We start from the raw sequence: 144,179 nt of genomic DNA on the forward strand, positions 1-144,179 counted from the left end.
AGCAGAAGTGAGGCCGGGGACAGTTATATGTATGAAAGTTTCCTAGGATGCTCTTATTTCCCTGAGGTATGTTATCTGGAGGGTCACTCTGATCCCTACCGTTTCCTCTGGTGTTCTCCCATAGCCTTACTAGTTCTGGGTTATCCTTAGTTTAGGTTCAATAGATGAGACAGGTCCTCTTTATTATTCAAACCTCTAGGGTGGAGAGAGTCAAGGCGAAATATCCATTTTGACTCCTCAGTGAGTAGTTTTTTCTCCTGGTTGCCTCCTCTCCAATCTCTGGGAACCTTTTGTATTCCCATATATGTGAGTGTTTTAGTGTTTCCTTGATGTTTTTCAGAAAAATGTTTATACAATGCGGTCTCTTTATTGAGTTTTTCGATACATAACAAATGTTCACGTATCCTATCTCTCAGTGGTCTGGACGTTTGTCCCACATATTGGAGACCGCATGGGCATTCGAGGAGGTATATGACGTCCTTATCTTGACACTTTATTAGTTCTTTGATCTTATGTTTTTCTTTATTATTGTGTGATTGGAACATTGTGGATTTTTTGCCACATTTGCATGCCTTGCATGTGTGACAAGGAAAAAAACCTTTTATTGTTTTCCCAAATACGTCTTTTATTCCAGATTGTTTGACCTTTTTGATACTTGGGGCTAGTTTGTTTTTCAGGTTGTTTGTCCTTCTGTATACAAACTTTGGTCGTTGAGGTAGTTTCTCTCCTAGGATGTCATCGTCCTTCAATATGTTCCAATGCTTCCTAAAGATGTCTTCGATAACCCGACTGTTTTCGCTGTATTCTGTTATTAATGGTATATCAAGGATTTTGTTGTCATTATTCCCACTGGATTTATCCTTGTATTTGGTTAGTTCTTTTCTTTCAATTTTTCGGACTTCTTCTATCTTCTGATCCAATAGGTGTTCGTTGTACCCTCTCTCGATGAATTTAGCCTTGATTAACTGGGCTTGTTCCTCCCATTTCTGTGGATCTGAGCAATTTTTCTTCATCCGTAGAAGTTGTCCCTTTGGGATGTTTGCCTTCCAATTTCTATGGTGACAACTGGTTTGGTGGACATAATTGTTGCTGTCCACCTGCTTAAAATGAGTTGATGTTTCGATGTTATTATTCTTTATTTCTATTTTCAGATCTAGATAGGTAAGAGATTTTTGACTACATTCGTATGTAAACTGAAGATTTACTTCATTCTGGTTCATCACCTTGAAGGTATATTCAAGATCTTCTTGAGTTCCTCTCCACACAAGTATGATGTCATCGATATAGCGGCGATAGAGGACCAGATCCGCGCCTGCAGGACATGACTCCCAGAATATTTCTTCCCACTTGGCCATATAGAGGTTGGCATAGCTAGGCGCGAACCTGGTCCCCATCGCCGTCCCACATATCTGTCTGTAAAATTTCCCTTCGTTGCTGAAGTAATTATGATGTAGAATATAGTTTATACTTTCTAGTATAAACTCGCATTGTCTTTCTGGGATCTCTCCCTCTCTCTCCAGATAAAATTTCACAGCTTTAAGTCCTTCCTCATGGGAATACTCGTATACAACGCAGTCACGTCACAAGTTGCCAGGATGTAATTCTCTTCCCAGCTTATATCCTCGAGTAAATTGATTATTTGAGTGGAATCCCTTATATATGATGGACGTTCTCTGACAAGCTTCTGGAGATGTCTGTCCACATACTCCGACAGATTGCTACTTAAAGATCCTATCCCTGAGATTATTGGTCTTCCAGGGGGGTTGTTCAAACTTTTGTGAATTTTGGGGAGGTGATATATTATCGGTGTCTTTGGAAATGTTACATTTATGTAATCATACTCTTTTTCATTCAGGATATTCTCTTCTTTTGCTCCCTTCAAAAGGTTTGTCAGTGTTTTTTTATATAGATTAACCGGGTTTTCTTTCAGTTTTTCATATGTATTTTGATCACCCAGAATCCTCTCCATCTCCTTATTATAGTCTGTCTTGTTCATTACCACAATCCCACCGCCCTTATCAGCCGGCTTAATGGTGAGATTGTGGTTATCTTCCAACTTTTTAACGATTTCGATTTGTTTATTCGATAGGTTTTTGTTTTTCAATTTGAGCTTCTTGTTGTCTATATCTCGTATCTCTCTACATACTACAGTCTCGAATGTTTCGAGTGCTGTCCCTTTGTATGTCAGAGGGTAGAATGTAGATTTTGGCTTCAGATTGGTATGTTTGTAGCCATCCATTTGTTGAGTTTGGGTATATCCTTGAAAACCATAACCCATCCTTTCCAAGGGTGATTTCAGAAAAAATCTTTTCAGAGTTAGTTTTCTGATGAATTCTTTTGTGTTTATAAATGTCGTGAATTTATCCAGACTTTTAGAAGGGGCAAAAGATAAGCCCAATTTTAGGATGGATCTTTCCTCTTTGTTCAGTTTGTGGGAACTTAGATTGAATATCCCTTTCTCAGAGTCATCACCTGTCTGGTGATTTATTTCATTTGTAACTTTCTTTGTCTTTAGGCCTACTCTTTTCCCTCTATGGGTCTTGTTTTTACCCGTGTGGAGGATTGGTTTTGTTCTCCTTTTTTGTGGTTTTGGAGTTCCAATTCTAAAAAAGAAGTGGAGGATGAGGAGGGTTGTGGTACTGGTGTATCTGTTTTTGTTTGGTCATTTGATCTATTCGTGCCAGTCCTCTTTTCTCTGATTTTTGGTTGTCCCCTTAGGGGTTCGGTCCATTCCTTTTCTCTCTCATTGAGAGGCTCTTCTCTTGGACCTTGTTGTCTCCTTTCACGTGGGGGGGTCTCATAGGTATTTGTATTTCTGAAGCTTTGTTCTTGCATTTCTGCATAGGTAGATCTTCCAGCGAAGTTATTCCTCTGCTGGTAATTATTATTGTTTCTTCGTTGATATCCCCGCTCCTGATAGTTTTGGTATCTCCAATTTCTTTCCGGGTAGTCGGAATCTCTCCAATATGCTTGTGCAAATCTCCCTCTATAATACCGTTCTCTTCCTCTTTCATCAAAATTATTTGTATAATAGTCTCTTCTCTCTCTTCTATGGTCAGAGTGGTTAGTACCTATTCTATTATTATTATATGGCCTTTCATATAAGTTCTGTCTACTAGGTGCATATTGCCCCCTATAGTTATTTTCAAAGTGTCTTTGTCTCTTATTGTATGTATGAGCATTATAGTCATTCCTATAGTTAGTGTGTCTCGAGTTGTGTTCTGATTTATCATTATGTTATTCTGACATATTGTTCCTATAATGTGGTGTGTGTTGCTGTCTCTCAGGATCTTGGAAGTTAGTTTTGTCTTTCTTAGTTTTATTGTATGTCACTGTTGTCCATGTGTTAGATTCATTCTCTTCATTGTGGGTATCGGTATTTTCCCCATTTAAATTTACTTTTGATTCAGAATCACCCTTTTCTTCATTATTTTTCTTTTCTAATTCCCTTATTAATTTCTTAGTTTTCTTTTTTGTAATGTCTTCCTTTATTTTAATTACTTTTTTCACTAGACTTTCTTTTTTATGTGCAATCTCTTCACATTCTAATCCTGAACTTTCCAAGTTCAGAATAATGACTTCATTTTCCTTAATGTCTAAGTCAATCTGTATGATTTGTGTTTCTCTGTGCTCTATGATTAGCTTAATTAGCTGTTGTGAAGTTTGTAATAATGTGTTTTTCCATTTTTCAGTAAGAGTATCTGAGATTGGAAAAGCACACTCTTTGTGCACTAATAGCCCTTTTGGAATAATCTTTAGTTCCAAACATTTTTGGAGGAAAGTTATCTCTCCTTTATATTTCACCTCAGAGATGAGTAACTTTTCTAATTCTTTAAAGATTAGATGTATATCTATGGTGTCATATTCAACATCCATTGTGTGCTCTTCTTTTCCTATGTCTGTGATATTAATATTTATTGGCTGCCTCAAGCTTAAAAAGGAGCTCATAGTGTGATGTAAAGAAATTGCAAAAGGCTGCTCTGTGTTTGCTAGGATGATTGAATACTGCTCTTGGGTGGACACTAAGCGCCTAATGCTAAAGGGACCCTTGGCTCTAATAAATTGACCCCTAGCGGTCAGGAAAGTGGATAATCAAAGAGAAAATTATTAAAGCGCCAAAAGGACAAAGGCTGGGTCTAAGTGAAAATATATCATTTATTACAATAAATATAGAAAGCAATTAAAATATGTCTAGAGTACATAAATAATATATAAATTATATATATATCCTGGATCCAAGATTTAACAATAAGTAAAACAATAAATAAAAGCAATAAGTAAAAACAGATGTATCCAAAACTTGATTTGATCAGTGCTTCGAATGGTTTGGAAATCTGATTTGTTGTGAGCAATGGTACAAGCTAAGTATCTTAATGAGTGGCTGTCTAATAATGTCGACAGTGCTAAGGAGGGTAGATTGAATGTTGTTTGATCGAGTGTGAGTGCTCTTGTAACAAATTGGTGTGAAAAAAATAATGAATTGGTGTGAAAAAAATAAAGTTGAAAAGATGGTGCTAACAAAGGTTAACAAAGAACAGTGTAAACCAACGATGTAAACACAACCAGCAATCCTTAAAATTGTGTAGTGTAAGTGTGCGATTTGAGTGTTAGAACATAATGGCAAACTCCAAAAAAGCCATATAAAAATATAAATTATATAAAATGCAAAAAATCCAAAAATCCAAAATAGTCCTGAGAAAAGTGAACAGTCAAACAACAATGGAGAATGTCAGATTGGAAAAATTAAAATTAAAAAATTAAAAAATGAAGAAATGTACTTGTATGTCCCAAATAGATGTGGTGGTATTCCTCCCAGTGTTTTTTTTCAAGTGTATTCAATCATCCTAGCAAACACAGAGCAGCCTTTTGCAATTTCTTTACATCACACTATGAGCTCCTTTTTAAGCTTGAGGCAGCCAATAAATATTAATATCACAGACATAGGAAAAGAAGAGCACACAATGGATGTTGAAGATGACACCATAGATATACATCTAATCTTTAAAGAATTAGAAAAGTTACTCATCTCTGAGGTGAAATATAAAGGAGAGATAACTTTCCTCCAAAAATGTTTGGAACTAAAGATTATTCCAAAAGGGCTATTAGTGCACAAAGAGTGTGCTTTTCCAATCTCAGATACTCTTACTGAAAAATGGAAAAACACATTATTACAAACTTCACAACAGCTAATTAAGCTAATCATAGAGCACAGAGAAACTCAAATCATACAGATTGACTTAGACATTAAGGAAAATGAAGTCATTATTCTGAACTTGGAAAGTTCAGGATTAGAATGTGAAGAGATTGCACATAAAAAAGAAAGTCTAGTGAAAAAAGTAATTAAAATAAAGGAAGACATTACAAAAAAGAAAACTAAGAAATTAATAAGGAATTAGAAAAGAAAAATAATGAAGAAAAGGGTGATTCTGAATCAAAAGTAAATTTAAATGGGGAAAATACTGATACCCACAATGAAGAGAATGAATCTAACACATGGACAACAGTGACATACAATAAAACTAAGAAAGACAAAACTAACTTCCAAGATCCTGAGAGACAGCAACACACACCACATTATAGGAACAATATGTCAGAATACCATAATGATAAATCAGAACACAACTCGAGACACACTAACTATAGGAATGACTATAATGCTCATACATACAATAAGAGACAAAGACACTTTGAAAATAACTATAGGGGGCAATATGCACCTAGTAGACAGAACTTATATGAAAGGCCATATAATAATAATAGAATAGGTACTAACCACTCTGACCATAGAAGAGAGAGAAGAGACTATTATACAAATAATTTTGATGAAAGAGGAAGAGAACGGTATTATAGAGGGAGATTTGCACAAGCATATTGGAGAGATTCCGACTACCCGGAAAGAAATTGGAGATACCAAAACTATCAGGAGCGGGGATATCAACGAAGAAACAATAATAATTACCAGCAGAGGAATAACTTCGCTGGAAGATCTACCTATGCAGAAATGCAAGAACAAAGCATCAGAAATACAAATACCTATGAGACCCCCCCACGTGAAAGGAGACAACAAGGTCCAAGAGAAGAGCCTCTCAATGAGAGAGAAAAGGAATGGACCGAACCCCTAAGGGGACAACCAAAAATCAGAGAAAAGAGGACTGGCACGAATAGATCAAATGACCAAACAAAAACAGATACACCAGTACCACAACCCTCCTCATCCTCCACTTCTTTTTTAGAATTGGAACTCCAAAACCACAAAAAAGGAGAACAAAACCAATCCTCCACACGGGTAAAAACAAGACCCATAGAGGGAAAAGAGGAGGCCTAAAGACAAAGAAAGTTACAAATGAAATAAATCACCAGACAGGTGATGACTCTGAGAAAGGGATATTCAATCTAAGTTCCCACAAACTGAACAAAGAGGAAAGATCCATCCTAAAATTGGGCTTATCTTTTGCCCCTTCTAAAAGTCTGGATAAATTCACGACATTTATAAACACAAAAGAATTCATCAGAAAACTAACTCTGAAAAGATTTTTTCTGAAATCACCCTTGGAAAGGATGGGTTATGGTTTTCAAGGATATACCCAAACTCAACAAATGGATGGCTACAAACATACCAATCTGAAGCCAAAATCTACATTCTACCCTCTGACATACAAAGGGACAGCACTCGAAACATTCGAGACTGTAGTATGTAGAGAGATACGAGATATAGACAACAAGAAGCTCAAATTGAAAAACAAAAACCTATCGAATAAACAAATCGAAATCGTTAAAAAGTTGGAAGATAACCACAATCTCACCATTAAGCCGGCTGATAAGGGCGGTGGGATTGTGGTAATGAACAAGACAGACTATAATAAGGAGATGGAGAGGATTCTGGGTGATCAAAATACATATGAAAAACTGAAAGAAAACCCGGTTAATCTATATAAAAAAACACTGACAAACCTTTTGAAGGGAGCAAAAGAAGAGAATATCCTGAATGAAAAAGAGTATGATTACATAAATGTAACATTTCCAAAGACACCGATAATATATCACCTCCCCAAAATTCACAAAAGTTTGAACAACCCCCCTGGAAGACCAATAATCTCAGGGATAGGATCTTTAAGTAGCAATCTGTCGGAGTATGTGGACAGACATCTCCAGAAGCTTGTCAGAGAACGTCCATCATATATAAGGGATTCCACTCAAATAATCAATTTACTCGAGGATATAAGCTGGGAAGAGAATTACATCCTGGCAACTTGTGACGTGACTGCGTTGTATACGAGTATTCCCCATGAGGAAGGACTTAAAGCTGTGAAATTTTATCTGGAGAGAGAGGGAGAGATCCCAGAAAGACAATGCGAGTTTATACTAGAAAGTATAAACTATATTCGACATCATAATTACTTCAGCAACGAAGGGAAATTTTACAGACAGATATGTGGGACGGCGATGGGGACCAGGTTCGCGCCTAGCTATGCCAACCTCTATATGGCCAAGTGGGAAGAAATATTCTGGGAGTCATGTCCTGCAGGCGCGGATCTGGTCCTCTATCGCCGCTATATCGATGACATCATACTTGTGTGGAGAGGAACTCAAGAAGATCTTGAATATACCTTCAAGGTGATGAACCAGAATGAAGTAAATCTTCAGTTTACATACGAATGTAGTCAAAAATCTCTTACCTATCTAGATCTGAAAATAGAAATAAAGAATAATAACATCGAAACATCAACTCATTTTAAGCAGGTGGACAGCAACAATTATGTCCACCAAACCAGTTGTCACCATAGAAATTGGAAGGCAAACATCCCAAAGGGACAACTTCTACGGATGAAGAAAAATTGCTCAGATCCACAGAAATGGGAGGAACAAGCCCAGTTAATCAAGGCTAAATTCATCGAGAGAGGGTACAACGAACACCTATTGGATCAGAAGATAGAAGAAGTCCGAAAAATTGAAAGAAAAGAACTAACCAAATACAAGGATAAATCCAGTGGGAATAATGACAACGAAATCCTTGATATACCATTAATAACAGAATACAGCGAAAACAGTCGGGTTATCGAAGACATCTTTAGGAAGCATTGGAACATATTGAAGGACGATGACATCCTAGGAGAGAAACTACCTCAACGACCAAAGTTTGTATACAGAAGGACAAACAACCTGAAAAACAAACTAGCCCCAAGTATCAAAAAGGTCAAACAATCTGGAATAAAAGACGTATTTGGGAAAACAATAAAAGGTTTTTTTCCTTGTCACACATGCAAGGCATGCAAATGTGGCAAAAAATCCACAATGTTCCAATCACACAATAATAAAGAAAAACATAAGATCAAAGAACTAATAAAGTGTCAAGATAAGGACGTCATATACCTCCTCGAATGCCCATGCGGTCTCCAATATGTGGGACAAACGTCCAGACCACTGAGAGATAGGATACGTGAACATTTGTTATGTATCGAAAAACTCAATAAAGAGACCGCATTGTATAAACATTTTTCTGAAAAACATCAAGGAAACACTAAAACACTCACATATATGGGAATACAAAAGGTTCCCAGAGATTGGAGAGGAGGCAACCAGGAGAAAAAACTACTCACTGAGGAGTCAAAATGGATATTTCGCCTTGACTCTCTCCACCCTAGAGGTTTGAATAATAAAGAGGACCTGTCTCATCTATTGAACCTAAACTAAGGATAACCCAGAACTAGTAAGGCTATGGGAGAACACCAGAGGAAACGGTAGGGATCAGAGTGACCCTCCAGACAACATACCTCAGGGAAATAAGAGCATCCTAGGAAACTTTCATACATATAACTGTCCCCGGCCTCACTTCTGCTCATATCCAAGTAAGAGAATTTGACTACCTTAAGAAAACAGTTCATCATAAGAAGAAAAAACATCACTAAGAGGATCATAACTAAAGAAAAGAAAAATCCTGAATAAATGTCACATATATTCCCACCTTGAGAGAATGAAAGCATAGATGAATAAACATCAGAAGCTAAGTGTAAATCCCACTCCCTCTATATATCATCTCTAAAACTGCCTCTCAAACTGTCTATCTAGCCCCAAAAATGTGGTGACTATCTAAATATATCAAATATATTAAACATATCAGATTGCTAACTTAACATTGGCCCATTAAAAAGACCAATTCACCGTATTGATATTAACCATCATACTTATATATGAGGACAACTATAAAAAGCTCATATTTGAGAACACTTTTAGATTCCAATATGTAACAACATCAGAGAAGGGAAAAGATTTCGCCTATAAAATCCTGCGGTAATTTAGAAACTCTAATGAAAAAATTAGCTTTGATGATTATGGTCTATATTTGAGACCTCCCCCACTTGATAACTTCAGAAAAAGAAACCACATAGAAACAACCGAACATGGGGTTCTAATCCCATAACCGAGTGGCCCTTATGATCGGCCCTCTAATACTTAATAAAGGGGCATATACAGATTTCTAACAAAAATCCAATATACCCAATACTAACAATAGACAGAACATCCAATCTATTAGAGAAGAATCATTCACCCAGTCCTCCAAAAAATTTAAGCTATAATAAAAATTAGAGCTATAATTTAAGCTAAAATCTAAGCTGGATAATCAGAAAGAATTCAAAAAAACAAAAATTAAAAAAACAAAAATTGATAATAAATAACCGAAGAATAACCGACAAGAAAAAGTATAACATCTAACCCTCATTTTAAACAGATAAGAAAACAACAAAGTACGGGTCTATTGAAATCTCTATATACCATCAATATGTCATTCTCCCTTTAAATATGTCTAATACAGCATAAGACTGAAGCTTAAAATGCTGAGAATGTACAATGCAAAAAGTCTGTATAAAAAGCATGTATGTACTTGTTTCAATATTTATATAATTTCTATTGTTTTAAATCTCTATTTCTATTTTTATTTTTATTTTTAATTTATTATTATATTAGTCAATCTTTGACTTTGTGGATGTTACACACAATTTCTATACCATATTGACCAGACCGCATAAAAGAATATATCCAATTTACAATTAACATACATTGAAAATAGTATGGAAATCGTCATCAAGAAATATTGGACCAATGAGAAAAGGGAACTAATACACACCCCCACATGTAATAGGTAGTTGGAGTCCATTCACATGACCGAAATATACCACCAATAGTAAGAGGCATAGAACACACGCCCTAAATCGGACCAATCAGACCACTAGAAAATCGGAACTCATAAGAAAACATTAAACAAAACATACCAAACTATATATATTTAAGACACAAGTTTCTATTCCAAACTTTGAATAAAACAATGCCAATGGATAAGTCTTTTCATACACGATACTAACTAATTATCGTCACCCGAAACCGGAAGTGGGAAACTGCACTTCCGGTAATACGAAAACTAACAAGGGTATAAAAAGACGCAAAAAATTAGCTAAAACCAGTCTTGATAAAGGTCAATGCCTGACCGAAACGCGTCGACTGGTAAGTGATACTCTGATAGGGAGCTATTTTGTAAAACGTCTGCACTATTATTGTTCTTGTTTCTTTGACAGAAAGGATCAATATGGTAGAACACTGAACTGACCGATTGGGTCATCACTTAGGAGTCCTATCTACATCTCACACTTGAAAAAAACACTGGGAGGAATACCACCACATCTATTTGGGACATACAAGTACATTTCTTCATTTTTTAATTTTTTAATTTTAATTTTTCCAATCTGACATTCTCCATTGTTGTTTGACTATTCACTTTTCTCAGGACTATTTTGGATTTTTGGATTTTTTGCATTTTATATAATTTATATTTTTATATGGCTTTTTTGGAGTTTGCCATTATGTTCTAACACTCAAATCGCACACTTACACTACACAATTTTAAGGATTGCTGGTTGTGTTTACATCGTTGGTTTACACTGTTCTTTGTTAACCTTTGTTAGCACCATCTTTTCAACTTTATTTTTTTCACACCAATTCATTATTTTTTTCACACCAATTTGTTACAAGAGCACTCACACTCGATCAAACAACATTCAATCTACCCTCCTTAGCACTGTCGACATTATTAGACAGCCACTCATTAAGATACTTAGCTTGTACCATTGCTCACAACAAATCAGATTTCCAAACCATTCGAAGCACTGATCAAATCAAGTTTTGGATACATCTGTTTTTACTTATTGCTTTTATTTATTGTTTTACTTATTGTTAAATCTTGGATCCAGGATATATATATAATTTATATATTATTTATGTACTCTAGACATATTTTAATTGTTTTCTATATTTATTGTAATAAATATATTTTCACTTAGACCCAGCCTTTGTCCTTTTGGCGCTTTAATAATTTTCTCTTTGATTATCCACTTTCCTGACCGCTAGGGGTCAATTTATTAGAGCCAAGGGTCCCTTTAGCATTAGGCGCTTAGTGTCCACCCAAGAAAGTCCTTAGTTCCCTGTAGATAGAATTTCAGCGCATGTACAACATCTAGGTTATGCAATAAATGCTCCTTATGAGAAGAAGGGTTAGGACACAAAGAAGGAACATCGATTGTCTGATTAATATTCTTGAACGATCTTGCATGGAGGAGGGAGAGGTTGGTTTACCTCTAAAGTTACGAAAGGAACAAAAATTACTCTGATGTCCTTTCTGCTTATTATTTTTATAAGAACGGAACCCTTCCCTCCTGTAATATCTGAGATAATTTCAGCCAAACCAGGCCCAAACAAGGCCCTACCCTTGTAGGGGATCGCCAGAAGTTTGGACTTAGATGAAACATCCGCAGATTAAGACTTTAACCATAAGGCTCTGTAAGCTAGGATCGCAAAACCAGAAATGTTTGCTCCCAGTTTAATGACTTGTAAAGAAGCATCCGTAATAAAGGAATTGGCTCACTTAAGGGCCTTAATCCTGTCCTGGATCTCCTCAAGAGGAGTATCTGTCTGAATAGAATCAGACAACGCATCAAACCAGTAAGCTGCAGCACGGGTGATAGTGGCAATACACATCGCAGGCTGGCATTGGAGACCCTGGTGGACGTACATTTTCTTTAATAATGCCTCCAGCTTCTTATCCGTTGAATCCTTAAAAGAACAACTATCCTCTATGGGAAAAGTAGTCATCTTAGCCAAAGTGGAAATTGCCCCTTCCACCTTAGGAACCGTTTGCCATGACTCCTTAATAGAGAACATTTCCTTGAAAATTGGAGATGGAGAAAAGGGAATACCAGGTCTCCCCCATTCCCAAGCAATAATCTCTGTGGCAGGGTCTGGCACAGGAAAAATCTCCACAGTGGAGGGAACATCAAAGTACTTGTTCAGCTTACTAGATGTGGAGGTGTTCTAGCTTAAAGCTGAAGGATACAACTTCAGCATCAGAAGAAGGAATTATACTGTCTGAGTCTGAGATTTCACCCTCAGACGCTACCGAAGTGTCTTCTTCCTCCGACTTGTGGGAAGGAGCATCTTGGATAGCCACAACTTGTTCAGAAACCTTAGTCACTGATTCCTTAAGTTTCCTTTTACGCTTCCTCTGCAACATGGGAAAAGCGGACAATGCCTCAGATACCGCAGAAGATACATGAGTAGCAATATCCTGCAAAGAAAATCCTACCGGATTACTAGAGGAAACGCAGGGCACTGCATGTGGAGACTGAAAAGATTGGGATGATTGAGGAGAAAGCTGCAGCATATCTGATTGTGAAAAATAAAAAAATAAACTGTTTTTAATGAAAATTAATTTGAGAGTACTGTGCCTTTAAATAATCTTTAATGTAGGAAGTAAAACCCACAATAAACCCCAGGCAACCCAAACACCTCAGTAGCTTCACTGAGGTGTCTACCTGTCCTGCAGCCACAAAAAGAGTCTTACTCCCTAAGGTCCATTTCAGACCTGTAACGGCTTAGAAATGAATTTCACACACGGAGCAGCCGATAACTGCATCACCAACTCAAGCCGACAGCACAACTGAAAGTGCTCCTAACAGACTAACCCGCCTCCAACAAGGACTTCCCCTTTAATCAGAAGTGGTCAGAAGTTGGCCGCAACAAATAAGTAAAAGTTCTGCCCAGATCTCAACCAGAGCAAAAAAAAAAAAAAAAACACAGCTGAGTCACCAATTCAAAATGAAAAGGCTCTCCTCACTGTCTCCCAGTGCCTGCTAAACTGCCCATAAATTAACCCTTCCATAGCTGGAACAGCCAATAGAATGGATGAAGATTGAAGACGCAGCCTGGATGAACACTTCTACTGGATGGAGGACCTCTTCTTGCCCCGCTTGGATGAAGACTTCTACCGGATGAAGGACCTCCTCTGCGCACCTTGGATGAAGAATTCGGCTCTGCTGGGTGAAGACGACTCAAGGTAGGAAGATCTTCAGGGGGATAGTGATAGGTTTTTTAAGGGTTTGGGGGGTTAGAGTATTGGTATGTGGGTGGTGGGTTGTAATTTTGGGGGGGGTATTGTATTTTTATTTTCAGGTAAAAGAGTTGATGTACTTTGGGGCAATGCCCCGCAAAAGCCCTTTAAGGACTGGTAAAAGAGCTGATTACTTTTGAGTTTAGAATAGGGTAGGGCATTTTTTTATTTTGGGGCTTTTTTATTTTAGGGGGCTTAGATTAGGTGTAATTAGGTTTAAAACTTCTTGTACTTCATTGTTTATTTTTTGCAATTTAGTGGGGGGGGTTTTGTATTATAGAATAGTTTATTTTATTGTATTTTAATTTAGCTAATTGTAGGTCATTTATTTAATTAATTTAATGATAGTGTAGTGTTAGGTGTATTTGTAACTTAGGTTTGGATTTATTTTACAGGTAATTTGTACTTATTTTAACTAGGTAGCTATTAAATAGTTACGAACTATTTAATCACTATTGTACCTAGTTAAAATGAATACAAAGTGCCTGTAAAATAAATATAACTCCTAAAATAGCTACAATGTAATTATTAATTATATTGTAGCTATATTAGGGTTTATTTTATAGGTAAGTATTTAGTTTAAACAGGATTAATTTATTTAATTTTAGGAACATTATTTTGTTTAATTTAAATTATATTTATGTTAGGGGGGTGTTAGGGTTAGGGGTTGAGTTAGGTTTAGGGGTTAATAACTTTATTATAGTAGCAGCAACGTTGCTGGAGGGAGATTAGGGGTTAATAATTGTAGGTAGGTGGCGGCGATGTTAGGGAGGGCAGATTAGGGGTTAATAAATATTATTATAGTGTATGCGAGGCGGGGGAGTGCAGCGGTTTAGGGGTTAATACATTTATTATAGTGGCGGCGAGGTCTGGTCGGCAGATTAGGGGTTAATAAGTGTAGTTAGGTAGCGGCGACGTTGGGGGGGCACATTAGGGGTTAATAAATATAATACACCCTGTCCAAATTATTATGCAAAATTATATCTTTCTCTGTTACCTAAATAATTGATGTAAACAACAGTCAGCATAATTCTCATGTTATCAACTATTAAGAGTACAATGCAAATTTTATTGAACATACCTCCTAAAGATACAGTATTTTTTTTTAAAATAAAAACTTACAATGCACTGTCCGAATTATTACGCACAGTAAGTTTCAAAACACTTTATAGGTTGTAAAGAACTGAAAACTGTCATTTGTTGTGTTTTGCCGCATATTTACTGAAATCAAAAGCTATTTCAATCAAACTTTGAACATTTTAACTTTTTAAACATTTTAACAGGTCACGTTACATTTTAAACATAGGACCCTTATTTGATAGCAGATTCACAAGTCTTGCATCCATTGAACTTGTGAGTTTTTGGACAGTTTCTGCTTGAATTTGTTTGCAAGATGTCAGAATAGCCTCCCAGAGCTGCTGTTTGGATGTAAAACTGCCTCCCACCATCATAGATTTTTTTGATTGAGGATGCTCCAAAGGTTCTCAATAGGATTGAGGTCAGGGGAGAATGGAGGCCACACCATGACTTTCTCTCCTTTTATCCCCATAGCAGCCATTGATGCAGAGGTATTCTTTGCAGCATGAGATGGTGCATTGTCATGCATGAAGATGATTTTATTACGGAAAGCATAGTTCTTTCTTTCTGTACCAGGGAAGGAAGTGGGGTCAGTCAGGAACTCCACATACTTTCCGTAATAAAATCATCTTTACATCTTCGGGGACCCTAAAGGGGCCGAACATCTCTCTTCCCATGATTCCGGCCCAAAAACATGACTCCACCACCACCTTGCTGACTTGCAGCCTTGTTGGAACAAGGTGGCCGTCCACCAATCATCCACTACCTCCAACCATCTGGAACATCCAGGGTTGCCACGGCACTCATCAGTGAACAGGACTGTTTGAAAATTAGTCTTCATGTATTTTTCTGCCCAATGCAGCCATTTCTGCTTGTGAGCATTGGTTAGTGGTGGCCGAATGGAAGGTTTATGCACAGTTGCAAGACTCTGGAGGACTCTACACCTTGATGTCCGTGGGACTCCAGAGGCACCAGCAGCTTCAAATATCTGTTTTCTGCTATGTAATGGTATTTTAGCAGCTGCTCTCTTGATCCGATGCATGGATCTGACAGAAATCTTACTCAATGTGCCTTTATCTGCACAAACCCGTCTGTGCTCTAAATCAGCCACAAATCTCTTAATAGTGCGATGATCAAGCTTAAGTTTTCGTGAAATATCTAATGTTTTCATACCTCGTCCAAGGCATTGAACTATTTCACTCTTTTCAGCAGCAGAGAGATCCTTTTTCTTCCCCATATTGCTTGAAAATGGTTGCTCTGCCTTAAAGGGACATTATACACTCATTTTTTCTTTGCATAAATGTTTTGTAGATAATCTATTTATATAGCCCATAAAGTTTTTTTTTTAAATTAATGTATAGTTTTGCTTATTTTTAAATAACATTGCTCTGATTTTCAGACTCCTAACCAAGCCCCAACGTTTTATGTGAATACACTCGACTACCTACTCCAGCTTGCTCCTGTTTGTGTAAAGGGTCTTTTCATATGCAAAAGAAGGGGGAGGGGGGGAGTGTCTTATTTGTCACTTGCAGTGGGCTTTCCAGCTACCTTTTCAACAGAGCCAAACTGACAGCTTCTAAGTAAGTTTTTAAACAGTTTTATACTGGATTTTTATATCAGTATCTGTGCATATTATTCTTTATAGTAGTGTCTATTACATGCAGTTATATGAAAATGAGTGTATACTGTCCCTTTAATAATGTGAACACCCCTCCTTTAGTAGTTTTTCCTTTAATTGGGCTTACCTGGCAATCTAATTATCACAGGTGTCCGAGATTGTTTTCAGTGATCAAAAGAGCCCTGAGACACAATGCCATCCATGAGTTAAACTGAAAAAATAAATATTTAATCTTTGTGACACTGAAATAAAATTTGCATAATAATTTGGAACAGGGTGTATAGGGGGTCGGCGATGTTAGGGGGCAGCAGATTAGGGGTTCATAGGTATAATGTAGGTTGTAGCGGTGTCCGGTCGGCAGATTAGGGGTTAAAAAAATTTATTATAGTGGTGGCGATGTGGGGGGGCCTCGGTTTAGGGGTACATAGGTAGTTTATGGGTGTTAGTGTACTTTATAGCACAGTAGTTAAGAGCCTTTATATTCATGTGTTAGCCCATAAAGCTATTAACTACTGACTTTTTTTGTCGGTAGGAGTCCTTGTCGGTAGAGGCTCTACCCCTCACTTCTTCCAAGACTCCAAATACCGGCGTTAGGCAGATCCCATAGAAAAGATAGGATACGCAATTGGCGTAAGGGGAATAGGGATCTGCGGTAGCCTGGAGTCGCGATAAGGAAGTGAGCGTTAGACCCTTTCCTACCTGGCTCTAAATACCAGCGGGCGGTAAAAAAGCAGCGTTAGGACCCCTTAACGCTGCTTTTGTCGGCTAACGCCAAACTCTAAATCTAGGTGAAAGTTTGCAGTGTTGTTATATAGCACGTACTGCATAGAAAATGACTAAAAAAAACAGACAAAGGAAACAAAAAAATGATTTCTTTGGATACCACACAAGTTCTTTGCACATACTGTAGGTGTCAAATAGCCGAGCAGTGAATGTATAATTTTATATTTATCCTCCAACACATACATTAGCTATGAAAGTGATACTAAATATAGCTATGATTGACAATAGAAAGATTTTACAATATTTACAGGACATACTCGTCTCTAAGAAAATACATATCTCTTAATTGGTATATTTACTCTTTGCAGTATAATTTATTGGAGCTCTAATGTTTGGACAAAAGTGGACTTTACTATAATGTTTACAAAATGTAGAGTCTATTTCAGTCCATTAGAAGATATGTATGTAATGATTAATAAAAAAAAAATTCTAACAATCATTCAAAAATGTTCTGTTTTCTGATGGTTTGGAACATAGCTGTTGAATTATGTTAATGAAAAGTATCTATGAAGTTAATACAGTTCCAAATTACTTGAAAACATCATGATATATGTTTAAAGGTTCATACATTGATTATATTCATTTACTCTCCTGTTTTAAGACACGTTCATTTGCTTTTGCTCATTATCAAAAGTCTAGCCCGGAGGATGCATAGAGGAAGGGCTATTTGACCCCCACTTTATGGGAGCGATGGTAGGCTCCGCTGTGGGGGTGGAGGTTGATAGGAGGAGATAAATACTCCTCCCCTGCTGACAGTTGGCACTTGCAGAGTTTTGAGCAGCACGGAAGGGGGAAGTTTTACTCACCTGTGACTTACCTGGAGCGGATGGAAGCCCTGCTGTCTGAGTTGCTGGCGGACGCCAGGCAGAACGGCGAAGAATGGATTCGGGAGCAGCTGAGAGGAGGTGCGGCGGCAGTCGGTGTTCCACAGGAGAGGAGTCAGCGAGGAGCAGGACCAGAGGACGGCCAGCCAGGAGGTCGCGGCCACCAGAGCGCCTGAGTCCGGAGATCGACGCCGCCAGGTCCAGAAGAGGGAGCGCGGGGACCTGGGCGGCTAGCGGATGCAGCGGTGATGCCGGATGGCGGGAGAGGTCGTCGAGGAGGAGGTGGGGCCGAGTCGTGGCCTAGCACGGCGCCGGTGGCTGACGTCATTGGCGAACGGCGTCAGGAGGAACCGGGCGCTGGAAGAGGCAGACGGAGATCGTTGAGGAGCTGGACCGGCGGCGGGGAAGCAGGTGAGTGCCACTGAGTTATCGAAGAATTTGGCGGTAAAATGGAAATGAAAGGCATCGGGGAATGTGGATGCCATTTTCAGGGAAGGGGGTTAACGGGGGATTTTGGTGGCACATGGGGGCACATGGCAGGGATAAAACTGGATGGGGGCATGATTCTGAGGGAAGGGTATGGGTGGGGAGTCGGGATAAGGCTCCGGGGGGGGCTTTTAGGGCGGTGAGGCCGTTAGGGACAGTCACAGGGATGAGGGCCTCAGTTGAGGGGTTAGATTTGTTTCGGCTCGGGGGGCTATAGTAGCGGTGGGGGAGGATGGATGTTAGTTAGTGAGCAGGTGGCGCGGGAGCCGGGATAAGGCTCTAGGTGGGGGGCATAGAGGTGAGGATTTTAGGGACAATTGGGTTTTCTTGGGTTTAAGGCGAGGCAGGACGTAGCCTCTGTGGGATAAGAAAGTGGGGAGAAGGGGTATAGGAGAGATAGGATTTATTTTAGTCGGGGGGTATTTTAGGATAACCGTATGAGGGGGGGTTCGGGCTGGTGATCGGAGTGAAGGTTGAGGGGTTAGGTGGGTGGCTTATCAGGGGAAGTAGCGGGGGGGTGGGGTTTTGAGAGCTCTGGGCAGTGTTTTAGGGTGTTGTGGGCTGGGAGCCGGTTTTTGGGTTAGAGGTGAGGGAGCATAGGGGCATCTGAGGAGACGGGGAATTTTATTTACGGGGGCTAGGTGGCGATTGCAGGGAGTAGGCTAGGTATTAAGCACAGGGGTGGGGTTACTGGGATATGGCTGAGCAGAGGTGGGCAGCAATAAGCTGTAAGGGGAGGGGTGTGGCGAGGGGCGTGACCAGGAGGGATGGATGTTGCGGCTAACAGGTACGCCGGCGGGGGGACAGGGAAATGGTAGGTTAGGGTGGGTTTCTCATAGGGTATGGCCGGAGAGAAGGCCTGTAGGAGTGGGTAGGCGGAGAGGGCGTTAGGTTGGTTGGAGTGGGCGGGTCTAAAATAAAAATAAATAAATAAATAAAGTAGGGTAGAGGCAGCGGTAAGGTTTAATATTATGGTAGGATAGGGAAGGGGTAGGAGCAGTTAGATATGTAGGTAGAAGGGGTTTTTATGATGGGGAGTGCATGGGGGGACGGTCTGAGGGGGTGCAGGGATGTTAGCTGGGCAGCTGGGGTGAGTCACAGGGGTTTAAGATGGGGGGGAGTATAGTGGAAACAATTTTTGGAAAGAGCAGGGCAGGGTGCAGGGTGATTAACTTTTCTTCTGGTTTCAGGGTCTGCCGCGGGAAGCAGGAGGGGTGTGGAGGCTACGGAAGCCAGGAGGAGTGGCATTGGGGAGCAGAAGGAGGATATCACGGATCCACCACTAGAGTTGGAGGCCAGTGGGAACTTTGAAGAAGAGGACCCATTGGAAGGAACGTCGTCGGGTTCAGTTACGGTTGGCCAGGTAGGGGGTATGTCCACCCTGGTGCAGCTTCTTCAGATGTTGTCTCCACAACGGAGTGCAGTAGGGGTAGGGCAGGGGGAAGGAGGCCGGGGGGCGGAAGGGGGGGAAAGGGGTGCATTGACTATGTCTTCTTCACAGTCTGTAGGTGCAGGTAGGAGGGAGAGGGGCTCATTGCCCGCTGTCAGGATAGGAGTTTCCGGCGGTCGCCGGAGGTCGAGATCGCCAATACGGTGGCCCCAGGGAGGAGGCAGGTCTGGGTCGCCATCCCGAGCGCGGGAGGAAAGAGAGCGAGACAGGAGCAGGCACGGCAGTGGGCGTTCTCCTGCCAGGCGAGGCGACGTACGAAGGAGACTGGACAGCAGCAGAGGTCCTGAAAGCGAAAGGAGGGAGCAGAGGAGGGAGCAAGGGATGGAGTCGGCACAAATCCCAGTGGCGGTGCAGCAGCCTGCAGGTGAGGGTATGGCTGGGGGTGCGCCAGGAGTGACTGTGGTGGAGAGTGGAGAGAGAGGCATGATATTGGCAGGGCTGAAGGGGTTATTGGCGGCATTGGAGAAGCCTAGCAGCGGGGGAGTTCCGGTTGCTGCGGCATGGGATGCCCCTGGTTCGGGGACGCAGGGTGTAGTAGCGCCGGGAGTAGCAGCAGGAACGCAAGGGGTGGTAGCACCGGTAGTAGCAGCACAGAGTAGTGGCATCGCGGTAACAGCTGAGTTACCGGCGGTGGGTAAGGAGGTGCTTAGAGTTCCGGAAGGGGCGCTTAGGAGGCCTTGTTTATGCTTGGTGGGCCCGTTGGGTATTCATCTAACGGCCGAGTTGCGGGAAAAGATAGGGAAGAGGGAATTTGTGGAGATATTCTCCCTGTTGCCCTTGGAGCATGTGTTAGAGGTGAAGGAAGATGAGAAGGAAAAGGGAAAAAAGGAAGAGGAGGAAAGGAAGAAAAGGTGGAGGAAGTTGCCCAAGACATTTGCGAATTGGTCATGGGCCTTTTGGATTTTAGCTAGTGTTTTTTGCGAAAAGTTCCCCGAGCAAGGGGCTTCCCTTTTTTGCTATTATGAAGAGATAGCTAGTGCCTTTGGGACTTATGGGGGCATGGCCTGGTGGAGATATGATGAGGGATTCAGGCAGCGAATGGCAGTTCGTCCGGAGATGCGCTGGGACGATAGGGATATGGGGATATGGTTAGAAATGATGACCCCGTTGCGGGGGGCTCGTTCCTTTCGGAGTTCGGGACAGTCGGGGAGCATCCCTGGAGCCAGCACAGGAACTGGAACAGCTATCCGTAAAGGGCTGTGCTTCCAGTTTAATGAAGGACAATGTAAGTTTGGATCCTCGTGTAAATACAAACACGAGTGTTCGGTGTGCGGTGGGATCCATTCCGGGGCGAAGTGTTTCCGGAAGAGCAAAGGGGGTAACAGGCCAGGGGAATTGGGTATACCGGGCACGGACGCCGGTGAAAGTAAAAACGATGGTTTCCTGGCTCGAGGCGTACGCCAATGAGCGGGGGCATGTGGGGGACGCGGAATTGCTCTTGACGGGATTTAGTTCTGGGTTTTTGATTCCTTTTAAGGAGCAAGAAGGCTCGTCCTTCACGGGGAATTTGAAGTCAGCAAGGGAATTTCCGGAGGTGTTGAGGGAGAAGTTGGGGAAAGAAGTCAGACTGGGGAGGATGGCGGGTCCATTCAGGCTACCTCCTCTCTCGAGACTGAGGGTGTCTCCTTTGGGGGTGGTTCCGAAGAAGACTCCGGGGCAATTCCGGATGATACATCATTTATCCTACCCGCGGGGTATGTCAGTGAATGATGGAATTGACCCGGAATTGATATCAGTGAAGTATGCCTCTTTTGACAAGGCAATCTCGGTCGTGAGGAAGGCGGGCCGGGGCACGCTGTTGGCAAAGGCGGATGTTGAATCCGTTTTCAGACTATTACCGGTTCACCCGAGGTTTCATCACCTCTTGGGGTGCAAATTTGAGGATCGGTTTTATGTCGACCTCTGCCTCCCGATGGGCTGTTCAATTTCCTGTTCATATTTTGAAAGGTTCAGCTCGTTTGTTGAGTGGGTGGTCAAAAAGAGGTCGGGGAAGGTCTCAGTAGTGCATTACTTGGACGATTTCCTTTTTGTGGGCCCGGATGGGTCCGGTATATGTGAGCTCCTGGTAGCGGTTTTTGGTGAAGTGGCTCAGGAGTTTGGAATTCCGATTTCGGAGGAAAAATCGGAGGGCCCGGCTACGACCCTGAGTTTTCTGTGGATCGAGATTGACTCGGTCAGAATGGAATGCAGACTCCCGGAGGACAAAGTCCGGGATCTGCGGGAGGTGATTGACGGAGTCCTGAGCAAGAAAAAAGTCTTACTTAAGGATCTGCAATCGTTGTTGGGTAAGTTAAATTTTGCTGGTCGGATTATTCCCATTGGTCGGATTTTCTGTCGCAGATTGTCACTGTCTACAGCTGGAGTTTCTAATCCCAAATTTCACATCCGCATATCGTCAGATATGAAGGAAGATTTGAAGATTTGGCAAATCTTTTTAGAAGACTTTAATGGAACTTTGTTGATCCAGGAGGCCGGTTGGTCGGACGACCAATTGTGTTTGTTTACAGATGCGTCGGGTGCTCATGGATTTGGGGCTTTTCTGAATGGTATGTGGTGTGCGGGGGCCTGGCCGGAGGTTTGGGTGGAATGGAGTTTGACAAGGAATCTGACATTTTTGGAGTTGTTCCCATTGGTGGTAGCTTTGAGAATTTGGCCTGAACATCTCAGGGACAAAAGGGTTTGTTTCCACTCTGACAATTTGGGGGTGGTGTGGGCTATTAATCGCTTGACAGCGAATTCTCCGGCCGTGATCCGTTTACTGAGGGCATTTGTGTTGGAATGCTTGAGGTGTAATGTATCATGGAGGGCGGTACATGTCCCTGGACGGCTTAATGTAATTGCTGATTCTTTATCCCGGTTCCAGTGGGATCGATTTCGAGAGGTGGCTCCAGGGGCGGATGCGGAAGGTTGGGAGTACCCGGGGGATCTGTGGCAGCTTGGCTGCCAGGAACATTGAGTCTGGTACAAGGGGCTTTAGCCCCTAACACATGGAGGGCTTACGTCCGAGTGTGGAAGTTGTGGAGGATTAGAATGGAGCTGGATTATCAAGAAGGTACTATGGAGGAGGAGATGAGATCTTTGGTGGAGTGGATAAGATGCTGGGGGAGGGAAGGGCTGTCGCCATCAGAAATACGGAGGAGGATGGCGGCTTTGGCGTTCCTGTTCAAACTGTTGGGACAGGTAGATTTGACAAAAATCTTTGTGGTACGGATGGCGGTGAAGAGTCTGTGTAAGAGGAAGGCGCGGGCAGATGGTAGGCGGCCGCTAACATTTGCCATTTTAGAAGGTGTGATTGGGAGGCTGGGGGGTGTTTGTTCCTCAGGTTACGAGGAAAAGTTATTCAAGGTGGCATGCGTGCTGGCTTTTTTCGGAGCCTTTAGGGTATCGGAGCTCATGGGGAGGAATCGGGGGGACTTAGGAGGCTTGGCAAGGCAGGACGTGGTGTTGCAGGAAGAGTTGGTGGAGCTTTGGGTGAGGAGGTCCAAGACGGATCAGGAAGGGAGAGGTGCTATGGTAGTGCTGCATGCGATTGGGGGCCGATGCTGTCCGGTTGGTTTGGTCCGGGAATTTTTTGAGGTATCAAAGAATTCATCGGGTCCACTGTTGGTGCACAATGATGGGATGCCCTTATCTAGGTATCAGTTTGTGGCGGTGGTGTGAAAGGCGTTAGTGGCGATGGGGTTGAGAGGGGAAGATTTCAGTTCACATTCATTTCGAATTGGGGCAGCGACGGAGGCAGCATCTCTAGATTTGGATGGTGGGGTGATCAGAAAGATTGGCAGATGGAGGTCTGAAAGATTTCAAGGGTACGTGAGGCAGGGGCTGGTGGTACAGCCAGGGGGTTATTGATAAGTGGAATTCTTTGCTTTATTTGACAGGGCCGGTGTCTTGCTGGATCTTAGGGCACTCCTACATATTTTGGGCGAGGAAAGCGGCAGCTGTTAAGGACAATGGGTTGCAATTGGGTTTCTCCAGGGAGCAGGTGCATATACGGTGGTTGGGGGTCCGAGGTATGAAGTGGGCCCAAGTGGTTGGGAAGGTAACAGAATATGCCAGGGTGTTTTCCCCCCCTCAGTTGTTAGTTCTCCATGTGGGAGGGAACGACTTAGGGTGTATGCCTCAGAAAGATTTGTTATGGGGAATGAAGAGTGGGATTGATAGGTTGTTATCACTGTTCCCGGGTATAATTTTAGTGTGGTCAGAGATTGAGAGCAGGGTGGTATGGCGGTCAGCTTGGGACACCAAGAAATTGGAAGCTTCCAGAAGGAAGGTAAACAGGACAGTCAGTGGGTATGTTAGGAAGCTGGGCGGAGTGAGCCTTAGACATGTGGAATTTGAAGGGGAGTCGGGCAGGTGTTTCTATTTGAAGGATGGGGTCCATTTGAATGAAGTAGGTCTGCACCTGTTTAATTTCACTATTAAGGAGGGGATCGAAAAGGCCTTGGCCCTGTGTGGTGGTACTCGCTGAAGGCGAGTGGTGGCGGGGTGCTTGCTGTGATCTGTTGAGGCTTACGCCTGATAGATAGTAGCTGGTACTTCTGTTGGTAATAGAAAGTGGAAAGTGATGGTGGACGCCCCGCCCCTGAAAAGGGGTGGGGGCTTATGGAGAGGTTAAAGGCAAGCACTGTGTGAATTGTTAGATATGAGGTTGTAATGTTTATAAAGTTTAACTTGTGTTGTTGATTTAATAAACAGGCTGCGGCCTTTTCTTCCCCATAAAGTTTGTGGTGTCTTATTGTGAATGGATGGAGTGGACTCAGAAATGGGGGGTCAAGTCTAGCCCGGAGGATGCATAGAGGAAGGGCTATTTGACCCCCACTTTATGGGAGCGATGGTAGGCTCCGCTGTGGGGGTGGAGGTTGATAGGAGGAGATAAATACTCCTCCCCTGCTGACAGTTGGCACTTGCAGAGTTTTGAGCAGCACGGAAGGGGGAAGTTTTCCCGCCCTCCCTCCCCAAGATTAGAGGCTAGTTTGGTTGTCGCAGCTACGGCGGGGTGCTTGCTGTGATCTGTTGAGGCTTACGCCTGATAGATAGTAGCTGGTACTTCTGTCGGTAATAGAAAGTGGAAAGTGATGGTGGACGCCCCGCCCCTGAAAAGGGGTGGGGGCTTATGGAGAGGTTAAAGGCAAGCACTGGGTGAATTGTTAGATATGAGGTTGTAATGTTTATAAAGTTTAACTTGTGTTGTTGATTTAATAAACAGGCTGCGGCCTTTTCTTCCCCATAAAGTTTGTGGTGTCTTATTGTGAATGGATGGAGTGGACTCAGAAATGGGGGGTCAAGTTAGTTAATAAAGAAGTGCATATCTTGAGTTACTAAAAAGTAAAGTTAGATTTAAATTTCTTATTTTCAGCCAAGAAACTGGTACACTGGTCATTAAAAGATTCTTTGAAAAGCCTGCTTTCAAACATATTAGGCAGGCAGAAATTATAAATACTCAAAAAATGTTCCATTATATTTTACTTTAACATTGACTGCATATCTTATTTTTCCATGAAGGTGTGAGGAAAACCTTAAAAATCACACTGAAAACCCTGTGTGCCACTTGTTATTGTGGATCACATTTTTAACCAAGTTTCTTAGTTAAATCATATTCAGAATTTTGGAAGTTCTATTAATTCAAATGGCTTTAATGGCTTAGAAAAAAAGCAAACATATGATCTTTCATATAACTGTTTTGAACAGTATTTCTCATAGATTAGAATCAACACTAGAGAGAATTACATGTTGTGAACACTATACATGATTATGATGACTATACATAAATATACATAATTAAAATGTATATAAATTCTCTTTTGCTGTAAGGAAATATATTTTTTACCAGACTGTGCAGTTTTCATTTGTAGGGACTATGGCACCCAGTTTATAGTGCTTCCTGTCTCCATCATAGCAGCCACATACTGATACACATTCCATTTCATCCTCATCAAAAAAGGGCTTATCCTCTGGGCATTTTGGGTAACACCCTTAGGAAAAGAAAAAAGAGGGAAGGGGAATATGTTCAACTTCATTAAACTCCATTATGACTCCATGTAATAAACCACAAAATTATGATTAATTTAATTAAATGTAAATTAATTAAATATATTAATTGATTCAATTAAAATTACAAAAACGTGTACGTAATATTTTATTGTGCTAAAATGTTTTATTATTGTACTATTAATTGCATAAAATTGAGTTTAAATCCTACAAAGGTGTTAAACACATAGTAAAAGTCAATAATGCAACACTGGGGGCCTAGCTAAACACAGATGGTGAGCCAATAATAGCAGCTTTATGTGTGCAGCCACCAATTAGCAGGTAGCTCCCAGTAGTACATTGCTGCTTTTAAGCTAACCTAGTTATGCTTTTAAACAAAAGATTTCAAGTGCATTGAGATATTAGTATAGTAGTCAACGAGCAGAAGTAAATAGATCATACTCAGATTGGAGAAAGGCAATCAGTGGAGTTCCCCAGGGATCAGTACTGGGCCCTCTTCTTTTTAATATTTTTTATTAATTACTTGGAGCAAGGATTAAATAGCAAAATCTCTATTTTTGCAGATGATACAAACTTGTGTAAGGTTATTAGGTCAGTGCAGGATGGAATTGCTTTTCAAGGGGATTTACAAAAATTTGAATATTGGGCAGGTAAATGGAAAATGAGATTCAATATTGGAAAATGTAAGGTTCTACATTTTGAGAGTAAAAAAAACAACAAAACATGCAACATATTACTTAAAAGGGACACTAAACCCATGTTTTTTCTTTAAAGATTTAGATAGGGGATGCAATTTTAAGCAGCTTTCTACTTTACTCCTATTATCAAATTGTCTTCGTTCTCTTGTTATCTTCATTTGAAAAGCAGGAATGTAAAGCTTAAGAGCAGCCCCATTTTTGGTTCAGAACCTGGGTTGTGCTTGCTTATTGGTTTGCTAAATGTAGCTACGAATAAGCAAGTGGTATCCAGGGTGCTGAAACTAAAATGGGTCAGTTCCTAAGCTTTAAATTCCTGCTTTTTAAATAAAGATAGCATAAGAACTAAGAAAAAATGATAAAAGGAGTAAATTAGAAAGTTGCTTAAAATTGCATGCTCTATCTGAACCATGAAAAAAGAAAAAAAAAATGGGTTTAGTATCCCTTTATATGGGACTAGACTTAGCCAAACAGAGGAGGAAAGGGATTTAGGATTGGAATAGTAATAGATAACAATCTAAAGATAGTTGCACAAGCTTCTAAGGCTAATAAGATACTAGCATGTATTAAAAGAAGCATCAAAGCAACAAAGTAAAGCATATTGTTTTTCACTATATAAATCCCTGGTAAGACCTCACCTTTAATATGGAGTCCAGTTCTGGGAACCAAAATAAAAAAAAGACATTGCAGAGAAGGACAACAAAAGTAATAAGGGGAATGGATAATTTAAGCTATGAGGTGAGGCTAGACAAACTGGATGTTTTCTTTAAAAAAAAAAAAAAAGGCACTTGAGAGGTGATGATGAAAATTGTTTGTGACAAGATGTCACAATTTAAGGCTAGAGGAAAGGAGATTTAATCTTCAGCAAGGTAAATGTTTTTTTCACTGCAAGAGCAATCAAATTGTGGAACTCATTGTGACCTGGGTTTGCAGTGCATAGAGCAGACTACGGATGACTGTAATGACTATGAGCTTTAAGAGTTGCTTAGAGATATTTTGTAGGGAAGTCAGGTAATCTATAAGACTGCACTGAGGGGTTAGCAGGTTTAAAAGATAAGGGAGCAGAAGGGAGAGGAAGAACCACACTGGGACAGAACAGACATGACTGGTGGAGGAAAGTATATAGCAAAATGTTCTAGTAAAGCAATACAAGGAACAATAGATCTGAGGAAGTGAAACATTAAAGTACTTTTGCCCCAAGGGTTATCATATGTGGCAGCATGTGCAGAAGCCTAGTCATTCAGGTATATGCCATGTCAGATAAGCAGCAAGCAAGAGACTGCATTGTGACCTATTGATATGTTTGATACATAACAGGTTGACCAGTATTCACATGTAGAAGGATTAGCCAATGGCAAATGCAGCATAGGTGACCTCAGAAGTAATTATATAGCATCAGTAGTAAAACAAAGAATTATGAGGAATGAGAGAAAACTATGGTTTTGCATTGGGGAACTTTGGCAATTATGGTGAAAGCAGCACAGTTAACCATCATATTCAGAGTAGACTTCACAGGTAAGTTCAAAGAGCTCTGGTTCTTTAAGTAGAAGTTCAAAGTATGGATGGTCTCATAGACCTATGTTTCAGATTATTTTAAAGTTTGACCCCTTTAGGGATGGTCCTTTTCTTATTCATAATAATGGGCTAGCACTTTCATGGTTTCATTTTTTTTTTTTTTAAAGAGATCATTTAAATTTAATTTATTTAAGCCAGGTGAGTACACTATCATTCCTTTTATATGGAGTTTGCTACAGAAGTGGTGCATTTAGATTTTGGTGAGGTGGTTGATAAGCACATAAGGTGTTGGGAATTACATTGATAGACCAGGGTTTCTCAACTCAGTGAACCATAACAGACTATATCCAGACCAGATTTAAATTATTTCTATGCTTGTATGCAGTTCATGCTATAAAACAAAAACCAAAAAATAAAGAGTAATATTTTAAATCTGAATTGTTAGTGTTCCCTGAGGTCTGCTTCCATTCTTTCCAGATATCTAATTGTAACTGTACTGTCCATGATGGTGGTCCAATTGGGCTTTGATCAACAGTTAATTCACTTTCATAGCTGTGTTTTAGTCATATAAAGGAATCCGTCAGTAATACTTCTACAATTCAACTAAAATTTTCAATGAATATTGGAAACTTCTGTGTTACATGTTTATCGGGACCCTCTTTTTTAAAAAAATGCACCTTACTTCCACATTAAGGGCCAGATTACAAGTGGAGCTCTTAATATCGCTTTCATGAAAGTGATATTTGCACTCCACTGTGTATTACCACAGAGACGGCATCAGAACCTAAGCCAAGCGAAGGGGTAAGTAGCGCAGCGATGGCAGCAACTATAAATATATATGTATATGCTTTAAATATATATATATATATATATATATATATATATGTGTGTGTGTGTGTGTTAATATGTGTATATAAGCAAAATATACACAATCTTTTAGAATGAAAGAGGTAACCGTGGATTTCCTTCTTCATGAAGCATATTTCCAGCAAACTCAGTATTATTATAGTGTACGTGTCTCTATTATTATCACAGTGCACAAAAACAAGATAACTATCTCAGAATATTCAAAAAGATGTACAAAAAAAAGAGACTAGGGGGTAGATTTATCAAGCAGCGGTCCGCACGAAACTTAAAGGGCCATAATACCCAAATGTTTAAACACTTGAAAGTGATGCAGCATAGCTGTAAAAAGCTGACTAGAAAATATCACCTGAACATCTCTATGTAAAAAAGGAAGATATTTTACCTCAAAAGTTTCTCTGTAGCCACATCCCATTGTAAAGGACTTCTAAACAGCAGATTAGTATGTCTGTCCCGGGACAACGGAAGGAGTGAGCATTCGTGCACTCTCATCTTATTTTCCTATTCAGTGTAAGGAAGTTTACAATGAAATCTCATGAGATTTAAGTGCAATCTCATGAGATCACAGTAAAAGAGTTCATGACCTCAGCAATGCTGATGCTGATTGGCTGCGCTTCATTTCTTCATTTTTTTTTACCTGCAGCTGAGCAGCAGCTGAGTATAACTTTGTACAAGAACTTACTCTGCTGAGCTTAGGAAATTGTGAGGTAAAATATCTTCCTTTTTACATAGAGATGTTCAGGTGATATTGTCCTGTCAGCTTTTTACAGTTATACTGAATCAATTTCAAGTGATTTAGCATATGAGTATTATGTCTGTTTAAGTTAAGAAGCAGCTGTTGTAAAACTGCTGCTCCCTAACTGATCCGCCACCACAGCAATCATCCCGATCGGGATGATTGACAGCCCCTGCTAGCGGCCAATAGGCTGAAAATGTACAGGGGGCTGCATTGCACAAGCATTTGACCAGAAATGCTTGTACAACAATGTTAAATGCCAACAGTGTATGCTGTCGGCATTTAGCGATGTCGGGCGGACAGGATCCGCTACAGCAGATCATGTCTGTCCGACGTATTATAAATCTACCCCAATATGTGCAAATCGTATAAAAGTAAGTGAATAAACTTTTGTAGCAATATAATTTACAGGCTATGTAATGATGAGTAAAAAGTGAGAGATTATGCACAATCATATTCTGTAAGGAGATGTTTGACAGTTTTAGCTTTATTGTACCTTCTAAACCTCTTATCTCATAAGAGCATTTCCCCATGGGATTCCTACAGGTCTTCATACAGTGGGATCCACAAGCTTTATAGTGCCACTCACAATTTCCATCCCGGTTGTAGTAATCACAGAATAAAGCTGTTAAAAAAATAAAAAATACAAATAAGTCAAACTGGACGCACACATGATAATAATAAAACAGGTCATTACAAATATATAATGTATAATGAATATGAGATAAACCCTATAATGATCATTACCAGCATTGCTGTAAAGATGAGTAAAAGAATGTTTAATCTTCATACCCTTGACAATTCATTACCTTTCTCTCATTTTCTTTCCTTGTCTATTTTATATTTCTATATCAAATTATATATATACTGTATATATATATATATATATATATATATATATACTTGATAGTTAACTTTTTACATTATACACTTTCAGAGCTTTCAACATTCACAATTAATATCTGGGATAGGGGGCAAGAGATAGAGCTATTGCATCCTGTGGTTGGAGACCCTGTGAAGGATGGGTGGAATCAGGGTAGGACAAGATGTGTCAAGGGCAGAGAAGATGCATATTATCGCAGGACTAGTTGATCCAAGAACATTTGAACTCCAAATTTAAAGTGGTGGGTATTTTTGTATCATTTTTTCTACCTACCATCTCTTCTTCTTCCTCTTTCCTATATGTTTATTTTTTTAATTTTTCAACATATGTATATTGTTTTTTATAAATCCATGTCTGTTACTCACCTGTCTCTTTCTTTTGTGTTCCTCCTTTTTTCCCCACTCTATTATTCTCTCAGTATCTTATTCCATATTTCTCCTTTTCCTATACAACTGATTTCTATATAACTGATTTCAGGTTTCATTCTTCTTACATTCATTTTGTGCAATACTCTGTTTTTCAATCTTCTCCCTCCCCCCCGTTCCTTATCCTATTGCCTTTTATCTCATATATTTCATATATTTTAAACCATTATGATTATTTTGTGTATAATTAAAAGGGTTTTTGGTTACCAATCTTTTTGCATCTTTATTGATCCCTGGTTACCTATCTAATAAATTATTTTATGTCAATTTGTATGTTTGTTTTTTTCTTCCCATTGGAGGGATCATTGTCTACTTGATCTCTGGGAATTGCTCTTGTCAGCCAGTGATCAATTTTCCCCTAGAGATAATTTGCACACATAGATGATCTTTATTTTTAAATAGACTATTTGTAATCTACTAAAATGATGCTGTTTCATATGAATATTCAAATATTTTTAGTCTACTTTACTTTATAGAAAACATGAAAGAAAATGTATTTTTTTTATTCAAAAGTCTGCATTCTATTTTAATAAACAAAGGCAATACAACTCGCAAGTTCTAAGCACCTCCCCCTCTCTAAAAGATGGTGTTCTCTTGATCTTTAAGCTTTTATATAGACAAAATTTTAAGTTAAAAAAATAATAATACCTTGGAAGACAATTAAGCTATAAGTATATTATGGTGATAATCCCACTACTTGCTTTATTTCCCCAAGTCCAAAATTTCTTGTACCTCAAGAGATTGCATTTAAATGCATCATCATGTAGATGTTTACCAAACACTAAGGGCCCAATTCCCTAAAACTCTCCAATTTATAGAGAAATTATCTCACGGACCTTGTGGGGTGGGGGGTGTCAGGCTTCACTGAATAATCCAAGAAATAGGGGGGGGGGGGCAAAAAGTCCCAGGGCCTGATGACATAAATCTCTCTGCTTAGATGAGATGCTATAAAAAGATCTTCCACGATTGAGATTTTACAAATTCTGATTATGCTTTGAAGGTTTCTGTATAACGCTAACTGGTAAGAATTATACGTTGTATATATATGAGTATATTTTAGAAATTACAGTGCACTTTATACTTCTATTTTAAAAAAAGTGAAAAACAAGACAGCTTCAGTTTCCTAGAGAGCTTCATTACTTTCTATGAGGCAAATACTAAAAAATTCAGTATCCTGGAGAGAAATTATAGTGAAGACTTCACAGGGGCTGGAAACCCCAAATAGATAAGAGATGCAATGCATAGAAAGTAATAATAATCTCTGTGATACAGAATTCCACAGGGTAGAGGGAAGTTATATTGGCCAGACTTCCATATCTTCTACTGTAATTGACTTGTGATTGGTCATGCCTCAGACTTCTTCTATTCAGCAGTGCCCGTTACCATCCTGTATTGCTTCTAAAACGTTTACAGGTGATAGAGTGTCTTATATCTGATATTATAACTCACAGAATACAGAGCACATAACAGAAGATAAATGGCATCTGAGTGAAATTCTAATGAGTCCTTAATGATCACCTAGCTTACATACTTCAGGCCTTAGAAGGCCAAAACGATCGTCTGGGGTTGTCATGTTCCTTGTTCAAAGAGTAATTGCCTGGTGTTTCGGGACTGGACTAACCTTACTTGGCGGGATAATGTTCACAGCACATCGATAAATGCAGACAGTATACGCTGTCGGCATTTATCACTGCACAAGCAGTACTTGTGAACTACTTGTGCAATGCCTACCCTACAGATTTGTGCCCAATCAGCTACTGGCAGGGGGTGACAATCAGCCCGAACATATAGGAGCTTGATAATTCGGCCCCATGGTCTCTAACTAGTTTGGTAAATATTTTTATATAACTTAAAATACTGACTTATAATACTTTTTTTATTATCTTTAATGCTTAAACAAAACTTAAATTTTGTCAAAAACAATAACAAAGAAAAAATATTATATATATATTTATATACACACAGAGATATATATATATACACACAGAAATATATATATATATATATATATATATATATATATACACACACAGATATATATATATATAATGTCATGAATATGCAATACAGGAATTATGCAACAATGGCAAAAGAGTAGAGTAACATTATTGTTCACAACAGAAACTGTTATTTTTTTCTTTTCAGCTAGCAACTAGCCCAGATTGCATGAGTAGCACCAAATTGAGCAGCACTACATCTGGGAGTTTATTTGTACTTACTTTAGGTACAGACCTAGATTGATGATATTTCAAAGCTGCATCTTTATCACTGAATTGTACAGATTAACAATATAGTTGACACTTTCTACAGTATTTGCTGTGTTATGACATTTTCTCATATTTAACGACCCATTATAGTTGAAATATGAAATGCTCTAATTCATTAGCGCATGTAATTATAAAACTAGTGACCCTGCACCTCGCAAAGGGGTTAGACACATAGTAGAAGTATCACTCAGGACCTCTTTGCGGAGGCAGATTTTCAACACAAAAGGCTCCATTTATCATTCAGCGGGTGGACAATCTGATTGGGATAATTGCGATCTGACACCTAAAGTGTAGAAAAGAGGATAAGTAGCAAAAGACTGCTGTTACTTGACTATAATTTCAGGCTCGCTCTAGGGCTGGGGCTTTGAAGCGGTTATCGCAACTTGATAAATGGAGCCCATAGAGGTGCAATAAAGTAGAAAGATCATGTAACTACAATGGATCTTTAAATTTGTAGCTTATTTTTAAGTTTCAACCAACCAACTCTATTTATGTTGCACACAATAGACAATAGAGGTTTCTATGTAACTTACGACAGATGACTGGTGTCCTCCATGAAATACAAATACCCAAATCTCCACAGGCCAGAGCATAAGCAGCAACAGCGGTGCAAAAACATTCACAGTCTCCTCCAGTGTTACAAGCACAAGAGTCGGAAACACAGGCCTCATAATATTTCAATGGATCCACCTAAGAAGAACAAAAAAAGAAAAAAAAAAAAAGTTAGTCAAAGTTAGCTAACACAATCAGCTGATTTCTAATGCAAAGTACAAGATGTCAAGGAATTCTGGGGTAGAAAATCAGTACAAGTTTTCATAATATCATCTATCTATCTATCTATCGATCCTATAACAGTGCCACATTTAAAGTCAATGAGCTTGTGATATGACTCTGTGTACTGCCAATGTTTGTCTGTGGAGATTACAAGTTATTTTGCTGGATTATATGCACCTGTTAGCAATGTGTGAGGCTGAAAACCGGAACTAAATAATTAGTAGGGGTATCCATGTATTTTTGGCCATATGGTGTCTATATTCATTTTACTACTATTGCACAGATTAACTACTTCTATTTTTTTTATTATTCCTAGCTTTTGTCTAAAAATAATTATTGAGCAGTACCTTTAAGAAATGAATACAATAATAAAAATGTGTTGATTGATTTGTTCATTCATTTAAACCATTTCACTAATAGCAGCAACCAACAAGGGCTTCACGTCTAGACTAACCAATAAAAATCCACCAATGTCCTTCTCATTTAATTGATTTCTGTGTTACCAAAGAACATAAGCTTCACTTTGTTTTTGGCCAATCCTGAACCCTTTATGGGATGTTTAAAAATTCAATAAAGGTCCCAGCCAGACATATTTTCTTTTACTTAACACTCAGTCACCTTGCTGCTTGCTTATATTGTGCTATTACAGAAAGTGCTGCCAGATAAAGATAGGAGAGCGAGGAGTGCGGAGAATAAGATAGAAAGGATACAATGCAAAGAAGAAGGAATAGTGAGGAGAATAATGAATAACAAACAAAATGTGTATGAATCAAAATAAAGAAAAGGTTTGGATGAAAGAAATAGAAGAAGGGCACCTGTGACCCCACTTCCCCCCTCCAGGAGTGGATTATTCCAGGTGGGTGGGGTTGGGGAAGATTGATAAGACCCCGTACTGGAAGTGAGGTCACAGGTGTCCTTTCCGGAGCAGCACGGCAGGAGGTGTGTGTGGTGCAAGTACTTACCTGGTGATGGAGGCCTTGCTGCAGGAGTTGCTGTCAACGGCGAGGAGGAATGGAGAAGGATGGATCAGGCAGCAGCTGATGACAGCTGGGGAGGCAGCCAGAGCAGATCCGGTGATGGAGCCAGTAGTCGGGAGCAGAGGACGGCCGGCCAGGAGGTCGAGGCCACCGGAGCGGTTGAGTCCAGAAGTTGCCAGGAGGAGATCCGGTCGGGAGAGGAGCCAGCCGGCAGGTCCGCAGGAGCAGTTGGAGCCTTCGGAGAACGGCAGAGGTCGATGGACTGGAGCGGGGGCCGAGGCCAGGCCTAGGGTGTCGCTGAGGTCTGACGTCATCACGGCACGTCAGCGGGCGGAGTCAAGAACTTCGAGAGGCCCCAGAAGAGCGGGAAGGACCGGGAGAGGCGTTCGGGAGGCAGGTAAGCAGCTGAGCTATCGATGATTGGGGCCTGTAGGCTGAGCTATCGAAGATGGAGGTGTTTGGGGGGGGGTTATGCAGAAATATAGGTGGGAGGCCCAAAAATGTTTTCACACTTAGGCCAAAAGGTATGCCCAGAAGGGAATGAGGGGTGGATCGCGGGGGGGTGCCAGGGATAAGGCTGGGGGGGGACCTGGAGGGGTATGACAGAGGGCCGAAAAAGAAGGCCTGAGCAGGGGAATTGGATTGTGGCTGGGAATAAGGCCGGGGTGGTTCGTATGGCAGCGGGCTCCAAAGAGAATTAGGTTTGAAGCGCGGGAGGGGGGAATGAAGCTGCCGGGTGGTCAGGAATAGTGGGGGGTTTTAGTGTTGCGCCGGAGGTAAGGCCCGGTAAGGAGTGGGTAGGTAGGCTGGGTGGCAGGGAATTAAGGCCAGGGACGAGGGTATTATGTATTGGGGGCCCGCGAAGGGGCCTGAGGGCTGCCGATCAAGAGCGGCCCACCGGGTGGGGCGGCTGGGGAGGGAGCGGGGGCAAGGACACAAAAAAAAAAAAACATACATAGGTATACGTTCTGTACGCATTATGCCCTGTGTCTTCCTTGCCCCCCCCCCCCTCCATCCCTCCCCTCTTTTTCCTCTCACTTTTCGAGCTGGTGGATTTTTTGTTTTCTGAGTTCTTAGGGGCTTGTGCAGCAAGGTGGATGTGGGTTTTTGGGGGAGATACCGGGTAGGCCGGGGGGGTACAGGGATTCGGGGGGCATTAGGGCTAGGGATGAGGCGGGGGAAAATGGGCGGGCAGCCAAGGTAAAGGGCCAAAAAAAAAATAATAATTCATAAATGTAAAGGGTTTTGAATAACATAGGACCTAGGAGGGGTAGGTTGCTGGAGGGTTTTTGTAAAAGGGAACGAGGGGGGGATCGCAAGAAGGGGCAGGTGGAGGGCTGGTTTAATATTCTGTTGTGTTGCAGGAGTGGCGGGGGAAGAGCGAAGGGGCGAGGAGGCTTTGGACGCCCCTGGAGGAGAAATTCCAGCACAGCAGGACAGGTACACGGAGCCGCCGCTTGAGCTTAACGCCAGTGGTGACTTTGCAGATGAAGAAGATGACCCCTTGGAAGGAATTTCAGCAGGACCTGAAACGGCAAGTCAGGTAGGAGGTCTGTCCACCTTGGCGCAGATCTTGCAGCTTTTGTCTCCTCAACGGAGTGGAGGGGGCCGGGGGCAGGGTCTCAAAAAGGGGGGACAGGGCATAGGGGGGTCTCGGAAGGGAGAGAGGCTATTGCTATGTCTACATTGCAGGTGCAAGGTGCAGGAGACAGGACCAGGAGAAGGGACATGCAGCCGGACAGGTCAGCGACCTCAGGAGGATGCAGGAAGTCTAGGTCGCCACGAAGGAGGACAAGGGGAGGTGGATCGCCGGCATCGCCCACCTGGGCTCGGGTGGACAGGAGCCGCGACCGGAGCAGGTACGGCAGAGGGAGGTCACCTGCCAGGAGGGAAGCAGTACGGAGGAGGTTGGACGTTAGCAGAGGAAGGGAGGAAGAAATCAGGGACAGAGGCCGTACGGACGAAACGAGGCCAGTATGCGAGGTTGGACCTGGAACGGTGCAGCAGCCAGCAGGTGAGATGGCTGGTGGGGCACCTGGTGTGAATGCAGCTGTGTCTGGTGAAAGGGAAGCGTTGGTCGCGGGTTTAAGGACCCTGCTAGCTACATTAGAAAGGCCGGGGGGAGGACCTCGGTGGCGGCGGCATGGGCTACGCCAGGGCCTAGCCCGGCGGGTGGCGGGACGCAAGCGAACGCTTCAAGTGTGGAAGTTCCGGCGGCAAACGGGGGTGAGGTGGTCCGAGTGCCGGAAGTGACCCTCAGGAGACCATGTCTCTGTTCGGTTGGCCCATTGGGGATTCACTTAACCAGTGAATTGAGAGAAAAGATTGGAAAACGGGAGTTTTTAGAGATCTTCTCGTTGTTACCCCTTGAACATGTTCTGGAGGTCAAGGAGGATGACAAGGAGAAGGGTAAGAAGGAGGAGGAGGAGTGGAATAAAACAGTGGCGCAAGTTACCAAAGACTTTTGGGAACTGGTCGCGGGCCTTCTGCATCTTGGACAGTGTCATATGCGAGAAGACACCAGACCAAGGGGCCTCGTTGTTTTGTTACTATGACGAGATTTTGAGTGCATACAGAACATATGGGGGAATGGCGTGGTGGAGATACGATGAGGGTTTCAGGCAACGGTTGGCGGTACGGCCCGAGATGAGGTGGGATGACAGAGATATGGGCATATGGCTTGAGATGATGACCCCTTTGAGGGGTAGCTATTCCTTTTGGGGCTACGGGCAAACGACCGGGAGCGGGGTTTCTGGGGGATCTGGAACGGCACTCCGAAAGGGAGTGTGCTTTCAGTACAACGAAGGGCAGTGTAAGTTTGGGGCCTCATGCAAATACAAGCATGAGTGTTCTGGTTGCGGGGGGGATACACCCCTTCGCTAAGTGCTTCAAAAAGGGTAAGCAAGGGGCCCGAGCAGGGGACATGGGTCCATCGGGCGCGGACGCCGGTGAGGGTCGAAAAGATGGCCCCATGGTTAGAGGCGTACGCACTTAGGCGGGGGCACGCGGGGGATGCCGAGCTGCTCCTCACAGGTTTCAGCTCGGGTTTTATGATTCCATATAAGGAACAATGAACGGGGGATATTGCGGGTAACTTAAAGTCAGCTAGGGAACACCCGGAGGAGCTAAGGAAAAAAAATTGGAAAGAAGTTAGCCTCGGAAGGATGGCGGGTCCGTTTGCAGACCCTCCCCTGCCTAACTTGAGGGTATCACCATTGGGAGTGGTGCCCAAAAAGGTCCCGGGACAATTCCGTATGATCCACCACCGGTCGTACCCAAAGGGGCTGTCGGTCAATGATGGCATTGATCCGGAATTGGTATCAGTCAAATACGAGTCGTTTGACAAGGCAGTGTGGTTGGTGAGAGCAGCGGGTACGGGAGCTTTGATGGCAAAAGCGGATGTCGAGCTGGCTTTTCGGCTCCTCCCAGTTCATCCAAGATGTCATCATCTGTTGGGGTGCAAGATGGATGGAGCCTTTTTTGTGGACTTATGCCTCCCGATGGGTTGTTCCATATCATGTTCATACTTTGAGAGGTTCAGTTCCTTCGTGGAGTGGGTTGTGAAGCAGACGGCAGGTGTTTCATCTATGGTACACTACTTAGATGACTTCCTGTTTGTCAGGCCGGCTGGTTCGACAGTATGTGAACAATTGGTCCATGCGTTTGGTCAGGTGGCTATCGATTTTGGAATCCCAGTGGCAGCAGATAAATCGGAGGGTCCCAGGACGTCGCTGAATTTTTTGGGAATCCAAATGAATTCCGTCAGGATGGAGTGCAGGTTACCGGAGGACAAAGTGGCCGACCTCAGAATGGTGATCAGCAGGATGTTAGGGTGCAAGAAGGCTACCCTCAGGGATATTCAGTCGTTGCTGGGAAAGCTGAACTTTGCCTGCAGAATAATTCCCATTGGCCGAATATTTTGCAGACATCTGTCATTATTGACGGCGGGTGTTTCAGACCCAAGACACCATGTTAGGTTGTCAATGAAGGTCAAAAAAGATCTAAAAGTGTGGCAAACATTCCTAGAGGAGTTCAATGGGAAGGTGATAATACAGGAAATGGGCTGGTCGGAAGACCAGCTGTGTTTATTCACGGATGCTTCAGGGGCCCACGGTTTTGGGGCATATTTGAATGGCCAATGGTGTGTGGGCAGATGGCCCGAAGCATGGGCGGAGTGGGGATTGATAAAGAATATAACTTTCTTGGAATTATTCCCGTTGGTAGTGGCTTTGAGGATCTGGCCGGAGCAGTTGTGCAACAAAAGGGTATGTTTCCATTCAGACAACCAGGGTGTGGTATGGGCGATCAACCGCTTGACGGCAAACTCGCCGGCGTTGATACGTCTTCTGAGAGTGTTTGTGTTGGAATGTTTGAGATGCAACATATCTTTCAGGGCAGTACATGTCCCGGGGCGGTTAAACGTTGTTGCTGATGCTTTGTCCCGATTTCAGTGGGACAGGTTCCGAGCAGTGGCCCCGGAAGCGGAGCAGGAAGGAATTGCATGTCCTGAGGAGCTATAGCAACTGGGTTGCCAGGAACGTTGAGATTGATCAGAGGGGCAGTTGCCCCTAACACATGGAGGGCTTACGCCCGAGTGTGGAGGTTATGGGAACAGGTGTTGCAGGACGAACGGTCTCAAGAGAGTAGGAGGGGTGAATTCATGGTGTGGATGGACTGGGTGGGTTCTTGGGAGAGGGAAGGGCTATCGCCCTCGGAGGTGCGTAAAAGGATGGCAGCAATGGCATTCCTTTTTCGATTGACGGGTATGGAGGATCTTACAAAAGTTTTTGTAGCTCGGATGGCGGTCAGGGGTATGTGTAGAAGGGGATCCCGGACGGACGGTCGAAGACCAGTTACTTTTGCAATTTTGCAGGGGTTGGTAGCGAGATTAGGTAGGGTGTGTTCCTCAAGGTACGAGGAATTGTTGTTCAAAATGGCCTTTGTACTGGCTTTCTTTGGAGCATTCAGAGTGTCGGAGTTGGTGGGAAAAAAAGACGTAGTGGTGGGGGAGGAAGTAGTTGAGTTATGGGTCAGGAGGTCTAAGACGGACCAAGAGGATAGAGGAGCAGCAGTGGTACTGAAGGCAATTGGCGGTGAGTGCTGCCCAGTAGGAACAGTGAAGGAATACCTGGGTGTTTCCGGCCATGCGGCGGGACCGCTGTTAGTCCATGCGGATGGGTCATTGCTGTCGCGTTTTCAGTTCGTGGCGATCATGCAGAGGGTATTGGGTGAGATGGGAATCGGGGGTTCGGAGTTCAGCTGGGGTTTAGTAGGGACCATCTTATCCTCCGATGGTTCGGGATACGGGGCATGAAATGGGCACAAGTTGTGGGCATGGTGGTTGAGCACGCCAGGCTTTTCTCCCCTCCGAAGGTATTAGTTTTGCACTCGGGGGGAAACGATTTAGGCTGTATGCCACAGAAGGATTTGATTGAGGACATAAAAAGAAGTTTAGACAGGCTGGTTCATCTGTTTCTGGGTATGGTACTGGTTTGGTCTGAGATTGAGAGTAGGGTGGTATGGAGATCTGCGTGGGATGTAAAGAAATTGGAGGCTTCCAGGCGAAAGATCAATAGAACCATTACTGGGTATGTCAGGGGCTTAGGGGGGGGTTAGCTTACACCATGTAGAGTTTGAAGGAGAGTCGGGTTAATGTTTTTACCTTAAGGATGGGGTGCACCTCAATGAAGTGGGGTTGCATTTGTTTAATTTCACTCTTCGGGAAGGGATCGAAAAGGCCTTAGCTTTAGGTGGCGGTACTCGCTAGGGAGCGAGTTGTGGCAGAAGTGCTTGCTAGTTCTGTTGAGGCTTACGCCTAATGGAATATGGATGGTATTTATGGAGGTGTAAGCAGATGAAAGTGAGGGACGCCCAGCCTTGAAAGGGGTTGGGGCTTATGAGAAAGTAAGAGCAAGCACTGAGGTAGATTGTAAATAATGTTGAAAAGTTAAGTTAAGAAATGTTAATTTATTTTGTTTGGTTAATAAATAAGCTGCGGCCTTTTCTCTCCCAATCAGGTGTTGTGTGTTTATTGGTCAAGGAACGAGTAATGGGAAAATGTGGCGTCAAGAAAAGGCCCGGATGAAAGAAATAGAAGAAGGGCACCTGTGACCCCACTTCCCCCCTCCAGGAGTGGATTATTCCAGGTGGGTGGGGTTGGGGAAGATTGATAAGACCCCGTACTGGAAGTGAGGTCATAGGTGTCCTTTCCGGAGCAGCACGGCAGGAGGTGTGTCCCGCCCTCCCTCCCTGTATAGTAAAGTTGGATAGTGTCGCAGCACAGGCGGAAGTGCTTGCTAGTTCTGTTGAGGCTTACGCCTAATGGAATATGGATGGTATTTATGGAGGTGTAAGCAGATGAAAGTGAGGGACGCCCAGCCTTGAAAGGGGTGGGGGCTTATGAGAAAGTAAGAGCAAGCACTGAGGTGGATTGTAAATAATGTTGAAAAGTTAAGTTAAGAAATGTTAATTTATTTTGTTTGGTTAATAAATAAGCTGCGGCCTTTTCTCTCCCAATCAGGTGTTGTGTGTTTATTGGTCAAGGACGAGTAATGGGAAAATGTGGGGTCAGGCTGAGTTTATGGGAAAAACAAGAAAAAAACATTTTTTAGATATCTTTATTAAAATAACTAACTTACGTATGGGTGGCAAGCAGAGAATACATTGCTATTGATAATACTGCATTGTTTTTGTGCCCATGATTGTCTGTAGGGGTTAATGATACAGGGATCCTTGGTGTCTTTTGCATCTGGGCAGTTTGTAGACATTTTCCAGCTGTTTCCAAATTCATCAGTGCTTGCTACAACCGCATTGCCTCGGGTAGTAAAATCATTATTTCTATTTCCATCATAGTTACCACAGAGTCCGCAAAGTTTCCCCTGGGAAAAAAATAATATAGTGATTAAGAGCAACTCTATGCATGTTAGCTTCAGTCTGTGCCTGTTCTAAAACATCTCTTAACTTAATTAATAATTTGATTATCATAGAGGTAAAACGTTTATTAATATAACTGTGTTGGTTATGCAAAACTGGGGAATGGGTAATAAAGGGATTATCTATTTTTTAAACAATAAAAATTCTGGTGTAAAAAAAATGAAATAACAATCTTACCTTTAAAAAACAAAACAAAAAACGAACTTGTGGGGGATGGCTGTTTAGGGGTTAATAAATTAAGGGGTTAATAAATTAATAAATTATATTAGTGTTTGCCATGTGGGGGGGCGGTTTAGTGGTTAATTAATTATTTTATTAATTATATAAATTACTTAAATTATTTAAGAATGTAAGTGTACTTTGTAATGTATTTTTGTTGTGTTATGTGCAACTTTTTATTTTTGGAAACCAGTTTACCACAGCTCTTAGGTCACTGAAAGGATTGAAGCTTAAAAGGCGATTGGGCTAGCGCAGACGGAATTTTGCTGAACTTGTCATATCACGGGAATGAAAATGGCTTGTGAAATTGTTGCACTAGTGCAAACCCACAGTTTTTATTTCTTGATTCAGATAGAGCATGCAATTTAAACAACTTTCTAATTTACTTCTATTTTTTTCTTTGTTCTTTTGAAATCTTTTCTTGAAAAGCAGGGACAAATGTTTAGAAGCCAGAGTTTTGCAATAAAGTTATCCATTTGCAAGAGCACTAGAAGGCAGAACTATTTCCTGCCATGTAATGATCCAGATGCCTACTTTAGGTATCTCTTCAACACAAAATGTCATGAGAACGAAGCAAATTTGAAAATAGAAGTAAATTGAAAACTTTTTTAAAATGGTATGTTCTGTCTGAATCTCAAAGGAAGATTTTTGGGGTTCATATCCCTTAATATTTCTATTGTATTTATATCCCAGTATTTCTAGAACACGTAAAAGAAATTTAAATCATGTTATTTATATGGAATTATATTTTCTTTTTATATAGTTTTGCATTTTGTTTTAAGATATTACAATATAAAATAAGTGCGCTACTATTTATCAGATAAAAAAGGATTCCCTTTCCTTTCATTAAATATGCAATGAAGATACATTTGGCAACTAAGGAAACATGTTTTGAAATATATTCTGAGAGTTACTGCATTACATAATGGGAAACAGTCCACTGTTTTTTACATACCTTATATTCACTGGATACTTTGATAAATATGCTGGTTTTCTTATCCCACAACAGCAGCAATCCACTCTTAGTCTCTATCACCAAATAAATACCCATTAAACGGACCCTGTATGGAACAGGCACTCCGAAGCCTCTTTTTATTACATTTAGATGATCGTCAGCAAGGATAAGCTCAAAGGTCTGTAGAGAAAATCTTATGATAGTCAGAATACTAGCAAGACAATTGTAAGTGAAAATAAAGGTATTAGATTAGGGTGACCAGATGTCTCGTTTTAACCGGATTGCTCTTTTTTTAACACACTGATCTTTGTCCCCAGAACTTTTTGAACGGACGCCAAAATGTCAATTTTTTTTAGCATGACTGTGTACTTATTTAATTTTAATTATTTATACGCAACACATGCACTGGTATTATTTTTATGTCCATTACAGCGCTATGACATGGTTGCTGTCAGCAGCTCTGCAACTGGGGATCTACAGTTCCCTGCATTCTGCGGTGGTGAACATGTATAAAAGGAGGCGGAGAAGTCTGTGTGTGGTTTTGGTGGTGGCTGAGTGGGTGGATTGTGAGCAAAGAGCTGATCTGCAGAGGGAAAGCAATTGACCATCAGAGAGCAGTTGAACTTAAAAGAGAGAGAGAGAGAGATATTTGATGGCAGAGATTACTCTATAAGATTATAGTTAAAGGGACATTAAACACTAAATAAATGCTAGATTGAATGATGCATTCAAAGAAAAGATATAGGTGAACATAACATGTAGCTGTATTTGTTAAAGTTTCATTAGCTGTTTAAATATTTACAAAGTAAATGTTAAGTTTTATTGTCTATAAAACAATAGTCATGTTGTAACTTAGGTTATCTTCTCTGCTTTTGCCAATAAGGGGCAGTTATAAATAGGTCACTAGAGTATGCAGCCAATGGCTGTTTGGAAACAGTGTTTTGCACTTCCATTTCTAACAGGAAGTGAAAAGCTCATGGTTTCTGAAAGGAATTACAGGAAAAGTGGGTCAAATAAATAATAAAAGTATGTGGCAAGGTTTTTTTTATATATATTATTTATTATTTTATATTACCATCTCAAAGTGTTTAAGGTTCCTTTAATAGCTACTAATTTATTTTATTGTGAAGTGATATCTGTTGTGATTATTATATTTATATTACTAGATTTGAAATAGGTAGAACAATCATCTTTCAAAAATAAAATAAAGAGGGTCATACATAGATGGAGTCTTCTGCCTAACCAATTTAAAAAAAAAAAATCACCAGTTACACACGCTAGTAATATATATTGTATAGCTTGTTATATTGCTTTCTGTATGGCTTCCGCAATGTTGCTTGGAAATTTCTTAATTAGTAACAGTGATTATAGCTATTATTTTCATTCATTATTTAATTTACAATAAATGGTTTGAAATGCTGCAACCAAAACCTAGTCTAATAAATCATTCTTTTTGTTTTAAATATGTTGTGTGTTATCAATGAAGTGTCCTTCTTTGTTCCTCAGATCTGGTCACCCTATACTAGACCAACTAATTTTATACAATTTGCATCTTTACAAAATAAATTTATTGCAAAGGGAAGAGAATAATTTACTCACCCCTAGAAAGATCCTTATAGATTTGGAGCAGGTGGTTCCTGCTGTACCACATGCAATGTTCTCCGTGATAATCCTAAAGTTGCTTTCACTGGAATTCAGGTTGCAGTAATCCTTGATGTTACACAGAGGTAAGAAATGTATTTTATTTTAAAACTGTTGAGTTCAGTAGCAGAAAACATGAGGTTCTTATACCACATTAATTATCAGTAGTTAGATTTGATTTTAATATTGTGTACAGTTCTGGAGAGCATAGCGTCAAAAGCATATTATAAGTAACCTAGACATTGTTCTACTAAAATTGTATAATGACCAAAAAATTAAACTGACAAAGATTTCATGATTTTAGAATGCATAACTTATAGGAGATAAGACAAAAAGTATTTGAAGGGATATAAAGGTCAGAAGCAATGCAATACTGGGAGCTAGCTGGTAATTGGTGGCTACACACATAAGCTACTTATCATTGACTCACCAGATATGTTAAAGGGAAACTAAACCCAAATTTATTATTTCATGATTTGGACAGAGCATGCAATTTTAAGCAAATTTCTAATTTACTCCTGTTATCAATTCTCTCCGTTCTCTTGGTATCTTTATTTCAAAAGCTGGAATGAAAGCTTAGGAGCCAGCCCATTTTAGGTTCAGCACCTGGGGAGTGCTTGATGATTGGTGTTAGCAAACAGCAAAACATACATTGGAATTTTACCTACGTCATACACATCATCACTTGCCAGTGATGTCAGAGGCGGAGCGAAAACTTGCCGGTCGAAGATAGCGGCATGTGGAGCAGTAATGTTACTGCTCTCTATCCATGTCCATCTGGTTTGTTAGTAATCTCTGGACAGTTTTTATGTACTGTCTCATATTGGAGCCCTATGTACTAACAATATACACTGAAGATTTTACTTTTTTATATTTCAATCAATTGTTTTTATTATACATGCCGTGTGATACTGTTTGCCCACCAGTATAAAAGTGGGTGCGCACATTACACAGAGCTTGTCTTAGCTTTATTACACATGAGTAGTGAATCGACCATCAAAATAATACATTTTATTCATTTACAGTATTACACTATATTCTGTTTTCTCTCAATTGAGGACCATCTGAAGGCTCGGATCAATATATTTCTTCTTGCTATCATTTTTTTGGATGGACATATCTTTTATTTTTAATATATATTGCACTAATACTTATTCGCACTTTTTCATCACTAAGCTGTTAAAGAGTTTTCACACACACCCCAAAAAAAAAATGCAGCTCCTTAACTCGTCCGCCACCTCTGAGGCGGCGGACAGCAATCCGCCCGATCAGAATACGATCGGGTTGATTGACACCCCCTGCTAGAAGCCAATTGGCCGCGAATGTGCAGGGGGCGTCATTGCACAATTTCACAAGAAATGCTTATACAATAATAAATGCCGACAGCTTATGCTGTTCGTCATTTATCAATGTGCGGCGGCCATTGTTAAATTGGCCCCATAATCTCAAGTTAGAGGTAACTGGTTTAGTAATAATTTGTGTAAGCACTTTCAGAAAAGATGGTTGATACATGTAGGCAATAACAAATACTTTAATGGAATTCAAAAATTCCTGAAATATGCAGAAGGATATAATGAAAATTAATGATGCTGGTACTTGAGAATGAATTATAGACAGAATGGACTGTCTTACTCTTATCTTATTACTGTTTCTATATGTTAACATGTTTAAATACAGATCTTTTACTATATTTATGAAAATCATTGAGTGTTATGTTCTTTTATGCCCAAAGTAGGGGAATTATCCTTTTTTTTTGTTGTTATAATGGTGTTAAAAAAAAATTAAGGTTTTATTGATCGTCATTTATTATTACTGTGTTCAAGTTTAATTAATTTAATTATTACTGTGTTCAAGTTTAATTTTTATTATTACTGTGTTCTACAGTTTAAAGCTTAAATCAGCCAAATAAATTCTATAGATTTCTATGCAAAATTGGACACCTTACATTACATCAAGGAACAAACAGTTTGATATGCAAAAGACAGTGCTTTCGATTTTCCAAATTAAAAATAAATAAATAAATCAAATTTAAATAAAATAGTCAGTTTAAATGTGAAAAGGAGTAATTAGTAAAAATATATTGTTCTATTGCGATTACAGAATAGTCTTTGTTTTTAATTTAAATCTGAATAACTTATTAAAATTGCCAAATATAAAATGTTTTGTCATAATAAAGTACATTTTGATCTTCATCTCTAATCTTTACACATTTTATTACATATTTATACAATCTGGTTAGTTCTTATCATTACTTTTGTACTTGTTTATAATAGGGCAAGATCAGTACCTCTGCCAGAGTATATTGACAGTCTCCATTAAAGCTGTAACGTTTCCCATCAAATGTAATATAGTGTCCATCTCCATAAACAGTACAGGTTGAGAGACAAGTATTGTTGGTACATTTCCACATTCTATCCTTGCAAACACTGTGGGAAAATATGATGCATATATAAGCAGTTATCCTCCACTTTGAAATAAACGTTATTAATTGTCTATACATACCAAGTGTTACATCTAATTTTGATCTCGTCGCCTGTATTATAAATGGCCTCATTGTGAATGCATGGACAATTGATAGGATCGATGCAGCCACCGTTTTCATCAGAAACAAGTCCAGGAGGGCATACACAGCCAGATTTGCATCTTGTGCTGTACTATGGGAACCAAAGACAAACAAAATTAAGTATAAAAAATATTTTCCTGTCAAAAAAACGTTACTTCCTCACTTTCAAAGCTCCAAAAATACCACTCACTTCAATGCTTTACACAAGCCTTCATTTTGTGTCAACGTGAATAGTTCCCATGGTTGAAAGCCTGATTTTATGGTTATTTTGTTTGCTGTTTTTCATAATAGTAGATATTATAGATGTGCATTTATGAGAATCCGAATGTGGAAGTAAGCGGTCACTTGTGCCATTTGGATCTTTTCTTAGCCGGATTTAATCTAGTGAAAGATCATCAAACTAAGATCTGCGCAAATCCATATCTTAGTGTGGTGATCTTTCACTAGAATCTATCCGACTATGAAAAGAAATGTATAGCTGGAAATAGACGTAGACATTCAGGTGCTTTGTTAGCATCTGAATGCGGAAATAAGGGGCCCTTCGTTCCATTACGGGTTTTATTCTAAAAGTACAACACACTTTGCACAGATGTAGTTTGTTGCAATTTCACAAGAATAAATGCGGCTCCAAATAGAGCTGAACTGCCTTCTTCTGCATTCAGATGCTAACAAAGCATTCAAAAGTCTATATGCAAACACTGCTGCAATATAGGACTGTAGCCCCAATGAACTATAATAGTATAAAAACAGCCGTTAATAAAATAATACAACTAAGTGTATATGGCATGGTATATGTGCAGACTCTTTCAAAGCAGAAAAACACTCTCACCTTTTTCCTGTGTGCAGGGACTAGCTTTTGACATCTTAAAGATGGACTCCACAATGTAAAAATAGGAGTGAATAGCCAGTAGGCGCACTAATAAAAAGTTAATCCTACATTTCCAGGCTCTGTTGGACACAATTCTGCTAAAAGTGTGGAAGTGTGTGGAAATCTCAGGCTATGTTAGTCATGTATACAATTTCATGTTAATAGCTGGTGGGCCATGGAAGGTGTAATGTACTTTCCTCTACCATTTTTACAACATCTGCAGGAGACAGCATCCAGTAAAGGGCCCATCCAAGGCAGATGGCAAACCTGTGGCATAGCCACATGGGGAAAATATTTTTACCTCCTGGATGAACTCCTGTTCATACCGCTGTCCAAGAGGCACAAATAAAGAGGATAATAGGTCTCAGGTCAGTTAGATAAATTATATCACTAATGTGAAGATCAGCAGTACTTTTAAATTCACTCCTCTTCCTCTTGGAGGCAAAAAACGGATTGAGGGAGAGTGGGAGCATTTAAAGCCTTGGTATGTACAATATATTGGGGCTGATTTATCAATGCTTCAACTGATAATACGCTGGAATATCACGTCAAATTAGGTGCAAAGTTGATCCGCCGTAGTTAACAAAGCATCAAGATTGTGAAATGTTGAAATGTGTGACATAATAAGGCCGTCGTATGTAGATTTGCAGCAGCAATGTCTGGCGAGCGTATTGACTCCAGCGAATGCATAGAGATTGATGCAATGATAAATCGGCCCCATTGTATTCACAGATAGTGAAAAAGGAGATATCCAGCTGCGGTGTTGAAAATGGGCCAAAGTAGATTTTGCAGTGTTTGAGTGGTCAAATTAAAAGCATGGTGCATTCAGATTCTAGGCCTTAGGTTTGATGTCTCTTCTGTAGAACATAAAATTACTGCATGTTCTGTTATAATGCTATAATAATATTAACAGGCATCCTTGCCATTCATATCTGTAATACTTACACACTGCAAATCCAGAGTTTGACAACTTTTAAAGCATTCAGCTCCATTGGCACCTGGTTCAGATTTGCTGCAATCAACAAAGACCATTGGAGCAGTACATACTAGAAAAAGAAATAAACTTTTCAGTTGGGTGTTTTTATAATACCGTGTTAATACACTACAGGAAATTTACATTTTAATTTGTAATATAATAACATAGAAGATGAGGTTGAAAGAAGACTGAATTCCACTGAGTTCAAACTATACAAAATCAATTAGAAAGCTGATTCATTTAACACGAGCAATCATATCCCTGAATTCTTTTTCTAGCTAGAAAGGTATCTAAGCCATTTTTAAAAGTATATGTTATTTACATCCAATCCACTTTTTACATATATGGCTTTGGCATTGCTTTTTGGTAATTAGAAGGCCGCTAAATGCCGCTGTGCACCACACTTGTATTATGCCCAGCAGTGAAGGGGTTAATTAGGTAGCTTGTAGGGTCTATTTTAGCTTTAGTGTAGAGATCAGCCTCCTGCCTGACACACCCCACCCCCTGATCCCTCCCTGACCCCCTCAAACAGGTCTCTTCCTTCCCCTACCACACAATTGTCACTGCCATCTTAAGTACTGGCTGAAAGTCTGCCAGTACTAAAATAAAAGTTTTTTTTAAAATATATATATATATATATATATATATATTTGCAGTGTTGAATCTCCCCTTAGCCCCCAACCTCTCTGATCCCCCAAAACAGCTCTCTTACCCTGCCCCCATCTACTTATTTGGTGCCATCTTGGCTATCTGCCAGTACCCAGTTTGCTGAAGATTTTTTTTTTTATAAAAAATGTCAAGTTTATGTAGTATAGCTGCCCCCTCAATACCCTACTCCCTCCCCCTACCAGATCCCTTTCCCAAGATCTATTTCCCCCTCTCTTCTTCCTTTCCTTACACTTTGCATAGCGGTCCCAGTCCCATCCACTACTGCCTGCATGGTCCTGCTGCCCCGTGCCCGCTCTCAGACCCATCTTCCGGCCTAACCGGAACTCCCTCCAGCAATGGGCCTCCTACCTGCCTCCCTGCTATGGCTCCCACCATCAACGATCGGCACCATCGCTGGCCAATGCAGAGAGGGCCATATAGTGGCTATCTCTGCATCAGTGGCTAAAAAAAGGGTATTACAGAATGTGCCAGGCAGGTCCTTGGTCATTAAGTACCGGTTTTCGTAGGATGTGCCTGGCATGTCCTCGGTCGTTAAGGGGTTATACATTTATATGTATATATACATTATAGCCCTTTCCATTCAGATACATTGTCATATTCTGTATACCCTTATAACTTTTCATTTTTAATAATTTTTTGAATAGTTTTATTAGATAGTGTATATATGAGTGTATATAAGTGTAACACATTATTTTAATATATTTATATTATGTTTAGTGCTACTTTAATTTAAGCTGCAACCCTTTACACTCAAGGGCTTCAGTCGCTCTAACCCAATGATCGCAAATTTAATTTGCGCTTGTGCGGTTGTGTTTACTTTTAACTTATAATACACGTGCAAAGCTAGCACAGGCATGATATTTCAATATAATGCGCTAAAGTTAGTGCACCACTTGTAATCTAGACCTAACTTATTTATTTTTTGATGATTATACTTAGTTAAGATAACAAAAAATTGATTGTTAATATTATCCTTATTGCTTGTTAAGAAATATTTTCCAGATGGATTAGTAAAGTCTCTCCTTCTATTCAAAAGGTTAATATTATGTTACTGAAACAAATGGTTATTGAACAAGATGATATCTGACATCTTCTATGGTTTGGATGGACATAATTTGCTACAGCAAATTATTTACGCTGTCTGCATTTAACATTGCACAGGCAATGCTTGTGCAATGCCACGCCCGGCTGGCTGGCAGCCAATCGGCCTCTAGCAGGGGCTGTCAATCATATAATCATATTGGATCAGGATGATTTCAATCTACCATTTTTTAGGTGGTGTACACTCAGGCTACTTAACTATCTTTTCAGGCAATCCTGAAACGATGGGCTTGCAATGCAACCCATTGTATTTTCCTAACATTTTAACTCCTTTACTAGAGTGCATTCATTTTCGGAAAATGCATCATAAACGAAAATGAAAATACAAATGAATGCACCAACTAATATTAAAGAAAATGAAAAATACTGATGTAATTCACCAGTATAAAAAGAGAGATGCACTCAGCTAAGACAAAACAAAAGCTAGAAAAACGTCAGTGCCTGTTTATTTTAGGGTGCCACTCAGGGTGCATACCCTTTTAGCACACTATGCCCCTTCACAGAGAAAAAATATCCTGTAGCATATCAGTCTGACCCTGCCCAATGACAGTCCAGCACCGAAATACCAGGCAATTCTTCTCTGAACAAGAGAAACAACAACCCCAGACGATCGTTTTGGCCTTCTGTGGGCCTCGTCAGTGAGGTGCAGTCGCATCTCTCTAAGGGCATGTGTGCAAGGAGTCCACGTCTGGTTTCCCCTTTTACTCTTAGGGAGACCCAAGAGCAATTTGCATAAATATAAAAAGAGAGAGAGAGATGCACTCAGCTGAGACAGAACAAAAGCTAGAAAAACTTCCGTGCCTGTTCATTTTAGGGTGCCACTCAGGGTGCATACCCTTTTAGCACACTATGCCCCTTCACAGAGAAAAAATATTCTGTAGCATATCAGTCTGACCCTGCCCAATGACAGTCCAGCACCGAAATACTTCACCAGTATTCATTTGTTTCCTTTAATTTTTTTAAATACTTACCTTAATGCTTAAGAGTGTGCTAACCCAATCCTCTTCTTGCCAGAATCCTAACAGCAGGCTTAGTTTGCTCGGCTCCCAGGACCTGCACTAAAGTTAGCTTTAAGCTAGGATTGGGTAAGCTCACTCTCCAAAGCAAGTTAAGTATTTGTAGCTACAAGTGAACTTTTCACATGTAGCTTTGAAATATTTAGATTTGTTTTCATTAGATGTTTAACAGAAATTTGATTGTCGTTTCACTTTTTAACTAAACAAAAACTAATAGTCAGCCACCAAATATTCAGGGGAAACAAATTTCCTCAAATATCTGAAAATAAATTTTGTCCGAAACGAAATGTTCTGGCCTGCACATCTTTATCCTTTATGGATTTATTTTAACAAATGTATGCAGGTGAGTTTGACTCAAAATACGCAATAAGCTAATTAGACTGATAGAAGCAGATATGAATGTGAAGCTAGAAGAAAATTATTTTATTTGCTTTAAAAATTTCTGATGCCAGTTCTGTGTGCTAATAGAAACATTTTCTTTCTATTCTAGAGAATGTCAATACTTCCTAAGGATGGTAACGTTCTACTTGCTGGGATGCCAAGGTTCAGCCTTCTTTTGTAGAGAATTGAGTGAGGTCTGCCCGTGTGAGGATCAGCATGGGGATTTCACTCCATGCTAATGAGTTTTATAGAACTGAGTCTGAAGTAACAAAATATGACTCTTCCATTCCCAGTGTATTTATCATATCATACAGCATTTTAGTTCCTACATGATTTAGAGAGGCCCCAGATAATGCAAAATCTGTTCCCCTTAAATTAATTCATAATTTTAAAACTAGAAAAACTGAAAGGTAGATTCTGGAAAAAAAGAAGTCCCATGTATTAAATGTATATGTTTATCTCATACTAAACAGGAAGACTTAACACACACTACTCCTTAACCAGTGACCCTGCAACTTGCATGACATATTATTTTTTGGTGCTGTTTTTTAGTGAAGCATTCTTTATTTTTATTTTGACCTTTATTTAAGACTTCAATATTTTTGAAGGTTTCTATCATATCACTACTTTGTTTTCTCTCCCCAAAGCTGTTCATTTTTTTTTCAATATTTTATTTATAGACCATATAATATTTTATTACATTCAGTTCCATTTCAAGCTAATTTATGTCTTTCTGAAAATATAATAACATAAACTGTGCACAGTATTTCACATGAAGTTTGAGTAGGCATCAGGAGTTGCATATATATCGCACCTTTTTGCCTCAAATACCTTTTCTTATTAATATTGTAAATATTTATGATTATCATTACTCCGTATTTTATTTCAGCAATACATTTATATTTTCAGGATAATCATCATCAAAAAATACAAAATGGAAATTATACACAATCACTTTCATATTTAATTGTATGATTCTAATCTTTAAGAAAAGAACTGTGAGTAATATTATTTTGAAAAATCCTTTTCTTTTTAAATTGTTCTTACAACATTCATTGGAAATATGATTTATATTTATTTCTTAACCCATCTTATGAAATATCCCAAGTCATTTTAAAATATAAAGAAAACAAATTAAATATATATATATAATTACCTTCAGAATAAGATCCAGTACAAGTTAGATTTCCTTTGTTACAGGTGCTATGAATATGAAAAATAATTAAAAAAAAATTAATATATTAACTTATTTTGAAACTGTGATATTAGAAACACTGAACTAAAAATCTGATCCCTTATAAAGGGTTTGAGCATTCATAAAGTCTTGTCCTGCTTCCATATGGAAAGGACTGGGATTAGACTTCCACATAAACAGTTTGATGGATGCAATAATAATACTAATAATAATAAGAAGAAGTAGTACTAAAGTATTCCAAGCAAGAACAAGTACCAAAATGTTTATATAAAATTAAAATAAATAGTTTAAAACAAATGTAAAAATAAAACTAATAATAATACAGGGAGTGCAGAACTATTAGGCAAATGAGTATTTTGACCACATCATCCTCTTTATGCATGTTGTCTTACTCCAAGCTGTATAGGCTCGAAAGCCTACTACCAATTAAGCATATTAGGTGATGTGCATCTCTGTAATGAGAAGGGGTGTGGTCTAATGACATCAACACCCTATATCAGGTGTGCATAATTATTAGGCAACTTCCTTTCCTTTGGCAAAATGGGTCAAAAGAAGGACTTGACAGGCTCAGAAAAGTCAAAAATAGTGAGATATCTTGCAGAGGGATGCAGCACTCTTAAAATTGCAAAGCTTCTGAAGCGTGATCATCGAACAATCAAGTGTTTCATTCAAAATAGTCAACAGGGTCGCAAGAAGCGTGTGGAAAAACCAAGGCGCAAAATAACTGCCCATGAACTGAGAAAAGTCAAGCGTGCAGCTGCCAAGATGCCACTTGCCACCAGTTTGGCCATATTTCAGAGCTGCAACATCACTGGAGTGCCCAAAAGCACAAGGTGTGCAATACTCAGAGACATGGCCAAGGTAAGAAAGGCTGAAAGACGACCACCACTGAACAAGACACACAAGCTGAAACGTCAAGACTGGGCCAAGAAATATCTCAAGACTGATTTTTCTAAGATTTTATGGACTGATGAATTGAGAGTGAGTCTTGATGGGCCAGATGGATGGGCCCATGGCTGGATTGGTAAAGGGCAGAGAGCTCCAGTCCGACTCAGACGCCAGCAAGGTGGAGGTGGAGTACTGGTTTGGGCTGGTATCATCAAAGATGAGCTTGTGGGGCCTTTTCGGGTTGAGGATGGAGTCAAGCTCAACTCCCAGTCCTACTGCCAGTTTCTGGAAGACACCTTCTTCAAGCAGTGGTACAGGAAGAAGTCTGCATCCTTCAAGAAAAACATGATTTTCATGCAGGACAATGCTCCATCACACGCGTCCAAGTACTCCAGCGCGTGGCTGGCAAGAAAGGGTATAAAAGAAGAAAATCTAATGACATGGCCTCCTTGTTCACCTGATCTGAACCCCATTGAGAACCTGTGGTCCATCATCAAATGTGAGATTTACAAGGAGGGAAAACAGTACACCTCTCTGAACAGTGTCTGGGAGGCTGTGGTTGCTGCTGCACGCAATGTTGATGGTGAACAGATCAAAACACTGACAGAATCCATGGATGGCAGGCTTTTGAGTGTCCTTGTAAAGAAAGGTGGCTATATTGGTCACTGATTTGTTTTTGTTTTGTTTTTGAATGTCAGAAATGTATATTTGTGAATGTTGAGATGTTATATTGGTTTCACTGGTAAAAATAAATATTTGAAATGGGTATATATTTGTTTTTTGTTAAGTTGCCTAATAATTATGCACAGTAATAGTCACCTGCACACACAGATATCCCCCTAAAATAGCTATAACTAAAAACAAACTAAAAACTACTTCCAAAACTATTCAGCTTTGATATTAATGAGTTTTTTGGGTTTATTGAGAACATGGTTGTTGTTCAATAATAAAATTAATCCTCAAAAATACAACTTGCCTAATAATTCTGCACTCCCTGTAAATAGTAGGAGAACTAAAATGAGAACAAAAAAACCAGCTGCTGATATAAAACATATAAATGATGTAATAAGGGAAAAAAATGTAAACCATGAGTACATGATGGGGAATAAAATAAAAGCTTGGTGTTTATGGAGCGGTAAGCTACCGAAGACAGCTAAAAGTAGTTTATTGCTACATTTTAGTACCACATTTCAATTGAAATGTATTGCACAGTGCGTGCAGTCGGTCTTTTCATGTATATGTAAGTTAAAGTTGTGTTGACACTTCCATACGGTTTCAGATTTTTTGAAAAATGCACAATAATAAGTTTGTTTCTAGGGTAACCTGACCATAGATTATAAAAGATTATGTTAGCGCCTGCGCTCCTTACCTGTGATTGGCTAGAAAGGAAAAGACATGGGAGTTGATTTATGAAGCAGCGGATGCTGCTTCCGACCCACTCTGCTTCAGGTTCACCTGAAGCGGAAGTTAAGCAGCAGTGGTTCTAAGAGCGGTCCTAAGACCACTGCTCCTTAACTCGTCCGCCATCTCTGAGGTGGTGGACAGCAATCAGCTCGATCGAATACGATCGGGTTGATTGACACCCCCTGCTAGTGGCCGCTTTTGACAGTGCTTAATCTGTTTGCACATTCAATGGAAACTGGGTGTAATTTTGCGCTTTTGGCCTTTATTATTTTTTATGCAACATATTTTTTTTATCATCCGAACCCAAGCTTCTGGTAATGGGCAATGATGGAAAATGTGGCATTGCAAACTGTTGATAAGGGTAATGGCTTCCGACAGCAGTGGAAACAAGTCCTCTACTGTTGGATTGTGGAGGATGACACATTTTCATCCACTGCACTGAGCCCAGATTGCAAAGGACCATAACAACATATACTGTATATATAATATACTGTATATATAATATGCCAGAGTAAGCAAGAAAATTCCAAACATAAACTGCCCCATCCCTCGAAGGAACTTTGCATAACATAATCAATGGAATTACAGTGAAATCACAAATTATATCATTAAACGGACACGAAACTCAAAACATTTTTTTAATTAATCAGATAGAACATATAATTTTAAACAACTTTTAAATTTACTTCTATTATCAAATTTGCTTCATTCGCTCAACACAGTCAATAAGCCAAGGACAAGAGTAATATATGTGCAGTCACAGTCAGTAGCTAGCTCCCAGTAGTTTATTGTTGCCCCTGAACCTAGTTATGTATGCTTTTCAACAAAGGGTACCAACAAACAAAGCAAATTATTTAATAAAAGTAAATTGCAAAGTTGTTTAAAGTAGCTTGCTCTATCTGAATCATGACAGTATAATGTTCACTTTACTGTCCCTTTAAAATCATAGATGACATCTCCTCATTATGTCAACTCCTCCTCACTTTCTCGGTTCTCCTGTTCCTACAATAAGCTTCTACTCACCTTTATGTCATATATTTATCACCCCACACACCACCACCTCCAGTTTCCTATCTCCCACTTCCCATCCAGCCATTAATTACCTCATTCTTCTACACTTACAGTATACCTGCTCTTCGTATTTGTATCCATTTTTTCTTACACACAGCCTCATTATTGTATTTTCACCCACATGTACCTCACCCTATCAGCCCAACTCTCCATTTTAGCAGTCCATGTTCATACTTCCAGTCACCATATTACTCTCCTCCCTCTATTCATCCCCCTGGCATAAAGTATCCTTCACATCTTCTCACCATCTGTGTCTTATATATAGGCTCTGTGGGGGTGCAAAAACCTCCACCAACATTTGTTTTCTCCCCCATTTTGAACCCCTTCTGGTAGCATTTACACAGGATGCAGAGTCAGCTCTGTCCTGCCTCTCACTGCCTTGATGTTTCTCACTCTAGCGCTGATATTCAAAGGATAGGCAAATGGGGGGAGGGTCAGTTAGAACAAAATAGAACAGAGAGATCAGTCTGTGAATATGTCACTCCCTTAATATCTCAAGGAAGGGATGACCTAAGAAATGTCACATTAGAAAGTATAGAGGAAAGCACAACAAGTAGTAGCAGAAAGCGCATGAAAATTAAATGTATGACAACAAATGCAAAAAGCATGACAGGTAAAATGGGGGAGCTGACGCTCTTAGTTGCAGAAGAGGACTATGATGTTATCAGTATAACTGAAACTTGGTGGGATGATTCACATGACTGGGCAGTTAACTTAGAGGGGTATACATTATTTAGGAGGGACAGGAATAATAAAAGGGGTGGAGGAATCTGCATGTATATTAAACCTAACCTTAAACCTACAATAAGGGAAGATATTTATGATACAAGTGACAATGTAGAGACCCTGTGGGTTGAAATAAAGAGTGGGGGGAAAAATCCTAAAAAAAATATTACTAGGAACATGCTACAAGCCTCCCAACATTAGTGACCTGGAGGAAACTCAACTACTTATCCAAATAGGTAAGGCTGCTAATAACAGTGCTGTAATTATGGGAGATTCTAACTACCCTGATATAAACTGGGCCAATGAAACTAGTAATTCAGATAAGGGGGATAGATTTTTAAATGTTCTCAGGGATAACTTCTTGTCACAATTGATAGAGGAGCCAACTAGGAGCAAAGCTATATTGGATTTAGTGCTATCAAACAATACAGATATAATATCAAACATAGAAGTTAAAGAACATTTGGGTAACAGTGATCATAACATGGTCACATTTGAAATCTCTTTTCATATGCAGTGTTTTAAAGGCTTAACTAAGACTTTTAATTTCAAAAAAGCAAAATTCAACGATTTAAGGAAATTATTAAATAATATAAATTGGGACAATGTATTTTGTAATAAAAATACAGAGGATAAATGGATAATATTTAAAAATGTGTTAAATAAATATACATATCAACACATACCATATTGTTATAAAAATAAAAATAAAAAAACAAAGCCGTTATGGCTAAATAAAAATGTGTTAAGAGAAATTAGGAAAAAACGTAGGGCATTTAAATTATTAAAAGAAAATAGTACAGACTCAGCATACAATATTTATAAGGAATGTAACAAAGCATGCAAAAAAGCAATCAAATTAGCCAAAATTAATAATGAAAAATTAATTGCCAAGTCTAACCCTAAAAGGTTCTTTAAGTCCATAAATAGCCAAAAATCTAAGAAGGATAATATAGGTACATTAAATGTGTGGAGGGTAGCATGATAAATAATGACAGGGAGAAGGCTGAGGTACTAAACCAGTTTTTCTCTTCAGTATACACAAGAGAGGAACCAATGAATGATACTTTGGAACAGAATAGAACATGCCAGTCCATACCACTAACTGGGTTTTGTTTAGAGGATATCAGGAAAAAAATGGAAAATATTAAGGTAAATTAAACTCCAGACCCAGATGGAATAAACCCAAGGGTGTTAAGGGAACTTAGCACTGTTATAGACAAACCTTTACTCTTAATTTTTCAAGACTCATTATCCTCAGGCATGGTACCCCAGGATTGGCGTAAAGCTGATGTGGTGCCACTCTTCAAAAAGGAGCAAGGATTAAATAGCAACATCTCTATTTTTGCAGATGATACTAAGTTAAGTAAGGTCATTAGGTCAGAGCAGGACGAACTCTCTTTACAAAGGGTAACTAATACCATAGTATCACAAAAAAGAGAAAATGTGAAATAAATGTGATAAAAATGCAAAATAGAAGTGATAAATAGGGACACAAATATGTGTTTAAACATAGACAATTGTGTAAAGTTCATATAAGGATATATGGATTCTTCTTGAAATTCTTAAATCTTCTATTTTTCTTATTTGATCCTCATATAAAAGAAAAGATATGCCACATAGCGTAACTCTGCAACCTTATTGCAGTGCAGAATGTATATATGCAAATTATTACTCACATGGGATGGAGCTATAACCAAGCTCAGGTGAATGCGCACACCCACTTTTATACTGTTGGGTAAACAGTTACTTGTACAGGATATTTGAATAAAAGGATTTATTAAAATACAAATATAAAAAGCGTCACAAGAGCTGCTGAAAACACCATGTACAACAGGATTGGCAATACAATATAGTAATTGTTCAGATTGAGCTAGACACAATACCAGAGACCGTGGTAAGGAGTGCAGAAACTAAACCAAACAACCTCCCCCTTAAGAGTCCAGTATATGTTGCTCTCCTTATTGGTGTGCAGATACTTGGAAGGACGCCAGGGAACGATGTATCCGACGTACGTTTCGCTAATGAGCTTTATCAAGGAATGGTGTGCGCATGTCCAAAGACCTTATTTGAATCCTTCAAGTTCGTTAAACCGGATATCCGGTATCAAGTCCTCCATTTTGGAAGTGGGCATAGAATTTCATTTGAGGTAAAAAACGGGCTGTCTTAAAGTGCAAATGTTTCAAGTGAAAACTTTAGACAATATATATGCATTAGCATCAGTTAAGGGCAATCTTATTTAACGAACAGTACTCACTTATAAGCATCCTAAACACAATTTACTGAGATAGTTTTCTCTAGCGAGTCTAATATATACCATATCGGTAAATAGCATTTACATCATCAGTGAATAATATTTACAATTATTGTATACCAAATCAGTAAAGAACATTCATATCACTTTCTAATATTCTGATATTTTTTATCTAAACCAGAATTATCTGTATTCATATTAGTTAATCTAAATAGGGTCCTGCCTTCTTAGTGATTGCCTCAAAAACCTAAATTCATAGTGTATATATTGATAATTTTCTACACACAATTAATGCTATTTGATAGCATTATTAAAATTGAGGAATACACACAAACAGTGTACAGCTCCACAGTATCACAGGTGCAGGTGGTGAGAGGGACTGTCAACCTCAATAATATGTAGAAAAATTAGAATATCCACAGCACCACTGTAAGTTTTCAATGCTTTATTGGAACATCTTTATCCCATGCAGGTACAAAGTAAGTAGGCAGCAACATTTCGGGATGTTATCCCTTAATCATGCTAATGAGCCTCATCTGTTGAGGTACATTTATAGGCCTACATATTAACCCCATGTATAATGTTATAAAGTGAATTCTATCACTTAACACCACCACCTAGTGGTTACAAAAATTATTACAATGTTAAACACATAAACAAAGTTAAAAACAATATACAATATACCTATTCATATGTTGTTAAAATACATATAATTTTTACCAATACTTGATTTTTACAATGTAATTCATTATCTAAGGACCATTGCAATTTTTTATAATACATAAGTATATATTACAGAAACACTTTAAAGTCCAGCTCTCTATTAACGCCTTTAGGAATTAGAGCATCCAATTTATGTATCCAGTATGACTCCTTTTGTTTTAATATGGTTTCCCTATTGCCCCCTCTTCTTAAATTATCCACTCCATCAATTATTTGCCACCTTAACTGACTTATATTGAGGCCTGCACTCAAGAAGTGACATGATACAGGGGCTTCTTGGTCCCCACATCTGATATTGGATCTGTGTTGACTCATCCTATCTCGTACACTTCTGGTGGTCTCACCGATATAGATTTTGGAACACAGGCATTTAATTAGGTATACGACATAGGATGAGTCACACGTATAGAAATTGTTAATACTAAATGTTTTCCCTGTTTGGGGGTGTTGAAATTCTGTCCCTTTAATGACTGCACTACAGCTTGCACAGCCCAAACATGGAAAGGTTCCATAACTCTTTTTAGTTATGTATTTCTGTTTCTTCCTAGATCCTAAATAATTTCTAACTAGAATATCTCCCAGGTTTTGGACCTTGCGGTATGCCATCATTGGTGGGTTTTTAAAGGATACAACATCCATATTACAATTTTTCAAAATATGCCAGTGTCTGGATATAATGTTTCTAATTTCTCTATTGATGGGGTTAAACTGTGTGACACACACTACCCTCTCATCATTCTCTTTCTTAGAGACACTAATTCCTTTCTCCTCTGGCTCCTGAACCCTTTTAATCTCACTCTCAATCAATTTCACAGGGTATCCCCTTTGTATGAATTTATCCCCCATTTCTTGTAGTCTATTTTTGACTAGTGATTCTTCATTAACTATCCTTTTCACTCTTTTAAATTGACTATGTGGTAGGGAATTTTTTAAGGGTTCATTATGAAAGCTCTCATACCTTAGTAAAGTATTTCTGTCTGTTTCCTTTCGATGTAAATCAATCTTAAAATTACAAGTTTCCTTATCAATATGTATTACTGTGTCCAAGAATACCACCTTTTCTTCACTGAAGGTCAATGTGAATTTTAAATTATTAACAGCCAAATTTAATTAATCAACAAATGCCAATAGGGTACCAACGTCGCCCCACCACACGCCAAATATATCATCTATGAAGCGCCACCATGACGCTCCATGCTTAAGGAACAACTCATTTTCATATACAAATTTTTCTTCAACACTATTCATGAATATATTGGCGTATGCTGGGGCGACGTTGGACCCCATGGCTGTGCCTCTTATTTGGAGAAACCAATCGTCTTGAAACAAGAAATAGTTGTTATATAATACCATTCTTAACAAGCTCTCAAAGAACAGTATTTGACCCTCATTATATAATGTAGAATTTCTAAGTGCCAAAATACATGCACCTATGCCACTTTCATGATTAATTACCGTATATAGACTACTTACATCAAGTGTATACAAAATACATTTTGCTTTACCAAATGGTAAACCTTTTAATTTTTCAATGAAGTCATTTGTATCTTTAATGTATGATGTTATTTTCTGTACCTCTGGCTGCAAAATTCTATCCAGATAAGTAGCTATATTAGTAAAGACTGACTCTATTCCTGCCACAATTGGCCGCCCAGGGGGTTGTGATAGATTTTTATGTACTTTTGGGACTGTATAAAAGATTGGCGTTTTAGGCCAATCCACATATAGATATTCACTTAATTTTTTATCTATAATGCCAATCTTAGATGCCCAGTTTAACACTCTTTTTATTTCTGCCTGTATTTTAATCACTGGGTTACTCTGTAATGGCTTATAAGTATTAGCATCTCCCAATTGTTGTTTAATTTCTGTGACATAATAGTTGGTATCTAAAACTACGGTGGCTCCCCCCTTGTCGGCTCTCCTTATCAATATATCTTTTTCTTTAAGTGTATCTATGGCTTTTTTCTGTAATGCTGTTAAATTAGGTTTATATCTCTTGGTTTTTTTTTAATTAATGCTGTTGTAATTAGCCTTTAATTTAATCACATCACATTTAACCAATTCAATGTAAGTTTCCACACTATTATTACCCTGGGTTGGTATGTAAGTACTTTTCTTATATAAACCAGTAGATTTTAAAGTTAGCATATTCCCTCTAGGTATAACAGTGTTATTAATCATTTGTGGACTCTCATTAAACATACATATATTATTAAAATTGAGAATAGGTAAGGATTATAATCTCAGACCCGATATTATTCTTGTTGTTACTAATTCATTATCTTTACAGTTTAATATTGTTACTTTTGTATCCTAAGGCGAATGAGGGTTACATGTTATTGGTTAATAAGAAGATTTATTGGAGGGTGTGTTGGTAATGAGCTTATAAGAAATGATGTAGCTCAAAATCCTTGTTAAGGCCATTCGGTATGAAACAGTCCATAATATGGATCCATTTCATCTCTAAGCGACCCAACTGGTTCTGTACGTCTCCTCCTCTCCCACCATATTCTACCTTCCTAATGCCTAAGATTTCAAGGTCCTCTATTCTTCTATTATGTTTTTTATCAAAGTGTGCCGAGAATGAGTGTTTTTGAAAAACCTTTTCTATATTATAAATATGCTCATTTAATCTGGTTTTGAGAAGCCTAGAAGTGCGACCTATATAAATTAAATTACGTACAGCGTAACATGTATATTACATTCTTGCTATTACATGTGATGAACTGATTAATATCATAGTTTTTACTACCATCAGTGGAATAAAAATTATTACATAATCTAGGTCCCTTTCTCATTCTCTTGCAGGCATTGCAGAACTGGCACCTTCTGAATCCCTCTTGGGGAGATGGTAACCAGTTTTTGTTTAAACTTGTATCTTCTATCTTTTTTATCATGTGTGAGAGTTGTAGTTTTAAGTATGGCACCTTTCTAAACATTATATTGGGTCTATCTCCTATAAATTCTGTTAAACTTGGGTCTCTAAATAAAATGCCCCAATGCTTTTGTATAATCTCTCTAACTTCGTTACTTTGAGTACTGTGTTGTAAAATTAGTCTACTTTCTGAGTTATCCTTATCCATTCTTGGTATACCATTAATCTTATGTTTATACTGCAATAAATTCTTCCTATCTAGTTTCGCAACTTCTTCTATTTTTTCTTCTAGAAAGGTGCTGGAATAGTTTTTTTCTATGAATCTTTCTTTTAATATTTTAGATTGAGTTTGGAAAACAGCTTCATCCCTGCAATTATGTCTGAGATGAACAAATTGTCCCTTTGGTATATTCTTTAGCCAGTGTCTTTGATGACAACTGTTTAAACTAATGTAGTTGTTTACATCAATGCTTTTGAAAAAGTTTTTCATTTTTAATATATTATTCTCTATGTAAATTTCTAAATCAAGAAACTCTAGTCCTGCTTTGATTCCATGTTAATGCTATATTAAACTCATTATTTTTCAGATACTCTTTAAATTCATTTAATTGACACTCGGTTCCTGACCAAATCAGGAACAGATCGTCTATGTAACGACGATAGGACACCATATATTGCGCCCAGGGGGAATTGAAGATGTACAGATTTTCCCAATTAGCCATATATAGATTGGCATAACTGGGCGCAAATCTGGTGCCCATCGCCGTTCCACTCTGAATATAGTATTCTTTATTAAACCAGAAATAGTTGGTTTCAAGTATGATCCTAATCCCATCTAAAATAAACTGTAGTTGTTTAGGGTCAAGTGTAGTGTCTTCTTTTAAGATATTTTGTACTGAAGTAATGCCCAATTCCTTATCTATTATGGTATAGAGAGATGTTACGTCTCCAGTTACTAGCGACCAATCTTTATTCCATTTAATGTTTTCTAAATCATTCAATATGCTGATAGTGTCTTTTAAGTACGATTTAGTATTTTTGACATATGTTTGCAGGAATTAATCTATATATGCAGAAAGATTGCTAGTATGTGAATTGACCCCAGACACGATAGGCCTCCCTGGAGGGTTTTTTAGATCTTTATGGATCTTGGGGAGTACATAGAAACTAGCAGTCTTAGGGAATTGATTATATATATACTGATATTCCTTCTTATTTAAAATACTTTCCTTTAGCCCTTCATTTAGAAATTTTTCAATTCTTTTTTTATAGATAAATACAGGATTTGAATCTAATTTTTTGTATGTACTTGTATCATTTAATTGTCTGAAACATTCTTCATTATATTTATTCCTATCCATTATAACTGTGCCTCCGCCCTTATCGGCCGGCTTCACCACTATATCGTTATTATCCTGTAATCCTTTTAATGCTATCTGTTCCTCCTTAGTCAGATTAGATGTATAATTAGTTTTAAGATGTTTGATATCCCTATGGACTAATTCCAAAAATGTTTCCATTGGGGCTGACTTATATTGTGTGGGATTGAACAAAGATTTATTTTTGACTTCTGCATGTCTATATTTATTAGATTCCTGAATATTATTTTTTACCATTGGACTGTTCAGAAAGTATTTTTTAATGCATAAGTTGCGTATAAATTTTTTCTACTCCTATATACGTAACAAATTTATTAATTCTGTAACTGGTGGCAAAGTTTAGTCCTCTATTTAAGACCGAAGTTTGTGCTTCTGTTAGTACTACTTTAGATAAATTAAAGATACCCTTACCTGTCTTTTCATTGTTTTTATTCTCTGTTACAGGTTTGCGTTTAGTGTTTTTTGTTGTTGTTTCTCAATGTTCTACACTGTCCATATTCCTTCTCCTTTTGTTGAACAGATCTGAGTCTGTCCGATTGTATTTCCTTTTGCCTGCCTATAAAAAAAACCTCCTCAACTTCTTCTGAGCTAAATCTGTTTAAATTGTCAAATCTATTATATGTAGGAATATCTTCCTGATAGTATACTCTCTGTTTTTTTAAAGGATTTCTAGGTTGCTGCCAGTCATATTCTTCCTTCCTTTGTTGTTCTGTGCGGTGGTAATTTCCCTTGTGTTGCATATAGTTGCTACTACCTGGTTCATATTGATAATCATTACCTTTATGACCTTGCCTTAAGTCTCTCTCATTATTATGCAAGTAATAATTCTCTCTCTCCCTTTGTGCCAAAGTATTATGATAGTGCCTATTCTTTTTACCATTATTTTGCATGGTTCTATTATTCTGCCCTGATCTATTCTCACTATGACGACTCTCTACATTATTTCTATTACTATTATTGAAATTATTAACTTTAGCATTTCTAGTTTTATAGTTTCTTTCCTTTCTCTCTTTATAGTCATCATGGTCTCTAAAATATTTCTTTCTTTTAGTATTTTTTCTTTCTTTCTTTAAGGAATCTAGATTCTCAGCTATTTTTTGTGACAATCACTCATAGTTTTTATTATTCATATGGGAATGATTTTTTGCTCCAACATATTAATTTCTTCATTTACTTCATCTAATAGTTTATTTCTTTCATTTATAATTAGATTCATAAGTTTTTTAGTACATTCTTCTAGAATGTGGTTCCATTTTGTTATAAACATAAGGTTATCTTGTCCAAAAGTGGGATTTTTAAAAATTCTCAGACCTCTCGGTGTAATTTGTTCCTTCAAATATTTTTTTAGTGTGACTATTTCACACTATTTACCTCTCTTAATAGATTTTCCAAATTATCAATAGTAATTCCAAATTATCAATAGTAATCAATAGTAATTTCAGAATTGTCAAAAAAATCATCAGCACAAAATGTAGTTGTGCGTCTGTTAAGGAATATAGACATCTTTAGTCTTTAATTTACCTCAGAGGGAGATACTGTCTGGGTTAAGATTGAATGTTATGTGTAATGGTCCGCTAATACCAATGAGACTTTACCACAATATGGTGCCTAATACAATTCCTACGTGAATATTCTATGTGTTAATAAAGTAGAAAAAACATACAATTTATTTACTTCCTCCACAGACCTAAGTAACTGTGTTTATACCTGCGGATGATATATAGGGGGGTAGTTATCAAGCCGTCAACCTTAAATACGCTGGAATTCCACAGCGTATTTGTGGCGAGGCTGATTCGCTTTAGTTATCAAAGGCTACAGACCGGCAAAAGTAGAATTTTGTGACGTAAACTTCGATCCGCCGGACTCAGTCCGACACAGATCGATTCTTACGTCACTCCAGATGTTCCGCACACAAGTCCGGCACAATCTGACTACTTTTGCTAGTTATCAAAAAACTAGCAGGTACGCTCGGCACTTTTACGGCCCAGCGTACCTGGTTTTCAAACCGCCACCCTGGAGGCAGCGGATCCCATAGGAATCAATGGGAGTCTGACCATAGCGAAAGTACAAGTTCGCTGCTGCCAGATATCCCATTGATTTCTATGGGAGCTGTCTACACCTAACACCCTAACATGTACCCCGAGTCTAAACACCTCTAATCTGTCCCCCCCTACACCGCCGCAAGTAAATAAAATGATTAACCCCTAAACCGCCGCTCACGGAGCCCACCGCAAGCTACTCTATACATATTAACCCCTAAACCGCCGCTCCCGGAGCCCACCGCCACCTACATGATACCTAGTAACCCCTTATCCTGCCCCCCCTATAATAAAGTTATTAACCCCTATCCTGCCGATCCCGCACCTCGCCGTAAATAAATAAATAGTTTAACCCCTAAACCGCCGCTCCCTGACCCTGCCGCAACCTATATTAAATTTATTAACCCCTAATCTGCCCCCCCTACACCGTCGCCACCTATAATACATTTATTAACCCCTATAATGCCCCCCACTACACCGCCGCCACTGTAATAAATGTATTAACCCCTAAACCTGTCTAACACTAACACCCCCCTAACTTAAATATTAATTAAATAAATCTAAATAATATTTCTATTATTAACTAAGTTAATCCTATTTAAAACTAAATACTAACCTATAAAATAAACCCTAATATAGCTACAATATAAATAATAATTATATTGTAGCTATCTTAGGATTTATTTTTATTTTACAGGTACCTTTCAATTTATTTTAACTAGGTACAATAGCTATTAAATAGTTATTAACTATTTAATAGCTTACCTAGCTAAAATAAAGAGAAATGTACCTGTAAACTAAAAACTAACCATTACATTGTAGCTATCTTAGGATTTATATTTATTTTACAGGTAACTTTGTATTTATTTTAGCTAGTTAGAATAGTTATTAAATAGTTATTAACTATTTAATAACTACCTAGCTAAAAGAAATACAAAATTACCTGTAAAATAAATCCTTACCTAAGTTACAAATAAACCTAACACTTCACTATCATTAAATAAATTAAATAAATTAACTACAAATAACTACAATTAAATACAATTACATAAACTAACTAAAGTACAAAAAATAAAAAAAGCTAAGTTACAAAAAATAAAAAAATAAGTTACAAACATTTAAAAAAATATTACAACAATTTTAAGCTACTTACACCTAATCTAAGCCCCCTAATAAAATAACAAACCCCCCCAAAATAAAAAAATGCCCTACCCTATTCTACATTAAAAAAGTTCAAAGCTCTTTTACCTTACCAGCCCTTAAAAGGGCCTTTTGTGGGGGCATGCCCCAAAGAATTCAGCTCTTTTGCCTGTAAAAGAAAAATACAACCCTCCCCCAACATTAAAACCCACCACCCACATACCCCTAATCTAACCCAAACCCCCTTTAAAATAACCTAACACTAATCCCCTGAAGATCATCCTACCTTTAGTCGTCTTCACTCAGCCGAGCCACCGATGGAACTGAAGAGGACATCCGGACCGGCAGAAGTGATCATCCAAGGGGCGCTGAAGAAATCTTCCATCCGATGAAGTGATCCTCCAAGCGGCGCTGAAGAAGTCTTCTATCCGGGCGAGGTCATCTTCGAAGCCGGGTCTTGAATCTTCATCCCGCCGACGCGGAACATCCTTCTTTCCCGATGGACTACTGACAAATGAAGGCTCCTTTAAGGGACGTCAAGATGGCGTCCCTTCAATTCCGATTGGCTGATAGGATTCTATCAGCCAATCGGAATTAAGGTAGGAAAAATCTGTTCCGATCAGCCAATAGAATGCGAGCTCAATCTGATTGGCTGACTGGATCAGCCAATCGGATTGAACTTGAATCTGATTGGCTGATTCAATCAGCCAATCAGATTTTTCCTACCTTAATTCCGATTGGCTGATAGAATCCTATCAGCCAATCGGAATTGAAGGGACGCCATCTTGGATGACGTCCCTTAAAGGAGCCTTCATTCATCGGTAGTCCATCGGGAAAGAAGGATGTTCCACGTCGGCGGGATGAAGATTCAAGACCCGGCTTCGAAGATGACCTCGCCCGGATAGAAGACTTCTTCAGCGCCTCTTGGAAGATGACATCGCCCAGATGGAAGATTTCTTCAGCGCCGCTTGGAGGATCACTTCATCGGATGGAAGATTTCTTCAGCGCCCCTTGGATGATCCCTTCTGCCGGTCCGGATGTCCTCTTCAGTTCCATCGGTGGCTCGGCTGAGTAAAGACGACTAAAGGTAGGATGATCTTCAGGGGATTAGTGTTAGGTTATTTTAAGGGGGGTTTGGGTTAGATTAAGGGTATGTGGGTGGTTGGTTTTAATGTTGGGGGGGGTTGTATTTTTCTTTTACAGGCAAAAGAGCTGAATTCTTTGGGGCATGCCCCCACAAAAGGCCCTTTTAAGGGCTGGTAAGGTAAAAGAGCTTTGAACTTTTTTAATGTAGAATAGGGTAGGGCATTTTTTTTATTTTGGGGGGATTTGTTATTTTATTAGGGGGCTTAGATTAGGTGTAAGTAGCTTAAAATTGTTGTAATATTTTTTAAATGTTTGTAACTTATTTTTTTATTTTTTGTAACTTAGCTTTTTTTATTTTTTGTACTTTAGTTAGTTTATGTAATTGTATTTAATTGTAGTTATTTGTAGTTAATTTATTTAATTTATTTAATGATAGTGTAGTGTTAGGTTTAATTGTAACTTAGGTTAGGATTTATTTTACAGGTAATTTTGTGTTTCTTTTAGCTAGGTAGTTATTAAATAGTTAATAACTATTTAATAACTATTCTAACTAGCTAAAATAAATACAAAGTTACCTGTAAAATTAATATAAATCCTAATATAGCTACAATGTAATTATTAATTATATTGTAGCTATCTTAGGGTTTATTTTACAGGTAAGTATTTAGTTTTAAATAGGAATCATTTATTAAAGTATAGTGTAGTGTTAGGTGTAATTGTAACAGGTTAGTTTTTAGTTTACAGGTACATTTCTCTTTATTTTAGCTAGGTAAGCTATTAAATAGTTAATAACTATTTAATAGCTATTGTACCTAGTTAAAATAAATTGAAAGGTACCTGTAAAATAAAAATAAATCCTAAGATAGCTACAATATAATTATTATTTATATTGTAGCTATATTAGGGTTTATTTTATAGGTAAGCATTTAGTTTTAAATAGGATTAATTTAGTTCATAATAGAAATATTATTTAGATTTATTTAATTAATATTTAAGTTAGGGGGGTGTTAGGGTTAGTGTTAGACTTAGGTTTAGGGGTTAATAATTTTATTACAGTGGCGGCGGTGTAGTGGGGGGCAGGATAGGGGTTAATAAATGTATTATAGGTGGCGACGGTGTAGGGGGGGCAGAATAGGGGTTAATAAATTTAATATAGGTTGCGGCGGGTTCAGGGAGCGGCGGTTTAGGGGTTAAACTATTTATTTGCGGTGAGGTGCGGGATCAGCAGGATAGGGGTTAATAACTTTATTATAGAGGGCGACGGTATAGGGGGGCAGGATAGGGGTTACTAGGTATAATGTAAGTGGCAGCGGTGTCCGGGAGCGGCGGTTTAGGGGTTAATATATTTATAAGACTTGCGGCGGGGTCTAGGAGCTGTGGTTTAGGGGTTAGTAACTTTATTTAGTTTCGGGGGGCTCCGGGGGCGCCGGTATAGGGGGTAGAACAGTGTAGTTTAGTGTCAGTGCTTAGTGACAGGCTAGCAAGAAAGCTGTCAAACAGCCGAAGAGCAGCGAGATCGGATGAGTGATAACTCTCACAGTCCGCTGCTCATCGCCCCGCGGCTTTTTGACAGCTTTACTTGATAACTTAGGCAAATTTTTTCAGGTCCGCGGCGGCGATGTGAGGCTAGCTTAGGCGGGCGTATTGGGCCGGCGAAGGCAGGAAAGTTGACACGTTGATAACTACCCCCCATCGTGTATACTAAAAATGTAAAGACTCTTATCAAATGTCAAATGCAAAATCAAACGTGCTATTAAAAATAAAATATATAGTGTGGATATGGAAATACCTTCACTGTAAAATCCACTCACATGACAATGGATAATAAAATCCAACTATTGTAAAGTGCTACGAAATCTAAAATATACCTTAGAAAATATCTATCTATATCTATAAATATCTATATCTTTGGACATGCGCACACCATTCCTTGATAAAGCTCATTAGCGAAACGTACGTTGGATACATCGTTCCCTGGCATCCTTCCAAGTATCTGCACACCAATAAGGAGAGCAACATATACTGGACTCTTAAGGGGGAGGTTGTCTGGTTTAGTTTCTGCACTCCTTACCACGGTCTCTGGTATTGTGTCTAGCTCAATCTGAGCAATTACTATATTGTATTGCCAATCCTGTTGTACATGGTGTTTTCAGCAGCTCTTGTGATGCTTTTTATATTTGTATTTTAATAAATCCTTTTATTCAAATATCCTGTACAAGTAACTGTTTACCCAACAGTATAAAAGTGGGTGTGCGCATTCACCTGAGCTTGGTTATAGCTCCATCCCATGTGAGTAATCATTTGCATATATACATTCTGCACTGCAATAAGGTTGCAGAGTTACGCTATGTGGGATATCTTTTCATTTATATGAGGATCAAATAAGAAAAATAGAAGATTGAAGAATTTCAAGAAGAATCCATATATCCTTATATGAACTTTACACAATTGTCTATGTTTAAACACATATTTGTGTCACTATTTATCACTTCTATTTTGCATTTTTATCACATTTATTTCACATTTTCTCTTTTTTGTGATACTATGGTATTTGTTATCATTTTCTGTTTTTGATACCGTTTATATTTGTGCACAAGATTTCATTGTTTAGAATTATTTAGATATTTTCTAAGGTATATTTTAGATTTTGTAGCACTTTACAATAGTTGGATTTTATTATCTATTGTCATGTGAGTGGATTTTACAGTGAAGGTATTTCCATATCCACACTATATATTTTATTTTTAATAGCACGTTTGATTTTGCATTTGACATTTGATAAGAGTCTTTACATTTTTAGTATACACTATATATCATCCGCAGGTATAAGCACAGTTACTTAGGTCTGTGGAGGAAGTAAATAAATTGTATGTTTTTTCTACTTTATTAACACATAGAATATTCACGTAGGAATTGTATTAGGCACCATATTGTGGTAAAGTCTAATTGGTATTAGCGGACCATTACACATAACATTCTATCTTAACCCAGACAGTATCTCCCTCTGAGGTAAATTAAAGACTAAAGATGTCTCTATTGCTTTACAGATGCACAACTACATCTTGTGCTGATGATTTTTTTGACAATTCTGAAATTACTAATGATAATTTGGAAAATCTATTAAGAGAGGTAGAAAAACATATGTCTAAAGAAATTAAATATCATCTTGAAATAATCACACTAAAAAAATATTTGAAGGAACAAATTACACCGAGAGGTCTGAGAATTTTTAAAAATCCCACTTTTGGACAAGATAACCTTATGTTTATAACAAAATGGAACCACATTCTAGAAGAATGTACTAAAAAACTTATTAATCTAATTATAAATGAAAGAAAGAAACTATTAGATGAAGTAAATGAAGAAATTAATATGTTGGAGCAAAAAATCATTCCCATATGAATAATAAAAACTATGAGGAATTGTCACAAAAAATAGCTGAGAATCTAGATTCCTTAAAGAAAGAAAGAAAAAATACTAAAAGAAAGAAATATTTTAGAGACCATGATGACTATAAAGAGAGAAAGGAAAGAAACTATAAAACTAGGAATGCTAGAGTTAATAATTACAATAATAGTAATAGAAATAATGTAGAGAGTCGTCATAGTGAGAATAGATCAGGGCAGAATAATAGAACCATGCAAAATAATGGTAAAAAGAATAGGCACTATCATAATACTTTGGCACAAAGGGAGAGAGAGAATTATTACTTGCATAATAATGAGAGAGACTTAAGGCAAGGTCATAAAGGTAATGATTATCAATATGAACCAGGTAGTAGCAACTATATGCAACACAAGGGAAATTACCACCGCACAGAACAACAAAGGAAGGAAGAATATGACTGGCAGCAACCTAGAAATCATTTAAAAAAACAGAGAGTATACTATCAGGAAGATATTCCTACATATAATAGATTTGACAATTTAAACAGATTTAGCTCAGAAGAAGTTGAGGAGGTTTTTTTTATAGGCAGGCAAAAGGAAATACAATCTGACAGACTCAGATCTGTTCAACAAAAGGAGAAGGAATATGGACAGGGTAGAACATTGAGAAACAACAAAAAAAACCACTAAACGCAAACCTGTAACAGAGAATAAAAACAATGAAAAGACAGGTAAGGGTATCTTTAATTTATCTAAAGTAGTACTAACAGAAGCACAAACTTCGGTCTTAAATAGAGGACTAAACTTTGCCCCCAGTTACAGAATTAATAAATTCGACACGTATATAGGAGTGCAAAAATGTATACGCAACTTGTGCATTAAAAAATACTTTCTGAACAGTCCAATTGTAAAAAATAATATTCCGGAATCTAATAAATATAGACATGCAGAAGTCAAAAATAAATCTTTGTTCAATCCCACACAATATAAGTCAGCCCCAATGGAAACATTTTTGGAATTAGTCCATAGGGATATCAAACATCTTAAAACTAATTATACATCTAATCTGACTAAGGAGGAACAGATAACATTAAAAGGATTACAGTGGTGAAGCCGGCCGATAAGGGCGGAGGCACAGTTATAATGGATAGGAATAAATATAATGAAGAATATTTCAGACAATTAAATGATACAAGTACATACAAAAAATTAGATTCAAATCCTGTATTTATCTATAAAAAAAGAATTGAAAAATATCTAAATGAAGGGCTAAAGGAAACTATTTTAAATAAGAAGGAATATCAGTATATATATAATCAATTCCCTAAGACTGCTAGTTTCTATGTACTCCCCAAGATCCATAAAGATCTAAAAAAAACCTCCAGGGAGGCCTATCGTGTCTGGGGTCAATTCACATACTAGCAATCTGTCTGCATATATAGATTCATTCCTGCAAACATATGTCAAAAATACTAAATCGTACTTAAAAGACACTATCAGCATATTGAATGATTTAGAACATTAAATGGAATAAAGATTGGTTGCTAATAACTGGAGACGTAACATCTCTCTATACCATAATAGATAAGGAATTGGGCATTACTTCAGTACAAAATATCTTAAAAGAAGACACTACACTTGACCCTAAACAACTACAGTTTATTTTAGATGGGATTAGGATCATACTTGAAACCAACTATTTCTGGTTTAATAAAGAATACTATCTTCAGATAAGTGGAACGGTGATGGGCACCAGATTTGCGCCCAGTTATGCCAATCTATATATGGCTAATTGGGAAAATCTGTACATCTTCAATTCCCCCTGGGCGCAATATCTGGTGTCCTATCGTCGTTACATAGACGATCTGTTCCTGATTTGGTCAGGAACCGAGTGTCAATTAAATGAATTTAAAGAGTATCTGAAAAATAATGAGTTTAATATAGCATTAACATGGAATCAAAGCAGGACTAGAGTAGAGTTTCCTGATTTAGAAATTTACATAGAGAATAATATATTAAAAACGAAAAACTTTTTCAAAAGCATTGATGTAAACAACTACATTAGTTTAAACAGTTGTCATCAAAGACACTGGCTAAATAATATACCAAAGGGACAATTTGTTCGTCTCAGACATAATTGCAGGGATGAAGCTGTTTTCCAAACTCAATCTAAAATATTAAAAGAAAGATTCATAGAAAAAAACTATTCCAGCACCTTTCTGGAAGAAAAAATAGAAGAAGTTTTGAAACTAGATAGGAAGAATTTATTGCAGAATAAACATAAGAGTAATGGTATACCAAGAATGGATAAGGATAACTCAGAAAGTAGACTAATTTTACAACACAGTACTCAAAGTAACGAAGTTAGAGAGATTATACAAAAGCATTAGGGGATTTTATTTAGAGACCCAAATTTAACAGAATTTATAGGAGATAGACCCAATATAATGTTTAGAAAGGTGCCAAACTTAAAACTACAACTCTCACACATGATAAAAAAGATAGAAGATACAAGTTTAAACAAAAACTGGTTACCATCTCCCCAAGAGGGATTCAGAAGGTGCCAGTTCTGCAATGCCTGCAAGAGAATGAGAAAGGGACCTAGATTATGTAATACATTTTATTCCACTGATGGTAGTAAAAACTATGATATTAATCAGTTCATCACATGTAATAGAAAGAATGTAATATACATGTTACGCTGTACGTGCAATTTAATTTATATAGGTCGCACTTCTAGGCTTCTCAAAACCAGATTAAATGAGCATATTTATAATATAGATAGGGTTTTCAAAAACACTCATTATCAGCACACTTTGATAAAAAACATAATAGAAGAATAGAGGACCTTGAATTCTTAGGCATTAGGAAGGTAGAATATGGTTGGAGAGGAGGAGACGTACAGAACCAGTTGGGTCGCTTAGAGATGAAATGGATCCATATTATGGACAGTTTCATACCGAACGGCCTTAACAAGGATTTTGAGCTACATAATTTCTTATAAGCTCATTACCAACACACCCTCCAATAAATCTTCTTATTAACCAATAACATGTAACCCTCATTCGCCTTAGGATACAAATGTAACAATATTAAACTGTAAAGATAATGAATTAGTAACAACAAGAATAATATCAGGTCTGAGATTATAATCCTTACCTATTCTCAATTTTAATAATGCTATCAAATAGCATTAATTGTGTGTAGAAAAATATCTATATATACACTATGAATTTAGGTTTAGGCAACGGAAATGTTTTTTCACTGTTAGAGCAATAAAATTGTGGAACTCATTACCAAAGGAGGTAGTTAATGCTAATACCATAGATACATTTAAAAATAGTCTGGATACATTTCTGTATATAAACAAAATTCATGGATATGATTGCTAGTATTAAATGGGTCACATTTAAATGGGGTTATTTAAGCTTAACTGGAGCTTTTTGAAAGTATTTAAGATTTGTATAGGTTGAACTCGATGGACTTCAGTCTTTTTTCAACCTTATCTACTATGTTACTATGTTACTATGATTCTCCAGCTTGGAGATACATTTCAGTTCAGACTTCACAGGGGCTGAAATCACTGAATATTAAAAAAAAAAGGAGGAATTCTCCAGCACTGTGAGATCTCTCTCATTTCTGTATGTGAAGGAGACAATCCCAGTGCAATATAGCACTGCATGATATGAGAGTTTTGTCACACTTACACTTTGTATTTTATATCACTTTATATTTCAGATTTGGTTCTTTCAGTATTATTACATTTAAACTTTCTACTTTTACAAATTTTGAGTATGTTTTTAAAGTTTAGATGTTACCTTAAAAAATTAGGATTATACTTTGTATATTTGTGTAGAAATATAAATGTAAGGGAGCTGCTTACAAATGATTATCTGCTATATTATATCTGTGTATAAATATAGACAGAGTTGCAGACCATATAATACAATTATGTATACAAACCAAAAGAAAGATAATAAGGATAAGTAATCCTTATTTAAAGATAGAGAATTCGGCACTCCCCACACATAAAACGATCCTAGAAATATGAATGTATCAATAGGAATACAAAATGTATTATTTATAAAGTAACAAGTGTGGAACCTGGTGGAGACAGAGAATAAAACTTGAAAAGGTGCATGTGTTCAAAGCACTAACAATTTATTACTATATGAACAAAAAGAAAAAGAAATAATATTAAAAATAAAAGCAGGATATCAGAGAGAGACGTCTCTTGGGGAATGTAACATAAGTGTGAATGTGAACAGGCTTAATGACCCCTATTTAGGTGAGTGGACCAAGACAGGTTTAGGATATACTAGTTAGGTATATTCATATCTCTGGGTCCTGGGTTCGAATCTGCCCTTTTACACACACACACATATATATATATATATATATTTATATATATAGTTTTTATATCTTTTTGTTTCCATTAGTAACTCGTGCATAATTTGTGATCTCTATAAATATATCAAATACTGCCTTCACTAAGGTAAAGAACTTTTGTAAAAGACTGTAAAAGAAATTTTGTAGAAAACTTTTGAATTCTTATTTAGCCCTTTGTCTGCATCTTCTGAGGCTGGGGAGATAATCTCTGTTCTCTGTCTCCACCAGGTTCCACACTTATTATTATTATTATCAGGTATTTGTAGAGCGCCAACAAATTCTGCAGCGTTAGATATTACTTTATAAATGATAAATTGTGTATTCCTATTGATACATTCATATTTCTAGGATCTTTTTATGTGTGGGGAGTGCTGAATTCCCTATCCTTACACAAGGATTATTTATCCTTATTATCTTTCTTTTGGTTTGTATACATTTGTATATTTGTGTGTCGTTTTCACAAATTACATTGCACCTTGTATTTGCTGCATTGAAACTAAAACTGACAGTTTGAGAAAGTGGGAGGGACAGGGCAGTTCCCTGGGCTAAACAGGGGAGTTCCCAGGGAATGTCTGAAGCTCTCTCACCAGTCTCTTGAAATTTTGTAAGCTGGTCTCACTGATTTATCTCACCAGCTGTATGCAGGTGAAGTTTGCTCAAAATTCACAATACACTTATTTTAAAAAACCGAAAAGTAATATATACAAAAAATCTAGACAAAAGCAAGTTAAATTGTAGTGAAAACATTTGAGTACAATTTGGAATTCATGCAAACTGAGCCCATGGGGGATATCTATCAAGCCGTCAACGTTGTTGAATTCGACAGCAGGCCGCGAACCTTAATATAATCTCCATATTTTTAAAAAAAAGACGGCAAAAAGCCACGCACCAAGTACGAGACGATAAGCATTGGACTGTTGTTAACTAACAGTCATCAATCTCGCTGCCATTCGGCTCTTAACCAACTTTATTTATACCCTGTCACTAAACGCCGCCACTACACTAAAAGGTTTAACCCCTATCCCGCCGCTCCCGGACCCTGTTGCAACTTAAATAAAGTTAATAACCCCTATCCCACCAGTCCTGGACCCCGTCGCCACTAAATAAATGTATTAACCCCTATCTCGCCGCTCCCAGACCCTGCTGCCACTAAATAAATGTATTAACCCCTATCCCACCGCTCCCGGACCCCGCCACCACTAAATAAATTTATTAACCCCTATCCCGCCGCTCCCGGACCCCGCCACCACTAAATAAATGTATTAACCCCTAAACCTCTGGCCTCCCACATCACTACCATTAACTAAATCTATTAACCCCTAAACTGCCAGCCCCCCACATCGCCATAAACTAAATTAAGCTATTAAACCCTAAACTTAACAACCCGCTAACTTTACATTACAATTACAACAAACCTATCTTAAAATACATTTAAACTTACCTGTAGAATTAAAATAAACTAATTCTAAACTATTAATTAACCTACCCTAACTATTATACTAAAATTACATTAAACTACCAATTAAATGAACTATATCACATATTAAAAAACCCTAACCCTACTCAAATTATTTAAATCAACTATTACAAATTACTAAATTACAAAAAATAAAAAACACTAAATTACGAAAACAAACAAATCACAGTATCAAAAATAAAAACAAATTACACCTAATCTAATAGACCTATCAAAATAAAAAAGGTCCCCAAAATAAAAAAAAACCCTAGCCTACAATAAATTACAAATGGCCCTTAAAAGGGCCTTTTGTGGGGCATTGCCCAAAGAAATCCGCTCTTTTACCTATAAAAAAAATACAAACACCCCCCAACAGTAAAACTCACCACCCAAGCAACCTCCCCCCCCAAATAAAAAATCCTATCTAAAAAACCTAAGCTGCTCATTGCCCTGAAAATTACGCTGCAGAATTCCAGCGTATTTGCAGTTGACGGCTTTATAGATATCCCCCTTTGAATCAGAATAGGTGTCTTCCAGTTACCTTTTCTCCCCATGTGAAATTTTGTATCCCAGAGAGCTTTATTGCTTTTTATGGAAGGCATCTCTCATTTCTTTGCAACTTCCAGGTTCTTCCTCTTTTCTTAGAAAATTCGGCGAATTCAGCCCATTTGAAGTCTTCTCTATAATCTCTCTCCAAACTAGAGAATGATTGATTATCTGGCCCATAGGAAGTAATTAAGTTTTTGGGAAACTTACAGTTTTTCAGTGTAATTAAAAATAAAGAAATGTGAAGTGCAATGTCATTTCTAAAAGATACACATACATATACAGTACAAAGTATGCGTCTAATTTGTTAAAGATGCTGTGAAAGCATAATCAAAATTTGTAAAATCACAATCCTAAATAAACTGCTGTATTCAAAATAACACAAAATAGAAAGTTGAAAGTTTAAATGTAATCTGAAGTGTAAAGTCTAAATAGATATATATTACAAAGCACAGAGTGTAAATGCAGCAGAACTCTCATGCCATGCAATGCTATATGCACTGGGCTTGTCTCTCCTTCAAATACAGAATTTCAGGCAACGCCCCGTGGAGAAGCATAGCAAAATCTGCCTTTTGAAAATGTCACTAGAAATCTTGCAATGCTGGAGGATCACTTTATAATATCTCACCTGAACGGAGAGGTTTTGAATATCAGGTCCTCTGTGAGTAAGGTCAGGGATGAGTCCAACCCCTCCCACTGTTTAACAGGGTTAACACAATGCACCACACAGGAGTAAAGTTTAATTTTGGGTTAAGCAGCTAGTTGGGTGTTTTGAATTCGATTTTTTTTTTTTTGCATTTTTTGACATGTATGCAATTAAACTGTGGTGCTTCAAATCCACAGAGATATGTGTATGTGACTGTATTATCAATATAGTGAGCATGCCTGCTTGTTGGGTTATCAATTACACTCATTTCTATTATGTAAAAGTACTTGTTGGTTAAGCGAGAAACTATTGTATCGGTTTGGTGATATTATTATTTTATATTCCTGGAGTAATTTTAGTGTATTTTTTCCATGCTCAAAATAAATGTAACATTTGACAATTTTTGGGATACTGGGTAATAATTTGAAAATATTGTTTGGAGTATTGTTTTAGCTGATGAATTTGATAAGTGGAAAATGACACTTAAATGTGTCAATAACTGTGATCATAAAAAGAGGACTGGCCCAACTTGTACTGGGTCATTTTTCACTGGAATAATAAAACAAATTAAATTGGCTGAATGTAATACCATTGGCATAAAAAAGGCCCATCGACAGTCATTATCATTAACTTAGCAATAATTATGAAACAATAGATTGCAATCAAGCCCAAAATGTTTCAAAATGATGGGTTAGACATATAAAACTACTACTAGTCATTAAAATACAAACAATAAAAAAATAAAATCAAAAGTACAACACACAGATCACAAGTTATAGTGATATAAATATTTTATGCTCACCATATGATACCTCTGTCATTAATACTTTCTCCAGAGGCTATAGGAAGACCACGGTAGTAACATGGACAGAAAATTGCTGGAACACATTTACCACTTTTATCCAAATAATATCCTTTATTACACACGCAACCTTCCAGGGGATCAAAGATTACTTTGCAGATCATGTCGGGTTCACTGATAGAGCGGCAGGTAGGTTGGTTAGAAGTGACTGAATAGCTAAAGACCAGGTTATTTGGGCATTGTGTGTATTTGTCTGCAGAAAAAGGCATTTGTCATTGGTTTGTTATTATGGTATTAAAAACAGTAAAAGGAACATGAAACCCAAACATTTTCTTTTGTGATTCAGACAGAGCTTAAAATTTTAAAAAGGTTTCCAATTTACTTCTATTATCAAATTTGCTTCATTCTTCTATCATTCTTTGTTGAAAAGATATCTGCATAGATAGCGTGCACATGTCTGGAACACTACACAACAGGGAATAGTGCTGACATCTAGTGGTCTGGCTAATGTGTAACATTCTTGCAAAACTGCTGCTATATAGTGCTGCCATCTAGTGGTCTTGCTAATATATAACATTCTGCCATATAGGGCTGCAGATAGGGGCACACCCCTGAGCTTACCTTCCTGCTTTACAAGATAACAAGAAAACAAAAAAAAAATTGATAATAGAAGTAAAATAGAATAATATTTTGTGTTTTATGCCCCTTTAAAGTAAATAATAAAACAAATCTTTATAACATATATGGATAACGTATAAACAACATGAAAAAAAACAAAAAAAACAAGTAGAATAGAAAATATCTTATTTCTCCATACTGTACTTAAAGGGACAGTCAACACCCATGAGAACTTTATCCCATAACTTAGATCAACAAAAATAAGTGAGCCTACACCGCATCCCATCTTCAATACCACTAACGTTAGGCGTCTAATCTTCGAATGAACATTTAGTTTTCAGCGGTAGATATGACCGTCAAACTCCTCCCCCTCCTCCTCCGTCCCCTTCTTGTTTTAATTGTATACTCGTTCATAGGGACATTGTTCTATTACTAATGTGCATGCGCTATATAATTGTAGTACACTAGCTATTAGAAATAGAAATTGTCTCCGTGAACACGGCTAAAGAATCTAGCCGAGAATTTGATTCTCATTGGCTGAAGACTTTGAGAAGAAGCCTCCTACGTAACAGTGGGGGGAGTTTGGCGGCCATATTTACCACTGAAAACTAAATGTTCATTCGAAGATTAGACACCTAACATTAGTGGTATTGAAGATGGGATGCGGTGCAGGCTCATTTTTTTTTGTTGATCTAAGGTATGGGATAAAGTTTTCATGGGTGTTGACTGTTCCTTTAATGTCATAATTTTATCTGCTTTCCAGATTAAAGACCATTGTAAAGTCATTGAACACAATTAAAATAATAATAATATAAATGAATAAATAAGTCAAATAATGTAAGGAGTCAACACAGAGGGTGAACTTACAGCAGGCTTTCTGTCGCCATCCATATAATACAACTCCGTTGGCAGCACATAATTTTGCATATGAGGCTAGAGCAGCGCACATGCATTCTTCACTCTTCTCACAGCTACATGTATCAATCAAGCAATTCTGCAAAGTTATTTGGTACAAGACATTGGTTAGCTTCATTTATCTTTTCAGAAACTTAGCTTACAGTTGATGAGAATAATGTGTTTAAATCCTGTGTATTCCTCTTTAAAGGGACAGTCTACACCTTAGTCATCTTAAAGTCTTACCTTAGATTAAGCTGCAAATAGAATCCTGCACCCCTTTCTATTTCATGCAGCAGTAATGATAAAAAGTTATTTTAAAATCAATATTGTTTCTGGCCATTTTGAAATAGCTGCCAAGCTCCTCCCACTGATGACATCACAATCTGGGCTGCATATGGCTTCCAATCACAAAAGGCTCACTAGTTGGATTCAACAGACTGTCAATGCTGTTCAGCAGCGTGCCTAGATGCAGCCAAGATCATGATGTCATCAGTGGGTGGAGCTTAGCAGCCATTTCAAAGTGTCCAGAAACACTATTTATTTTAAAATAACTTTTTTTTACCATTCCTGTTGCATGATATAGAAAGGATGCAGGGGGATATTTGCTGTTTAATCTATGGTAAATAAGATGACTAAGGTGTAGATTGTCCCTTCAAGTGTAATAAATCAGTATGGATAAATAAATATAAAATAACATATACCCTTAAGGATTAATGAGTTCTCCCATAAACTAAACAGTTTACAAAAATAGATCAGTAAATAATAATAATATTTAGCACCTTGGACAAAAACTAGTCAAGATTTATATTAAAGACAGTCTTGAATTCAGTATCATCGCAGAGTTTATTATATCTAGATCCCAGATGGTAAATTTAATCCACATGCAGTTTTATAATTTATTTGATTGACATTGCCTTTATAAATCCTAATGAGATAGATAGAAATGGTCTATTTTGAAAATAGTCCTATCCTAGATATTTGATTGTTTCAGAAATAAAAGGCATATTTATGCTTAAAGGGACATGAAACCTATCTTTTTTTTTTCTTCACAATTGTCTAGCTGGTTAAAACCAATGAGCAGCATACACATTCTTCTTATTGATTTTTTATTCCCCCCTGATGTTCTATAATATACCTGTGGTTTTGCCAGGTGATAACAATAATAATGTTGTAATAATAACAATAATAAAATACATTTTAAGCCTATTGCAGTGACAGCTCAGTTGTTAGTAGCATTTTGAGACAAGTGTTCATATTTTAAGCATTAAACAAATTACATTATGTGGTGTCCCCTCTTTTACATTTTAAATGAAACATACCTTATTCTTGCAACCTCTATTATGCTACCAGCATGATTTTTTTATTAACAAACATAAGCTACAGCAGCTACAACCAACCAATGCTGCCTGCCTTACACCTAGATTACGAGTTTTGCGTTACGGTGCGTTACGGCTTGTAACGCTGAAAAAATGAGAATTTCAGCGAAATGGCCAGGAACACACATTACGAGTCGTGTCGGTATAGCTATACCACAAGCATTTTAATTTGTAACGCAGTGTCTATTCCACACTCAAAAAAAAAAATTATGTTTTTGCGTGAGATTTTCATAGTGCCAGTATTACAGGTTGTGCGGTCCGGCTAAAATGCTTGGGCTACAGCCTACGCCGACATGATCCATATCGCCATCTGAGAGCAATAGTTATGGATTTTGCGAAACAAAAATGTTTCACAAAACTCATAACTAAACTGTTACAAACTACACTAACACCCGTAATCTACATATTAACCATTAAACCGCCATCCTCCCACATCGCAAACACTATAATAAAGCTATTAACCCCTAATCTGCTGCTCCCTGACATCGCCAACACTATAATAAAGCTATTAACCACTAAACCTCCTGCATCTTACATTGCCGCTACTAAATAAACCTATTAACCCCTAAACCTCCGGGCCCCCTCATCGGCGCTACTAAATAAAGCTATTAACCCCTAAACCACCAGCCCCCCCACATCGCAAAACACTAAATTACACTAATTTAAACCCCTAAACCTAACATCCCACTAACTTTAAATTAAAATTACTATATAACTCTCTTAAAATAAATAAAAACTTACCTGTGAAATAAAAATAAACCTAACATTAAACTATAAATTAACCTAGCATTACTATTCTAATAAAACAACAAAATACTACCAATAAAAAAATTGAAATTATACATTTAAAAAAACATAACACTTCAAAAAATTAAAAAAAAACTAAAATTACAAAAAATAATAATAAACACTAAATTATGAAAAATAAAAAACACTAAGCTTACAAACTATAATAAACAAAATTATCTTTTATAGGGCATTGCCCTAAGTTAAACAGCTCTTTTACTTGTAAAAAAAATACAAAGTCCCCCCAACAGTAAAACCCTCCACCCAACCAACCCCCAAAATAAAAAACTTAACTCTAAAAAAAACTAAGCTGCCCATTGCCCCTAAAGGGGCATTTGTATGGGCATTGCCCTTAAAAGGGCATTCAGCTCTTTTACAAGCCCAAAGCCCTAATCTAAAATAAAAACCCACCCCAAAAAACAAAAAACAAAAAAAAAATAACTAACACTAACCCCGTAAAATCTACTCATGGTTCCTGAAGTCTGGACATTCATCTCCATCCAGGCGGCGAGAAGTCTTCATCCAGGCGGCGATATCTTCATCCATCCCGGGGGTGTCTTCTATCTTTATCCGAGTGGCGCAGAGCCATCCTGGAAGTCGATCCCATCATGCACAGATCGTTCTCTTCATATGGTCACCACTGTACACTGAAGTTGAATTGCAATGTAGCCGTTTCAAAATGGCGTAACTTGCATTGCTATTGGCTGATTTGATTCTTCAAATTTAAATCAGCCAATAGGATGAGAGCTTCTGAAATCCTATTGGCTGTTCAAAACAGCCAATAGGATGAGAGCTACTTAAATCCTATTGGTTGTTTAAATCAGCCAATAGGATTTTAGAAACTCTCATCCTATTGGCTGATTTGAATTTGAAGAATCAAATCAGCCAATAGGAATGCAAGGTACGCCATTTTGAAACGGCAACCTTGCATTCAACTTCAGTGTACGGCGGTGAGCATATGAAGAGGACGCTCCGTGCAGAATGTCTTCATCTTCCAGGATGGCTCCATATCGCCGGGATGAAGATAGAAGACACCCCCAGGATGGATAAAGATATTGCCGCCTGGATGAAGACTTCCCACCGCCTGGATGGAGATGAATGTTCAGGCTTCAGGAACCGTGAGTAGATATTCTGGGGTTAGTGTTTTTGGGATGTTTTTTTTTTTAGGTTAGGGCTTTGGGCTTTTTTAAAAGAGCTGAATGCCATTTTAAGGGCAATTAAAAGAGCTGAATTCCCTTTTAAGGGCAATGCCCATACAAATGCCCTATTTAGGGGTAATGGGTAGCTTAGGTTTTTTTAGAGTTAGTTTTTTTTTATTTTGGGGGGTTTTACAGGTAAAAGAGCTGTTTAACTTAGGGCAATGCCCTAAAAAAGGCAATTTTAAGGGCTATTGGTAGCTTATTGTATACTAGGGTTTTTTTTTTTTGGGGGGGGGGCTTTTTTATTTTCATAGGGCTATTTGATAAGGTTTAATTTAGATTTTTTTATTGGTAGCACTTTTTATTTTATTAGAATAGTAATGTTAGGTTAATTTATAGTTTAATGTTAAGTTTATTTTTATTTAATTGCTAAGTTTTTATTTATTTTAAGAAAGTTATATTGTACTTTTAATTTTAAGTTAGGGGGCGTTAGGTTTAGGGGTTAATAGTTTAATTTAATGTTTTGCGATGTGGGGGGGCTGGCGGTTTAGCGGTTAATAGCTTTATTTAGTAGCGGCGATGTGGTATGGCCGGAGGTTTAGGGGTTAATAAGTTTACTTAGTGTCGGCGATGTAGGGAGTGGTGGAATAGGGGTTAATAACTTGTATTAGTGTCGCCGATGTTGGGGGTTGCATATTAGGAGTTGATAACTTTAGGTGTCGGCGATGTCGGGGGGGCAGATTAGGGGTGTTTAGACTCAGGGTTTATGTTAGGGTGTTAGGTTTAAACGTAACATTTTTTTCCCCATAGACATCAATGTGGTTGTGTTATGAAGATTTTTCATTCCACACATTAGGTGTTTTTCTAACACTCTTTCTCCCCATTTATATCTATGGGGAAAGCGTACACGAGCACATCAAAGCAGTCATTGGCTTTTGTGCAGTATGGAGCTTAATGCCACCATATCACACGCACAGTAACTTGTAATGGCAGCAGTATGGAGAGTGAAATAACGCAACTTTTTTGGCATCAGTTTCGAACCCTGTTTAGCGCAAAACTCGTAATCTAGGTGTTTAATAATAATGGCTCTGCATTATGGCTTCTATTGACTATAGTGCCTAAGCCTACTTACTTTTTCTTTTTTTTTAGGAGGCGGTGTACACACAAGAAGAGGGTAAAATTAATATATAAAAAAAAGATTTTCTATAATAATAACTCAAATAAATATTTAATTATGAAAAAGTTTGTTATAGTTTATTTAAAGGGACATTAACCCTTTAAGGACACAGCTTTCAGTTTGCTCAATTGTTTTATGACGGAAAAATTCTGTCATATGTCCTTAAGAGGTTAAACACTTTGAGATGGTAATATAAAATGATAAATCATATTTATATATATACTAGTTGATAGGCCTGCCCAGAGGGCAGTCTAATTATTTTTTAAACTACAGATGTAGAAACAACGTATTTTGTAACTCTTCTTTTATATAAAAATTTAAGCTACAGGTGTAGCAATACTATAAGTTTAGTGGACTACTGTCTTAAATATATCAAAAATATTTTCTATATAATAAACTACAGATATAGACACACTCTAATTTGACAAACTACTGTCCTAAATAAATACAAAATTTCTTTAAACCTATTTATCCTATTAACCCCTAAATCGCAAAACCCCTACATTGTAATAAACCTATTTAACCTATTAACCCTTTAAACCTTCAAAACCCACACAGCAAATAACTATTTAAATAACTAAGTACAGTACACTAACCTAACACCCCCTAACCTAACAACCCCTAACCTAACACCACATTAAATAAACCCAAATTAACTAAACTAATACATTCTAAAGTTACAAAAAAAAAACAAGTTTTTAAAAAATAAAATAGGCTAACATTACAGAAAATAAAAAAATCAAATTACCAAATTTAACAAAATTAAACCTAATCCCTATGAAAATAAAAAAGACCCCCCAAAATAAAAACACCCCCTACTCTAAGAATAAACTACCAGTAGCCCTTAAAAGGGCTTTTGTAGGGCATTTCCCCAAGATAATCAGCTCTTTTACAAAAAATATACAAAGTTCCACCTAACATTAAATCTCCCCCCCCCAAATAAAAGAACCTAACACTAAAAAACCTAAACTACCCATTTAGCTCTTTTTCTGCCCATCCATAATCTAAATAAAACAACCCCCCCCCAAGAAACCCTTAAAAAATCCTAAGTCTAACACCCAGGTTGGTACTCACAGTTTCTGAAGTCCGGCGGAGAAGGCCCTGTTCCAGGCGGTGAAGTCTTCTTCCAAGTGCAACCTCTTCTTCTTCCAGGAACATCCTGCGCGAAGCGGAGCTGAAGACTGAAGACCGCAGAGCTGAAGACCGGCGACCCTGGAACTGAAGACCGGCGACTACGGAGCCATGAAGCATGGAGGATATTCTTCGTATGATCTCCGCCGTACACTGAATAGTGAATTCAAGGCATGCGATTAAAGATGGCGTCCCTTGAATTGCTATTGGCTGATTTGAATCTTCCAATTCAAATCAGCCAATAGACTGAAAGCTACTCAAATCCTATTGGCTGTTTAAATCAGCCAATAGGATGAGAGCAAGTGAAATTCTATTGGCTATTGGTGGATTCTTTCACCACCCTTCGCTGCATCCAGGTGAATTATTCCAGGTGAATTATTTTGTCCTTGCGCTGCTAATATTCCATTGAGGATGAGTGTGCAACTTCCAACGGCGACGGATATTACAAACGCAATTATAGTATATACAGTATATATATATATATATATATATATATATATATATAAAACCTTTGCAATATACTTTAATTATTTATTTTGTTCCCTTTTTCTGTAATCCCATTCTGAAATTGTTACCTTTTCCGTTTGTGTTAGAAATGGAAGTGCAGAACACTGTTATATTCCACTCAGCCATTGGCTGCACACTCTAGTGACCTATTTATACCTGTCCCTAATTAGCAACAGCAGAGAAGGTAACCAAAGTTACAACATGGCAGCTCCCATTAATTTATAGACACTAAGGGGCCTATCTATCAAGCTCCGAATGGAGCTTGATGTCCCGTGTTTCTGGCGAGCCTGCAGGCTCGCCAGAAACAGCAGTTATGAAGCAGCGGTCACAAAGACCGCTGCTCCATAACCCTGTCTGCCTGCTCTGAGCAGGCGGACAGGATTCGCCACAATTCAACCCGATCGAGTACGATCCGGTTGATTGACACCTCCCTGCTGGCGGCCAACGAGCTGCTGGTGCAATGCTGAATACGGAGAGCGTATTGCTCTCCGCATTCAGCCAGGTCTTGCGGACCTGATCCACACTTTCGGATCAGGTCCGCAAGTCCTTTGTTAAATAGGGGCCTATAGCTTTACACTTATTTTGTCAATATTTAAACAGCTAATCACACTTTAAAAAAACATAATTTATGCTTACCTGATAAATGAATTTCTCTTGTAGTGTATCCAGTCCACGGATCATCCATTACTTATGGGATATTCTCCTTCCCAACAGGAAGTTGCAAGAGTTCACCCACAGCAGAGCTGCTATATAGCTCCTCCCCTAACTGCCATATCCAGTCATTCAACCGAAAACATGCAGAGAAAGGAAAAACCATAGGGTGCAGTGGTGACTGTAGTTTAAATGAAAAAATTACCTGCCTTAAAATGACAGGGCGGGCCGTGGACTGGATACACTACAAGAGAAATAAATTTATCAGGTAAGCATAAATTATGTTTTCTCTTGTTAAGTGTATCCAGTCCACGGATCATCCATTACTTATGGGATACCAATACCAAAGCTAAAGTACACGGATGAAGGGAGGGACAAGGCAGGTACTTAAAGGGAAGGTACCACTGCCTGAAAAAAATCCTTTCTCCCAAAAATAGCCTCCGAAGAAGCAAAGTATGAAGCGCAGACCAAGATGCCGTCTTGTAAATCTGTTCAACAGAAGCCTCATTTTAAAAAGACCCAAGTGAAAGCCACAGCTCTAGTAGAATGAGCTGTAATCCCTTCAGGAGGCTGCTGTCCAGCAGTCTCATAAGCTAAACGAATTATGCTTTTAACCAAAAAGAAAGAGAGGTTGCTGAAGTCTTTTGACCTCTCCTCTGTCCAGAGTAGACAACAAACAAAGTAAATGTTTGATGAAAATCTGAAGTAGCTTGTAAGTAAAACTTTAAAGCACGAACTACGTCCAAATTGTGTAATAGACGTTCCATATTTGAAGAAGGATTAGGATACAAGAATTGAACAATACTCTTTTGAGTGATATTCTTGTTGGATACCACCTTAGGTAAAAAACCCAGTTTTGATACGCAGGACTACCTTATCCGTACGGAGGACCAGATAAGGAGAATCACATTGCCGAGGAAATATCTACCAAAAAGGAACTTTCCAAGATAAAAAGTTTGATATCTATAGAATGAAGAGGTTCAAACGGAACTCCTTGAAGAACCTTAATAATCAGGTTTAAGCTCCATGGCGGAGCAACAGGTTTAGACACAGGCTTGGTTCTAACCAAAGCCTGACAAAATGCCTGAACGTCTGGAGTATCTGCCAGACGCTTGTGCAAAAGAATAGACAGAGTAGGAATCTGTCCTTTTAAGGAACTAGCTGACAACCCTTTTCTCAAAATCATCTTGGAGAAAAGATAGTATCCTGGGAATCCTGACTTTACTCCATGAGTAACCCTTGGATTCATATCAATAAGATATTTTTGCTATATCTATGTTAAATTTTCCTAGTGACAGGCTTGCATGCCTGTATTAAGGTATCAATGACTGACTCGGAGAAGCCATGCTTTGATAACATCAAGCGTTCAGTCTCCAGGCAGTCCATCTCAGAGAAGTTTAATTTAGATGGTTGAAAGGACCCTGAGGTAGAGGGTCCTGTCTCAGAAGCAGAGACCATGATGGAAAGAATGACATGTCCACCAGATCTGCATACCAGGTCCTGCGTGGCCACGCAGGCACTGTTAAAAACACCAAAGCACTCTCCTGCTTGATCTTGTGCAAAGACCTCCGGAGGGAATTCCCACTTCCCCAGGAGAAAAATATGACGACTTAGAAAATCCACCTCCCAGTTCTCAACACCTGGGATATGGAGAGATGATAGACAAGAGAGAGTCTCTGTCCAGTGAATTATTTTAAGACTTCTAACATCGCTAGGGAACTTCTGTTCCCCCTTGATGGTTGATGTAAGCCACAGTCGTGATATTGTCTGACTGAATCTGATGTACCTCAGAGTTGCTAACTGAGGCCAAGCCTGAAGAGCATGGAATATCGCTGCCAGTTCCAGAATATTTATTAGAAGGAGGGTCTCCTCCTGAGTCCACTATCCCTGAGTCTTCAGGGAGTCCCAGACTGTATCCCAACCTAAAAGGTTGGCATCTGTTGTAACAACTGTCCCATCTGACCTGCGGAAGGTCATACCCTTGGACAGATGGACCCGAGATAGCCACCAGAGAAGAGAATCTCTGGCCTCTTGGTCCAGATTTAAGAAGGGGACAAATCTGTGTAATCCCCGTTCCATTGACTGAGCATGCATAGTTGCAGCGGTCTGAAATGTAGGCGTGCAAACGGTACTATGTCCCTTGCCGCTACCATTAGGCCGATTACATTCATGTACTGAGCCACCGAAGGGCGCGGATGGAATGAAGAACACGGCAGTAATTTAGAAACTTTGACAACCTGGACTCCGTCAGGTAAATTTTCATTTCTGCAGAATCTATCAGACTCCCTAGGAAGGAAACCCTTGAGATTGGGGATAGAGATCTCTTTCCTTGTTCACTTTCCACCCCTGCAATCTCAGAAATGCCAGTACTACATCCGTATGAGACTTGCCAATTTGGATGTTTGACGCCTAAATAAGGGGCCACTTCTATGCCCCGTGGCCTAAGGACTGCCAAAGCGACCCCAGAACCTCCATAAAGATTCTTGGGGCTCTATTTAACCCAAAGGAAAGAGCAACAAACTGGTAATGCCTGTCTAGAAAGGCAAACCTGAAAAACGATGGTGATCCTTATGCATCTTTATGTGAGGCTAAGTATCCTTCAAAACCATTGTAATCCTCTATTGACTCTCCTGGATCATAGTTAAGATGGTATGAATAGTTTCTTAAATGATGGAATTCTAAGGAATTTGTTTAAGATCTTTAAATCCAAAATAGGTCTGAAGGTTCCCTCTCCTTGGGAACCACAAACAGATTTGAGAAGAACTCTGTCCCTGTTCCTGTCTTGGAACTGGATGGGTCTCGTACACAATGTAAGAATGCCTCTTTCTTTATCTGGTGTGCAGATAATTGTGAAAGATAAAATCTCCCCTTTTTCGGAGGGGAAGCTTTGAAATCCAGAAGATATCTCTGGGATATAATTTCCAATGCCCAGGGATCCTGGGCATCTCTTGCATACGCCTGGGCTAAAAATGAAAGTCTGCCCCCTACAGGATCCGTTACCGGTTAGGGGACCGTTCCTTCATGCTGTATAAGAGGAAGCAGCAGGCTCCTTGGCCTGCTTATCTTTGTTCCAGGTCCGGTTGTCTCCAGACCGTCATGGACTGAGCAAAAGTACCCTCTTGATTTGCCTTAGAGGAAGTTGATGCCACACCTGTCTTGAAGTTTCGAAAGGCACGAAAATTAGACTTTTTTGGTCCTTGATTTGGACCTGTCCTGAGGAAGGGCATGAACTTTTCCTCCAGTGATATTAGCAATGATCTCCTTCAAACCAGGCCCTAATAGGGTCTGCCCCTTGAAGGGAAGTTAAGTAGCTTATTTATTAAAGTCACAACAGCTGACCATGATATAAGCCATAGCGCTCTGCGCGCCAGTATAGTAAAAACAGAATTCTTAGCCGTTAGTTTAGTCAAATGAACAAGGGCATCAGAAACAAAGGAATTGGCTAGCTTAAGTGCTCTAAGCTTGACAAGTATATTCATCCAATGGAGTCGCTACCTGTAAAGCCTCATCCAGAGACTCCAACCAGAACGCCGCAGCAGCAGTGACAGAAGCAATGCATGCAAGGGCTGCAGGATAAAACCTTGTTGAATAAACATTTTCCTAAGGTAACCGTCTAATTTTTTTATCCATTGGATCTAAAAAAGCACAACTATCCTCGACAGGGATAGTGGTACGCTTAGCTAGAGTAGAAACTCTTCTCTCCACCTTAGGGACTGTCTGCCATAAGTCCTGTGTGGTGGCATCTGTTAGAAACATTTTTCTAAAAATTGGAGGGGAAGAGAATGGTACACCTGGTCTATCCCATTCCTTATTAATAATTTCTGTAAACCTCTTTAGGTATTGGAAAAACATCAATACACACCGGCACTGCATAGTATTTATTCAGTCTAGACAATTTCTCTGGCACTGTGATTGTAACACAGTCAATCAGAGCTGCTAAAAACTCCCTGAGCAACAAGTGGAGGATCTCAAGCATAAATTTTAAATGTAGAAATATCGGAATCAGGTTAAATCATCTTCCCTGAGTCAAAAATATCACCCACAGACTGAAGCTCCCCTCAGCTTCTGCATACTGTGAGGCAGTATCAGACATGGTTCTTGACGCATCTGTATGCTCTGTATCTACCCCCAGAGCTATCTTGCTTTCCTTTAATTTCAGGTAGTCTGACTAATACCGCTGCCAGAGTATTATTCATAACTTTGCCATGTCTTGTAAAATAAACGCTATGAGCACCCTTGATGTACTTGGCGCCATTTGAGCGTGAGTCCCTGAAGCGGGAGTCGAAGAGTCTGACACGTGGGGAGAGTTAGGCGGCATAACTTCCCCCTTGACAGAATCCTCTGGTAAAATAAAAGCTATGAGCACCCTTGATGTACTTGGCGCCATTTGAGCGTGAGTCCCTGAAGTGGGAGTCAAAGGGTCTGACACGTGGGGAGAGTTAGTCGGCATAACTTCCCCCTCGACAGAATCCTCTGGTGATAATGTTTTTAAAGACAAAAAATGATCTTTATTGCTTAACATGAAATCAGTACATCTGGTACACATTCTAAGATGGCTTTTAAACATAATGAACAAGGAGCTTCCTCTATGTCAGACATGTTAGTACAGACTAGTAATGAGACATAGACGTTTTTTTAACAGACACAACAAAACTGCCACAGCTGTGCTGTGGATTACCTTCCCTATAAACGATTTTGGAAGCCTTTTTAGCCCTTTAGAGATGTCCTGTAGTATTCATGGGACTGCTGAGGGAAGCTGGATGATTCATTTTGTAATTTTAACTGCGTAAAAAAGCGCTAAAATAGGCCCCTCCCACTCATATTACAACAGTGGAAAGCCTGAGGAAACTGTTTCTAAGCAAAATTTAAGCCAGCCATGTGGAAAAAACTAGGCCCCAATAAGTTTTATCACCAAACATATATAAAAAACGATTAAACATGCCAGCAAACGTTTTAAATTACACTTTTATAAGAGTATGTATCTCTATTAATAAGCCTGATACCAGTCGCTATCACTGCATTTAAGGCTTTACTTACATTACTCCGGTATCAGCAGTATTTTCTAGCAAATTCCATCCCTAGAAAAATATTAACTGCACATACCTTATTGCAGGAAAACCTGCACGCCATTCCCTCTCTGAAGTTACCTCACTCCTCAGAATATGTGAGAACAGCAATGGATCTTAGTTACTTCTGCTAAGATAATAGAAAACGCAGGCAGATTCTTCTTCTAAATACTGCCTGAGATAAACAGTACACTCCGGTACCATTTAAAAATAACAAACTTTTGATTGAAGAAATAAACTAAGTATAAAACACCACACTCCTCTTACGACCTCCATCTATGTTGAGAGTTGCAAGAGAATGACTGGATATGGCAGTTAGGGGAGGAGCTATATAGCAGCTCTGCTGTGGGTTAACTCTTGCAACTTCCTGTTGGGAAGGAGAATATCCCATAAGTAATGGATGATCCATGGACTGGATACACTTAACAAGAGAAATAAATCTACATGTTACTTTCAGACTAATATTTTATTTAAATGCATAATTCTATGTAGCATCTAGTGTTTAATGACCCTTTAAGCACAAAATATTTTAAAACAAAGTGCAGCTGACATTTTTGTATTTGCTTGACATGTCCCCTGATCTTTTACCTTCTATATATTATGGTATGAGCTAGTGGGTTGAGCTAAATAATACATTATTATTTTTTATTAAATGAATTTGGTATGTAAGGTGGTCTGAGTATGAATAGTAAATTAGTCAAGGTAGGTTATTTTCTTCCCTTAATCATGCCAACAATTTAAGAAATAAATAATACCATACAAATGAAATCATAAATTGAAAACAATTCTTCAAAAAAACAACAACTATCTTAAATATAGTTAGTATGGTTACACTTTGTCTTGAAAAAATATTTTAAGTTTACCTGATAGTAAATGTTTGGATTTACAAGAATGTGACATGCAGCGAATACATCATCAGGATCAAGAAGAAGACCACACCAATGTTTAGCGTATACCTCTGTAGAACGGAAATATATATTTGTTATTTGTTATTATTACAACATATATTTTAATTTACTAAAATATTTGTTTTTTCTTTATTCTATCTGAACTGTACTACAGATGACATTGACTCAAAATATATAGGCACAGATTAGAACTGGCGTGCTAATGATAGCGTGGGTCAAGATAAGCAGAATCGCTAGACCATGCTAGCATTAGTATGCCTTTCGATATTACAAATCAATAGTAAAACAGATTTACCAGAGATGGACTCTCCTCATACAGAAGTATTTAGAAGGAAAAGCACTCTCGCCTCCACTTCAATTTGCTAGGATGACAGGAGCATAAAAGTTGAATACACCATAGGAGATCCGCACTCGCTGGACTTTTAAAATATAAAGGACTGAAGAAGAAGCACTCCCCGAAATGTCACTACTTAAATAAAGTTTCTTTATTTTTAAAAAGTCCAGTGAGTTCGGTTCTTCTATGATGTATAAATATGTATATATAAAGATTATTCTAACTAAAGAACATAGGAATTCAGAAAGTATTCTGACCGCATCTTCAGGTTTAGCGCTTTTTGGTCTAGTGCAGGGTCAAGTTACTGCTCTAGCAAAAACTATTAGTTGTTTTTTTTTTGCAGTGCGCCCCATTGAAGTCTGAGTGGATAAGAAGTTAGCGTGGTTGAAATTAGTACGCCTGAGTCTTTTCGCTCACAAACTAACTATTTACTTTCAGCTTGTAATATGCATGAAAATTTGACCATGTTTATTTTTTATATTGGGCGCAGTCAGATTGAGATTTAAAAAAATAAAAAATAAATCTGGCTCATGAATGGATACAACACTTCCAACCGTGGGGCATGACATTGTAGAGTTGTCTTTTCTTAGTACTATATCAAAATAATACATCAGTCTCCAAACTCTCTTGATTAAAAGAAGACCTTTATTAATGTCTTAGAAGTGTCCAAAGAACACAATTATACAATAATATAATTTTGTTCTTTAGTACCTTCTGCAGATGACATTGACACAATTGTATTTTGTTTAAACGTCATTGGATATATATATTAGAAAATGATAAATAAAAATACACACTGATGAAACTGTGAGAATTGATATAAGGACCTGATATATTTAGTTTTTGATCACTCTTTAAAAAAGAAAAATATGCTCAGCAATAGAAAACCTAGATGTAGGTGTGCCCAAAATGTATATAGGGATGGCAAGTAGATCACAACACAAGATCACTTCATAAATAGTGATAGTATGGACTCAAGTTAAAAGAGATGTCATGAGTTTTGCATATAGTGGTCTGAATTAAAAAGAAGATTTAGTAGAATGTTAGTCCCTTGTTTAAGTAAAAATCAGTTACTTAAATTATTAATTATTATTAGGTTTATCCTTATTTAGGTTTATGTGTGTATATTAAATTGCTGGTTTTGTGCTTTATAATCACAGCCTATTGAAATGGGTTGATTTTGCAGATAAAATTAAATCTCATTATGTTATGACTTTATGTAAACACACTTGCTTCCTTATCTTATATCTGTTTGCAAACCAAAGCCCAATACTTAGAGAGAACAATGGAAAATTATAATTGTATTAGTTATCTCTTGTACACTCCACCGGGAGTGTAATTTATTTGTCTGACAGTGTTTACATAGCCTGTCAATAGCCTATTCTTAAGCATAGACACTTTTAGTATAGGTAGGGATACCATAGGCAAAATCAGATATTTTGAATGCTGAAATAAGGGTAAAGGAGCTACTTGTAAAAATTTAATATACTCCAGCAGAAAAAAAATAGATGACTGAGAACAAATTAAAGGGGAGAAAATGTTATAAACAATGCAGATCTTGTTCAGTATAATAATGCACATTATGTAGATTATCTAATAGAAACCTAACAAGAAATAAGAAGAAATCTAACATTCCCAGATATATGTAAATCGATTTTTAAAAGAGAAAAAGGTAATAGTTGTTTTTTATATCTCATTTTCAGAAACTTTGATAAATATAATAAAGATACAATGTGGGTAACTCATTCCTTATACTTCTAAAGATTTGCCAGCAATGTTTAAAAAGTAAATAGTTCAATTTAAACTATCTAAGAAACCTGAGATACCCAAAGAGTCTACTGTAATCCGGAATAGACCAATTAGCACTTACCACTTTCCACACTTATTGAACATGGATGATCAAAGACAATGTTAACACTTGGACAATTTGCTTCTGTTTTCCAGGTATTAATAAAAGAGACTGCAGTACCCTCTACAATCCCACTGATGATTTTGAATTCATCTGATTGCCTGTTGTTGTAGTTTCCACAGAGTCCTGGGGAAGTTATAGTTTAGTTAGCTTGGATACAGAGTAGATATAGATTCATATTATAGATGCTAAATTGAAGGGACATGAAACCCATTTTTTTTCTTTCATGATAGACCATACTATTTTAAAAAGATTCCAATTATCTTCTACTATCAAATTTGTTCTAATGGTATATGTTGTTAAAGAAATAACTAGGTAGGTAGCGTGTATGTGTCTGGGACACTACATGGTAGCAAACACTGCTCTAGTGCTCTTGAAAATGTGTATTTAATGTATTCTTGCAAAGCTAATGGCATTGATTTCTCCAGACAGGGGAACAATCTTGAGCCTACCTATCTGCTACTTCAAAAAAGGATACCAAGAGAACAAAGTAAACTTAGTAACAGAAGTAAACCGGAAACTATTTTTACAACCCCAATAACGAAAAAGTTGGGAAAGTATGGAAAATGCAAAAAAAAAAAAAATTTCAGTTAAACCCTGTACTATATATATTAACACATTATTTGAGCTTTACTTTGTGAATATAATTTTTTTTTTGAAAATGAACATTAATTTCAAATCTGATGACTGCAACACGTTCCAAAAATGTTGGGACAGTCGACCTTTTACCACTGTGTGACATCACCTTTTCTTTTAATAACACTTATTAAGCGTTTGGGCACTGAAGACACCACCTTTACCCCATTCATCCATTATGCACAACTGTACGGGCCTTTCATTGCCTTATTTTGTGCTTCATAATGTGCCACACATTCTCAATCGGAGACAGGTCAGGACCGCACTCTCACACTTGTGCATTCAGAAGTGGTTTTCGGTCTTGCCATTTACACACTGAGATTTGACTGGATTCCTTTAATCTTTTAATTATATTGTGCACTGTAGAAGGTGAAATGCCCAAAATCCTACAGTTTTGGATTATTAGCTGATGCATCTGCTGGCAGATTGGCGAGCCTTAACTCATCCTTGTTCTTGAAGGACTAGGCCTTTTTTGGATGCTCCTTTTATACTATGATTACACAATTGCCTCACCTGTTTCACATCACCTTCTTATTTCAACTTGTCACATCGCTATTAGGCCCCAAGTTATTAAGGTCTGTCGGACCTCATCCGACAGTGCGGATCAGGTCTGTCAGACCCCGCTGAATACGGCGAGCAATACGCTCGCCGTATTCAGCATTGCACCAGCAGCTCACAAGAGCTGCTGTTGTAACGCCGCCCCCTGCAGACTCGGGGCCAATAGGCCGCCAGCAGGGGGTTGTCAATCAACCCGATCGTACTCGATCGAGTTGATTTCCGGCGATGTCTGTCCGCCTGCTCAGAGCAGGTGGACAGGTTATGGAGCAGCGATCTTTGTGACCGCTGCTTCATAACTGCTGTTTCTGGTGAGTCTGAAGACTCGCCAGAAACAGGGACCATCAAGCTCCATAGGGAGCTTGTTAAATAGAGGCCTTAGTCTTAAATTGCCCCTGTCGGAACGCGTTGCAGTCATCAGATTTGAAATGAGTGTATATTTTCAAAAATACATCAAATTTACAAAGTAAAACAACAAATAATGTTAATGATATGTTTTCAATATAGTACAGTGTGAATTTAATTTTCAAATTACTATTTTTTTTTTATTTTTTTTTGCATTTTCCATACTGTCCCAAAATTTTAGGATTTGGGGTTGTAAATGAGCTGTGATCTGTGCTGCACCCTCTTATTTATTGTACTTCTGACTCACAATTTCTGTACTCTTTGATATGCTTTTGTTTTTATTTTAAAACCTTTCAATAAAATGATCAAGCCTTTAGCCAAAAATTAGGAAGCAGAAGACTTCAGGCCACTGCTTCTTAATATCTGTGTCAACTCTGAGCTGGCAGTTTAAAATCATCCTTGACTAATTAGACCGGGGTGATTGACATCCCCTGCTCTTAAGTGAATGGTTGTGCTAAAGCAGAAGGTGAAAGTCAGCTGCTAGTGCAATGATAAATACAGGCAGGATGTTGTCCTTAAAGGGATACTAAACCCACATTTCTTCTTTCATGGTTCAGATAGAACATGACATTTTAAGCAACTTTCTAATTTACTCCTATTATCAATTGTTCTTTGTTCTCTTACTATCATTATTTAAAAAGCAGGAATGTAAATCTTAGCAGCCTGCCCATTTTAGGTTCAGCACCATGGATAGCACTTGCTTATTATTGGCTTACATTTAGCCACCAATAAGGATATTCCTGCTTTTTAAATAAAGATAGCCAGAGAACGAAGAAAATTTGATAATAGGAGTAAATTAGAAAGGTTTTAAACATTGCATGCTCTATCTGACTCATGAAAGAAAACATTTGGGTTTAGTGTCCCTTTAAGCTGCAATAACGGGTGGACACATTCCCAGATTGAGAACCCTGTCCGCCCATACTTTGCTAAATGGAGCCCTCTTTCTTAATCATGAAAGAAAAATGTTGGGTTTCATTTTCCTTTAAGAATAGTAAAATTATTTTATTAAGTATTTTAATTATTTATTTTGCCACATTAACCTGTAATTTAACCCTGCAATTTCTATTTTTTACACTGCCCCTGAAAGGCTGCAATGCCTTCTGCATGACCTCTTTTCTATTTGTCTCTAAATGACTCCAACATATGAAATAGGATAAGTAATATTTAAAGGGTAAGACCAGGCCCTTCAATGCAATGTCAGCTTAGCTATCAAAATCACTGTTTTAAATGCCTTAAAATATGTATTTTTGCCTACAGAATATTAACAAAACAACAAGTAATTACTGTATGTAGTATGACATGTTGAAGTATGATCTAAAATTGGTGTCTCTTTAAATGTGTAAAAAACACACTCTATATTCTTATAGCTTTTGTTGTAATAGATTGACACTTTATTGGGAGGCTCAGTAATAAAATCCCAATATTATATGAATAACCTGATATAATAGATTAATGCAATAAATTCTGATGCAGTGACTTTGTTTTGTTCAGAAATTCACGTTATCCATAATCCAAGACCTTTACACTGATGTAAACGATAAAGCTTTCATCAAAAGTTTCAATTTTTTTTTTTTTTTTTTTTTTTTTGTTAATGTCAACATGAAACAATTGGTTTTGAACCTTAAAGGGGTATGGAAACTTAAATTAAGCATTCATAATTCAGATAGAATATTTTATATTTAAAAATTCAATATACTGCTTTTATCAAATGTATTTCTTTGTCTTAGTTGAAACTTGGCCCATGTTCATGTGGGTATACTGAAGTACTCTCAAAACTGCTGTGCACTATGTGGCAGCAGTGTGTAGCAGTGTTGTGCAAGCAACCTGTAGAGGAAAATTATCTGCAGCAGGCAGTGCAAAGTGATAGCAGGGAACACCCACAGCTCAGCCTTCACTTACTACTACTGCACACACTGCTTGGACACCTCTTATCCAAAAACAGACAAATCCTCAGTTTGTGCTAAAACATTCACCTTAATTGTGTTTCTAGCAATACATATGCTATGTTCACTAGCTTAGTGTACTGCAGAGTTTTATCATAGAGTTACAGAGGCTGCTTTATGCTAAAGCTCCCTCTGCAGGTTATTTGTTTAACTATGGTATGCACAATTCTTCAGACTACATATTATTATTATTATTATTATTATTATTATTGGTTATTTGTAGAGTGCCAATAGATTCTGCAGTGCTATAAACATAGGCGATATTCAAGGTAGAAATTATAGGGATCAAATGGGTAGAGGGCACTGCCTAGAGTCGCACTCTTGCAGTCAGCTCTTATGAAGGTGATCTGCAAGCAGTTGGGCTCTTAAGCTTGCATTCTAAGGGGGTTCATGGTGAATAGCAATGGAGGAGAGGAGCTGGTATTAAGAAAGGTTAGTGTAGGTTGTATGCATACATATCACAGTAAGAGGGTGAAATGGTAGGGATCACCATTTCCTAATACTTATTTCTACTTTTCTCATTTAAAGATGCCTTTCTCATAATTTTCCTGCATCCTTGCCCTAGGTAGGAAAAACAAAATAAAAAGGGTCGGCCTTGCAAATTTATGGCTAAGTGTTTGAGAATTAAGAGTGTTACTGTAATGAATTAATGGTGCTACAACTACAAGTACAGTATTTTATTTTACAGACTAGACTTTTGTATTTAATCTAATAACCACCTATTTTTTAAAATTATATATACATGTTATATTCTGGCAAGCTAAATTTGTGCAAGGAATTTATTAAGAGGCCAGCAATTTTGATGGCATTTTAAATGGCAGTCAATTATCTCTATATCAATAATCTGGAATAATGTACTTGCAAGACTTCTTCCTTGTATTTGTTTTAACTCCTTCACTTCATTTTCATTTTAAGTAGATTAAATCACATTTTGTGCAAATGTGAAGACTAGGGATCCTAAATTTCCGAAAAAAAGCTTATCATTAAATCTGTTGTACCTTGATGACTCTTATATCACTGAAAACATTGAACTGCAGTAGACGGAATAGCAAGAATGAAATATAAAAGTCATACCACATGTCTGGGACGAATAAGATGGTTCCAGAACCACATACAACTGCATTATGGGTATGATCTGACTTATAATCTGGAGTCCAAAGTTTGTGTTCAGAACAATATATAAAGGAGATGGTTTGAAGATAGTAAAATTAGCTGTAAAAACAAAAAAGATGATCCATAAATTCATATTATTTGTTCATCATATGTGCATCTTATATTTTTCTACTTTAGTAATACACAGATTTATTAATATTTTTTTTTGTTTTTTATTGTTATACACACACACATTTTCAATTAAAATCACACTTACCTAATAAGATAAACTATCTATTACACCTTTACCCTTCAAAAATGTTCCCATGACCAGTCATTCATAATAAAGAGTTAAATGTATCAAACCTGGCATTTTCCCATTTTAAGAACATATGTACAGTACGTTGGTACAGGACCGACTGGTTATAGTAGTAATAGAGGTTAGACAATGACACAAAATAAACAATCAGTGGATGAAGCAAGTATTGGTATAAACATCAACTGGAAACAAGATATTAGCAGACAAAAAAGAATGATGCACAAGAAGCAGCAATCAGATCACATGAGCTCACTTTAGTAAATAGTAAACAGGGTAACTGAAACAAGGGGTACTGCAACACATGATACACAGATTATATAAGATGTCTAGCACAATAGGTACTGCAAGAATGGAGCAAAGTGTTAAAAAGTTTTAGGAGCACAGTTTGTCAAGCAAAGCCAAGGCTATTCAATAGTATTCAGACAGTCAGTAAGAGGCTAAAATTGTAGCAGCATGAAATAAACACAGTCATTTAAGATAAGCCAGGTCATACACAGGTTAATACAACAATATGTTAAACTGTAGAAATTTCCAGTAGGCTAATGTCAGGAAAACAAGCAGTCAGAGATAACCAGGACAGAGCAAACAGGGCCATACATATACATCCAGGCAGAAAGAGACTAAACTGCAGCAGTTACAGATTATCTAGTTAAAGGGACACTCAGGTTAAATTAAATTTTCATGATTCAGATACAGCATGTAATTTTAAACAACTTTCCAATTTACTTCCATTAAAAAAAATGTGCACAGTCTCTTATATTTACAATTTTGGAGTCACCAGATCCTACTGAGCATGTGCAAGAATTCACAGACTATACGTATATGCTTTTGTTATTGGCTGATTGCCATCACATGGTACAAGGGGAGTGGAAATATACATAACTTTGAAATTTGTTATAAAAAAATCTACTACTCATTTGAAGTTCAGACTAAGTGCTATTGCATTGTCTTGTTATCTTGCATTTATTGATTATGCAAATCTAATGTGTTGACTGGTCCTTTAAAGGGGCAGTCTGCATTTTAGTCATCTTACCTTAGATTAAGCTGCAAATTGCCTTTTGCACCTTTTCTATGTTATGCAACAGGATGGGTAAAAAAGTTATTTAAAAATGAATATTGTTTCTGGCCACTTTAAAATGGCTGCCAAATCCTGCCCATGACAAAATCACAATCTGGACTGCCTTTGGCGTACAATCACAAAAGGCTCACTAGTTGGATTCAACACTGTCAATGTAATTTAGCAGAGTGCCTAGATGCAGCCCAGATCATGATGTCATCAGTGGGCAGAGCTTGGCAGCCATTACAAAGTGGGGAAAACAATATTAATTTTCAAATAACATTTTTACCAGTCATGCTGCATGATATAGAAAGGGTGCAGGAGGGTATTGGCAGGTTACTCTAAGATAAGACTTTAGGATGACTAAGGTGTAGACTGTCCCTTTAAAATACCATGAATATCTGGCCTGTTTGGGGTACCTGAGTACTGGAGTTGAGAAACACTGGGATTCATACTTTGATTAATGTGTGCTTTAGAATGTTTGTGTATTCAGATATACCCCTATATGCTAATGAATACATTTAGCACTTAATTTATGTTAATCAGAAGGCCATAACGTTTTAAGCAATGTAAGACCTTTTTATTTTAATTGAAGCAGTATGTACTGGAGCACATCATGGAATAACTGGTTTTGCTCACATAGGGAATAGTCCTCTTAAAGACAGCTGTTGGAGAACGGTCAAACACAACAAGTTTTAACACTTTACATATGTTTTGTACCTGCAGATATTGGCAGCTGAGTGTATATAAAATTTACGTATACATCCCCTGAAGGGTTCAACTCAATTATCTAGAAAAAAGAAAAAGAGCATTGTATCAAAGTATTGCTAAATAACAGTAAATGAATAAATAGTACCAAGTAAATAAAAAATACAGGTAGACAAATCTTTATCTACACTGCTTGGGAGCGCTGCACGTGCTCGCACTTATGTCACAACTGTGGAATACTAGTGCGTATTTGTGCCCATGCACAGTGCTAGAGGTAGCTTTTTTCTACAGTGATACTTGTGTACTTCAACATTTTATTGAGTGACATTTGTGCATGCTCATAACGATTGCTTAGTAGCAAATTTTGACGGCTCTTGCTGGGTAGCAAATTTTGATGTGCTCTTATTAAACACTTTGATATTGCATGCGCACAGTTAAGTGCACATTCCATTCACATCCAAAGTCTGCATTCCATCACAGAGAGAATAACAATACCAAACTTCCCCTGCTCCTTGCAATACGTTGCCCTGTGTTCCTCTGCCCGTGGTTCCACATGGGCAGAGGATTTTTTTTCAAAAAGCTAGGGATTGTTATTCTCTTTGTGATAAAATACAGACTTTGAGGCATATTTAAGAAATGTCTTGCGGACCTAACTTTCAAAAATACAATTGGAGAAAAATACAAATCATAATAATTTATACTCCACTATTAAGTAGATAATATTTAGTAGATATTTAACAGGCAATAGTAAAAAATGAATAAACACATAAATAAAATCCACAGCGTGTTCACTTACAGTTTCATCGTCATTTAGGATAACCGTTACTCCCACCAAGCATGTTTCTGTTTCTTTCTTTCCACATGGCCTTAGTTCACCCAAAACAGTAAATAAGCTTTGTGTACACAGCTACAGAGAAAGAAATACAGTGCAATTATATAACAAGAATTTAAAACTTTAGGTGATAAGGACAAGTAGTCAATTCTTTACCATAAGAAAAAAAAATTCAAAGAGAATTTTTTCTTCTTCAAATATTTATATAATTTCCTAGTTTCTGTAAAACATGTCTTCTTTCTTACCTTCCTTCCTTTTTCCTCACTGCTTTCTTTCCCTTTTCCCTCATTCCATCCCTTTCTCCTCCTTCCATCCTTCCTTCTTACCTCCCTCCCTTCACTCCTTTATTTTTTCCTTTCCTCCTTCCTTCCTTCTTCCCTCAGCCCCTTCTTCCCTCCCTTTCTTCCTTTCTCCCTTTCCCTTCCTTCCTTTCCTCCTTCCTTCCATCCCTCCCTTCATTCTTTCTTCATGTATATCTATACTATAATCACGTTTGTAATGTGTCAGTCACCATTGCCAGTTGCACACGCATCCTCAAAGGAATGTTGGCTGCTTGAGGCAGCCAATAGAATGTTGGCTGCGCACGCAGCCAAAAGAATCCACCTGGATGCAGCATAGGCAGACCCAAAGCCTTAAAGGGACATAATCAATTGAAAGGGATGCAGCATAACTGTAAAAAGCTGACAGGAAAATATCACCTGAGCATCTCTATGTAAAAAAGTAAGATATTTTTACCTCACAATTTCCTCAGCTCACCAGAGTAAGTTCTGTGTGAAAAGTTATATACTTCAGCTGCTGTCCAGCTGCAGGTAAAAAAAGGGAAGAAATGAACAGCAGCCAATCAGCATAAGCAGTGCTGAGGTCATGAACTCTTTACTGTGATCTCACAAAATTTCACTTAACTCTCATGAGATTTCATAGTAAACACCCTTAAACTAAATAGGGAAATAACAAGACTGTGCATGAGACTCACTCCCTTGCCTGTCCCGGGACAGGCATACTGATTTGATGTTTAAAGCTTAGGACATTTTGATAAAATATCTTTCTTTTTTACCTTTCTTTTTTACCTAGAGATGTTCAGGTGATATTTTCAATTCAGCTTTTTACAGCCTATGATAATTGTTGATTGCAATATTTTTTGCCAATAGCTTGTAAATGTGTGTTATATTCTGAGATCAGACGTTATGCTATAATAGTGAAACAAGTCAGTTAAACATTAATCTAGCCCCCACAATAGAAGGGGCTTAAGCAGATAGAATCTATTACACTGAACAGCTGTGCTAAAGTTAACTGTGCAAGCAAGGACTTTATAATTACAGATAGATTTATTAATAGCCGGCTACAAAAGTTATTGTTTGTATCTGACTGCTTGATATTATACAAAACAAGTACAATGTTTCACATCTAGATACAGGTTCTCAGAGGTATTATTCACACACCTATGCTATATATTGATATCTAGAGAGTTCAAGCAGACAGAATCTATTACACTGAGCAGTTGTGATAAAGTTAACTGTGCAAGCAAGGACTTTATAATTACAGATAGAGTATTAGCTAGATAGCTTTAATCTCATAATCTGGCATCCCACATATTAACAGGTCCTCTTGTTACAGCGTTATTTCTGAATTTATTAATAGCTGACTACAAAAGATATTGTTTGTATCTGACTGCTTGATATTATAGAAACCAATTACAATGTTTCACATCTAGATACATGATTCTCAGAGGTATTATTCACACACCTATACTATATATTGATATCTCGAGAGTTTAAGTGTTTTTAAACATGTATGATTGAATAGTTAAACCAATAAAGATAAAGGAGCCGAATTACCATTGTGCAAGCGGACATGACCTGATATTGCGGATCATGTCTGCTGCACATCGATAAATGCAGAAAGCATACGCTGTCGGAATTTATCATTGAATTCTTGTGAACTGCTGGTGCAATGCCGCCCCCTGCAGATTCGCTAGCAGGGGGTGTCAATCAACCCGATTGTATCCGATCGGGTTGATTTCTGGCGATGGCTGTCCGCGGCCTCAGAGCAGGCGGACAGGTTATGGAGCAGCTGTCTTCATAACTTCATAACCGCACAGAGCTTGGTAAATATGCCCCAAAGTATGAATGGTTAAAAAATTGTTCCTGTATTATTCAGTGAGATAATTGTAGGGGTAAAGCACTCTTTTTTGTTGCAAACTTTGTAACTTATTTTTCTATATTTCTGTATATATCTGTGCATATATACAGTATATATATATATATATATATATATATATATATACATATATATACTGTATATATAGTATATATAATCATCTATATACTGTATATAGTTACAGATATACATATATATATATTGTACCAAAAAATATCAGAAATATGTAGAAATATTTATTTATAAATAAATAGAAAATATTCTGCAATGCACAGAACATTGGAATGTGAAATATTCATATTTTCATGTTGGGGTAGTGCAAATGAGAATATGCGATCATGTTTGCGTGAGAGTGGGGTGTTTTTTTTCTACTTTTTTCACTCCATTGATTTCTATGGGGGAATAAGTGAATGTGCCTGCGATATTCTATGTTCGGATTTTTGCCCTTTTCGGATTACCACAAGATAGATAGATATTATATACAATATCTATCTATCTATCTATCTATCATCTGTATATATTCATATAGCTATTTATTTAAAAAAATTATAAACATAAAAATATATATTTTAAAACTAAAAGAATATTCTCTTCTATGTGAAGAACATATTCCTAATGCACCTATGGCTTAAGCTCAGTTGATCTAGCACAGTGTCTGGTTAGCGTGTGAGTGATAACTAGAAAGGCTTTTTGTACCACAACTCATGGACGTCTATGGGAAGAGGAAGTTAGCATGGTCACAATATCCAAGTCCTGAAGTTAGCGCTCCTGAGTCTTTTGCTCACACGTTTTACTTTCAACTGGTAAACCCCTGCCAACCCAGCCATGCTAATTGTTTTAACCTCTTAACGACCAAAGACGAACAGGGTACGTCCTACACAAAACGGTAGTTAATGACTACGGACGTACGCTGTACTTTCTCAGGTAATCTGAGTGCTGGAAGCGCTCTAGATCTCTTCCAGCCACTCTAACAGTATTTCAGCGATGCCTATATGAGGAGGCGTTCTGCAATACTGTTCCTGACTGCCGGGCCCCGGATTGATCACTCCCCACTAGTGATCCCTTCTGATTTCGCTCCACGTGGAGCGTGACAGTCTAGCAGAGCATCAGAAGCAATCAGACAGCCTTTCCAATGCTCTGCTTGAATGCGGAGTGCCTTGGTGGGTCAAGGCACTCAGTATGTATTAAAATAATATATCTATTTTTTTTACTATTATAAGCCCCATATAGCCCCCCTACCACACCCCCATGAGGCTTCAGATATAGCCATGCCCAGTGCATCATGGGGCTTCTGGGGGTGTCCCTAACCTGCCTCATCATAGGGGCAGGCTAGGGTCATCCAATCTGAGCTTACCCCTATAATAATTTTTTTAATAATAAAATATTCCATTTGTCTGATCATGTCAATATTTGTAAATATTGACTCTGACCAGTGTGGATCTCCCTCCCTCCCTCTCCTCTCTTGTATTTTTGTGGGAGAGAGAGATCTGTGTTTAGGAGAGAGAGATTTATCTAATATATTTCTTAAAAATTGTGAGACCCAAAGGTTCTTTTCAGAGCCAATAACCCCTAGCTTGCCAGTGATCACTATAAATCACTGGCAATAGCACAGCAACACTTTTTTGCTCTCTGTGCATTTTTTAGGGGTTAAAGAGACAGTTAAGTCCAAAAAAACTTCATGTTTCAAATAGGGCATGTAATTTAAACAACTTTCCAATTTACTTTTATCACCAATTTTGCTTTGTTCTCTTGGTATTCTTAGTTGAAAGCTAAACCTAGGAGGTTCATATGCTAATTTCTTAGACCTTGAAGGCCGCCTCTAATCTAAATGTATTTTGATAGTTTTTCATCACTAGAGGGCATTAGTTCACGTGTTTCATATAGATAACATTGAGCTCATGCACATGAATTTACCATGGAGACAGCTCTGATTGGCTAAAATGCAAGTCTGTCAAAAGAACTGAAATAAGGGGCAGTCTGCTGAGGCTTAGATACAAGGTAATTAAAGAGGTAAAACGTTTATAATTATAACAGTCTTGGTTATGCAAAACTGTGGAATTGGTAATTAAGGGATTGTCTATCTTTTAAAACAACAACAATCCTGGTGTTGACTGTCCCTTTAATTTTATTTTAGTAATTTTTTTGTGAGACCCAAAGGCCCCTAGTTATCAAGCCGTCAACCGCAAATACGCTGGAATTCCGCAGTGTATTTGTGGCGAGGCTGATTCACCTTAGTTATCAAGCCCTACACACCGGCAAAAGTAGAATATAGTGACGTAAGCTTCGATCCGCCGGACTCAGTCCGACACAGATCGATTCTTACGTCACTCCAGATGTTCCGAACGCAAGTTCGGCACAATCTGACTACTTTTGCTAGTTATCAAATGCCTAGCAGGTACGCTCTGCACTTTTCCGGCCCAGCGTACCTGGTCTTCAATCCGCCACCCTGGAGGCGGCGGATCCTATAGGAATCAATGGGAGTCTGACCATAGCAAAACTTCATGTTCGCTGCTGCCCAACATCCCATTGATTCCTATGGGAGCTGTCTACACCTAACACCCTAACATGTACCCCGAGTCTAAACACCCCTAATCTGCCCCCCCTATACCGCGGCAACTAAATAAATGTATTACCCCCTAAACTGCCGCTCCCGGAGCCCACCGCCACTCTAATAAACGTATTAACCCCTAAACCGCCGCTCCTGGACCCCGCCGCCACCTACATAATACATATTAACCCCTATCCTGCCCCCCCTATACCGCCGCCATGTATAATAAATTTATTAACCCCTATCCTGCCGATCCCGTACCCCGCCGCAACCAATATTAAACGTATTAACCCCTAATCTGCCCCCCTACACCGTCGCCACCTATAATAAATTTATTAACCCCTATCCTGCCCCCCCTATATCGCCGCCATCTATATTAAACTAATTAACCCCTAAACCTAAGTCTAACCCTAACCCTTTCACCCCCCTAACTTAAATATTATTTTAATAAATCTAAATAAAATTACTCTTATTAACTAAATTAATCCGATTTAAAACTAAATACGTACCTATAAAATAAACCCTAATATAGCTACAATATAACTAATAATTATATTGTAGCTATTTTAGGATTCATTTTTATTTTACAAGCAAATTTAAATTTATTTTAACTAGGCACAATAGCTATTAAATAGTTAATAACTATGTAATAGCTACCTAGTTAAAATAAAGACAAATTTACCTGTAAAATAAAAACTAAGTTACAATTACACCTAACACTACACTATCATTAACTAAATTATTCCTATTTAAAACTAAATACTGTACTTACCTGTAAAATAAACCCTAAGATAGCTACAATGTAATTAATAATTACATTGTAGCTATTTTAGTATTTATATTTATTTTACAGGTAACTTTGTATTTATTTTAACTAGGTAGAATAGTTATTAAATAGTTATTAACTATTTAATAACTACCTAGCTAAAAGAAAAACAAAATTACCTGTAAAATTAATCCTAACCTAAGTTACAATCAAACCTAACACTACACTATCATTAAATTAATTAAATTAATTATCTAAAAATACCTACAATTAAATACAATTAAATAAACTAACTAAAGTACAAAAAATAAAAAAAACTAAGTTACAAAAAATAAAAAATATTACAAGATTTTTAAGATAATTACACCTAATCTAAGCCCCCTAATAAAATAACAAAGCCCCCCAAAATAAAAAAATGCCCTACCCTATTCTAAATTACGAAAGTTAACAGCTCTATTACTTTACCAGCCCTTAAAAGGGCCTTTTGCGGGGCATGCCCCAAAGAAATCAGCTCTTTTGCCTGTAAAAAAAAACACAATACCACCCCCCAACATTACAACCCACCACCCACATACCCCTACTCTAACCCAAACCCCCCTTAAATAAACCTAACACTACCCCCTGAAGATCATCCTACCTTTAGCCGTCTTCAGCCAGCCGACCACCGATGGAACAGAAGAGGACATCCACAGTGGTCAAAGTCTTCATCCAAGGGGCGCTGAAGAGGTCTTCCATCTGATAGAAGTCTTCATCCAGGCGGCATCTTCAATCCTCATCCATCCGGAGCGGAGCCATCTTCAAAGCAGCTGACGCGACGCCTACTCGCCGAATGAATATTCCTTTAAGTGACGTCATCCAAGATGGCGTCCCTCGAATTCCGATTGGCTGATAGGATTCTATCAGCCAATCGGAATTAAGGTAGGAAAAATCTGATTGGCTGATCTAATCAGCCAATCAGATTGAGCTCGCATTCTATTGGCTGATCGGAACAGCCAATAGAATGCGAGCTCAATCTGATTGGCTGATTGGATCAGCCAATCGGATTGAACTTGAATCTGATTGGCTGATTGGATCAGCCAATCAGATTTTTCCTACCTTAATTCCGATTGGCTGATAGAATCCTATCAGCCAATCGGAATTCGAGGGACGCCATCTTGGATGACGTCACTTAAAGGAATATTCATTCGGCGAGTAGGCATCAGTGGATGAAGATGGCTCCGCGTCAGCTGCTTTGAAGATGGCTCTGCTCCGCTCCGAATGGATGAAGATTGAAGACGCCGCCTGGATGAAGACTTCTATCGGATGGAAGACCTCTTCAGCGCCCCTTGGATGAAGACATCAACCACTGCGGACGTCCTCTTCTGTTCCATCGGTGGTGGCGTATGCCATCCTTGCATCAGAGTCAGATGCCTCTATGTTTTTAAGACCCCAATTTTGACATTGCCATATGCTCAGATACATCATTAGATACAGTCTCAACTGATGTATCTGTGGCTGCTAGCCCCGCTGCCAGAAGGAGACATGTTGCTGTCATTTCCGCTGAAGAGTGGGTAACACCTCATCACCAGAGGCCAGATATCCCACCCTTCACAGCAAATCCTGGCATCAATATGGATGTTGCAGGATTTAGCCCCCAACAGTTTCTGGAGGTGTTTCTGGGCGAGGATGTATTGGGGAACATTGTCGCCCAAACTAATTTATATGCCCATCAGTTCCGTGCTGCAAAGCCTGACTCATATTTGGCAAAGCAGCAATGGGCCCTCATTGATGTGCCAGAGTTGATGGGCTTCATAAAGAAACCCTCCATTTGCTCCTACTGGAGCAGTAGCCCCATCTGCCCTACCCCCATTTTCTCCCAGTGTATGTCGAATAAGAGGTATGAAATGATTCTACATTTCATGCACTTCAGCGACAACAGCCTGTGCCCCCCTAGGGAGCATTCCCAATTTGACAGGCTGTATAAAATCTTCCCCCTGATTACCCACTTTGCTGCCAGGTTTGCAGAGGCTTATACACCTGGAAGGAATATATGCGTGGATGAATCCCTGATTATGTATAAGGGAAGGCTGTGATTCAAGAAGTATATTCCTTCCAAGCGCTCCAGGTATGGGGTAAAGGTGTATAAGCTCTGTGAGAACAATACTGGGTATACTCAGGCCTTCCGGTTGTATGAGGGAAAGGATAGCAACCTTGACCCTCCAGGTTGCCCAGAACATATGGGAACTACTGGAAAGATTGTCTGGGACCTGATATTACCCCTGATGAACAAAGGGTACCACTTGTATTTAGATCATTTCTATACATGTGTCCTTTTGTTTAAGCTACTGTATTGCTTTGATACAGTAGCTTGCAGTACAATTAAAAAGAACCAAGCAGGTTTCCCAGGACAACTTGCATGCACCCGGCTACGAAGGGGTGAGACCTCAGCTCTGTGCCAAGAGCAGTTAAGTACAGAGACAAGAAGGATGTATACCTTCTTACCACCATCCACACTGAGAGGACTGTGGAGGTCTCTGTACGTGGGAGAGCTGAGAGCATAAGAAGCCAGTGTGCATCAAGGCTTATAACCGGCATATGAGTGGGGTTGATCTGGCAGATCAGCTGCTGCAGCCCTACCTAATTATATGGAAGACAAGGGCCTGGTACACAAAGGTTGCAATTTACTTAATGCAGTTTGCAACACACAACACTTTTTTGTTGTTCAAAAAACCAAACCCCGGAATGAAACAGACTTTTTTACAGTTTCAGCTCCAGATCATTTTGTGGATTTTGTACCAAGATGCATCTGCTCCCCGGGCGGTGATGGGAGAGAGCAGAGTTGGGGCTACCCATTTTATTTTTAAAATCCCCCCTACAGCCACAAAGCAGAAACCTAAAAAAAATGCTAAGTCTGTTCCAAGAGGGGGCAGAGAAAGGACACCATATATTACTGTCCTGATTACCCTGGACAGCCTGGACTCTGCATTGGGGACTGCTTCAAACAATTGTCCAATTTGATTTATTTTTTTAAAATTTGCGGGGTATTTTTGGTTATGTTCACTATTAGAGGTTTTTATTTTTACTTTTACTGTGCCAGATTTTTTTACATTTCACTAGTCTCTTTTTTATAAGTTCTAAATGGTTGTTGTATTTTACCAAAACCCCTGTCACACCTATGCATGGGGGGCATGGGTGTACTCAGGGGGCCTTGCAGAAAACAATCTGGAGTGTATTTTTGCAAAATAACTTACAACAGGCTCTCCTAAATCATTGTAAAAAATCAATGTGTGTGTAAAAATGAAAATTGAAAAATTACCACCATACACTTTTTTCAATTTATTTGGCGACAACTTTAGCATCAAAGGCATCAAACCACACAATATACAATACCTTGGGGTGTCAACATTTCAAATATATACACTTTCATGGCAATAAATAAAACTGGGGTATGCAAAAGGCCCCAAACTAAAGATAGGCATATCAGAAGAAATACTCTCCCTTTTAACTAAATTACAAGTAATAAAATTGTAACAGAACCATCCCAAAATCCTGGCAAACCTATGCATGGGGGGGGGCATAGGAATACTTAGGAGAAAACAACCTGAAGTGTCTTTTTGCAATAACTTACAACAGGCTCTCCTAAATCATAGTCAAAAAGCAACGTGTGTGTAAAAATGAAAACTAAAAAATTACCACCATACACTTTCTCCAATTTTTTGGGCTAAAACGGTTGCATCAAAGCACACATTTCAAATATACACACTCAGAGAGGTAACCACGGCAACGATAACTAATAGGAATGCTAAAGTGTGAACGTTCCTACGTTCATGTGACAAGGTACAATCATCACTGGATCACATTGGACTTTTGTTACATTGGATTTTAAACTTTTTTTTCTTATTCTTAATTTTATTTTTTATTTAGATTTTTTTATTTTCATTTTTATTTTTCATTTTTTCCTTAAGAGGTTATTACCTCTTCCACTTGCACTAGGATATTGTTGGACACATAATTTATTTAATTGGATACACAGGACACAGGACACTATATATGGGACATTTATAAAGGATACTCTCTATCACTTGGGACTTTTTGTATTAATTATACCAATTGTAATTGGATGTGGCCTTTAACTTTATAGGGCCACTTACTTTGTTGTTTTTAATAATTTTAATTTTTAATAGGTCTGTATGTATATGGTACCCTATTTTATGTGTTAATAAATGTATTTTTCACTTGTATTTTCCATTTTAGTGTAATTATCTGTTATTTTGATACTTCAGCCTAGTTGGTGCTCCATCTACACTTATTATTATTAAATATAGAAACAAGGTTTAGTTGATTGACCGTAGGTAATATCAGTTATTAGAAAAACCAGATGTCATTGCCTATATACATTTATAACATTTTAAACACTTTAAACATTCAAACTACCTGTAGTCCCATAAGAGGACAAATACACCCTGTATCAAGAAGTGTATCTATTTGTAGATAGATGGTGATATAAAAATGTATTTAATATTTTAAAGAGACTAGTGTGACTACGTCACTCCCAGTAGTTAATAATGTCATACCTAGTATTTAAACCTTCTGGATACCTGGTCCTTATTGTAAGCATCCAGAATTTTTTTCTCTTGGCTAGGAGTTTGTCCACATCACCTCCCCTATTGGGTACCCTCACTAGTTCAATGGCACACCACTTCATTGTGTTTAAGTTGCCATTATGAACTTCAGAGGAATGTCGTACCGGGGTGGGGTGGGGGGGTGGAGGACCTGCCCCTGCCAAGAGTAGAAAGATGTTCCCTTATTCTGAATTTTATGTTTCTCGAGGTGAGACCAATGTATTGGATATGACATTGTTCACATCTTAACATATAGATGACATTTTTTGACATGCAATTCAAAAGAGTTTTGCTAGGGAAAACATCTCTTGTTACTCAAGAGCTAAATTCTTTTGTTCTATCAAGGTATTAACAGGGTTTGCATTTGTTATGCCCACATCCATACATTCCCACACTTTTTAACCATGCACTGTTATTAGATGGTTCCTGTGTCAGTTGTGTAGGTGATAGAATGGTACCTAGAGTCGGACTCTTTCTAGAACTGCATCTGACTCCATGTTTGACTAAATCTATTAGTTTTTCATCTGAAGCCAAAATTGAGAAGCGCTTCTTTATAATTTGCACTATTTGGGGGAATTGGTGCTAGCTGGTGATAAAGTTCATGCCACTAAAGGGTTGTTTAAATCTATGTGTGCCCTGTAATAGGGTTTTTCTCTGCCTATCAAGTGTTTGTTCTCTGGCTTTTGTTATTGTGTTCCTGTGATATCCCCTTTCCATTAGCCTTAATTCCAATTAATCTGCTTGTTTCTTAAAATCCTCAGGATTGGAACAATTTATTTTAAGGCAAATAAATTATCCTTTAGCCACTGCTGATGGAGTGTGTCTGGGATGACAGCTCTTCCCATGTGGGAGGGGGTTTCCAGTAATGGGCTTCCTATAAGTCCTTGTAATTATTCTGCCATCTCCCAATCCCATCAAAGACAGGTCCAAATAATTGATAGTAGAGGAATTTACCTTGTATGTAAAACTTAAACTAATTTGGTTCTGATTGAGATAATTGACAAACGGCAGAACATCTCCCACTGACCCCTTCCATGTGAGCAAGAGGTCGTCTATGTATCTCCTGTACATCAGGATGTCATTCCTGTAGGGGTTTCTATCTCCAAAGATGTGAAAAAATTCCCACCAACCTGAATATAGGTTGACATAAGATGGGGCAAATTTAGCTCCCATCGCAGTTCCACATCTTTGGAGATAGAAAACCCCCTCAAATTGAAAAAATGTGGATAAGTAAAAATCTCATCACCCTCAGAATACATTTTTGAAAATCAACGGTATAATCAGTGAAAAATTGGAGAAAGAAACTCACCACATTTACTTCCTCCTCATGAGGTATAGATGAGTAGAGGGACACTGCATCCACTGTTACCCAACTGTAAGTGTCTTGCCACTGTTGGTTTTCTAGTATGTTGAGAATATGTTTAGTATCTCTAACAGGATTGTAAGGACACTACCGAATTTAATCTAACCACTGGGATAGGTGTTCTGCAAGAGATCCTATCACACTGACTATTGGTCGCCCCTTTGACATTTTCAAGTGATTTGTGCATTTTGGGAAGGTGATGGAAGAGGGGGATTCTAGGATTATGTACCATGATGAAATTAACTGTATTTTCATCAAGAAACCCCTCCTCCAAGCCGTCATCCAAAATATGTGAAAGTTCTTTGCTAAAATCCCTAGTAGGGTCCCTAGTTAACACCAAACAATTATCCTCATTATTTAGTTGTCTGAGTGCCTCTCTTATATATTCTGTCTTGTCAAGCACAACCACTGTGCCACCCTTATCAGAATTTTTGATGACTATTTCTTTGTTCAACTGTAGGGTTTTAAGGGCCAACTTTTATTTTCCAGTTAATTTAACTGTATTGGTGGGGGTGTTGTACTCAGATTTATTAAATCTTGTTCAACCCTATTAAAAAAAATGTTTCAACATTGTTACCCCTGCTGTGTATAGGGTAGAATTTTGACGTTGGTCTGAAACCAGCTCCCCTGCCAATTTGCCCTGTTTCTCATCCTGCATCTGTGTTTAATTCCTGCAAAAATGAAATCACGTTTCCCTTAAAGTCAGCTTGTCAGTTTCACCAACCACTAGACTTGAAGAAATAACTACATCAGATTGTTCAGAAACATCAGTGTCACTGAAATGTTTTTTTTAGAGTAATGTTCCTTACCAGACGATTTACATCAATGATCGTTTGAAAAACATCAAAGTCTGTAGTTGGTGAAAAAGACAAGCCATATCCTAAACACTGTATTGCTCCTCAGTTAGTGTTGAATGCGATAAATTAATCACATTTCCTACTTGTATTTGGAGTTTGTCCTGGCCCCCCAAAGTTGGTATCTGTTCTGCCCCTGTGCCATTTGTATATTGGGTTCTGGGAGACCTGGATCCAATGGAAAAAAACCTGATCTAATACTGAGACATTAGTTATATTTGTCGCTGTATAAGTAGGAATATATCTTTTAGACTCCATATTTTCCTTGGGTCTTACTATCTGTGGTGTCTCATCAGTATGTTGATGTGTACCGTTCTTAGGGATTCCTGTTTGTATATTAGAAGTATCCTCATTCTCCGAGGATTTGTCATCTGAAGAATAGTCTCTTTCACTATATGTGAAGGATACTGTCTTTCCACTGTTGCTACCTCTGCGTGCATAGTGAGCCCTGTTGCTATTCTGTTTTTTATTCTTATTAGTATTTTTATTTTTACTGGTGTCATTGTTTGTAGTATTCATTTGTGATCTACGTCTATTAAATGACCTTTGTTTTCTTTGCCAAATATAAACTGTTTTATTGGTGTAATCTGAGTTGTCCCTAAGATATTTCACATGTTTATTTTCCATGATGTTAGACTTTAAGGAGGATAAAGTACTCATTAACAGATTATCAAATCTAAGAAAGTCCACCTCAGTGCTCCTTTTGTTCATTTCACATTGGGTTAGCTCTATTTCTTTTCTAATTTCAACTAGCAATTTTTGCTTTATAATCTATGAGCAACAACATAAGCCTGGAGGAACATTCTGACAAAAACCTGATTCAATGCTTCAACAAAGTCTGTGTCTTTTGTATCCACTTTAAATGTAGGAAACTTAAAAACTCTGAGACCTCTTGGTATCATCTTAGATTTCATATATCTTTTAAAAGTCCAAATGTCCCATTGGATTCTCGCCTGCTTGGAAAGTAAATGTTCCATTGTGTCAAAAAGGGAGCTAAGTGACAATGCTCCTTTATCATCAGAAAATATTTTCTCATAAACATTAGGATTTGCTGTCCGTGCTGTTACAGGCATTAATGAATAAAACTTTGGTTGGTTGGTATCCATTGTACAAACTGTCAATACCTATTAGTAAATAGCCTGCTGGTGCTTGCCGGAAAAGCAATTAAGTAAAGTATACAGTTAAAGTCTGGGTGCAGGCACCTATGCATAGGTGTTATCACTGTACTCAAGAGATCTTGCTGAAGAAATATTAGGGTGTTCTTTGGCAGTAACACATAATAGGAACTGGGAATCCGTGCCTAAAGTACAATGTGTGTGAAAAACAACACAACAAAATGACTACCCTAAAGTTTGACAAAGACTGTTGGTTGAATTAGTGCATGGAAAGTGTTAAAATACCAGCTTTTTAAATACCCTAGGGTGTCTACATTTCAAAAATATATGGTTTGATTGAGGTAAATTACATTGGCCGGCTTCAGAAATGTCCCAAATAGGACATGGGTGCATGATGACATGTGAAAATTCCAAGTTGGAAAACTGGAATGTGCCCCCTAAAAATAAGGCCTTTTAGCCCCCTGAGAACCAGACAAACCTATCCAAGGGTGGTATCACTGTACTTAGGAGTTGTTGTTGAACACATATTGAGGTGTTTTTTGTCAGTAACACATAACAGGAACTGAGAATCCATGCCTAAAGTACAATGTGTGTGAAAAATAACACAAAAAAATGACTACCCAAAAGTTTGACAAAGACTGGTGGTTAAATTAGTGCATGGAAAGTGTTAAAATACCAGCATTTCAAATACCCTAGGGTGTCCTCTTTTCAAAAATATATGGTTTGATAGGGGTAAATTACATTGGCCAGCTAAATGTCCCAAATAGTACATGGGTGCATAATGACAGATGTGAAAATTCCAAGTTGAAAAACTGGAATGTGCCCCCTAAAAATAAGGCCTTTTAGCCCCCTGATAACCCAACAAACATATTCATGGGTGGTATCACTGTACTCAGGAGGGGTTGTTGAACACATATTGAGGTGATTTTTGTCAGTGACACATAACAGGAACTAAGAATCCATGCCTAAATTACAATGTGTATGAAAAATAACACCAAAAAATGACTACCCAAATGTTTGACAAAGACTGGTGGTTGAATTAGTACATGGAAAGTGTTAAAATACCAGCATTTCAAATACACTAGGGTATCTACTTTTCAAAAATGTATGGTTTGATGGGGGTAGATTTTGCCAGCTTCAGAAATGTCCCAAATAGGACATGGGTGCATGATGACAGATATAAAAAATTCCAAGATGGAAAACTGGAATGTGCCCCCTAAAAATAAGGCATTTTAGCCCCCTGAGAACCTGACAAACCTATTCATGGGTGGTATCACTGTACTTAGGAGATGTTGTTGAACACATACTGAGGTGTTTTTTGGCAGTAACACATAACAGGAACCAAGAATCCATGCCTAAATCACAACGTGTGTCAAAAATAACACAAAAAAATGACTACCCAAAAGTTTGACAAAGACTGGTGGTTGAATTAGTGCATGGAAAGTGTTAAAATACCAACATTTAAAATACCCTAGGGTGTCTAGTTTAAAAAAAATATATATGGTTTGATGGGGGTAAATGGCCAGCTTCAGAAATGCCCCAAATAGGATATGGGTGCATAATGACAGATGTGAAAATTCCAAGTTGGAAAACTGGAATGCGCTCCCTAAAAATAAGGCCTTTTTGCCCCCAGAGAACCAGACGCACCTATAAATGGGTTGTATCACTGTACTCAGGAGATGTTGCTGAACACATATTTGGGTGTTATTTGGCAGTAACCCTTAACATTCTCATTAAATGTATTCTTAAATTTCTATTTTGTCAAAAAATCACTACTTTTTTTTTTAAATTTGGCATAGATTGGTGGTAAAATGGTTGCATGAAAAGAGTCAAATTACCCCAAGTTTAATACCTTAGGTTGTCTTCTTTTAAAAAAATATATACATATGAAGGGCTATTCAGGGATTAATGACAGATATCGTTGTTCCAATGTAACTATTGCTAATTTTGAGGGGAAAAAATGGTTTGGAAATAGCAAAGTGCTACTTGTACTTATTGCCCTATAATGTGCAAAATGCAAAGAACATGTAAACATTGGGTATTTCTAAACTCTGGACAAAATTTAGAAACTATTTAGCATGAGTGTTTTTGTGGTTGTAACAGATTGTGGGGTTCAAAGTTAGAAAAAAGCGTTTTTTTCCATTTTTTCATCATATTTTATATATTTTTTAAAGTAAATTATAAGATATGATTAAAATAATGGTATTTAGAAAGTCCATTTTATGGCGCAAAAAAAAAAACGGTATATAATATGTGTGGGTACAATAAATGAGTAAGAGGAAAATTACAGCTAAACACAAACACCACAGAAATGTAAAAATAGCCCTGGTCCCAAGCGGTCAGAAAATTGAAAGGGGTTAACTTGAGCACAAATAGTGCTCTAGTGAAACAAAAAATAGAGTGCCACTTGTAATCTGGTCCTAAATGTTTTAAAAGTATTTTTTTATACGTGTTAGTTTGGATAGCAAACATTTTCATTGTTTTGCAGTCCATGAAATCACACATTGAAAAGCCTTTTGAGTGCTATCAATCATATAGCCTTTGCTTTGGACAGATAGGTAACATATATAAGTGAGCTCATATACATATTAAACAATCATGTAGGAGGCTCATAGTTCTGAGTTCCACAGAAAGCACAATATAGGGGAAATTATTAAATTATTAAATTTAAATTACAGTAAAATCAGGAAAACTACATAATGAAAATGCATTGCTGAATTGTTTCATCATGGGGAATTAATCACCAAGATTTATGTCCTTTTAATTTAGTTTTAATTTTGACTTTACAAATGAAAAACAAATGTTGCTCACCTTAGAGAAGACATAGTAACAATCACCATACGCCGTGTAGCGCATTTGATCAAATGTGGTGATATGGGACCCTCCTTCAATAGCACAAGTTGCGGAACATGAAAGGAGTTCACACTGCCACTTCCCAGAGCTGCATGTGCTGGGAAAACAAAGAAAAAAATATATTTTATGAAACTGTTATGCACAATATCAATATGATAGGTCCTATTTATCATGCTATTATCTTTATATCAGTCCTATTTATCATGCTATTGTCTTTATATCAGTCCAATTTATCATGCTATTGTCTTTATATCAGTCCTATTTATCATGCTATTGTCTTTATATCAGTCCTATTTATCATGCTATTATCTTTATATCAATCTTTTCAAAGCTGTTCTCATATTTAAATGATAAGATAAAGTAGCCAAGAGCACTTGTTTGCTGCACTTGTAGCAGTTTTCAGTGTATAAAGATGTGACTACTATGCAGACAATTATATCCAGTTTTTTCCAAAATTGACTAAAAATACTAAATAATAATTGGATTAGCTGTAAAGTAGCCAAAACACTCATGTGTTACACATACTGTATAACACATTACTCATGTTTTAAAGGGGCATTAAAGGGACAATAAAGTCATAATTAGACATTCATGATTTAGACAGAGCATCCAATTTAAAAAAAAAAATCAAAATTACTTCTATTACTTAATTAGTTTCCTTCTCTTGTTATCCATTGCTGAAAGGTTTATCTAGGTAAGCTCAGGAGCGAAAAATAACTGAGGTTCTAGCTGATGATTGGTGGCTTCATATATATACCAATTGGCATTGGCTCACCCATGTGTTCAGCTAGAAATCAGTTGTGTATTGCTGCTCCTTCAACAAATGATAACAAGAGAATGAAGCAAATTTGATAATAAAAGTAAACTGGAAAGTTGTTTAAAATTGTCTGTTCTACTTAAATCATGAAAGAAAATGTTTGGGTTTCATGTCCCTTTAATTAAGTTATAAAAAAGTCAACACCTGCTGATTACGCATTTCAGCTATAGATGATTACTGCCCGGAGGTCTAAAAGCTTCAGCATAATGAATTGATGCATTTGCCTATGTTTAAACAAAGTTATAATAAAAACTATTGTGCATGACAAATGAGTCTCTCTGGTTATTATACAGCTAAACCAACCACTATTTGGCTTCAGTGACATTTAAAGTGGCTTTGGGAGCATCTGCGGAGTGGTCACTTGGGTTGATACACGGAGCAGCTTGCATCACATAGAACACTACTGTAAAAAGAGACTATCCATGGTGGAGGAGATGCCAACACTAGTAAAGCATAGAAACAGCTAATGGATCAACACATTGGGAGAAGGGGCTCTGTTTTTTGCAGGATAATACAGACATGGCATAGCGTGGGAATATCTGATGTGTTTTGCACCCCCTAGTGTCTATGAATAAGCTCCACTAGCGGCGCGTTCTCATGCTTGGACACTATGGGGTAGATTTAACAAGCAGCGGATGCTGCTTTCTACGCCCAAAGTTTCCGGCTCGCTGAAAATGTAGGTTAAGAAGCAGTGGTCATAAGAACGCTGCTCCTTAACTTGTCCGCCACCTTTTAGGTGGCATACTGCAATCATGCCAATCCGATCCAATGTTAGCAGTCAATTGGCCCACGAATGTGTAGGGGACGGCATTGCACAAGCATTTCACAAGAATTGCTTGTGCAATGTTAAATGCCGACAGCGAATCATGTCGGCCCGTCAATTGATAAATCTACCACTACACCATCTCTGTATTATTCTTTTGAAACTTTGTTTTCAATAAAATTCATGGTTTTTACATTTTGCACTCCTTCTGTGCTCAATGTGGTGGTGTGCGGCTTCATCTGCCACAGTAAAAGCACTCCGGACCAAAGGGGAGCCTCATTGGGAAACCTTAGCACTTCCCTGTTTATGGAGCTGGAGAGACCTTGGAGCCGCGGTCACTGTGTTGGATACTGGGTGTTGGATAATGCATTTAATTCCCATTTTTATTTTAATCCATTAGGGGTGCCAGTTACTGAAACTCTGCACCTTCATATTGGGCTGTGCTTTGAAAATGAGACATTCTGCATGAGACAGAAGTGGTTCTGATTCACAAATCTTTATTTACATCTTTATCATGAATGGAGGATACAGAGAGAGAGCTTTACCTTTCTTTTTGCATAAAACATATGTGTATATATTTATATCCCCCAACAATAATATATAGCAATGCAGTGTAGATTAAAAGTTAAATCCCCTCCTATATCATGCACATTAACCTGAAGTGCAGGCTACATCTGCCAAAAAGCATTACTGATCTGTGAATATGCACCACTTCTCTCATATTGTGTATGCAGGAATAGAATATCTAAGTTCCAAGATGCAAGAGCTAAGTATGAAGAAGCAGAGTTTCACCAACCAGCTCCCATAAGGGGTTAAAATAAGAGAATGGTTTTGAAATAAATAGAGCTTTAGGCACATGATAAAAAAATAATAGCATGGTGAATAGTAATTATTACATTGTAGTTGTGCACAGTAATGTAATGTCTCATTAAACGAACATGAAATGTTTTCTTTCATGATTCAGAAAGAGAATACAATTTTAAACAATTTTCCAGTTTACTTTAATTATCTAATTTTCTTCATTCTCTTGGTACATTTTGTTAAAGAAGCAGCAATGCATTACTGGGAGCTATTTAACACATTGGGGTAGATTTATCAAATGTCAGGTGGACATGATCCACTGTAGTGGATCATGTCCTCCCGAGAGCACTAAATGCCAGTAGCATACGCTGTTGGCAATTAACATTTCACAAGCATTTCTAGTGAAATGCATATGCAATGCCACCCCTGCACATTCACGGCCAATCGGCCGCTAGCAAGGGGTGTCAATCATCCCGATCGTATCCAATCGGGATGATTGCAGTCTGCCACCTCAGAGGTGGTGAATGAGTTAAGGAGCAGCGGTCTTACGACCGCTGCTTCTTAACTTAAGTTTCAGGGGGACCTGAAACTTCAGGGGTAGATTGCAGCATCCGCTGCTTGATAAATCTAAATCTCTTTCGTCCACGTTCAGGGAGATTAGCTACAGTGCCATATGCTGTGCACTTCTTGACAATGTTGTACACAGTGGGCAAAGGAACATTAAGATCTCTGATGGACTTGTAACCTTGAGATTGTCCATGCTTTTCCACAATTTGGGTTCTCAAATCCTTAGACAATTCTTTGCTGTTCTTTCTCTTCTCCATGCTGAGTGTGGTACACAGAGACACACAACAGAAAGGTTGAGTCGATTTTCACCATTTAAACTGGTTGCCATTTTGATGTCTATATTGTCTGCACTTGTTAATTGATACAAGTGAGTTTAATTACAAATTACAGTAACATCACAAATGCAATTATTTCTTACAATTTCGAGAAAGTGCCAATAATTGTGTCCAGTCCATTTTTGGAGTTTTGCGTGGAATTTGTCAGATTTGGCTTTTTTTTTCTCCACTTTTTTGTGTCATACCAATACAAGTAAAATAAATAAACATGAGAAGGGGCTCTGTTTTTTGCAGGATAATACAGACATGGCATAGCGTGGGAATATCTGATGTGTTTTGCACCCCCTAGTGTCTATGAATAAGCTCCACTAGCGGCGCGTTCTCATGCTTGGACACTATGGGGTAGATTTAACAAGCAGCGGATGCTGCTTTCTACGCCCAAAGTTTCCGGCTCGCTGAAAATGTAGGTTAAGAAGCAGTGGTCATAAGAACGCTGCTCCTTAACTTGTCCGCCACCTTTTAGGTGGCATACTGCAATCATGCCAATCCGATCCAATGTTAGCAGTCAATTGGCCCACGAATGTGTAGGGGACGGCATTGCACAAGCATTTCACAAGAATTGCTTGTGCAATGTTAAATGCCGACAGCGAATCATGTCGGCCCGTCAATTGATAAATCTACCACTACACCATCTCTGTATTATTCTTTTGAAACTTTGTTTTCAATAAAATTCATGGTTTTTACATTTTGCACTCCTTCTGTGCTCAATGTGGTGGTGTGCGGCTTCATCTGCCACAGTAAAAGCACTCCGGACCAAAGGGGAGCCTCATTGGGAAACCTTAGCACTTCCCTGTTTATGGAGCTGGAGAGACCTTGGAGCCGCGGTCACTGTGTTGGATACTGGGTGTTGGATAATGCATTTAATTCCCATTTTTATTTTAATCCATTAGGGGTGCCAGTTACTGAAACTCTGCACCTTCATATTGGGCTGTGCTTTGAAAATGAGACATTCTGCATGAGACAGAAGTGGTTCTGATTCACAAATCTTTATTTACATCTTTATCATGAATGGAGGATACAGAGAGAGAGCTTTACCTTTCTTTTTGCATAAAACATATGTGTATATATTTATATCCCTCAACAATAATATATAGCAATGCAGTGTAGATTAAAAGTTAAATCCCCTCCTATATCATGCACATTAACCTGAAGTGCAGGCTACAGCTGCCAAAAAGCATTACTGATCTGTGAATATGCACCACTTCTGTCATATTGTGTATGCAGGAATAGAATATCTAAGTTCCAAGATGCAAGAGCTAAGTATGAAGAAGCAGAGTTTCACCAACCAGCTCCTGTTAGGGGTTAAAATAAGAGAATGGTTTTGAAATAAATAGAGCTTCAGGCACATGATAAAAAAATAATAGCATGGTGAATAGTAATTATTACATTGTAGTTGTGCACAGTAATGTAATGTCTCATTAAACAAACATGAAATGTTTTCTTTCATGATTCAGAAAGAGAATACAATTTTAAACAATTTTCCAGCTTACTTTAATTATCTAATTTTCTTCATTCTCTTGGTACATTTTGTTAAAGAAGCAGCAATGCATTACTGGGAGCTATTTAACACATTGGAGTAGATTTATCAAATGTCAGGTGGACATGATCCACTGTAGTGGATCATGTCCTCCCGAGAGCACTAAATGCCAGTAGCATACGCTGTTGGCAATTAACATTTCACAAGCATTTCTAGTGAAATGCATGTGCAATGCCACCCCTGCACATTTGCGGCCAATCGGGATGATTGCAGTCTGCCACCTCAGAGGTGGTGGATGAGTTAAGGAGCAGCGGTCTTGCGACCGCTGCTTCTTAACTTAAGTTTTAGGGGGACCTGAAACTTCAGGGGTAGATTGCAGCATCCGCTGCTTGATAAATCTAAATCTCTTTCGTCCACGTCCAGGGAGATTAGCTACAGTGCCATATGCTGTGCACTTCTTGACAATGTTGTACACAGTGGGCAAAGGAACATTAAGATCTCTGGAGATGGACTTGTACCCTTGAGATTGCCCATCCTTTTCCACAATTTTTTTTTCTCAAATCCTTAGACAATTCTTTGCTGCTCTTTCTCTTCTCCATGCTGAGTGTGGTACACAGAGACACACAACAGAAAGGTTGAGTCGATTTTCACCATTTAAACTGGTTGCCAATTTGATTTCTATATTGTCTGCACTTGTTAATTGATACAAGTGAGTTTAATTACAAATTACAGTAACATCACAAATGCAATTATTTCTTACATTTTCGAGAAAGTGCCAATAATTGTGTCCAGTCCATTTTTGGAGTTTTGCGCGGAATGTGTCAGATTTGGCTTTTTTTTTTTCTCCACTTTTTTGTGTCATACCAATACAAGTAAAATAAATAAACATGAGAATGCCTAAACATTTGTAATTGCAATAATTTTCTGGGCTAAGTGGTGCATTAGCTGACAGAAATGCAGGGGTGCCAATATTTTTGGCCATGACTGTATTTGCAGTCACCAATCAGCTGCTCCTGAGCCTACCTACTTTTCAACAAAGGATACCAAGAGAACAAAACAAAGTAGATACTAGAAGTAAATTGGAAAGATGTTTAAAATCACATGCTCTATCTGAATCATGAAATAAAATATTTGGTTTTCATGTCCCTTTAATCATATAGTGAAAAGCTGGGTATCACTAATATTTTTACTTACCAAAACCTGTTTGACGTTGAATATGATGCACCTGGAATATAGCTTTCACCATTGTAAGTACAAGCGCATTTTTCTATAGCAACACAACCATTGGTGCCAATGTCATCAAAGAGTAAACCTATAAAATATTGATATAGGAATATAAAATGGGCAAAATGAAAATGCATACATTCTTTTTTAATCTCCCATGCATGTTTTCACTTGGAAAACCTCATTCTTCATCATCCTGAAATTCCTATTAAAGTGAGGTTTTATAATTAAGGCCAAGTTTTATCAAACACTAGTTTATTGTTACGGTATAACAGATGCTGTATGAAAAAAAATATTTTTTTTCTCTACGTGTGCAACCATTTTGATGAACTTGTAATTTGCAGCATTTGCCTTCAATATTTGATTCATGCAAGATCTTTAAATCTTTGTTTTTAATAAGAACTGAAGAAACAGTGGTGGGCAAATACACAGGAGCAAGCTCATATGCATAAAATAGAATCACAATGCACTCCTTATGATAGATTAAAAGTGGATTGGACAAGTCTGTTTAGTATTTAATGCCTGACTTGCTGGCCCTCACATCAATCATTTAGTAAAGCTATCTCATGATTGGACAGGGGAAGTTGTACACATGAATGGTCAGACCACCTGTACATCACTGCAAACATATGAGCTGATTTGTCAAATGATTTCAGTTCCTTCCCCCTTTCCTGTGTTTTCTGCCTCTTTTTTTGGCACCTTAAGTGCAGAACGAAAATTAAATAAATGTGAATAATAAACATAAAAAAATCATAGTTCGACCATTTCAGTCCCATTTCCATTTGTCTACTCGTTATGCAGACAAATAAGCCAATTTTTTTTTTATTTATTTTTTTAAAATAGCAACGTTATCAAGTTAAAATAACAAATGTATTTTAGCACCCATTTGGGTATGTTCTTCCCATCTTTCTCTTAAGTCTTCTTTTCTTCTATGTATGTGCTGGAGGAACAGCCAACCCATAACTATTAATATAGAGAGTGCTCCAACACTGAAATAAATGGTGCATCTCAATCAAAAAGTCCTTGAAATTCATGGTTTATTTTAATGCTGTGGCTCTCTTCTCATTATCATTTGCAAGTGGATATTGTGGCGGCTGATTGGCTGTACTATAAGTCCACAGAGAAAAAAAAAACCTAAAAGGTACATGGTGGCAGGAAAAGTGGGAATCAAAACTGTGGGAACATATACTTGTTATCTAGTTTCCCATTCAGGGCTAGATTACAAGCATAGTTCTAAATTATCCAGCACCCACAAATGAGAAAATTTGCCCATTTATGGTTGTGCAATAATTAACCAGCTATTACAAATGGCTGGTTATTGCAAATGCAAGTTCATAGTAGCAATTAGCGCTTATAAAATTATCCAATCAGATCTCTGCTTAATTTTATAAATCTGCCCCAAAATACAGTCTAGCATATTCTATTAAAAAAATAAAATAACTGCACTAGTCAGTATTTTGGAGCTAAAGATAATGGGAGTGGGGTGTTAGAAAAAGAACGGCATTGAAATATGCCTTTACATTGCGGTCTATGGGAACTGTGTGTTCCCTGCAAATATATCTGTATACACATATTAACACTTAAATATATATGTCTATAAGCATATACATATGTATATTTAAATTTGCTGCCATCGCTGCACTACTTACCCCCTTTGATGTGCTGAAGTTCTAATGCCGTCTCTGACAGCATCAGAATGAGGCTCCCATAGGAGCCTATGTAAGTCCACTCTCATGAGTGCAATGCTTCCCAGCAATGTGAAAGTGAGCTCACGTTTGCATTGCATTGAATTTGTAATACCAGCACACAGTGGAGTGCTAATATTGCTTTATTGATAGTGATATTTAGCGCTCCACTTGTAATCTGGCATTTAGGCAGAAAGCTTAAGATGATTATACTACAAATGTTGTGTTTTTCCTTACTGACCCTTTAAGTATTGCATGCTGTAAATTGTTTTTCCTCTTAAAGCTATTTTATTTCTTTTAACTTTGATATTTAAGAAAAAAGCGTACCCTAGCTTTTATTCTACTTATAAGTTTTGTTTTAAATTAAGTATTTAGTGATCATACAAAATTATTACAGATAGGCATCTGTAAAGCCATTGGACCTCTAGAGGCAATGCAAGCCTGTGGGCAGATATGAAGTCTGATTTGAGTATGGGGCTGACCGAGGGGTTGTACGGCTTTTGTTTCTTCTGAGGTCTGTTTTGGGTATGTGAGCTGAGGTCTGATGTGGATATATGAGAGAAGGCTGAGGTACTAAACCAGTTCTTTTCTTCAGTATACACAAGAGAGGAACCAATGGGGATACTTTGAAACAAACCAGAACATGCAAGCCCATACCATTAACTGGGTTATTTCTAGAGGATATCAGGAAAAAACTTTATAATATTAAGGTAAATAAAACTCCAGGCCAAGATGGAATACACCAAAACGGTTTTACGGGAACATAGCACTTCTATAGACAAACCTCTACTCTTAATTTTTCAAGACTCTTTATCCTCAGGCATAGTATTACATTACTTTTAAAAAGCTGATGTGGTGCCACTGTTTAAAAAGGGACGCAGGGCTGATCGAGGAAGCTATAGACCAGTTAGTCTGACATCAATAGTGGGGAAGATAATTAAAGGGATTATAAGGGTTTATATTGATGAGTATATTAGTGTACGCAAGATTAATGCACCATCGTTTCTGGTCCACCAGTGGAAGTTAAGAAGCAGTGGTCATAAAACCGCTGTGCCTTAACTTCACCGCCACCTTTTAGGTGTCATTCTGAAATCATCCTGATCGGATCAGATTGGGATGATTCATGGCCCATGCTAGTGGTTGATTGGCTGTCTGTGAGCATGGGGCGGCATTGCACAAGCATTTAACTAGAAATGCTTGTGCAATGTTAAATGCTGACTGTAAAGTCTATTTCAACTATGTAAGTGGAACACAACTGCAGATCAATTATTGTTTTGTATCACCAGGGTTTTTGGGCTATTTAGGTGAGCATAGACCAGTAAACCTCTGGCGAATTAATATTAAGTTAGAGGTTCAATGCTGTTAGTACTATCACAACATGAATCCTTCTAAGCACAATATTTCGAATACTGTTAGACTGGCACAGTATGGAAACAATAATGAAAAAATGATAGAAGAAAAATATGCTTCTAATTTAAAGAACTTGAGAGAACAAAAATTATTTTTTAAGCTTACATTAAATAAACATGTAATGCAGGAGAGAGTTGGTTAATCCTTGTAAGAAGTAAGCTTGGTTTGCAAGAGATATACTTTTAACAAGTCACAGAGAATGCTTCAGTTGTCTTGTAGCTGCTAGTTTGTAACTGTGTTTATTGAGAGCAGCTGCTGCAGAGTAAGAGAGGAATTTGGCAAGATGCCCAGACTTGCAGTTGCAAACCAAGTAACAGTTTTTATTTTGAAATAGTTAAATCCTCTTCAGTTCAAGCTTGCAAACTTAGAGCTCAAAGTCTTGTTCTTAAAACAGCATATATATTATGAAGTGAGAAAGGAGACAGTGATTCCCCAGTATGAAATAGTGTGCAGAGTAATTTAGAAAACTGCAGTGCCTGTCAGCTCAGTTAAATTAAGAGTGATGCTGTAAGTGTACAATAACAATTCAGCAGTTAAGTTCTCAAATAGTATGCAAGGAATAAAATTAAGAGGTAACTTAGCTGTAAGTCCAAGGATGCAAACAGGATATTTCAGGGGATGTAATCCTTGTAGAAAATAGTCCAGAGTAATCCAAGCAAACAGTCCTTTGTGAAAGCAGTTGGTTTGAGAAAAACAATGCAGCTCAGAGACTGTGTGTAAGCTGTTACTCCTGCTAATGAAAATAACTAAGCACCTGTTTGCTGACAGGTGGAGCCTTAAGTAACATGAAAGTGAGAGAACCATGTGATGAGAAGTGAGAGAAGTAAAACATGAAATGGAATCCTGACATAAGCCCCCCTTCAAGGAAGCCGATCCTCGGCTTGATGCCTGGGTCTATGTGGATAGCGTCTATGGAAGCGGGAGAGCAACCGAGGGGCATTGATGTGGGTGTGTGGTTCCCAACTGTCGTCATCTGGCGAGAAACCCTTCCACCTCACAAGGTATTGCAACTGACCTTTGTAGTATCTAGAGTCCAATAGGTCTTGGACCTCAAATATGTCAACATCCAAGGTCACCGGATCAGGGGGAAGAATAGTTTTAGTCGTTGAGGTAGAGGAAGCCGGTTTCAGGAGCGAGACATGGAAGGTGGGGTGAATAGGTAATGATGATGGAAGATCAAGAGTAACTGCATTGGCATTAACAATATTGCTTACTGTAAAGGGTCCGATAAATAAGCCAGCTAATTTTTTACTGGGAACAGGTATTTTGATATTTTTGGTTGAAAGCCAGACTTTATCTCCTACTGCATAGACAGGAGAAGGTCTTCTACGGAGATCATAGTACTTCTTTTGTATAGCTTGTGCGTTCTGGATGTTTAGACGCAAGGAATGAAAATTCTCCGCTATCTTTTGTAGAAGGTCATCAACCGGTTGAGAAGTTGGGGCAATTGAGTCATGGATGAAGAAGTTAGGGTGGAAAGCGTTATTCGCAAAGAATGGAGACAAATTGGTTGAACTGTTTTTACTATTATTATATGCAAATTCTGCCATGTATAGGTACCGGGCCCACTCTGTTTGTTGGTATGAGCAGTAACAGCGGATGTACTGTTCAAGCCATTGGTTTAACCTTTCAGTTTGACCATTGGTCTGCGGATGGAAGGCTGTACTAAGTCGATGATCAATCTGTAGATGTTGGGCGAGGGATTTCCAGAATTTTGAAGTAAATTGAGCTCCTCTGTCGGTTGTTATGATGTTCGGGATCCCATGGAAGCGTACAACCGAATTCAGGAAAAGTTGAGCAGTCTCCGTGGATGTGGGTACCTTGTGATATGGAATGAATAAAGCCATCTTTGTGAGAATATCTGTAACAACAAGAATAGTATTAAATCCAGAACTTAAAGGAAGTTCAACAATAAAGTCCATACCTATATGAGCCCAAGGTCTTTCAGGGATATCCATAGGTATTAGGTGACCATAAGGTTTATTTCTATCCTTTTTAGAAGTGATACAGATATCACAGTGTTGTATATAATTATGGACGGAATCAGACATGTTTGGCCACCAATAAAGTCTTGATAAGAGATCTAATGTCCTTTTGATACCAGGGTGTCCAAGCAAAGGAGGATCATGATGTTGTTTAATCAAGTCATTCCGGAGAGATTCTGGGATATATAGCTTGGAGTCGTGATAATAGAAATCAGCATTTTGAGTCAGATGTAGATGGGATCTCTGATTATCTGACTGTAGAGCAGTAAGGAGTTGAGTTTTAAATGTAGGCATCAGGCCCAAGAATTTGTCTGCAGGTATGATGGAAGTAACTTCTTGAGAATTTGGTGGTCTGGGATCTCTCCTGGAGAGAGAGTCAGCCTTCCCATTTTTAGATCCAGGTCTGTATACTATAAGATAGTTAAACCTGCTAAAGTACAGGCTCCATCTTACTTGTCTACTGGACAGAGTTTTATTTTTCTGCAGGAATTCCAGGTTGCGATGATCTGTATAGATTATGATAGGTTGTACTGTGCCCTGTAGAAGATGTCTCCATGTATCGAAAGCACGTTTAATTGCGAGAAGTTCTTTTTCTCTGATGGAGTAGTTAATCTCGGCTGGAGAGAGTAGCTTAGAATAGAAAGCTACTGGATGAAGTGGTTGTGTAAGACTTTTCCTTTGGGAGAGAATAGCGCCAAGAGCAAAATCTGAAGAGTCGACCTCGAGGACGAATTGGAGGGAAGGATCTGGAAATTGTAGTATAGGTGCAGTAGTGAATGAGGTCTTCAGGTTGCGAAAGGCCTCATCGGCATCTTTATCCCAACGGAATGGCACACAGGTGCTGGTGAGTCTAGAAAGAGGTTTTATCTTTTGGGAGAAGTTCCTAATAAATTTGCGGTAATAATTACTGAAACCTAGGAAGCATTGTAATTCTTTTCTGTTAGTGGGTTGTGGCCAGTTTCTCACGGCTTCTACCTTATTTTCTTGCATTTGAATGCCATTGGGTCCTATACTGTAACCCAGGAAATCAATTTCAGTAACGTGGAAAAGACACTTCTCAAGTTTAGCGTAAAGTCTATGCACTTGCAGTCTTGACAAGACCCAGCTAACATGCTTCACGTGATCTTCTAAAGTTTTTGAATAAATAAGGATGTCATCCAGGTATACCACAATGCAGATGTCAAGAAGGTCATGGAAAACATCATTCACGAAAAACTGAAATGTGGCCGGAGCATTAGTAAGCCCGAAGGGCATTACAAGATATTCAAAGAGACCATATCTCGTACGGAATGCGGTCAACCACTCATCACCCTCTCTTATTCGAACAAGATTATAAGCCCCTCTAAGATCAAGCTTGGTAAAAATGTTTGCATCTCGAAGGCGTTCGATAAGTTCGGGGATGAGTGGTAAGGGATACCGGTTTTTGATGGTTATTTTGTTCAACTCCCTAAAATCAATTATATGTCGAAGTGAGTTGTCTTTGTTTCTGACAAAGAAGAAACCAGCTGCGGCAGGTGAAACAGAGGGGCGAATAAAGCCTTTTTTCAGGTTTTCATCTAAATAGGTTTTAAGATGGTCCAACTCTGGTTGACAGAGAGGGTATAGATGGCCGTATGGAGGTGTGGTTCCTGGTTTGAGGTCAATAGGACAGTCGTAGGTCCGATGAGGAGGTAAGCTGTCTGCCTCTTTTTTGCTGAAGACTTCTTTAAATTTGTCGTAAGCTTTGGGGATACTGGGCACTTCAGTAATATGTAAAAGAGTTGTAGGATGTAAGCAACTTTGTTGACAGTATTTAGAATTAAATTTGATGTCAAGAGAGCTCCAAGTTATTGTTGGTTCATGTAATCGAAGCCATTGTAAACCTAAGACAATAGGGAAGAGTGGAGAACTGATAATATCAAACGTGATATATTCTTGATGTGAGTCAAAGGTGGTAACCAGAATGGGGATGGTATGTTGTATTATAGGTCCTGAAGAAATTTCAGAGCCATCCACTACTCGAATAAAAACAGGAGACAATTTTTTTATGAGTGGTATTTTATTTGTTAATGCAATAGAAGCATCCATGTAGTTTCCTTGTGCACCTGTATCAATTATGGCCTCTTTCTTCAGCAGTTTTCAGTCCCACTGTAAAGAGAGGGGTAGAATACAGTGAATGGGTTTATCATATACCAATAGAGAAGTCAAACTAGAAAATGACTTACGGTTCTTGTTCTTGCATAGAGATGGACAATCCTGAACAGAGTGAGCAGCGGAACCGCAATACATGCAAAGTCCCTTGGATTTACGTCTGAATCTTTCTTCAGAAGTAAGGGGGCCTCGAATGAAGCCAATCTCCATAGCCTCTGGAGCACTGCTAGAAGAATGAGCAGTGGAAGTTGTTTGAATGGGGTGAGTAGGCCTTTTATAGGAGGGCTCTGTGTGCTGGCGTTCCGTTTTTCTTTCTCTTAATCTCCTATCAATCTGCATAACCAATCTCATAAATGCTTCCAAAGAGTCTGGGATATCTATACGAGCAAGTTCATCTTTCACCTGATCAGACAGACCTAATCTAAATTGACTTTTAAGAGCAACTGCATTCCATTGGGAATCAATAGCTTGTTGTTTAAATTCAGTAATATAGGTCTCGACTTGTCGGTTGCCTTGTTTTAACTTCCTCAGTTTATCATCCGCTGTATGTTGGAGGTTGGAATCTGAATATAACTCATCCATAACAGCAAGGAAGGACTGTAAAGAGGACAGAAGAGGGCTGTTTGACTCAAACAAAGTATCTGCCCAAGTGCGGGGTTCCCCACGTAGATAAGTAATCATGCTCAACACCTTGGTCCTGTCATTAGGATATGTGACAGGTTTCAGACTAAATGTTAGTACACAAGCATTTCTGAATTGACGATACTGACGTCTGTCACCATGGAAAAAATCTGGCGGAGCAATGATTGGCTCAGTAACAGGCTGTGCAGGAACAGGTTTGCTAGAAACTGAATCTTGAATAACCTTCCTAAGGGTCTCATTCTCTACTTTTAAATCCCTGAGACCCTGGTTAAGTTCATCCACTCGTTTAGAAAGGTTATAAACAATTGTTGGGAGATCTGCTGGTTCCATTGTACGGCTTAGTTATTATGTAAAGTCTATTTCAACTATGTAAGTGGAACACAACTGCAGATCAATTATTGTTTTGTATCACCAGGGTTTTTGGGCTATTTAGGTGAGCATAGACCAGTAAACCTGTGGTGAATTAATATTAAGTTAGAGGTTCAATGCTGTTAGTACTATCACAACATGAATCCTTCTAAGCACAATATTTCCAATACTGTTAGACTGGCACAGTATGGAAAAAATAATGAAAAAATGATAGAAGAAAAATATGCTTCTAATTTAAAGAACTTGAGAGAACAAAAATTATTTTTTAAGCTTACATTAAATAAACATGTAATGCAGGAGAGAGTTGGTTAATCCTTGTAAGAAGTAAGCTTGGTTTGCAAGAGATATACTTTTAACAAGTCACAGAGAATGCTTCAGTTGTCTTGTAGCTGCTAGTTTGTAACTGTGTTTATTGAGAACAGCTGCTGCAGAGTAAGAGAGGAATTTGGCAAGATGCCCAGACTTGCAGTTGCAAAACCAAGTAACAGTTTTTATTTTGAAATAGTTAAATCCTCTTCAGTTCAAGCTTGCAAACTTAGAGCTCAAAGTCTTGTTCTTAAAGCAGCAAATATATTATGAAGTGAGAAAGGAGACATTGATTCCCCAGTATGAAATAGTGTGCAGAGTTATTTAGAAAACTGCAGTGCCTGTCAGCTCCAGTTAAATTAAGAGTGATGCTGAAAGTGTACAATAACAATTCAGCAGTTAAGTTCTCAAATAGTATGCAAGGAATAAAATTAAGAGGTAACTTAGCTGTAAATCCAAGGATGCAAACAGGATATTTCAGGGGATGTAATCCTTGTAGAAAATAGTCCAGAGTAATCCAAGCAAACAGTCCTTTGTGAAAGCAGTTGGTTTGAGAAAAACAATGCAGCTCAGAGACTGTGTGTAAGCTGTTACTCCTGCTAATGAAAATAACTAAGCACCTGTTTGCTGACAGGTGGAGCCTTAAGTAACATGAAAGTGAGAGAACCATGTGATGAGAAGTGAGAGAAGTAAAACATGAAATGGAATCCTGACACTGACAGTGTATGCTGTCAGCATTTAGCGAGGTGGAGCAGACATAATTCGCTACAGCGAATCATGTCCGCTCACCTTTTGTGAAATTCACACCTATGAGTTCAAATCAGCATTGTTCTATGCTAAATAGATCATATCAAACTAATAGAATTAGATTCTACGAGGAAGTAAATAAAATATAGATAAAGTTAAACATCAGTTGATGTGATATACTTGGATTTCGCAGAGTCGTTTGATACAGTGCCAAATGAGAGATTAATGTGCAAAATGAAGGGACTGGGAATAGCTGAAAATATTAGATATTGGATAAATAACTGGATAAAAGCCGGAACAATGAGTAGTAGTAAACGGATCATACTAAATTGAACAAAGTTAATCAGTGGAGTCCCCCAGGGATAAGTACTGGGCCTTGTGCTTTTTAATATTTTTTTATTAATAACTTAGAGAAAGGATAAAATAGCAACATCTCTATTTTTGCAGGTGATAAAAAGTTGTGTAATATCATTAGGTTAGGGCAGTATGAACTTGCATTACAAGGGGATCTACAAAAAATTGAAGAATGGGCAGGTAAATGGAAAATGAGATTTAATACTCAAAAATGCAAGGTTCTACATTTTGGAAGTAAAAATAATCAGGAAATCTATTATTTAAATGGAAATAGATTTAGCAAAAGAGAGGAGGAAAGGGATTTGGGAGAAGTTATGGATAAGAAGCTAAAGATGGGTGCACAATGCAGGACAGCTAATAAGATACTAGCATGTATTAAATGGGACATTGATGCAAGGGAGTAAAGCATAATTATGTCACTATATAAATCCCTGGTAAGACTTCACCCTCAGTATGGAGTGCCGTTCTGTGTACAGATCTCAAAAAAGACATTGCAGACTTAGAAAAACTTCAGAGAAAGGCTAAAATGCTAATAAGGGTAGTGGAGAATTTAAGCTATGAGGAGAGGTTAGCCAAACTGAGTCTGTTTTCTCTAGAAAAAGGGCAATTGACAGGTGACATAATTACTTTATATATATATGTTCAAGGCCAATATACAGAAATGTCAGAAGAATGTCACAATTAAAGGTTGGAGGAAAGGAGATTCAGGGGCCGATTTATCAAGGGCCGAATGGCCCTGAATGCAGCTGTTTCCGCACTGGCCTTCAGGCTTGCCGGAAACAAGAGTTAAGAAGCAGCGATCTTAAGCCCATTAGCGCACAACATTGATATTACAAGTCCATGGTAAACTGCGTAAAACAGAGAAGGGTTAACGCAGCTGACTTTGCTTGAGCGCAACCTATACTTTCATTGGATATCATGACTGCATTAATTTGTGCTGGTATTACAAGGTAAGAGTTATAGTGTGTGCTCAAATGCTGAACTCCTAAGCTAACTTTTTACTTTCAACTTGTATTACGCATGCTAACATTTTACTTTGAGCACAGTTAATGCACGAGTGAGTTTATGGCACTCAGCATTAATTGGGGAACAGAGCTCACGTAGTGACAGATTACAAGTTGAGCGCAAAATATTGATTCTGCGAAAGTAGAACTTAGTAATATTAACGGACATATATGTACACTGGTATTACAAGTGAGGTGCAATGTGAATGCGACCTTGGGTGCAAATTGCATGGAAGCATTGGGCTCACGAGAGCACTCTTCCATAGGCGCCAATGGGAGCCTCATTCTCATGCCATGAGACAAAGTAAGAGACTAGAACTAGCGCAGCGAATGGGGTAAGTCAGCAAGCGATGGGCAGAAAATATAAATATATATATATATATATGTATATGAATATATACACATATTAACATATAAATATATATGCATATAAGCATATACATATATATTTATTGGGAACACACAGGCCTCATAGACCGCAATGTAAAGGCACTTTTCAGTGCCTTTTTTTTTTCTAACACCCCACACCCGGCATCTTGTAACCTCTTATATCTGCACTAAGCAGTTTTTTTGTTTTTTTTTTTTAAATAAATATTTTTATTTTTATTTTACTAAACAAAATCCCTACTTTATTTTGTGGGCAATTGGGGGACATTTAGAAAATCAACCAGAAAACTGATCTCTGGTAAATTTTCTGAGCGCTAATTGCTACCGTGAGAACGTGGTAGCAATAACCAACCACTTGTAATGGATGGTTATTTATTGTGCGCCTCTAAACGAACGAATTTGCCTGTTTGCGGATGCACAATAAATTAGCACTACACTTGTAATCTGGCCCATAGTGCATCAAGTAGTATGTCACATACTGTAATGTGGGGAACAGAGCTCATATTGGCTAATTCGAATTAGCCAATAGAATGAGAGATGCTTAAATCCTATTGGCTGATTTGAACAGCCTATTGAATTTTAGCAGCCCTAATTCCTATTAGCTGATTCAAATTTTTCAGCCAATAGGAATGCAAGGGACACCATGTTGAATCACGTCCGTTGCATTGCAATCAGTGTACGGCGGCGACCGTATGAAGAGGATGCTCCGCGCTGGATGTCTTCAGGATGGTGGCAGTTTAAGGGTTAATAGGTTTATTATAGTGTAGATGATGTCTGGGAGCAGCAAAATAGGGGTTAATTTATTATAGTGTTTGTGATGCGGGAGGGCCTCGGTTTAAGGGTTAATAGGTAGTTTATGGATGTTTAGTGTACTTTGTAGAAGTTTAGTTGTGAGTTTTATGTTACAGCTTTGTAGCATACAACTCATAACTACTGACTTTAGATTGCATTACGGATCTTGTCATTTTAGGCTGTAACGCTCACTTTTTAGCCTCACCGCAAAACTCATAATACCAGCGTTATTGGAATCCCATGAAAAAACGTAATTTTTACGAGTGTGGGACTGACGTTGTGTTACAGGCTAAAAGGTGTGCAGTACACCTATACCGACAAGACTTGTAATGGCGGCAGTGCCGTTTTAACAGTGAAAATGCCATATTTTCAGCGTTACGAGCTGCAACGCAAAACTCGTAATCTAGGTGAAAGTTAGCAACGAAGCAAAGGTAGCAGTCATATTTTGCAAAAAGTTCCACATGCAGAAGATTAGTGCAGACACTTCCAATGGTCTCAAATATGCAAAAACAGCAGGCATATATTGCAAAAGTGCCACAGCTCTTGTGAGCTGCTGGTGCAATGCTGAATATGGAGAGCGTATCGCTCTCCGCATTCATCGATGTCTTGCGGACCTGATCCGCACTGTCATATCAGGTCCGCAAGACATATGATAAATAGGCCCCATTATCTCTAGCATATCCAAAGTGGATTTATTGAAGGTTATCCTGTTGGCTGTGGAGGGATTATGGCTGTGGAGGGATTATGGCTGTGGAGGGATTACTGTGCAACAGAGCACAGTTGTGAACAACTTCTGCAAGGAGTTCCTGCTACCTCCAACTTCTTCTCTTCTGTGTCCTTTAGAATACCTCTCTGCATCGCACGCACCCTTCAGACTATCATGTTCTACCACAATCTTTAATCTTCATTTTTAATTTTCCATTTTTAATGTTTCCTTTCTATGTCCCCTTTATTCACTTTGATGTTGTTCAGCATTAAACCCTTACAAGTATTGTTGAGAAATGTAAAAGTTAAAGTTGATTTGTTGAACGTATGACCTATAAATGTAGCAGCATCCTAATAAGAGATTGACCATTTTGTGTCTTTTGTTTTTTTTATATTAGTAACTAGTGGGTTCATTTTAATAGTGATTGTTGGTTGGTGGGATACTGCCAGTGTTAATTATAAAAGATTATGTTGTGCACCTGTTTAGGAACTCTGATGAAGTGCCAGTGGGGCAGGAAATGTGTCAGCTGCAGAGAATGCTGACTGTGCCTGTAAATGTATTTTTAAAATTTATTGTCCAATAAAGTGGACTTTTTTGTAAATGCATTTTTTTAATTTTGTATTCAATGAAGTGGATTTTTTAATTCACTAAGCCTCTCTCTCCATGCGGACTTTGCCTATAAAAGTATTTTAAAAATGTTGTATCCAATAAAGTGAACTTTTTAATTCAAAAAGCCTCACTCTTTCATTGAGCCAAAGCCGCTACCTTTACAAAATTTGTATCCAGCACTTAGAGGCAAGTGGAGAAGCCCCAGTGGCAACAACAATATTATTATCAGTGCTAGTTACAACGGAGCACCGGCATGCGAATAAGGCAGGCTGTATACATCAATCCCACTGTGATTACTGATCGCAATGGAAAGCTTCTCAAGAGCGGTCACCGGAGTTGCTTTTTCTAGAAATAACCAATTGTTGGTGGACACAAGGGATACTAAGCAGTTACTTGGCGGTCAGTAATAGAGCTATTTCAAGCATTATTTGTATTCACTAATGTGACCAGCATTGAACTGCTGTAACAAACTAGAGAGTATTGTTTAATACAGTTATATAACATGTCATTGTTTGTTCTTCTGCTATAAACATTACCAGAACCAAATATTTGGTAATATTGTATTAAATACCATTGCAATGACTGAACATGATAATACTGAGAGGAGAAAGAACAGTAATAAGTTATTTAAAGGCACAACAGGAAATATAGATTTTAAAAAGTTTTTAATCTCTATTTTCAAAAAAAAGACTAGATGCATATTTAAGAATTTAAATGATGGTGGGATGTGGCATTTTTTTGAACTGTACATCAGAGAAAAGAAAATCCCCAGTGGACTGAGAATTAAATAATTCCCTCCCTTTTATGATACATTTCCAGAATTTATGTTAGACTGGAATCAAACCCTCTCAGAATTTTGTATAATATTAATTGAAAAACTGGTCAGATTTAAGCATATTTAGAGGGATGAGATACTAACAGAAATTACTCAGATTAAACAATTATTAGACCAATATAAGGAAGACACTAATTTTCCATTTTTCAGAAACAACTGGATGATACACTGGACAAACTGGAAACTGAATTATTTGATACCAGACTTAAAAAATATGAGATTGTAACGTTACAAACTAGGTTGTATATAATTGAAATACAGTAAAGAAAGAAAAAAAAATGACAAGGAGAAATATAATCTAGAAGAGTTACTTTTTCTAGCTTTAAAAGTATTTCAATGAATGGATCTAAATCTACTTCCCTGATTGTTCCCAGGTTCTCTTCTACCCCTATTAGAATGTAAGAGAAATTCATAGAGGAGATGGTAATGAGACTAAAAAATGGGTTGACAGAAGTGGCATTGTAATGCTTGTGGGATATTCCACTATCAGACTGAACTTGGCCAGTAGTCTTCTTATCCCGGCATCAAGCCGGAATGATAGGAAATATCCCAGAGCAGAGAAAGTTTGCAAAATGAGGTAAGCGGTACTCCCTAAAGGCAGGATAGTCTTTGGCGGCAACAGGCAGGAAATCAGCGGTTAGGTAGTTCAAGGGTAGACCACTCAAAGGACTGAAGACAAACAGGATAGCCTTTAACAGCAACAGGTAGAAAAACCAGTGGTATCGCAGTTCAAGGGTAAACCACTAGAATGTTCAGGCAGGCAGAGTTTGGCAACAGTAAGGCAGTCCAAAGGTAAACCACTACAAGGGTCAGGCAGGCAGGGTTTGGCAACAGTAAGGCAGTCCAAAGGTAAACCACTGGAATAGTCAGGCAGGCAGGGTTTGGCAACAGTAAGGCAGTCCAAAGGTAAACCACTAGAATGGTCAGGCAGGCAGGGTTTGGCAACAGCAAGGCAGTCCAAAGTTTCAAGGGATAAACAGGTAGAGCGGTCAGACATGCAATGCTCAGCAACAGTATGGCAATCCAGTACTTTAGGCGTTAAGCAAGCAGAGTAGTCAGACAGGCAGAGTTAATTAACAGTGATGCAATCCAGTACTTTAGGGGTTAAGCAAACATAGTAGTCAGACAGGCAGAGTTCATTAACAGTGATTCAATTCAGAACTTTAGGGGTTAAGCAAGCAGAGTAGTCAGACAGGCAGAGTTCATTAACAATATAGCAATCCAGAATACAGTAATCTATCACACCCAGGAGCACACAAAGTAACACCTATACTTGGGCAGTGATAGATAGAAAGTGAGCAACTTACAAAGGCGCAGGATTCGCGCCACAGGAGATCCTGACCGGCTTCAGAGAGAGAGGAGTGTGCGGCGATCGTGTCAGCGCCGCACGCAACAGGAGCCGACACATCCCTTGACAACGAACAGAGTAGCAGGCGCCGAGTCCCTAGCAACAGCTAGAGCAGCGCAGCATGACAGGCATCAGCTTTAATAAGGTTGATAATATGAATACTAATTTGGATGCAAATAGAGAAGTATGAATTGGGAAAATGGAAGTTTGATGAATTGTTGATTTAGTAACATTAACAAATCTACAAATTGAATCTAGAGATCAGGATAGCACTAAGATTTAACTACATTATAGTAGTGATAGTAAAGGTAGTTTATTTTATCAGTGACATTTACACAATGATGCGATATAAATATTTCACTCCATTATTGAACAAGATTTGATTAAACTTTTTGAGCAGACACAGAACAGGAAGGATAGGAAATAATCTTGATCTAGATCTAGTGGTTGATAACTCTGTCAAAGAAGGTTCCATAGTAAGTTTAAGTAAACAACAATATTTGGATGAAGCCTATAGACAATTACAAGATTTTGATACATATAAGCAATTGAGCTTTAATCCTACTAAAATAAACTCCTTGGTAGTGATATTGAGTGTCATTTGTTACTGAAACAAATAGATTAGACATGTGCATTTCGTGTCAGACGAATTTTGCTTTTTGACGAATTTTGGGCGATTTGGATATTCGAATGCATCAGAATTTCCGAATCGGCACCATAACTAAAATCCCGAAAAGTTCCAAAAATTAATAAATCAGTTTACAAATTTTCGGATCCATTATTCATATTCTGAATTTTTCATTGTTCTAATCTAAACCGCAGTCCCCCGACATCGCCGACACTAACTAAATCACTTAATACAGCTATTACCCTTAAACCGCCAGTCCCCGACATCACCAACACCAACACCAACTAAACCTATTAACCCCTAAACCGTCGTTCCCAAACATCGGCAAAACTAACTAAACCTATTAACCCTTAAAATGCAGTTCCCGGACATTGCCGACACAAACTAAACCTAAACCGGCATTCCCAAACATCCCCAACACTAACTAGACCTGTTAACCCCTAAACCACAGTTCCCAAACATTGCTGACACAAACTAAACCTATTAACCCCTAAACCGCAATTCCCAAACATCGCTGACACAAACTAAACCTATTAACCCCTAAACCGCAGTTCCCAAACATCGCCAACATTAACTAAACCTATTAACCCCTAAACTGCAGTCCCCAAACATCGCCGACACAAACTAAACATATTAACCCCTAAACCACAGTTACCAAACATCGCAAACACTAACCAAACCTATTAACCGCTAAACTGCCATACACCCACATTGCTAACTTTAACGAAATCTATTAATCCCTAAACCGCCAGCCCCCACATCACAGCAACCTAAATTAAACTATATTAACCCCTAAAACTAACACCCCCTAACTTTAACATAATTAAAATACACCTAAATTAAAGTTACGATTATTAACTAACTACCTATTTAAAAATAAATACAAACTTTAATGTGAAATAAAAATAAAACCTAAGCTTAAACTAAAAAAAACTAACATAACTAAAAAAAAACATAATATTCCAAAAATAAAAAAACCTAACATTACAAAAAAAATTAAAACTACAATTACAGAAAATAATAAACACAATTACAAAAAATAAAAGAAAACTACCATTACAAAAAATAACAAACGAAATTACCCAAAATAATAAAAAATATTCCTATTCTAATACCCCGTTTAAAAAAAACTAAAAAAAACTCAAAAAAAATAATAATAATAATCTATAATAAACTACCAAGGGCCCTTAAAAGGGACTTTTGAAGGCCATTGCCCTAAAGTAACACCTCTTTTGCAAACAAATAAAAACAAAAATCCCTTAACATTACAAACCCCCACCCCCCCCAAAACCACAAAATATATAAACCTAACTAAAAAAAAAAACTAATCTACCCATTGCCCTGAAAAAGGCATTTGTATGGGCATTCAGCTCTTTTTTGGCCTATTAAAACCCTAATCTAAAAAAAAAACACCTTAAAAAAACCTAACACTAACCCCAAAATCGTTACTCACAGTTGCTGAAGTCTGGTGAAAGATTCTCATCCTAGAGGCAAAGCATCTTCATCCAGGCAGCTCTATCTTTATCCATCGCGGGACCGGCATCTTCTATCTTCATTCCATCGGAGGCATATAGGAATAAGAGCTGCTTAAATCCTATTGGCTGTTTAAATCAGCCAATAGGATTTAAGCAGCTCAAATTCTTATTGGCTGATTTTAATTTTTCAGTCAATAGGAATGCAACGGTACCCCAATATAAAAGGGTCAGTGTGTGGCAGACGATCGCATGAAGAGGACCTCCGTGTTGGACAGATGGACCTCTGTCTGGACCCCCGACTGGACCTCCGCCTCCGTGCAGGGATGAAGAAGATGCCGGTCCCGCAATGGATGAAA

The 144,179-nt window shown here is 38.1% G+C and overlaps 1 protein-coding gene across 1 annotated transcript; it reads right to left on the reverse strand.

Annotated features, from left to right (window-relative positions):
• Positions 1-25,493: 25,493 nt before the first annotated feature.
• On the reverse strand, positions 25,494-117,086 carry LOC128636243 (mucin-5AC-like). Its single transcript, XM_053689281.1, has 17 exons — positions 116,546-117,086; positions 115,552-115,643; positions 104,135-104,245; positions 103,351-103,420; positions 101,237-101,374; positions 96,585-96,749; positions 94,336-94,430; positions 72,610-72,754; positions 48,919-49,019; positions 47,045-47,196; positions 46,830-46,968; positions 44,501-44,611; positions 42,902-43,081; positions 41,433-41,672; positions 33,577-33,733; positions 29,965-30,093; positions 25,494-25,642 (listed from the first exon to the last, which is right to left on the reverse strand). The coding sequence occupies exons 1-17, from the start codon at positions 117,084-117,086 to the stop codon at positions 25,494-25,496; spliced, it is 2,715 nt and encodes a 904-aa protein (XP_053545256.1).
• Positions 117,087-144,179: the final 27,093 nt, after the last annotated feature.

The sequence above is a fragment of the Bombina bombina genome, chromosome 7 (assembly GCF_027579735.1).
Source record: "Bombina bombina isolate aBomBom1 chromosome 7, aBomBom1.pri, whole genome shotgun sequence".
Classification (NCBI taxonomy): Eukaryota; Metazoa; Chordata; class Amphibia; order Anura; family Bombinatoridae; genus Bombina; species Bombina bombina.

Excerpts from the sequence above, each read along its gene's own strand:
- LOC128636243 (XM_053689281.1), bottom strand. The coding sequence starts at position 117,086 with ATGGAAAATAAACATGTGAAATATCTTAGGGACAACTCAGATTACACC. Across the intron at positions 44,612-46,829 it reads GTCAATATACTCTGGCAGAG|GATTACTGCAACCTGAATTC; the intron begins GTACTGATCTTG and ends TGTAACATCAAG. Across the intron at positions 43,082-44,500 it reads CTATAAGGATCTTTCTAGGG|ACCTTTGAGCTTATCCTTGC; the intron begins GTGAGTAAATTA and ends TTTTCTCTACAG.